General features: G+C 41.5%; 3 protein-coding genes across 5 annotated transcripts; 1 reads left to right on the forward strand and 2 right to left on the reverse strand.

The window, feature by feature from the left end:
* The first annotated feature begins 8,279 nt into the window (after positions 1-8,279).
* Positions 8,280-27,390, forward strand: LOC141539198 (signal transducer and activator of transcription 5A). 2 transcript variants are annotated; one of them, XM_074261581.1, is made up of 20 exons: positions 8,347-8,394; positions 8,518-8,594; positions 9,585-9,722; positions 10,454-10,610; positions 11,827-11,916; positions 13,274-13,448; positions 14,636-14,766; positions 15,184-15,335; positions 15,612-15,767; positions 16,212-16,391; positions 16,716-16,803; positions 16,943-17,065; positions 20,756-20,848; positions 21,050-21,256; positions 22,253-22,347; positions 22,508-22,638; positions 23,337-23,492; positions 24,550-24,601; positions 25,168-25,275; positions 25,942-27,390. In XM_074261581.1, the coding sequence occupies exons 3-20, from the start codon at positions 9,595-9,597 to the stop codon at positions 26,066-26,068; spliced, it is 2,349 nt and encodes a 782-aa protein (XP_074117682.1). In that variant the 5' UTR covers positions 8,347-8,394; positions 8,518-8,594; positions 9,585-9,594; the 3' UTR covers positions 26,069-27,390. The 2 variants fall into 2 exon arrangements, with proteins under 2 accessions (XP_074117683.1, XP_074117682.1); XM_074261582.1 differs by lacking the exon at positions 8,518-8,594 and having other exon boundaries at positions 8,280-8,394.
* A 1,557-nt stretch (positions 27,391-28,947) lies between these two features.
* On the reverse strand, positions 28,948-87,038 carry STAT3 (signal transducer and activator of transcription 3). Of its 2 annotated transcripts, none has more exons than XM_074261580.1 (24): positions 86,732-87,038; positions 54,648-54,799; positions 51,904-52,048; positions 51,065-51,163; positions 49,890-49,985; positions 49,621-49,702; positions 49,317-49,411; positions 48,996-49,147; positions 47,436-47,594; positions 47,218-47,310; positions 46,162-46,221; positions 44,279-44,308; positions 44,090-44,183; positions 43,954-44,001; positions 42,380-42,463; positions 41,170-41,268; positions 40,903-41,038; positions 40,121-40,173; positions 39,724-39,818; positions 39,437-39,576; positions 38,645-38,854; positions 33,352-33,394; positions 32,960-33,075; positions 28,948-31,249 (listed from the first exon to the last, which is right to left on the reverse strand). In XM_074261580.1, exons 2-24 carry the CDS (start codon positions 54,773-54,775, stop codon positions 31,194-31,196), a joined length of 2,313 nt encoding a protein of 770 aa, XP_074117681.1. In that variant the 5' UTR covers positions 54,776-54,799; positions 86,732-87,038; the 3' UTR covers positions 28,948-31,193. The 2 variants fall into 2 exon arrangements, with proteins under 2 accessions (XP_074117681.1, XP_074117680.1); XM_074261579.1 differs by having other exon boundaries at positions 38,642-38,854.
* A 5,759-nt stretch (positions 87,039-92,797) lies between these two features.
* Positions 92,798-99,839, reverse strand: LOC141539201 (alpha-N-acetylglucosaminidase-like). The gene is made up of 6 exons (XM_074261592.1): positions 99,419-99,839; positions 99,204-99,351; positions 98,378-98,524; positions 98,205-98,290; positions 96,056-96,312; positions 92,798-94,372 (listed from the first exon to the last, which is right to left on the reverse strand). Exons 1-6 carry the CDS (start codon positions 99,802-99,804, stop codon positions 93,162-93,164), a joined length of 2,235 nt encoding a protein of 744 aa, XP_074117693.1. The 5' UTR covers positions 99,805-99,839; the 3' UTR covers positions 92,798-93,161.
* Between the last annotated feature and the right edge of the window lie 5,420 nt (positions 99,840-105,259).

The raw sequence follows: 105,259 nt of genomic DNA on the forward strand, positions 1-105,259 counted from the left end.
AGCTCTCTCAGGTGATCTTCAAGTCCCTTCCCTCTACTGGAAGCTTCTAGCCTTTATCCCCTCAATCCCCGTCAGCAACTTGCAATTACTTCACTCAATTTAAATATATATATATATATACCGAACTGAATAGAAAAAGATGGGCAGGGGAGACAGAATGATTAGGGGAAGAAGCTAAAGTTCCCACTTAGGTTGCTGGGATCACTGCCCTGAGAATCACCTCTCCATAATGTTTGGCCCTGTTCTTGTAGGTAGATATGCAGATGAAAAGCAATAGCTTAGAGGCGATGGAAACCTTACTGGCCCTGCTGAGGGCATTCCTTCTTTTCCTTTAAACTGGAGTTTGGCCTGACGCTGGTCACTTTTTTCTTTCCATCTATCTCCCTAAGTCATTTCAACGTTACCTAAATAGTACTGATGGAGAATGGGGAAGCCAGGAAGCTTCTTGATGCCCCCCACCCTTTTTTAAAATTCCTTTTTCCTTTAGCTCTGCCATCTGACAAGGCAGCTCTGTCTGATTGCAAGGCCTCAGCTGCTCCTGCAGATGTGTGTACAGATGTTAAGGACCAAATGTTCTGGAAGACTCCCTCACCAAGAAATGTTAGTCAACCTAGGTCCAAGGAAAAATTTCAGCCATTCTTTATCTGGAGATTATCTGGAACTAGACAGGATTCTGAGATTAAAAGAGATCCCACAGAAGCACCCCCTGAATTGAAAAATAGCTATAGAATAAACTGGCTCTGGTATCAGAAAATCCTAACCAAAATATTTTATGGGTCAAAAAAGACTGTACAGAACAGACTTGGTCCTAGCTTCTGGATCTACACTTAGACCCCACAGTGGGAGATATTTTATCTCCCCATCTCCCCAAACACAGATCCACACAAATACAGAAAACCTGAGGGAGCAGAAATCCATTTTGCAGTCTTGTCTGCATATTACTCTCATCTCATCTCACCACTCCCAATTTTCCTATCACCAGCCTTCTATTCATGGATAAGTGAAGATACTGCAGAAAGCATCCACCCCCTACTTCCCTTTCCTTCATAATCCCTGCCCAGATACAGATAGACCATGAGACAATTTTCTGGGAAAGTAATTAAGTAGAAACCAGAACCCTGGGCAATAAGGAACAGGGTTTTTAGCTCATACTGCCTCCTAAGATCCCAAACTGCCAACTTCTATCTGAGCTCTGGGGACTAGGTCTCCTTCTAAGCATTGCCAGGGGCAGGGAAGGGGATGGTGAGGTAGGGAGAAAAGACCTCCCAACAAACAAGGGAGGCTTCTTCAGCTTCCAGGAATTGTGGACCATACCACCCATATGGTGGAGGGCTACTCCCTCCTAAGCCTGTACAGGGCCAAAACACTAAGAAGAGAGAATTTGCTACCAGGAGGAAGAAGGGAATAACAGATCTCCAGCAACCCTCAATTTGATAACTGTTCTTTGCATCTCTCTTTGGGAACACCAACCCTTCTGTAGGGTTAAGTTATGTCTCACATTCAATCTAACCCCATTCATTACTTTGGGAGCCAGACTGGGCCAAGATAGGGCTGGGTTTCTAGGGTACTTAGAAGAAAGGTCCCTGCAGGAATTCCCAAGCAGGAGATGCCCCAACCAGCCTCAAGATCACTCTCCTAGGGCAGGCCAGTGAAGGGTGGCTCCCTTACATCCTCTTCCTCCAAGAGATTTCTACCTGCCTGGGCTCCCTTCCAGATATTTATGAGGGTGGCTCTCCTCAGAGGCCTGGGACCTCATGACAAGCTGAGCTCCGGGACAGGGTCATCCTGCCCTTCCTACCTGTACCCCTGGAGCAATGGCACATCACTGGGGAGGGGAGGGCCTACAGAAGGGAGCAGGCATTGTGCCAGCCCAGTCTGAGTATCTTTATGGATTGCTAATCTAGTTGAGAATTCAAAAGGCAGCTCAGTACCAGGTAAAAAGATGGCTGCTACAGGGGTGGACAGAGTCTGCCAATGGGATTTAAATGGACAGAGGTTAAAGCTGCAAGACCTAGTATTTGGATGGTGGAGCACTGTGATATGAGATGGGGCACGGCCTACAAGGGGGCAGGAAAGCACCAGGGAGGACGCCTGAGCTAGGTCACTTGGGGGGATGTTTATGAAATGAGTAAATTGGCAGATTTCAATAAATGCCTGAATATGATTTCAGAAAAAGGGGAGATAGTGTCTGGTGCAAGGTTTGTAGGCCAGACCAGGAGATTAGGGATGGTAGGACAAGAAAGAAGCAAAGCAGCATTGGGCCTACCAAGGCCTCAGCTCCAACTCCACCAAGGACACTTCCCCCACATCTTCCAGGATCTGGGTGCCCTTTGTTTCAGGGGGGAGGGGGAAAGGAAATGGGTGTGTCTGAGCTCTTGTGAAACTGGGGAACAATAAGAAACAGAGGGACTGAGAGAGAGGAACCCCCTCCAGCCATAACAAAGTGGGAAAGCAGTTTAGATGGCCGGCAGACCACAGGAGGGAGGGAGAGAGGGAGGGAGGCAGAGAGGGAAGGAGGAGAGGAAGATGTACACACCCCTAGTCCCCCAGAGGGCTTTGAGATCTGGAGTTGAGCTGAATAAAGCACAAAAGGTTTCCTGTTGGACTAGGAGAAACCAGGGGGAGGGGAAGGAATTGGGGTGAGGGGGGGAGAGTGGTAATAATAGAACAGGTCCTAAGGGAACCCAGAACTACCGCTCCTTCACCATCCTAAACTTTTCTACCCTTCCCTTATCCCTGCTGGATCCCTTTCTTCTCTCCCCTCCAACACCTTCCTTCCTTTCAACCTGGGTAGTGCCCAAAGGTGGGCTGAATCTTGCCCTTATTCTTGACCATCACCTTATGGAAGTTGGAGGAGCACAAATCCATCAAGACCCCTCTCTCTTTGAGCTGGGTTGTACCATGCTTCTAGAAGGTAGGGTTCTGGACAAATGGTGACAGAAGATTCATTGTATCTACCTCCCTTCCTCTCATCAGGGCTTCACCTTCCCACCTTGCCCAATCTTGTATTTCCCTCCCCCTTCATGTATTCCCAGAAATATCAGGGACAGACAATATGCCTAAGGCAGGATGGGCTCCTTTTCCCTGGGTGACTTCACTGTAAACTAGCTTCTCTGAAGGGCAGTGGGGGGAGGGAGAAAGAAAAGGGTCCAGCACTCTGCTTTAAGGGGTGAGCTGCTTTCCTGCTTATGGGTCCTAGCCCCCTCTAATTAGGTTCTTCTAGTTCACACAGAATGTTCCAAGAGGCCACCCTGTTGTTCCCCACCTCCATCTCTCTCCAGGCTCAGAGAACTGTCCCTGAGTTTTTACAGGAAGACATCGGGCAGGGGACAAAGGAGACGGGGTCTTCACTGGACAGGGACACTGTGGTCTCAATACCCAAAGCAACTTGTCCCCTCTCTTGGGTCCTTTTGGAGTCCGTAGAGCAGGGGAAAAGGGAGAAGAAGGGGGAGGAGGAGGCAGAAGCAGGATGTTTGCTAGCCCTGGGGCTTTGGTTCTCTCTGCCACAGCACAGAGCAGCTTCCCAGAATGGCCCCAGATTTCTGGTGAAGCCCCCTCACAACCTATTCCTCCCTTTGGCTCCCCACCCACTAGGAACTCTCCTTGAAGAAGAGATTCAGAATAGAGGAAACAAAGGTAGTTCTGTACCTCCACCTCCTCCTCACCTCAGGGCCAGTCAGGTCACGGTGACCTCAATCTGTTTTCCTTTAGGGGATTTAGCACTTTCTTTCCAGTGTCCCAATCTCACCACCCACCAGTCTGGGCCACTCACTCTCTAGCTACCTACTCTACCTCAAACCAGTCAGAAGAAGACTGGAGGGGATACTTGGGGGTCATAATTCCTTCTCAAGACACTCCCCCTCATGCCAGGACTATCCAGGCCTTTGACTCTTTGTTAGCAAACCTGTCTGGTGTTTACAGGGTAGGAGTGTACACAGGGGTGATTGAGTGAATTGGGGGTGAAGGGGAAAGCAGTATAAAGGTTGTAACAGGCCCAGAATGGATAGCATTACACTACGAGATAGAGAAAAGCTTGCTGGATTTGGAGTCAGTGCCTGGCTATGGCACAATACCTGTGGGGCCTTGGGTAAATGACTTCATCTATCTAACCCTCAGTTTCCTTATCCTTAAAATGAGGATTAGATGGCCTCTAGGGCCTCTTCTAGCTCCAAAGCTATGGCAAAATGGGTCTATAATCTGGATTATCCAAGCAAAGGAGAATTTCTAAGGGGGAAAAAAGGGGGTAGTTTAAAAATAAGAATGATGATAATGTATCACTTTAAAGAATGTAAAACAGTTACCAGTTTTATCCTGTTTAATCCTCACAATGACTCTGTGAAGTAGCTGCTATTACTATCCCCATTTTTACTAATAGGGAACCTGAGGCTGAGAACAGTTAAGTGACTTGCCCAAAGTCATACAATAACTAGCAAGTGTCTGATACAAGATTCTAAATCATATCTCCCTGCCTCCATGGCTGGTGCTCTGTACCATTTATTCCTTCATAAGATTTGCTTATCTATGCCTTCTCTACAACCTGTGGCTATTTGCGTAAAGCCTTAGCTGTGAGGTCCTAAAAGTCCTTGATGTAGGGACTAGGTTTGGCCCTGAGCAATCCCAATCCTCCAGCATCCCCAAACTCCCTTTCCCTTTCATTCTCTGTAGCTTGACCTCTGGGTCTTGCTCTCTTCCTGACCCAACCCAATTAAAGTGGGAAATGATCCCAAATTAGAACCTAGAAATAGAAAAGAGAAAATTAAAAATTCCAGATTCTTCAGATGTTAAAGAATGAGAATTCCAATTCTCATGGGATCTTACAAATTAGTCAATAAACAGTTATTAAGCACCTGTTACAGCCAGACATTAAACTAAGTGCTGAAAATTACCTTCCATTAACTAATTGTGTTAAGCATTTACCTCATCTCTCTAACCCTATTCTTTTTTTTTCCCTTAAGTTTTTTATTTTTTAAAACATATGAACAGACAATTCTTCAACATTAGCCCTTGCAAAACCTTGGGTTCCAATTTTCCTCCCTTTCCCCCACCCTCTCCCCTAAATGACAAGTAGTCCAATACATGTTAAACATGGTAGAAATATGTGTTAATATATATATATATATATATATATATATATATATATATTTATACAATTATCGTGCCTCACAAAAAAAAAATTGAACCAAAGGGGGAGAGAGAGAGAGAGAGAGAGAGAGAGAGAGAGAGAGAGAGAGAGAGAGAGAGAGAGAGAGAGAGAGAGAGGAAAGAGAGAGAGAGACAGAGACAGAGAGAGACAGAGAGAGACAGAGAGAGACAGAGAGACAGAGAGAGAGAGAAGCAAAATAAAATGTAAGCAAACAACAAAAAGAGTGAAAATTCTATGTTGTGAACCACACTTGGTTCCCACAGACCTCTCTCTGGGTGTAGATGTCTCTCTTCATCACAAGGTCATTGGAACCGGTCTGAATCATTTCATTATTGAAGAGAGCCACATCCATCAGAATTGATCATTGTTGTTGCCATGTATAATGATCTCCTGGTTCTGCTCACTTTACTTCACATCAGTTCATCTAAGTCTCTCCAGGCCTCTCTGAAATCATCCTGCTGGTTGTTTCTCAAGGAACAATAATATTTCATAATATTCATATACCATAATTTATTCAGCCATTCCCCAACTGATAGGCATCCATTCATTTTCCAGTTTCCTGCCACTACAAAAAGGACTGCCACAAACATTTCTAACCCTACTCCTAACCACTTCCCTCTCAGCCTAGACTCTTGTCTTTCCTGGGAAGCCTCCATCATTCTACCCCCATCCCTGGGAATTCCCTTCCCAGAAGTCAGTCAGAGGTGATATTAGGGAAAGACAGAGGAACAGACTGAGATGTGATACAGAGGCATGAAGGTAGAAACAAAGAAACAAAAAAAAGCAATACAGGAGACACTAACAGACTCAGGAGAAACTAAAATGGTGTGAAGACTTAAGGAATAATTTTGTCTTTGGAAACAAAGTTATCTCAGTCCCAGATCCAGACTGGGGAGCTGAGATAGAGAATGAAGTCAAGGAAGGTAGAGGAGACAAAAAAGAGGAGACAAGTAGAAACTCAGAGTGAAATTTGGCTCAGATAGCTGCCAAGGGCCTGCCTCTTTTGCCTGCTTTCAGCTTGGTGCCAACTTTCTGGAACCTAGGACTTCCTCCCTTAGGACCAAATGTTCCATTATGGGTGGGACTTTGAGCTGAAGCAGTGTCATGGGAAGAAACCAGGAGTAGAATACTCTTAAAGGTGAGGTACTAAGGAGAAGAGGCTAAGTATCAAGGAGGAAATTGCATTTCTGCAATTGCTGCAGAAATAAGAACCTCAGAGGATCTCTCCCTGGCACTCCACACTGTTTTGTGGGTGGAAGACATTGCAATATGGGAGCCAATGCTTTGGAACACAGAATATGAGAGAAGAAATAGATGGGAATTGAAGGAGGGATTTCTTTCCTCTCCATGCTCCTCAAGATTCTATTTAGAGGGGGCCAAGTGGATAGAGCACCTGCCCTGAAGTCAGGAGGACCTGATTTCAAATCTGGCCTCAGACACTTAATACTTCCTAGCTCTGTGACCCTGGACAAGTCACTTAACCCCAATTGACTCAGGGAAAAAAAAGAACAAAACAAAAAAACCTTCTATTTAGAGAGAATGAGACTCACGTGGCAGTAATCTGATTTTTTTTAGGTTTTCCCTCTGGATATAAATCGAGTTCAGAGGGGATAAAACTGCTTACTAATACTCTACCTCATCAGGTCTGGCTTATGAGAAGTGAGAAGTATTGAAGAGTAAAGAGAGGGTCTTGTCTGCCTCTTATCACCTCCTCATCAGGTGAGGCCTGCAAACTTCCTTTCCTTAGGGATCCTCTGAGATATGGATGTGAGGTGCCAGTTTCTGTGACCCTCTCGTCCCCTTCCGTGCACACCATGTCTGTGCCCCTACAGAAGGTTCTTTAATAGTACCTCGAAATTATAGCACACAAGACAGTTCACAAAATTCCATCCTTCACAGAACCCTATTGGGTAGGCTGAATAAGTTTTATTATTTCCATTATACAGATGACAAAACTGAGTTTCAGAGTAGTTAAATGGCTTCCTTACACTCACCCAGCTAGGAAATGTTTATTTCTTTCCTTCTTTATTTATTTCTGAGTCTGGGGTTAAGTGATTTGCCCAGTGTTAAGTGTCTGAGACCAAATTTGAACTCAGGTCCTCCTGAATTCAGGGCTGGTGCTCTATTCACTGCGCCACCTAGCTGCCACCTAGGAAATGTTTAAACTAGAAACTGTGCCTACGTCCCGTCCAAGTCCAATGTTCTTTTCACTGGTCTTCACTTTAAATTCTTTTCCTTAGGAATGTCACCAACTAAGAGATCTTGGCCAAGGGGGGGAGGGTGGATAAGAGGAAGAGGTAAAGGAAGGAGAAACATGAACGTGCATCATGACTCCTGCTGATACTTCAAACGTTTCTTCTCAAATGAAGAGAATGAAAGGGGAGGTGGAAACAGAGATGGGGGGTGGGGAGGACAGGGTGCCAGGAAAAGGGTGATGAGAAAGGGAGAAAAGGGCAGAGCGGGAAAGCAGAGAGGGAGGCAGCAGTGAGTGCCCCCCCCCAGGATGGCTCACGCCTCAGCCAAGCGGGCAGGGGTGGGCAGGAGCTGCTCCTCCCTTTGGTCCTGCCAATGCCCAGCGGCCGGACACTAGCCAGAGGAAAGGGAGGTTTGAAAGGAGAAGCTGGGCAAAGGGAATGGAAGCCTTCCAGGGTGGCCTTGCCCAACGGAATCCAAACCAGGGCCTCGAACTCGAGGCTGGGGGTGGGGGTGGGGAGTCTGGTGAGAAGGCGGAGGTCGCCCCAAGGGGCGAGGCCTTGCCACCGGGGTCTGCCTGCAGAGGACCGCTAAGGCCCACAGGCCGCCCTGGATTGCGAGGGGAAGGTGGAGAAGCCCTTGCCCCGGACAGCAGACAGCGGCGGCTGATGGCCTGATTACCCGGGAGTGCGGGGGGGACGAGCCCGGCTCCCCGGCTCCCCACACCTTCGCTGTCCCGGCGGCGCTGCCCTGAGGCGACAGCGGTGAAGTCCCGAGCGCCGGCTTGGAGCTCAGAGGCGCTGCCTGCTGCGGCTCCCTAGGGCGCTGCTCTGGGATTCCCCACTTCCCCGGTCACTCCTTTCGGCACTTTGGTCGCTCCGTCTAGCACCCCCTCCGGGACACTCCCCGGGGCGCGCCAGAGCGCTGGGGCTGGGGCCGGGGGCGGCCCAGTCAGCGGGACAGCCCCCATCCCGCCCTGCCGGGCTGGGTCGGGCCGGGGCGCAGACGAGGCCCACGCTCCGAGGCAGCGGGAGCGCAGCGCTGCGCCCTGGCCGAGAGTAAGCGCGCCGGGAGGGAGGGAGGCAGGGAGGGAGCTGGCGGAGCTCTGCGCGCTGTGTTTGGTCTGTTGGAGGCAGCTGACCTTTGAGGAGGAAATCGCTGCTCTCTGCTCCTTCCTGTAGCAGCAGCTTCAGCCGCAGCCGCTGCCACCGGCCCAGGAGAGAGCCCGGCGCGGAGAGCCGCGGCGGGAGGCCCGGAGGTGAGGCCGACTGGCTACTGCGTCCCGCGCGCACGGCGCGGGTCCGGCTCGGGGCAGGGGGTTTCGCTGGCCGGGAGAAAGGGCCCTCGCGGGGGCTGGAAAGCAAGCAAGGGGGCGCTCGTTTCACCTTCCGCCGGGGCATCTCCCGGCTCCTGTGGGGCTGCGCGGGGTCGCGGAAAGTTTCCATACTTTGGAGAGGCGGACAGCGTCCCAAGAGGGAAGAGACCCGGAGCCGCCACCGAGGGGACGGCGATGCCCAAGATGGAGTCGGGGGCTCGGAGGAGAGCAGCAGCTGCCCTCCAGTTCCCTTATCTCCAGCCCACGTGGGATCACTCACCAGCAGGGAGGGGAGCCTCGCTTGAGGAGGGGGCTCTCCACTGGAATATCCCTACCCACGCTGGGCCCGAGGGGGACTGTCCCGCCCTTCCCCAGCTGGGGACTCCTGGGGCTCAGCCGCTTGGTTTCCCTTTCTGTTTCTAGCATTACTGCCTTTGGGGAAGCCCCGGTTTGGGGATGTAGGGAAAGGGGGAGAAAGCTAGCCACCTGGCCCCTGGCGTCTCGCTCCGTCCCTCGGTCCAGCTCCAGGCCCGGGCGGTGCGACCTTCCTCTCCCATGCTCCCTTCTCCCGCCCAGCAAAAAGTCAGAGGCGCTGAGATGGGAGAGCTGGAGCTCCAAAGCTGAGAGAGTGCTAGTCCAAGCCCTCTTAGTACAGAGAAGGAAACGGGTTTAGAGAAGGGAAGTGACCTGCCTGAAGTTCCTCAGTGACTAAGCTGGGATTTTAGCCCAAGTCCCGCTCCGCATCCATGGTGGAAGGGCCAGGACCCGAACCCTTCTAAGTGAAAACGAGAGCTGTCCCGCCGTATGGTCACCTCTGCTCTCTCTGCCATCTTTTTTTTTTTTTTTTTTTTAATCATCAGATATAAATTCATAGCTAAAGAAATGTTGAATTAAATTGAATCTAATTTCCCCCTCCTTAATCTCCTCCCTCAGGTGCAAAGTCATGGCAGGATGGATCCAAGCGCAACAACTTCAAGGAGATGCTCTGCGCCAGATGCAGGTCCTCTATGGACAGCACTTCCCCATTGAAGTCCGCCACTATTTGGCCCAGTGGATTGAGAGCCAGGCCTGGTGAGCATGTGTGCATGTGTACGTGTGTGCATGTGTGTATGTGTGTGCGTGTATGCGTGTGTGTGCGTGTATGTATGTGCATGTATGTGCGTGTGTGTTTTGTGCATGTGCAATTATGTGTGCATGTGTGTGCGTGTGCATGTACGTGTGTGTGCATGTGAGTGCGTGTGTGTGCATGTAGGGGGGGAGGGAAGGATATAGAGGACTGGCCTCCTCTTTTTCTGTCCGGCGTCCCAGGCTTTTTCAGTCTCTCTTCCCAGCAGTGACTTAGCTTATGTCTGTGGTATGTCTGACTTGGTATTTTCCCATCTTCTTTCTTTGTGGCTTGCTGTTCCTCCCCACCCCCACTTTTCTGGTCTGGGTTTTGCCCCTGTTTGTGGTGGGCCCGACTGCCTCTCCATCTTTCCCAGCCTTCTCAGCTTTACTGCCTCTTCTTTCAGGTTCTGCCTCTTTGTCTCTGCCCTGTGACTGTTAGAGGAAGGGGTGGTGTCTCTAGGAAAGGGGAAGAGGGAGCAGGAAGGGTAGTGGGAGTTTTTCTCATTTCTGATTCATGCTGAGTGAGAATGCATTCTGAGAATGAATTCTGTGGGCTTTAAGAAGACCAGAGCAGAACTCATTTATGGGAGGGAGCCCTCCTAGAATTTCATCTGCCTCCAAGTCCTTCACTTTCCACCCAGGTGAAATGCTACCTGTGGTCCATTGCCCTCTTTTCATGTCTGTTCCCTCTCCAGGAATTCCATTGACCTGGATAACCCCCAGGACAGTGTCCAAGCTGCCCAGCTCCTAGAGGGCCTGATCCAGGAGCTGCAGAAGAAGGCTGAGAATCAAGTTGGGGAAGATGGGTTTCTACTGAAGATCAAGCTGGGCCATTATGCGACTCAGCTGCAGGTAGGTGTGAAATCTGGTGCCATCTTCCTGCAACGTTGTGTTCCCTTTCTTCTTCCTAACTCAAAATATTTGGGCTCAAATCTCAGCCTTGCAAACTAACTCACTAGGTGATTTTGACCAGCTGCTAAATTTTTCTGTTTCCATTCATTTCCTCCCACTCCTTTGTAACATGTACCTTAGGCTTGTTTTTCTTATGTTACGAAGTAGAGCAGTATTGTCTGAATGGGGAATAACAAATGAACCTGTACTGAGCACTGGAGACTGTGAGAGTCTACCATATAGCATGGAGATTAAAAATTAGAATTCAATAAAGAAAGCTAATCTCTGGGAGAAAAAAATGATCGGATTATGGAATAGGAGGGAGATGCCAGTGGCAAGATTATTTATTCAAGGGTCTTTCGAGATTCCCATCTGGAGTAGGAGCAATCTGTCCTCCCAGTCTGAAGGTAAGAGGACAGATAATATATTGAATGTGGAGGTACAGCCCTAGTGAAAACAGGATCCTAGAATGATAGGGTTGGAGGGAAAAGGGATAGTGTTTAATTTGAAAGAGTCTAAGTGGTGGCAGAGATGATCCTGTGTGCCACAGTATGTCCTGTGACTGAACTATGAGGCACAAGGGAAGGATTACTTGGGATATCTAACCTAAGGAAAGCTCAACACAATATCTTCCATAATTTTCTTCCAAAAACAACAAACTTCTATGAAGTTTCATAGTGCTTCATAGAAGTTTGTTGTTTTTGGAAGAAAATTATGTATAGAGAGATCTTTTATATCTATATATTATATCTATATGCATATCTATATGTAAGCACAAAGGCTTATGATGTAAACTAAACGTACCAATGTTGCATGGACACAAAGTTAAAAAGAGATCCATTTCTCTCTCTTTCCTCCCTTTCTCTCTACTTCCCTCCTTCCTTCCCTCCCTTCCTTCAATAAATATTGAATCAGGTAAAGGATTTTCTGAGAAGAAATCATGAGGATTTTCTGGGAGAAGCAAATGTTGCTTTGGGTTTGAAAGATACAAAAGCTACAGTTTAATTGAAAGGAAAGGAAATGGTATTGTGGAACAAAGGAGAATGAGAAAGAATGATAAATTAAAAATAAAAAAAAGTTATTGGTCTAGGAGAAGTGGATCTAGTTGGAACAGAAAACCATGGATGGGAATCTTCAGAGGTGGTGGGAAAGTTCATTTGCTGTTTGACTCTTTCAGAGCACTTATGACCGCTGCCCCATGGAGCTGGTCCGATGCATACGGCACATCTTGTACAATGAACAGAGGCTGGTCCGAGAAGCTAACAACGTGAGTGTCCCAGGGGATTCTGTAAGAACATCCTCACACATTGAGGAAATTTCTCCTATTCACAGACTGTCCTAAGAGCTGCTAAGGCGATAGATACAAAAAGAATAGGAAAGATGGTTTATGACCTCAGATAAATTACCATCTGATAGGAGACATAAGACATTAATTTGTCAAATGATTTGATTTTAATGATAAAGCATTACTAAGAGGATTAAATGAATAGAAAGACAGTGAGAAATGCTAAGTTTTAAGGTTTGTGGATACATTGTTTATAGAAGACATGCCAAAAAAGGTGATTGATTCTGAGCTAGGCCTTTTGAAAAATACTGTTTTTAATTTTTATTAATATCTTTTTATTTTGTCACCTTTATTTCTGAGTATGTACTTTCCTCCACCTTCCTCTAAAACATGAACCATCCCCTGGAAGAGAGGGGGAGAAAGGCAATCAGCAAACATTTGTTAAAAAATTACTGTGTTCCAGGTATGGTGCTAAATGTTAGTGATACAAAGAAAGAAAAATACTGCAGAATTCCTGCTCTCAAGGAGCTCACACTCTAATAGAGAAATAAAAAGGTAGTTTATTCAGATTAACTAATGCATAATTACGCTTGAGAGTACAGAAAAATGTCACATTTCCCTATCTCCCCATTCCTTCCCTCACCAAATACCTGCTTTGGGAGAAGCTGCTATCCCTGGCAGATGTGATGTAATGGAATAAGAATTAGGCTTTAGTTGTAAAGCATTGTCTTTGAGGGATGAGGATGATGCTGTTTTTGGAGAGTCTGAGGACCTCAAGTCCTCTCCCTCGGAGGGTCATATCAGTCAGGAGTGGGCTGCAAGAGAAGCCGGTTGATGCAGAGCAGAATGTCTTGATGGAAATAAATCACTGGGTGGTGGGTGCTATGGAAACCTGGTGCCATTAGCCTTCTAAGTCAGTGGGTGTGTGGGGAGAAGGGGAGCTGAAATCTCTTTGGAAGACTCTGCCATCTAGATGGCTGGAACATTTTATTCCATAGTGCGGGAGAAAGAACTGAGTGATTCAGCCAGGTGGGGTCTGCCCACAGAATCCAGAACAAGGAGTCCTCATTGTCACTGAAAATCCCCAAAGGGTCCTCTGCAGTAATCCCTCCCCTGATGCCCTCTGGGGACCCGAGCTTCCTTTTTCTTCAGAGCTGTGCCCTAGGACAGGGCCCTAGTCTTGCCGGCTGCCCTCTTCCCTTTCTGCGGGCCAAGTGGCAGTCGACTGGTCCTTGTGGCCAAAGGCTCGGCGTCTGTGGCGCACGGCACAGGGGCCCATTGGCTTTGCATGGGGCCTCCTGACCGTGCTGCCTCTGCCCCGGCCTCCCTCTGTGTGCAGTGCAGTTCCCCCGCTGGAAATCTGGCCGACGCCATGTCCCAGAAGCACCTGCAGATCAACCAGACCTTTGAGGAGCTGCGGCTGGTCACGCAGGACACCGAGAACGAGCTGAAGAAGCTGCAGCAGACTCAGGAGTATTTCATCATCCAGTACCAGGAGAGCCTCAGAAACCAGGGTGAGGCCACGGGGCTGGCGGTGGGCCGGGAAGCATCAAGAACTTGGGGCTGGACAGAAAGATGGGGCTCCTGGTAGGGCGGTGGGCTTGGGCCCGAGCTGCCTGCGAGCCACATCCCTGGTCACCCAGGACCCAGTGGCAGAAGGGCCAGAAGAGGGGGCAGGGGCCTGATCTCTGCATCCCCCAGGAAGCAGGTCCCAATCTAAGTGTGCTGCCATCCCTGCTGCGACCTAGGCAGAGGCTCTAAAGCTGCCTCCCCCAATGAGAGGCCCCTGGGCGTGAGCCTCACATCCCAGAACGCCTGGGCCTGTACAAGCTGGGGGGGGGTATTGCTGAATTGGACATGGGTGGGGGCTCACTTCAGGAGGACTTCCAGGAGGAGGGGTCCAGCTGAGTGCTCCTGGCCAAACAGCCCTGGCTTTGGGTGGGGGCTGGTGTCTGCTCAGGCCCAGGATGCTGCAGCAGCAGCAGCTGGCCAGGGCTCTCCCTGACAGAAAGCCACTGTGAGCTCCAGCAGCTCCCTCTCCTGGCCTCCAGCAGCTGCTTCTCTTGGGTTGGAGCCTGTCCCAGTGCCAGTCCCAGTCCCGAGGAAAGCCGGGGGGGCCGTGGTCAGGAATGCCCAGGCTGGGAGCACAAGGGGAGAGGAGCACCGTGTCTTCCCGAGAGGCCGACCTGAGATCAGACAGTGCTCCTCAGGGCCTCCTGGGGGTCATGGGGCTGTGGGGCCTCCCTTCTCACTCATGACTGCACACTGGTGCCACATGCACACACACACACACACACACACACACATACGTGCATAGACACTACACACAGGCCACACGATGCAGCATGCTATGCACACACAGTCACACGTGTGCACACAGGCATGTATGTGACATGAAGTCACACTCAGGCACCCTAACATGTATGTGCAATATGTTCACACACACACTTGCACAGCCCCTCCCTCATCTGGTTCCTCCTCTGGAGACCACACTGATGGGAATGGCTGAGCCAGATTGTGTGAGAGGGGGCGCTGTAGGAGGCCTCCCCCTCTACATTTGGGGGTGCCATGGGAGGCCTGTCTCTTTACATTTGGGGGTTCCCCCAGGGCCTTTCTGCTTCTGATCAGAAGGTCCCTGGTCCCTGAAGCTTCCTGCCCAGAGGCTGAAGGGGCGTGTCCTGCTCTGTTCCCTCCCCCACAGCTCAGTTTTCCCAGCTGTCACAGCTGAGTCCCCAGGAGCGCTTGACAAGGGAGACGGCCCTTCAGCAGAAGCAGGTGTCCCTGGAGGCCTGGCTGCAGCGGGAAGCCCAGACTCTCCAGCAGTACCGGGTGGTGAGCTCCCGCCTTTCCCTCTCCCCCGGGCAGAACTGATGGGGGGTGTCCTCAGGTGGACGGGGGCCCTGGTCTCTCATGGGGGGAGCCGAGCCAAAGAGCCAGGGAGGGAGGCCACAATGGATTCCTTTCTCTGGGGGGATCTGGTCCGGGGAAGCTTCCCTGTCCTTTTCCTCTTTTTAAAATGGAACAAAGCAAGGCTGGGCGCCCCGAGCCCTCCACAAGTGTCCGGCCTTTGCCCCTTGAAGTCCGGACCCCCGGTTTCGAACCCAGCTCTGCCAAGTTACTCCCTGAGGGGACGGAGTGGGACGTGTGGACTTTTTGCTCCTTGGTCAAATTGAGTGGGGAGGGGAGGGTTGGCCCAGAAGGTCTCCGAGGTGGCTCCCAGCTCTGCATCTGACCCCGGGATCTCGGCAGGAGCTGGCAGAGAAACACCAGAAGACCCTCCAGCTGCTCCGGAAGCAGCAAACTGTCATTCTGGATGATGAGCTGATCCAGTGGAAGAGAAGGCAGCAACTGGCTGGGAATGGAGGGCCCCCGGAGGGCAGCCTGGATGTGCTGCAGTCTTGGTATGTGGGAGAGGGAGCTTGGGGCCGCCCTGGACTTTGCGGCGCGGTCCTCGGGGCCGGTTCTGGGGACTGGAGGCTCCGGGGCTCCCCTGGAGACTGAAGGGTCAGGGAAGGCGGCCCAGTCCTCCACTGTGAGTTTCCTTGGTCCTTCCCGTGGCTGGAAAGGAAGTCCCCATGCAGCAAGGGCCGTCTCTCCCCAGTGCATGACGGGCCAGCCCATGTCCTGGGCGGTTTAACCTACTCCTCTCGATTTGCCCGGTGGGGCTCCCCGCCCAGGTGTGAGAAGTTGGCGGAGATCATCTGGCAGAACCGGCAGCAGATCCGGAGGGCTGAGCATCTCTGTCAGCAGCTACCCATTCCTGGCCCCGTGGAGGAGATGCTGACGGAGCTCAACGCCACCATCACAGATATCATCTCTGCCCTGGTGACCAGGTACCTGCTCCTATTCCTCCTAATCCTGGGCCCAGGCTGGTAGAGCTGGGGGAAGCTGTGGGCTCTGAGCCAGAGACAGCCCAGGCTCCTCTCTGGTGCTCCTCTTCCTCCTACTGCTCCCGGCCTCTGGCTTTTCAGGCTGCTTGGAACTGAGTTCTCTGGTCCTCGCCCCCAACAGACAGTGCAGGAGAGAGACGGATGATCCTGCTTCTCCTGAAGGATCTGGGCCCGCCCTTCCCTCGCTCCCTCAGACCCTTGTGGGCCTCCTCATTCAGGGCCCTTCCCCTCCCTGCACCTTCTGACTCCCAGGACCCTTCCCCTAGGACCGTACAGGGCCCAAGGCTGCTGCCTCCCAATCAGGGAAGCCCCCATAGTGACTCTGCTCCCTCAGACTGGGGGGACGACGGCACCTGGCGTCAGTCTGGCGATCTCTCTTCCCTCCAGCACCTTCATCATCGAGAAGCAGCCCCCGCAGGTCCTGAAGACGCAGACCAAGTTTGCAGCCACAGTGCGTCTGCTGGTGGGAGGGAAGTTGAATGTTCACATGAATCCCCCCCAAGTGAAGGCCACCATCATCAGCGAGCAGCAGGCCAAGTCTTTGCTGAAGAACGAGAATACGCGAAAGTAATGGCGGACGCCTTTCCCCCCTCTCACTGCTTCCCACACGATGCTGAGGTCCTTTGGGCAGTGTGTGCGGCTCCTTCCTCTCTCCACAACCTTCCTCCCTTCCCCTCCTCCCAAGGAGTCCTAGGCCTCAGGAAGCTCCCAGTTGGACAGGTTGGGTGCTTGGGGCAGGTCTTAGGGCTGGCCAGTCAGTGTTACCTCCAGGACAGTGGGAGGTCTGGGACTGCTTCTTGGAGAAGGGCCCTGGACCGGGCCTCGGACAGAGAGATCCTCCCTGGGGAGAGCGAGGGTCGAACCTTGGCTCAGACATGTCTGTGTTTGCAGCGAGTGCAGTGGGGAGATTCTGAACAACTGCTGCGTGATGGAGTATCACCAGGCAACGGGCACCCTCAGCGCCCACTTCCGGAACATGGTGAGGATGCGGCTGGGTGGTGGCTGGGGTCCGGCTGGAGTGGGAGAAGCTCTGGGCCTCGGGTCTTGGGGCAAAGCGACTGGAAGCTGCGCAGGGAACGGCTGCTCTCTTCACACGTCCGTCCTTTCTGCCTCTGTAGTCCCTGAAGAGGATTAAGCGGGCAGACAGACGCGGGGCAGAGTCAGTGACAGAGGAGAAATTCACAGTCCTGTTCGAATCTCAGTTCAGTATCGGGGGAAATGAGCTCGTGTTTCAGGTTAAGGTAAAAACTGGGGCACTGCTCATATCAGAAGGGGAGGGAGGGACAGAGAAAGGCATATTATCCTTGTCTTGAGGCTGTTGGCGGAGATGAAATCCCTGTCCTGAATGAGGGGCAGGGCAGACTTGGCGAGAGGCAGGAGAGCTTCAGGTCCTTTTGGGCGAGACCAAGGACTTCCTTTTCTCTGAGTTTTTTCTTTTAATAGTATCTTATTTTTCCAAACATCTACAAAGATAGTTTTCAGCATTCACCTTTGCAAAACCTTGTGTTCCAAATTTTCCTACCTCTCTCCCCCCTCCCTGAGACAGTAAGTAATCCAATATAGGTTAAACATGTGCATTTTTTCTAAAACTATGTCCATATTTGTCATGCTGCATAAGAAGAATCAGATCAAAAGAGAAAAAAACACAAAGAAAAAACAATAAAACAAAATAACAATAAAAAGGTGAAAATTCACATTCCATCTCAAGTCTTCTCTCTGGATGTAGAAGTCCATCACAGTTGCTCATCACATAATCTTGTTACTGTGTATAGTGGTCTCCTGGTTATGCTCACTTCACTCAGCATCAGTTCATGTAAGTCTTTCTAGGCCTCTCTGCCACAAACATTCTTGCATGTGGGTCATTTTCCCTCCTTCAAAATCTCTTTGGGATAGAAGGCCAGTAGAAACATTGTATAGCACCCCTTTTGGTAGTGGCGAGGAACCGAAAACTGAGCGAATGTCAATCAGCTGGAGAACGGCTGAATAAGTTATGGTACATGAATGTAATGGAATGTTATTGTTCTATAAGAAACTATCAGCAGAATGAATACAGAGAGGCCTGGAGAGACTTAAATGAACTGATGCTGAGTGAGATGAGAAGAACCAGATCATTATACACAGCAACAAGAAGATTATATGAAGATCAATTCTGGGACATGGCTCTTTTCAACGATAAGATGATTCAGACCAGTTCCAATGATCTTGTGATGGAGAGAGCCATCTGCACCCAGAGAGAGGACTGTGGGGACTGAGGGTGGATTATAACATAACATTCTCACTTTTTCTGTTGTTTGCTGCATTTTGTTTTCTTACTCATTTACTTTCCTATTTGATCTGTGCAGCAAGACAATTGTACAAATATATTTATATATATTGGATTTAACATATATTTTAATATGTATAACATATATTGGATTACTCTCCCTCTAGGAAAGGGGGTGAGGGGAAGGAAGAGAAAACTTGGAACACAAGGCTATGCAAGGATCAATGTTGAAAAATTATCCATGCATGTTTTGAAAATAAAAAGTGGTTTTTTTTTTGTTTGTTTTTTTTGTTTTAATTTTAGGCTGGGGTTAAGCGACTTGCCCAGGGTCACACAGTTAGTGTTAAGTGTCTGAGACTAGATTTGAACTCGGGTCCTCCTGAATTCAAGGCTGGTGCTCTGTCCACTGCACCACCTAGCTGCCCACGAAAATAAAAAGTTTTAATAATTTAAAAAAGAGCTGCTACAAGCCCATGTGGGAAGGACTTTCTCTCTCTCTCTTGTTTGAACTGAATTATTTCACTCCCATTGGGAAAACTCTTTCAGTCTATATTGTCTGGCATATAATCTCCTAAGTACCACACTGCAAGGCATTAATCCTCACCAATAAAGGCCTTGGGACAGTAGGACATATGTATAAAGGTGATTTATCAGCCAGAATCACATAGGTAGCCAGAGCAATTTGTGGTTGTTTAGCCATTTTTCGATAGGGTTTTACTCTTTGTGACCCCATTTGGAGTTTTCTTGGCAAAGATACTAGAGTGGTTTGCCAGCTCATTTTATAGGGAAGGAAACTGAGGCAAACAGGATTAAGTGACTTTCCCAGGATCACAGTTAATAAGTGTCTGAGGCCAGATTTGAACTCAAGAAGTTGAGTCTTTCTACTTCTAGACCAGGATTCTATCATATACTGTGTCACCTAGCTACCCTTCCAGAGAAATGCTGTTATGAGTGTGTCAGGAGACCATTATCATCATCATCGTAACAACAATGACAACCTTGTCAAACTTTCAACCTTTAGTTAATATTATAAGGAGCAAGGAAACCAAGAAAGAAAAAGACAGGCAAGAGGGTGAAGCCTTTTTTTTAATTCTTTTTTTTTGGTGACAGATTCTTAATAATCAATAAGCATTTTGGAAGGGCCTTCACACTGTGCTAAGTTATGAGAATACAAAGAAAAAATTAAAATGTCTCTGCCCTCAAGGAGTATATATTTTGAGAAATAAGAGAAAATTAATAGGGATATAGTAAATATATGCAAGGGCATTCGTGGCTATAGGATGGAGGAAGACTTTATGTAGAAAGTATAACTTGAGCTGAGATTTTTAAAGGAATAAGAAATTCTAAGAAGCACAATAGGGTTGAAGAGGGTACATTTCAGGTATGGGGTGCATGACCAATGTAAAGTACAGAGAGCAGAAATAGCGGGTTATGTGTAAGGAACAGTAAGAAGGTCATTCTGGCTGGATCAGAGTATAGGAATAAATGAAAAAAGCATTTATTAAACCTTAGTTATATGATAAGCCCTGACGACACAGATAGAAAAACAAAATTACTTCAATGGGCTTATGTTCAAATCAGGGGAGATTGCCCTGGCAAGTCAGAGGAAATAGCATTTAAGTTTTTAAAAGTAAGTTGGAGTTAGCTTGTGACCTGTACAAGTTAAAAATAGACTAATTTCTATTTCATGCTAGAGGCAATAGGAAGCCAATCAGGTTTATTGAATAAAAGGGTGACACGGTTAGACTTAGACTTCAGGAAAATTGCTTTGATGTCTGTGTGAAGGGTGGATTAAAGAGAAGAGAAATTTGGGGCAAGGAGATTAATTAGGAGGTTCTTGCAATAGTACAATTGGAAGATGATGAGGATCTGACCAAGGTGGTGGCTTGTGGGAGTAGAAAGAAAAGGGAGAGATGTGAGACACTGTAGAGATAGAAAAGACAAGATTTGGCAACTGATTGGTTATGAGGGCTGAGGGGGAGTGGGAATCAAGCCTAACATTAAGATTTCAAACCTGGGTGATTAGAAGAATGGTGGTACTTTCAACAGAAACAGTGACAATCAGAAAGCGGGTCAATTTTTGGGGGGAAGGTGATGAGTTTAATTTTGGGTATGTGGCATTTGAGTTGTCTAAGGTTCATCCATTTTGAAATATGCAATAGGCTCATTTAGATCTCAGGACAGAGACTATGGTCTATACTAAGACTACATGGATATTATAAATTTGGTAATTATCCTCAGAGAGTTAGTCTTTGAACCCAGAACATAGTTAAAAATTAACATTTATATATTGTATTAAGGTTTGCAAAGTATCAAATACAGTATTTCATTTGATTGTCACAAAAAAACCTAAGGGCACAGATGCTGTTATTAGCTCCATTTTGCAGATGAGAAAACAAAGACTTAGGGAGTGACTTATTCAGGATAACAGCCAGTAGTATCAGTGGTAAAATCTGAACCTTGTCCAGGCCTCTGGTCAATTGGTTATGATGCACGAGAAAAACTTGGTCTCCACTTTGTGCTAGAAATCCATCAGATGGGAGCCTAGAAGGGACATTTCTGTGTGAGATTTGGGACCCTCTTTGTGATTTGGGGACCCTTGTATTTGGGATGCAGAGTGGATCCTCTACTCCCCCACCCCAAACCTTTTCTTTTCTCACCCCTATAGACCCTGTCTCTTCCAGTGGTGGTCATTGTTCATGGAAGCCAGGACCACAATGCAACAGCCACGGTGCTATGGGACAATGCATTTGCTGAGCCCGTGAGTGACTTGTTACTCTTCCTGGAGGGCCAGGGCTTAACACCCTTCAGAGGACCATTCATTATTGATTTCACTCGGGCCCAGTGTTAGGAGGAAGGGGGGGTGGCTCTGAGAGCCAGCAATGAGAGCTCCCAACTCTGTTTCCCTTTTGTGGGGCTAATGGCTCTCTCTGACTTGATCTCCCTGTCATCTTCCTCTCAGGGCCGGGTGCCATTTGCTGTGCCTGATAAAGTGCTGTGGCCCCAACTGTGTGAGGCTCTCAACATGAAATTCAAGGCAGAAGTCCAGAGCAACCGAGGCCTGACAAAGGAAAACTTAGTGTTCCTGGCTCAGAAGCTATTCAACAGCAGCAGCAACAACATGGAGGATTACAACAGCATGGCTATCTCCTGGTCCCAGTTCAACAGGGTGAGGGGAATGGGCTCAGCATTCCTGGGGGCTTAGGGGTCCTACTCCACTGCCTTAGACCCTCACAGGCAACTTTCCTGGGCCCTCAGCCAATCCCATCCGTGACATGTGTCCCAGAACAAGTCTTCTAGGGGTGGGGATGGGGGTATGAGCAGAGGGAAGGGAGTGGACAGACGTAACAGCCACCTAAGGGGCCTAAATCTGGCATATGAAAAAAATGTAAAATGAAGGCAGGGAGCATGATCTTCAAAGAACCTGGACAAAGGAAGGCTGAAAGAAATGTGCTTATCTGTACTCTCAATTGTAGACAGAGAGAGGGGGAGAGAGAGAGAGACAGAGAGAGAAAGAAAGAGAGGGAGAGAAACAAAGAGAGAGAAACAGAGAGAAAGAGAGAAACAGAAAGAAAGAGAGAGACAGAGAGAAAGAGAGAGAAACAGAAAGAAAGAGAGAGAAACAGAGACAGAGAGAGAGAGAATGAGAGAGACAAAGAGAGAGGCAGAGAGACAGAGACACAGAGAGAGAGAGAGAATGAGAGAGACACACAGAGAGAGAGAAACAGAGAGAAAGAGAGAAACAGAGAGAAAGAGAGAGACAGAAAGAGAGAGAGAGAGACAGAGAGAAAGAGAGAGACAGAGAGACACAGAGAGAGAGACACACACACACGAGAGACAGAAAGACACAGAGAGAGAGACAGAGACACAGAGAGAGAGACAGAGACACAGAGAGAGACACACACACACAGAGAGAGAGAGAGAGAGAGAGAGAGAGAGAGAGAGAGAGAGAGAGAGAGAGAGAGACTTTTCCATGGGAGGTTTCTGAAGCTTGGTAGTAGATAGTTGAGGGAATTTAGAAATTTAGAGCAAGTTTGATTCAGGGAGGGATAGGAAACATTCATTGGGAAACTTGCTATCTTTTGCCTGATCTGAGGGAAGGTATTCCAAGTACAAATCTTAACTCAAGTCTTTTTGGTTTTTTGGGGGGTGGGGACTGTTCTAGGAGAACCTCCCAGGCTGGAATTACACATTCTGGCAGTGGTTTGATGGGGTGATGGACGTGCTGAGGAAGCATCACAAGCCCCATTGGAATGATGGGTGAGGAGCAATGACACAGGGCAGCGTGAGAGGAATGGGGATGGTAGGGATGGGGCTGGGCAGGCGCCTCGCTATGGAATTTGGGGATTAAGGAGAGAAGGTAAATATCACAGGCTCTGAGCAGGGATAGAAGGCCCCTATCATTCTCCTCATCCCTTAGGGCCATCCTGGGTTTCGTGAACAAGCAGCAGGCTCATGACCTGCTTATTAACAAACCTGATGGAACTTTCCTGCTGCGATTCAGTGACTCTGAAATTGGAGGAATCACCATTGCCTGGAAGTTTGACTCCCGTGAGTTGCCAGGCCCCCAGCATGACAAGTCCCTCCATTTACTCCTCCTTTCCTTTACCGATGCCCTGACTCTCCTTCTTCCTCTTTCTTCCACTCTCCACCTTGCTTGCTCTTCAGCATTCCTCTTGAAGATCTTGAATTGACAAAAGGGATACCAAAAGGCTTCATACTTAGGGAAGGAAGTTCATCGAAAGTAGTTTTTCTTCTTACCATTTCACCAAATCAGGGACTGAGTTCAGCTCATTTCTGCAACCTTGTAGACACCGAGGTACCTGGGGAAATCAGACTGTCCATCTTGGCACAGTACCCATATGCCTTCTTGAACTACACTGGCAAGACTGGATGGTGGTAAAAGTCTCAGTTTCTTGGAAGGGGTAATAAGTATATCTTGGAAATACACCTTCCAAATATCTTGGGAAAGGTAATAATAATAATAGCATTTATGTTGATCCTTAAGGTTTGCAGAGCACTTCACAGACACTGGCTCATTTGATCCTCTCAACAAACCTAACCTCATTTTACAGATGAGGAAATTGAGGTTAGGTGACTTCTTTAGAATCACGTATCAGAGGCAGGAATCAACTCAGGTCTTCCTTACTCCAGGTCCAATGCTTTGCCTTCTGGGCCACCTAAATCTTTCCCTTTCCCTCTCCAACTCTTACAGTAATTGGATAAACACATTCGGTCTTTTCCCATAGCGGATCGGAACCTGTGGAACCTGAAGCCGTTCACAACGAAGGATTTTTCCATCCGATCCCTGGCTGATCGCCTGGGAGATCTGAATTATCTCAACTATGTGTTCCCAGATCGACCCAAAGATGAAGTTTTCTCTAAGTATTACACTCCCGTGCTTGGTGAGTCCTATCTCCGGTGTGGGGCTTTGTCTCTTAGCAGATAGAGGCTCTGAGTTGTCCAGGCTTGGGAGAAAAACTGGTCTTGCAGGAGATGGTAGGGGGTACATAATTCAATTACACACATGTTAACCCACTACCCTCAATTGAATTGATTTTTTCTTAAGAACTTTCCCTAGGGCTGATGCAAGTAGCAGAATAAACTGATGAATGACTGTCTCTAAATCAGTTCATGGGACAGGAGGGCAAATATGAAACGAAAATGGTAGGGAGAAAATAGAAGTATAAAAATAGGGCCCTCGTTAACTTTAATTTATAAACAAGCAATAACAATTAAACTTTTGAACTACACAGGAAGACAGGAAGGATGCACAGAACCAAGGCTTCTGTGTTCATTTTATTAACAATTCTAATTTTGTTCTTATTAAAATGCAAGCAGCTTGTAACTTGTTTATTTGGAAGTTCTTTCCTTATTTACTTTGCAGATTCATATTTGTTGAGATCATTAAGTTTAGAATTCTTTAAAAATCCTTTTTTTTTTTTTCTTTTAAAAATAAAGGAGAAGCGCTGGGAAGGAATTGACAAGAATCATAAATTTAGATCCAGAATGGACCTTAGAGATCATCTGGTGCGATTGTCCCTAGCCTCAGCTTCCTGATTGGTTAAAATGGTGGTCATAATAGCACATAATTGGCCAGCGAGGGGGCTCAGTGGTTAGAGTGCCAGGAAGATCTGAATTCAAATCCAGCCTCAGATAGTTATTAGCTGCATGACCCTGGACAGATCACTTAACCCTCAGTTTCCTCATCTGTAAAATGAGTTAGAAAAGGAAATGGCAAACAATCCCAGTGTCTTTGCCAAAAAACCCCAAAAGGAATCACAAAGAGTCAAGGTAGTACCTAGTGTTTACAAGGATTGCTTTGAGATCAGTTGAAATTATATATGTAAAGTGCTATATACATGCTAGATATTATTCATATTCATATCTCCATTTCCCCCTCCACCACCACCCAGCAGCTGCCAGTGATTTCAGTTTCTTTCTTCTTTCTATACTTGGTAGGTAAAGCTGTGGATGGATATGTGAAACCACAGATCAAGCAAGTTGTTCCAGAGTAAGTGTCCAACTCCTGTCACTATTCCCATTTGGATTTTCTTTATTTCCATTTGTCTTCCCCTCTCCACAATCCCCTTTTCCCAAAACCCTCCAAATCCATAATCCATGAATTCACTCGTCCCTAGACTCAAACCCTGCGGAGAAATGTTGGGTGAGATCTTGCATTTTGTCCTGCGCCAGTGTCCTTGGTTCATAGCACCCCTTTCCCGAGCCCCCAGAATGGAGGGATACCTCAAATTCCTCTCCACCCCCAAAACAACTTTCTCAAAATGGCTCAAACTCATTAGCAGCACTCTGAAGAACTCGGCTTCAGTACATCGAAGTGCCGAGCCAGAGGAGCATCCCAAAGGCACAGGAGCTGGAGAGAAGGGGCCGGCCGGCCTTCTTTCTGGGGAGTGGTCCATCCCAGGCAGCCTCCGTGGGCAGCAGGGGCAGTGCCACAGGCTCAACAGAATTTCCTCCCAGGTCTGAGGCCCAGGGCCCTAGAACAGGCAGGGACCCTGTGGGCCCTTAGGCCCTCCTGCAGGGGGTGGGCTCTGTAAGTGTTTCCACTCCTTTTTCCAGGTTTGCCAGTGCATCTGCAGACTCTTCGGGGGCCAGCGCCACCTTCATGGATCAGGCCCCATCCCCAGCCGTGTGCTCCCAGTCTCACTATAACGTGTACCCCCAGAAGTAGGTTGCACTTGCATAGAAAGGGGAGGGAGGAACCGGTCTCAGCTGGCTCCCCAGTTGGGTTGGGTTGGACTGGCTTTAAGCAAGGGTTGGGTCCAGCATCACTGTTGTCGGACCTGACCAATAGTCCCTTCTCCGTCTCCTTGGTCTAGTGGCCACTCAGCCTCTGTTGGAGGACGTCTCCCTAGCACAGGAGTCCTCACCAGCCCCAGATCTGAGGATCGCTCCAATCATATGGTCTTGCCCGATTTTAAGGACCCCTAGACCAAGGCTCTTCACCTCTTCTGGGGTGACAGACCACTTTGGCAGTCTGGGGAAGCCTTGGGACTCCTCCTCAGAATAATGTTTGTGAATGCTTAAAAAAATGCAGGGACACCATTGGTTAGGTGTAAGAATTTGCTCCCTCCTGATGTACAGACTGCCCAGATTTGTATCTGCAGACTCTGGAGGGCGAGGGGGAGGCCGTAGACTCTGGGCTTTCCAGGCCTGGCCCTGGGCTCCCACTTCTGCCCAAGCCTGCTAAATGTGAGAGTGAGAGGAAAAGCTGGTGGTCACTGGGAATAGAGGCAGGGATGCACGGCCTAGCCCAGCTGCCCGGGAGGGGGCCTGGGTGGGGAAGCCATCTGTTCCCTCTGGACTCTCAAGGCTTCCCTTTTATTCCGCCAGCCCTGATTCTGTCCTTGACCCTGATGCGGAGTTTGACCTGGATGAAACCATGGATGTAGCGAGACACGTTGAGGAGCTTTTAAGCCGGCCTATCGACAGTCAGTGGATCCCCCACAGCCAGTCATGACTCCTTACCCCTCCGTCACTGTCTTGTTTCCTTCTCCCCTCTCCTCATTGGCTGGCACCGAGTCCATGCATCATAGACAGTATTCATAACGCGGAGAGTGGATGGCGGCCGGGACCTCGGCGTGTCTGCCCTTGGGGACCCAAGAGGCTTCTTCCCCCACTGTCTGGTGCTTGCCAGCCTCTTCAGGGCCTTAGGCCTGGGGCTGCTTTCTCTTGTCCATAACTCAGTCTGTGAGTTCTGATTGTTAGAGGGGAGAAGGAAAGGGGGGAGGGAAGCATTCTCTTTTTCTCCTTTGCCTGTTTGTTAGCGGCCCTGGTGGGGCAGGATCATGGGAGGAGGAGGGAGGCCGGGACATAACTTGCCCTCTGAGTGGCTTCCCAAGGACACCTGTACGTATGTGTGTACACTTGTACGCTCTCACACACTCAAATGTCTGTGTACCTGCAGAGATCTGTCAGTCCATGTGGATTTGGAGCCAGAGGGCCGGATCTTAATTATGGCTCCTTTTCTGTGTTACAACCTGCTTAATCTCTTCAGTTTCCCCAAGTCTGTAAGGGTTGTATCAGAGGAGCCTCAGGAGCCTATTCAGCTCAAAATCTACGACCCTACAGTCCCAAGCAGCAAAGGGTTTGGGTTAAAACTCACGGGAAATGCATCCAGACCGCCCCAGGGTGTGAACTCCCGGACATTCTTGGATTTCCCAGGGAGGCTACTCTGTGAGAGCCCACTCCCAGGCTGGTCTGAGAGCCACCTTATTTCTGTGAGTGGTCCCCAGACCCCTCCCTCTCTCGTGGGTATGGGGTCCGACTGCCCTCTGGCAAGGCTCTCTTTTCTCTTGCTGACATCTCCTCCCCCCCCCCCCCCCCTCACACACACACACACACACACACGCTCGCCCTGACTTTGGCAATGACCAGAAAACAGGATGGCTTTGGCAGTGAGAGGGGGAGGTGTTTGCACACAGCAAGGAGGACTCCAGGTCTCTGAAAAACAAAAAACGAAAGCACGATCTCTCCGAGGGGGAGAAGCTGATGTGGGAAGCTGCTCTTCCTTGGTGGCTTCGGAGTCCCGTGGCAGATGGCCTGGGTGCCACAGGAGCCGCTCCCTCTCAGCTCGCTGAGCAGGCTGGGGGAGGGAGAGCCAGGTTTACAGAGCGGGAGCACATCCTCTGGAGGCCTGGGAAGGTTAGAAGAGAGGTGGAAAGCTTTTAAGGTCAGGGCAAGCAGCGGCCAGACGATGACATCACATACTTTTTGTACTTTGTTCGGAGCATCAGAATAAGGGAAGAAATGTTGTTTTTGAATAAAATGCTTTTTCAGAAATGGTCTTGTTTCTTAGCTGGGAGGGGCTGGGACGCATGACTGGGAGTGGGGAGAGTGATGGATGTGGAGAGCCACCTGGACATTTCACAATTCCTTCCTTACTCTATGTCCCAAGGCCGGGATTTTGCAACTTGTGGCCACAGACCTAGCACCTAACTTCGGATTTCTTTCTAAGCATCAGAAGGGAGGCCCATGACATCCAGGAAACCGCCGGGCAAGGAGAGGGAGGGAGAGCTCTGCAACCACAAGCAGAGGACAGCTCTGCGCCTTTTCAGGCCCAGCCTCTGGCCGGGACCTTAGCTGCCTCCTTCTCCCCCTCCCCCAGATGACCAGTAGGTGGCAACGTTGTCCCATAGCTGCTGTTCGGCGAGGTTCGGGTGTAGGCCCTCTTTGTCCATCTTACCTAAGGTGGCCCACTCGGAACTGCAGGCTCTACCTCCCAGGGCCCGGGAAGTCGCCCCGCCGGACATTAAGCGCCCGTTAGCCGGCGGGGAGAAGTGATAGGCTGCAGTTGCCAAATGCTTGGCTGGAGCAGTCGCTCAGACCCCTGGGTGAAGGTCCTGAAGGCAGGGCAGGTGCTGGGGCTGTGGATGCTGAGATAGCCGAGGCGGGCTGTGGTTAGGAGCCATGGCAACGGCCGGCAGCTCTGTGCGGTGCTCTGGATGGGCGGGAGCGAGAGCGGTTTCGGTCCCCAGAAGCGGCGGGAGGCGTCTTCCCTTTTGTCTCTGCAGGGAGGCAGCTGGTTATCGGCAGCGGCCTCGTCTCCATGGTGCTCGGAGCAGGGAGGGGGACGGGCGGCTCAGCTGCTGGGGATGGGAGCAAAGAGCAGCCCTGAGCACCTCCCGTCAGGACCCGGGTTCAGCCTCCGTAGGTTGCAGTACCCTGTAACAGCCCGGACTGGGCGCGAGAGATGCAGACGGGGGAGGGGCGGGAAGTGCTGGCTGTTCCAGACTAGAAAAGCCTCTCTTTGGAGCCATGGGTTGTCTGCAGCTTACAGCAGAATGTCAGGTTTAGGGCCTCAGGAGACCGAGGACTTCAGACAAAACTGAGGCTGTGTAAGGCGCGGTGTGGCCGCAGCCCGAGGGGAGTGCAGGAGCCTTCCACCGCCGCCGCCCTCCTGGGCTCAGGCCGCTCCCGAGCCCGGAATGTTCTGTCCTTCTCACCCCTGTCACCCTGGGAACCATGGCTTCCTCCGAGGCCCAGTGCCCGCTGTACCCGCGAGGTCTTTCCTGATCACCAGGAACAGTGCTAGAATGCACAGTGCGCGCCCTGGTTCCTCGTGACCGAATTTAAAGTAGAGCAAGGATTGGATTTTATGCTGGGTTTCGCCTGGTAGGTTCATGATAAAAACTTCCTGAAGACAGCCCTTCTCAACCCATAAGTCTGGCCCTGGGAGCACGTCTTTCTGCAAGACTGGGGGGGAGGAGGGGAGCAGGAGGGGAGCGGACTTATCTCTCTCTAGCTCTACCACAGAAAGAAAGACAGCAGCAGAGGGGTTGGGAGGAGGATGGGGCAGAAATTAAAAGAGGGCAAGAAGAACGCTACATGGTCAGATAATTGCTTTAAAATGTTTATTTCTAGAAGTTAAAAGCAGATAGATACAGCAATAAAATATACAAAAACCAACTTTTTTTTTTTTTTTTTTTTACAGTATGAAGTATACATTGGAGTCAGAATGCAAGGAGGACTAGACAGCAGCTCAGAGGTTGTTTTACAAACAGAACCAATGTACAAGTAGGTAACAGGTAACATACCCCTTGGGGGCATGAGGAGGGAGAAGGGGAGTCTGAAAGGGTTTAGGGCAGCAGACTTACCCAAGACACTGTTGTGGAGGGGGAAGAATTAAATGGAGGAAAAGGTAAATCAAGTTTCAATTCCTTTCACTGTTTTTGTCATCACAACAATTAGAAAAGAAAACACATGCCACCTAAAATCACCAGTTCTAAATGCCCCCTCCCCAGGGCACCGTGTCAGCCACCTCTGCCCTAGCCCGCCTGGCAAAACAGCCACGGGGAGTTCTCTGGAGTACAGCTCTCAGTTTTCCAGCCTGCCCAGCCCAGGCGCCCCAAAGGGCCTGCACTAAGTGCCAACTCTATCCCATCCGAAAATGAACCACCCCAAGGGAACATCTAGAGTGCCCTTAGAGAGCCCAGTCTCCCCATTCAGCTCAAAGACTGCTGTGGGGATTGATGGAGAATGGCAAACAAGTGAGAACAGGACTTTTCCAGCTCCTCCCATCCCAAATGCTGCTTCTGGAGAAGAATGGGCTTAAATCCTCTTTAGGAAAGCCCACGGGACAATACTACAAAGGTGCTCTATTATTTGGCTGGCTAATACTAGGAAGGCAAAAAGGGAAGCACCAGAAGAGGCCTGAGGACAATTTAAGGCCAGTTAAGGACAGGGAGGGGGGAAGTGTCATCCTGCTCTCTCCCGGGTCCTAAAGTGGGACCTCCCCCCAGGGCTTGGAGAAAGCCAAGAGACAGACCCAGCCCAAGCATGAGCTCCTGGCAGAAAAGCTTCTTAGAATTCCTTTCTACTGGAACAGTCTATACTTATGTTAAAGATGAAAAAAGTGCTGAAAACTTTGAGGACCTAAGAGAGCCGGATCTTCTGAAACCAGGAGAGCACTTTGTGAGGCTCGAGGCCCAACACCACAGTGCTATTATGGGTCTGTCTCAGAAGTAGGATCCCTAAAGCAATAGGACTTAGACACTGAGAAACCAGAAGAGATGAGAAAGGTCATATGAGCCCGTGGAGGGAAGAGTCCCTCCAACCCAAATAAGGCACCCTAACAACCAAGCTCAGAACCAGAAACAAAGGCTTTGGGGCTAAGAGGCTAGCAAAGGGAATAAAAAGGTTTACCAAAGAAAATCTCAATATTTATTTATAGATATCTCATTTTAGGCTCTTCCTAAGCATGTCTGTTTTAAAGGCCAAGGGATAGTTTCAGCGCTTTAGTTACAATTTGAGGTAATCAATAATAAGCTTCTTGAGGGCAGGGATCATGTCAGATTTTATCTTTGTGTCCCAACACCTTGAGCATGTTTGTTGGATGGATAAATGAATGAATAAATCTGATGAAGAAACTCTAGGAGTCTAAGGAAAGATTACCATCTGGGATTGCTGATTACCTGGAAGAAGTCTCTGAGGAATCTTAAATACTTTTTTTTAAAAGCTCTGATATAGAAGAGAATGGAGTTTCTTTTCTTTTTTATTTTAACTTTTCCAAGTTTAAAAAGAAACTCAGAAGATTAAAAAATCCTCGCTTCTATTTGGATGTTAGCAAAATAATAGGTGCAGCAGGTGCTGGCAGCATTCAGTCAGATGCAGCCTGGAGCATTAATTTACAGAACAGGCACTGGATGCAGCTGGCACCAGTAGGCACTTGTCTAGCAAAACAAAAAACAAAACAGAAAAATCCAGAACACACACACAAATCCCCAAATTACTGAGGAAGAATGCTGTGGGGAAGAACCAAAGAACATTTCTTTCTTCTCCCTCCTGCCTCCTTCACCCCCACACTCCCACCTAAACAACCACAGTCTCAAAGGATGAACCATTTTGACTTCTATTTGGTTAATAGCATATAACCTAGAAGCATTCATTTCTCCAAGAGAAAGGTACCCTAATCACTTAAGGATAAACGAGAAGCAGGAGATCCAAGAAAATGATCTGGAGTCACAAAGATATAAGTTTCAGTTGATCTGGGATTTGGTTGTTGGGTTTGGGAGTTTTTGTGGAAGGGGTGGGGTGGGGTTTAGGTGTCTCAGTTACATCATTCTGTAGCTTCCATTCTTAGCCCATCACATGGGAGACGAAGCACATTCAGAAGTCAATTCCATGTCAAACGTGAGGGTCTCTGGAGGGAGAGAGAGAGAGAGAGAGAAAGAGAGAGAGAGAGAGAGAAGGAAGGACAGAGAGAGATACATACAGCTCAGTGACCTGATTTCCTTCAGCAAAACCCACCCCTCCAACCTGTCTAGTATCTTAGGTTTCCAGGCACAGTAACTCAGGTCATCACTATTTTTACCCATTTTTCTAATATCTCTCCTTCAAAAATGGCAACAATGCAGGCTAAATTCTAAAGAAATATGTCCTAATACCCTGGAGGGACCACACCTTGATCTCAAAAAAGGAATTCACACAAAAATCCTGCAAATAGAGATGAAACTAAGTATTTTGAAATTCAAGAGTCTTAAAGTCACGTTAGAAAATGACATTATACACTAGATGAGGTAATTAGTGGGAAAACAAGAAAAACAGTCTTGGAAGCTTGGATGACTACTTGCTCAGCAATACTGGAAAGCAGGTTCTTATTCAGGTACAGGTTGTCCTCTAAGCTCCCTTCCACTTCTGAGATTCTGTAGCATGACACAATTTTATATCTGATTTTGAACTTTAGATCTAAAGGATAACCTCAAGGTTTAGCTGAAGTGAATATTATATATAAACAGAGAAGTGTCTGATAACTTAAACTCTGCCAGCTTAGCAAAACCACAGTCCCACAACTCCCCATAATGCTTGTGACTTCCTGGTAGGTTTGAGGAGTGTTTGCTACTTGATAAGGGTTTCCGAGTCTTTTATTTAGTGTAAAAGTGAGTAGTATATGCAAATGATGTTTAAAGGAGCCTAGAAAGCTGCCTAAATTGGCTGAGTGATTTAGGGGATTGGGTACTTACAAACTCAAAGGCCATCTAATTTGCTCCTTGTGTCATGAAGCAATTTTGGTCAAAAGATAACTAGGGAGAAGGTTAACAAATTGGGCCGAAATGAAGTTTGAGAATGTGAAATCTGTTGGCAAAGATCCAGTCCACACTCCAAGGGACACAGACAACTTGGAATTGACTATTCTAAATCATCCCTTCCCCCTTCATTCCCATTGATTCTCCTCGTTATTCAGAATCTTCAGCTCAGGCTTCAAGATTTTCCCCATTTGCCCTTCTTCACTGCTCTCTCCACATAGCTACAAAACCTCAGCCAGACTAGTTTATAGATGCTAATGATCATTATTTGTACCATTATTGCTTTCAATAACTCCATGGGTTCCTCAGCTTTGTTTTCAGACACTCTTTTGCTTACAGTAACCTTCTTCTGGCCAATCAAAACTCTTCTTCAGTAAGTAAGTAACCCCTAACTGCTCCATTCCTTTATTTCACATGCTCTCAGTACATAATCCAATCAATTCAACCTCTATCAACCTATTTTCACTAGATGATTCTTCATTTACTTATATGCTGTTTTATAAGCACTCTTTCTTCTGTTTCCTATTTGTCTCTGTCTCCTTGAAGGCCAAAAGCTATTTTTTCCCACTATACCAGAAGGCTCCAAACCAGTGATCATAAATCAATTGAAAAATCAGATTTGGTTACTTGAGGCACTGAAGTCTTGTTGTCTCCATCTCTGTTTGCAAGTTGTTCGAAGAGTTCCTCAACAGAACTCCTTCCTACAAAATGGTCAGAGTTCTCTACCTCCTACTCCTCCAGTCCAGTGATCTCTGCACATGGTTACTAATTGACTGACTTCATCTGACAAGGAAGAAGCCTAGGGGTCTTTACAACTATGCACTCACCAAACTGTCCCCCTCCTGTTGAGGGCTCAGCTCCTTCACCATTATTTCCAAACTGCATCAATGAATCTAAAGTGCGGGGGGACATCGGCAGGTCAATGGTATTGCTGCAGGTCGTTCTGTAGGAAATGGGGAATGGGGGGGATGGGCGGGGTTGACATGACATAATAGAGAAAAAAAGAAAAACAACACACACACAACAAGCCATCAAACTCTGGTTTCCAACATAAAAAACAAAAGCTCAAGCTTCTAACACACAGCGGTCATTTTTGGAAATGACTGTGGTCTCTGGGGACCCCTCCCTAGCCCTTTAATGTTCTCTTTTACCCAATTTTCTACTCTCAGGGATAACTTAGGGTACAAGGAATGGAAGCACAACAGAGGAAAACACTTACGGGGTCACACAGATAAACTTGGTCTTCAGGTATGGAGCAGCACCTGTAAAATGCAAGGAAACACAGTTCTGTTAAGTGTAACTTAAATTTACAAATACATAAGAAGAGAAATATCCCTGGCCCAGGGAGACTTCATCATGTCAACATTCTAAGCCTTTCTTTTCCCCTTGTCTAACTAATACTGTCTCTGATAGTATAGCATGAAGCAATTATCTCTTTGCCCCAAGTGGACTTAGAGAGCTCCACAATTCTCCTCGATCTATCCCAACTGTTTTCTTATTTACTCAGGATCTTCAGGATTTCTGAGCTTATATTTAATTTACACAATGGCTTAACATTTTTGCTTCTGTTCTTTTACTTATCTGTCTTTGTTAATGTCTACAATCTAAAAGGTCTCAGGGAATGAGGACCAGGTCCACAGAATTCACTTTGTAAGATAGCCAGAACCACAAATAATTAGGAACTTATTAAACTCATAGTATAGATAATGGCCTGGGGATTTGTTAAAACAAATTTTCCTTGCATTGTTGTTTTTTGAAACTTGACAGGCTTATACTAATTTTCATGAATGAATCATTCCAATACAGTACTCAGCAAAAATCTCAACCCACAAACTATATTTTAGAAAATGTACCTAATGGAATGAGAATGGAATTCTAGTACTGGCTCTATCCTGGCTAGATGACCCTAAATAAATCATCTAATGTCATAGAGAATCAGTTTCTTAATTTGTAAAATGAAAGTATTTAACTAAATTACATTTAAGTTCTCTTTCATTTCTAACATTTTAATTCATGATTGGGACAGTAAGTTCAATCTAGGAAGAACTGATATAATTGAGTTTTAGATATATTTAGATAGTTATGTTTCTATATTCATAGACAGATAAATACCTGTGATTAGATAATTATATTTAGATATTCATAGATAAACAGATAGATACCTATGATGATGATAATTTAAGCCCTGGAATTTTGATGTGAGCTTTGTGTCTCTTAGGCAAATAACTTAAGGGTAGAACAAATAATAAGGCAGTCATTTAAAGATTGGGGCTTAAAAAGAAACAGACAAGTCAGAAAAGAAAAAGAGGGACTGAATTAAGAGCCTTCAGAGGACTTCTCAAAGATATGAGGGCCACGATGTTTAAGAAAGACTCATTCTAGAAGAGTCCAGCAAGATCTGCTGAGCTAGGGTTCTAATGGCTGTATGAAGAATTAAAAAACTTAGATCAACTATTACTGAGGTCCAGGCAGAAAAGACATTTAGTGAGTAAGGTTGTAGAAAGAAAATGCTTTGGTTTCTGGGGAATGGATAATGACATCAAGCCTGGTATAGTTATGAACCTGAATCTATAACTGTGATTTTCCTAAACTATAAGAAATATATATACTGAAGTTTCCTATAACTGTGGCAAATAGTTTGTTATTTTTAAATAGATATGTTGTGTTTGAGTGGGGAAGAGGCCAAGGAGGAAGATCTTTGGAGGAGATAATTCTGCCACTATGGGACCCGGCAGTAGAAACAGAGAGTAAGGATAGTCAGAGAGCTTTTTGTTGGTGGACTGCCCTCATATTCCTTTTCTTCATGCCAGCAACCTGCACCCCTCTGTTTTTCTATCCTCCTCATGTTTTAACTGTCTCATCATGTTCAAAAGAGCCCCTAGGTACACGATCTGTGACTCACCCACCTTCCTCCTATCAAAAGCAATCAAGTTATTGCATGCCAGTTTCTTTCTTGTGACCGACATCCTTCCCCCAGGAGACACAGAAGGCCTATCCCTCCCACTCCCAAACATGATAGGAAGAGGAAAATGTTAATCAAGGATGTGGCCTCTGATTGAGATCTTGTGTCTTAAAGCCTAAATAGCCAGACTACCAGCCCAGGCCTGGATGGTCTCTACAAAACAAGAAGGCAAAAGTGACTGTGGCTGATTAATAGATCTCCAACTGAAGGACAAGGTGGAGAGAGAGAGATAAGGAGCAATCAGGAAGTCACATCATAAACTGCATCATAAACAAACTGAATTGGCAGAACAAAGACAAAGAGAAACCCAATTAGTTCATGTAGGTATCTCCTTTTCCACTTCCCCACTCCATAGATACAATTATTAATGTATCCTTTTAATTTTTAAAAAGTTTATACTTTGAAATTCTCCTAAAATTATGGCAAAACAAAGAGAAAATGGGGCTAGGTCAGGGAAAAAGAGCCAAGTGAAGCAGACTTCAAGAGAGAACATTTTGTTCTTCACCTTTAAAAACACAATGGCTGTATAATTTCCATTTTGTATTTTGTAAACTTTATTTAAATCAGCATAGAATTTCTCTCATGACTTTGAAGAGTCCTCAATGAAGTGTGGGAAATTATAGCAGAAAAGATTCAGAAAGGTACAAATGAAATCCCTGGGCCCTCTTTTAGCAGGGGACTGAATGATGTAGTCATTACTTTCAAGTATAAAAATATACACACACATATAGAATGCTCATATTTGCTAATGTATACATGATATGTTTATATACATTATGCTTTTGGCTGGGTAGGAAATCTCAGCAGAGGAATGAAGTACAATCTGTCTATAATTTAGATTCTGCCTAATGGATAAATAATGCAAATATATGAACAAAAACCTTCAAAAGATAGTGAAAATTATTAACAGCCATAGAAAAAAATTGCTTCAAATTGCTAATGATAAAAAAACAAAAACAAATCAAAACAATGAGATTTCACCAAATACCAATAAATAGATAAAGATAACAAAAGCTAGAAATATTCAACGTTGATTTGGCTGTAAAGTCAGGTACACTAATACAATGATGGTAGAGCTATGAATTAGTCCAGTCATTTTGGAAAGCAATTTGGAATTATGTTGAAGAAGTGATGAAAATATCCACATCTGGAGATCCATCACCTAAATATTTCCCCTAAGGAAGTCAAATAGAAAGAAACAAAGAAAGGTCCCATACATACCAAAGTATTCATACTATTTTTTGTGGTAGCTTTAAAAATTGGAAACAAAGACATACTCTCCTTGGCAGCAGAATGGCTAAACTGTGTGACATATGTATATATTAAATAATGGGGTTTTTTTTAGAGAAAAACATGAAGAATTCAGAGAAACATGGAAGGTTTATATAAACTGCTGCAGAGTAACGTAAGCAGAACCAAGTAAACAACATACACAATAGCTTTAGCAGTTTTAACAAAAAAGAAAGAAAAGAACAAAGAATCTGAATAATTTTGAAATTATATTGACCAAGTTTAGCTTCAGAGAACAAATGAGAAAATGTACCTCCCTCCCTTCTCTGAATATATGGATGACTATGCAGATAAATGCATATACTTTCAAATGTGGTCAATATGTTGGGTAAGGTTGAATTTGCTAAACTTTTTTTTTCCACTTAAAAAAATCTTTGTTACATGGGCTTAGGTCACAGAGAGAGAGGGGAAGATGTTTTAAAATTAAAGAGATAAAAATGAGAGGCTTCAATTAAAAAAAAAACCAAAAAACTTTATGGTCTTAAAAGGCTTCCTGTAGAAGACTGAGACACTAATACATTTGGCTATCAAACTGTGTATACTTTTTGATCAGCAGTGTCTATTGAGTCTGTATTCCAAAGAGAGCATAAAAAAAGGGAAAAAGACCCATATGTGCAAAAATATTTGTAGCAGCCCTTTTTGTAGTGGCAAAGAACTGGAAACTGAATGGATACCCATCAGTTGAGGAATGGCTGAATAAGTTATGGTATATGAACACAATGGAATATTATTGTTCTATAAGAAATAATCAGCAGGCTGATTTCAGAAAGGCCTGGACTTACATGAACTGATGCAAAGTGAAATGAGTAGAGAACCATTGTATATGGCAACAGCAAGATTATGTGATGATCAACTGTGATGGATTTGGCTCTTTTCAACAATGAAGTGATTCATCTGCATCCAGTAAGAGGACCATGGAGACTGAATATGGATCACAACATAGTATTTTCACCTTTTTTTTGTGGTTGTTGTTTGCTTGTTTTTTTTTCCTTCCTTTTGAGCTGATTTTCTTATGCAGATGATAAATAGTGGAAATATGTTTAGAAAAATTACACAGGTTTAACCTATATTGGATTACTTGCTATCTAGGGGAGGGTGGAAAAAAGTAAAAAATATAGAACACTTAAGTTTTGCAAGGTTAAATGTTGAAAACTATCTTTGCATGTATTCAAAACAAAACAACTTATTTTATAAAAAAAGGAGATTCCCATGGTACCAAAGTAGTTAAATGACTAGTCACTTCCCTCATAAGTGTCAAAGATGAGGCTTGAACCCAAATCTTTTGGACTTTAAATAACTTTGCTTTGGCCTCTATCCTTTCCTATGTATGCATATATAAGGATCCAGGAATAATTTTTGATTTGTGTCTGTATCATGGTGGGAAATTCTTGGCAAGGAAACTATGTTCACCAAAGTAGATCAAAACCAGCAATGCCCTAGAATCTTTTCTGGGGCTTGCTAGTGATTGTCTAGCTATTAAGTGCCAGGGCAGAACCTAAATTCAGGTCACTTCACCTCCCAATCTAGGACTATGTCCACTAATCTACACGCCTTCTGCAGTTCACTGCCCCAACCCAAGCAAGAGACCAGGAGAGTAAAGTTGATTATTAGAGGGATAGGATTGGAGTTTAGAAGAGCAGGGTTCGAATTAGACCAGAGATATCTACTATCTATGACAAGTAACTGACAATTGGATTTTAGTTTCTTCCTTAGTAAAATGAAAGGGTCAAACTCACTGAGCTCTCTGTCTTTTTCCACTTCTAAATCCATGATCCTATGATCCTAAACTTCCTTCCTTCAGTAATTACTGATATGTTCCCCATGTCCAGGAAATCTGTGATTAACTCCAATGGAATACTATCTACCCTCTGCTTCAGCATCTTTACCTCACCTAATATTGCCATCTACCACTCAAAAAACTTTAGGAAACATAAAGCACAGTTGTATATATCCAGTTACCACCACCAGCTCTATTCTCGATACTGTCTTAAGTTTTGAGGTTTTATATGTATGTTTGTCCTGTGCCCTTCATTAAACTAGGAATTCCTGGAAAGAATGAACCGTTTCTTCCTTTCTTTACAATCCTTCCAAGAGGGCTCTAATCCATGATGGTGACTGCTCATCACTGACTCACTGAAGGCCTACAGGAAAGCTAGATCATTTACACATTACCTTTCTATCCTCCAGGGACCCAGTGACTTTCCACCTCTCCAAGGGGACTCAGAATTCAATGCCAGGTACAGGGAAAATCAACGACTACCTGGGTCAGCTTCAGGATGCTCCTGACTCTCTGGCCGGCAATACTTTCCAAATGCCTCCTCCTTAGGAATGTCAGGGTAGAGATAGACCAGAGGAGACACCAGGATGTTGGTGGCATCCATGATTTTATAGCCCATGATGATTTCAGCAAAGGACATATTGTTTAGCTGCTGCTTTGTATATGGTTCCACTGACTGGATCTGCGTCTTGCCTGTGGTAGAATGATAGAATGTGAGAAAGAAGAGCACTAGCCATATGCCCAAGGATGCGAGGAAAATCTGCCCCCTTTACCCCGGGGAGAGATGACCACCAATAGCAACACCTCACATTTTTATAGAAAAGCACTTAATACCAGAGATGCAGCCTGAGGCCTGGTGCTGAGAATCAGCAGCAGCTTTAGCAACAAAGAGGGTGGGTTCTGAAAGGAAACCTGGAAGGCCAGTTATGGCTATGAAAGGATCATGGAGCCCCCTCTGGTGGAAAGATTTTACAAGAAAAACCTGAAAGACTGAGAGGCAGGGAAAATGGATCTCAAGGGAATTACAAAAGCATAAATAAGCAAGTAAATGAAGAAATGAGTGAAGAGAATCTGTGGGCTGGAAGGGAGGCAGGCTCATTTATTCCAGCCCCTCTCTCTCAACTGACAGTGCTGGGTAGATGAGATTTGCTTTATTTCAGCACAAAGCATTAAATGTCCCTTTGTAACTCTGAGGAAACACAGGAAGGTCATAAGGGGCAGCTACGGACAGTCACAGTGGCCCACATCAGGGACAGGGAGGGAAGGCCAGCTTACCACTGATATCCTTCTCCACCCAGGTGAAGGTGATTCCTCCCTCTTTGCTGCTCTCGCTGAACCTCAGCAGAAAAGTCCCAGGGGGTTTCGTGCTCAGGATGGCTCGTTCTCGTTCTTTGCTAATGAATCCCATTATGTACCTGTGGCCAAATGGGGCAGAAGGAGGGTTAAGACTCGACGCCTCCCTGCTCCGGTGCCATCGAGCGTCTTCAGAAACTAGAATTGACCTAGGCTGTTTCCCACTGGGGCGCTCACTCTTCCTCCTCCAACCAGAAACGCTGGCTTACCCTTCATTCCACAGTGCCAAAATGTACTTCTTTACAAGGTCAATAATGTTGTCCAACCAAACCCAGAAGGAGAAACCTTTGCCAGCCATGTTTTCCTGGAGAGAAATATGTGTTACATCTAACAGGCAGTTCCTTACTCCACAGAGTATCAAATTTCCCCAAAGAGAACATAGCACAGGGAATCTATAGCTAACTTCCCTTTCTCTCTTTAGACTAAGTTAAAATGTCCTCTCACCCCACAAAATCTCCACTCAAAAACATACCCCACACACACACTGTCCTAAAGAGAGGACCCATTTCTACCCTCAGAAAAATGCCAAGTTCCCAAGGATAAACACTTTCTCCCTATTCCCATCTAAAGGCAGGCCAATAGGGATTCAGTAACTGGAACGCTTACTTTGCAAAATTTGGCCCATGTGATCTGGCACCCTGAATAATTCACCCCAGGTCCTAAAAGGAAAAAGAATTAGGTGATGAGATTTTCAACTTTGTATCAAAGTCTGATTTCCCAAGAATAATCAACATTTGTCCTACAAATAGGTGGCTTTGGAAGGACCCAGATTAATACTACTAGCGTTCTATAATCAGCAAGATCTATTTTTTTGAACTACCTTTCCAAAACTATGGACAAGCTTCACTGTGTGAGTTACACTCTTTCACATTGTCTTCCTTATCAAAAGTATACGCTGGAAAGATGGCAGACATGCTCAGTCTTTAGTTCCGGTATAGAATAAAGCTGTCATATACATACAAATACCATTTATGACCTATTTCTTTGCAAAGCTAGAAAAAATGGGTTATAAATGGATACTGTAAAGCATCTAACTTACTACTGAGATTCTTCTTACAAGAAGAAGCTATATATATAATTTACAGGAGGATTGGGCATGTGATGCTGCAACTTTTTCTTCCTCATTTAATGTGGACACATAAGATTCTAGAGAGAGGAGACTGTGGGAAGGAAGAACAGCAATCCTGAGAAGAATTTTGGCCCCATAACCCATAGAAAGCCCTTCCTCAAATGCAGCTGCTGCTCCTTCTACTCCCTAGTTCTATGAAGCATAAGTTTGCTATCCCCCATTTGTCTTCTTACACATTTGCAGTCAGATTTTCTGAATGAATAATATGTCATTAATTTTATGTTTTCTATGGGAACATCACTTTTCAGCAGCTACCTACCTAAAAGTTTCTCTGCTAGTGTGGTCAACTGCTCAATGCTCAAGCCCCTCTTCGTGGTAGAAGAAAACTGCCAGCTTAGCACCTCAGCAACTTGATCCCATGTCCCAATAGGAGGCTTGGTGAAGAAGTTAACATTCTGCTCAAGAAACATATCACATTTATCAGTTAATGGCAAGAAGTCTGGGGTTAAAGATACACAGAAAAGAACAGCAGGCTGTTCCTAATCACAGATAAAAGTCATATGGTTCCCCAGATGGATACACTAACCTTGGGGTTATTGGTCAACAGATTATACCAAAGGATTGAAGCCCAGGCATTTGGCATCTGACAAATATTAGAGATTACCACCACTGGTAAAGAGTGTGTCTGTGGAATAAGAGAAGCAGAATTATTAGTATATCCTCAAACTTCTCAATTTCCCATTTTGCAACTATATAAAATTAATTCTTAACCAAATGTTCTAGAACATAGGTCTGGATCTTTGCACAGGATAGCCTAATTTCCAAATAATAAGATAGAAGATATCCTCCTAAAGTCAGGAGAGCAAAGTTCTAGTCCCAGCTTTGCCACTAATTCCCAAGGTGACTAACCAAGTCACTGAAGGGTGTTGGACTTCAATTTCCCATCTGTAAAACTAGGGGTGGGGACAGCATGTGCAGCCAAAGTTTCTCTCTTTCCAATAGACCCATGCTCCCAAAGAGAGATCAATTTTACATCATGGAAGTTTTCCTAAAAATTGTATATATGAATAAAATTGCTACAAAGTATATTTATAACACATAAGTGTAAAGATCCTGTTGTCTCTAGGTTATCCTTCCAGTCTGCTGTCTCAACTCACTCCCAGACTAGACTCACTCCAGACCCAATGCTGCCCTCTTTTATACTTGAAGAGATTGTAGTGAGAACTCAACAGGCTTGTGAGAAAAATACTTCAACCAATGAACTTGCTCCTTTTAAAGGTTGTGTAAACTCCTTTTCAAAACTCCTTTTAAAGGTATAAACTCCTTTAAATATGTAAACTCCTCCTGAGAAGTTCAAAGGTGTAAACTCCCCCTAAAGGCTGGAACTAAAGGTGTGAATTCTGAGCTAGAGAATTGCCCAGACAACCTGAGTTCTCACCTTGTAATCCTAACATATAAGGAGTTTTTAAAAAATGATTTAAGGAATCCTGTGGCGAAACCTTCTATAAAACAAACCAGTACCCTCTAGTTTATCCAATTTATAAATTCCAAATTTCATGTTTGAATTAAAGCAGCAAACTCTTCTATCTTCTTCAAAGTGCCTAATTCAGAACCCTACCTACAGAAGGCCCAAAGAAAGGGGATAAGGCCAGTTGAAGATGAGGGAACAGGAAGGTGAACAAGAGGACCAAACAATTGTTGAAATGTCGAAGTAAGATTCAGATTGTCTTGTCTCTAGACAAACTTTTCTACACTAAATATGCCCCTCCCTGTCCAGATTCTCCTGCAAGACAAACCTCCAAGTCGATCTTTAGGCCTTGATGGTAAACTTCTGTCTCAAAGGTGATGAGATGAAGTTCTTCAGTCACTATCAGAGAGGCCTATAAAGAGAAAACAGACAATTAGCTTTAGAGATCAAAGAAAACAGTATTATCCACCAACTCCAGAAGAGGAAAGGGAATTCATTCAATAACTTGGACTTCTCCATCCCCAGTTCTCTATCTCTCCAGCTGAAATAACAACCAACCTTTATGAATGCCTCCAAGTGTCACCTTTTCAAACAAGGTAGTCCTTAATTCTTTCAACGACTGCTTCCCTCCCATTCTTAGCCTTAAGAAATTCTTTTTTTAAATTGAATATTTTTCCCAGTTACATATAAAACATTTTTTACATGTTTTTAAAATTTGTGAATTCCAGATTCTCCCTTTCTTTTAACACCTCCTTATTGAGAAACCCATGTAAAGTTGTGCAAAGCATTTCCATAAAAGTCATGTTACACAAAAAACCATAGATCTCCACTCCCTTGCTTAAAAAAAAAAAAAAAAAAAAAACTCAAGAAAAAAATGAAAGTTAAAAAGAAAGCATGCTTCACTCCAGACAATCAGTTCTTTCTCTGGATATGGATAGCATTCAAGAAATTATTTTTCCCTCCTCATGATTTCACTTGACACTTGGATTGTTTCTCTTATGCCCTAATGGTCTACTTTGTACTTCAATCGTTAATATATGTTTTGTATAACTCCACTAAATTGTGAGTAGTATGACAGGGATCATGTCTTGTCTATTTCTCTACCACCTTCAGTAAATACATAGTATGGTATATATGGCAGATAATGTCAATTAATTAAGTTGAACTAAATTAATGTCCTGAGATCAAACATTATACAAAGAGGCCAAAAACAGACCTGGGTACATGCTCAGAAATAAACAAATATGTAAAAGAAATGATGCCTGTCCTTAAAGAGCTTAACGTGCATAATTTCAAAAGGATTGTACAATGAAGTCCTTAACAAGAGAACTTTTTCCCAGCAAAATAAGATGAACTAAGGAGTTAATCACTCGAAACTGAAGGATAACTAGATGCACAAAGAAGATAGAGAGAATGAAAAAGATAACAGGTTCTCATGAAAATCTCTACTATGACCCTTTCTCTCCCCCATCTTTACCAAAAGGATTCTAGGGAAAATAGGGGACAAAAAACCACCCTTAAATGCTATGCGATAGAAATTGTTGTTGTATCTGAAGACGACCGTGCTCTCAGGGAGGTGATGCCATGACATGCAAGTGAACTGGATTTAAGGGAGGGAGGGCTGGTGGCAATAAAACTGTCAAGCTAATGAAATCTTTTAAATCTCAGGCAAGATGGGAAGTTTCTAGGGGTTATGTATAATAGCTGAGGAAAAGTTGGAAAATCCCCTGTCTAATAAAGGGTGACTTCCCAGAACAATCCAAGACTGACTATTAACCCATGACACAGAACACTAGAGGGATTTCTGACAATGGCCCATGACTTACAATTTTCTTTTTTCTTTTGCTGGCTAAAATTAAGCCCTCCCAGGTCAGTTCCCCCTTACCCATTCTATCAACTTACATCACAGTTGGCCCGACCACCATTGCCGCATCTCTGCTCCCTCAGGGTCTATGGGAAGAAACAGAACATGTCTCACCCAATTGTTCACTTTTTGCCTTTTCTCTGACAGGGAGAGGGTAGGCTGTTTCCTGCATACCAAGTGTTTGAACTCTGCAGAGAGACTGCCGTTATTGGACTCCTCCATGTTCATCACTTTCGTGTTTGTTCCCAGAATGTTGAATTTCCGGGACCTGAATCACAAAAGAAAAGCAACTGAGTGGTTAGAGAGTAGAGATGTGGAAAATGAAATCAAAAGAATTAAAGGAATCTTTAAGAAAAGACTCACCCTCTTAATGCCGCAACATCACCAGAGTCTCTGTTGAGAATATGAAAACATTTTCAATAAAACAATCCTGAAGAATTCCTTCAATAGCCCAATTTAATTCCTCCTATGGGAAAACCACTATATAGCTTTGAAAACTGTTCTATTAGAATGTTCTTTTAACTATAGAGGGAGGGCCCAAAAGTCTTTAATAGCTTCCAAATGCACTAAGACTTTAGGGACAACCTATATATGTAGTAAAGGGGTACTCTATATATATATAGGAGAAACAAAGAGGGGAAAGGAAACTCTGGTCCCTTAAAAACAAAATTGGAAACAGACTTCTAAAGAGATAGATAACTATTTAGAGTAAGTTAGAGGTAATTTCTATTGTTTTACTCAAATTAACTTCAGCATTAATTTGTCTTCAAAAGCAGTAGAAATGAATCAGATAGAGATAGGAGGATAAGGAAATAAAACCATAACTTTGAAAAGAAAGCATCATGGAGTTTTAGGTTAGGTCAGAGAGAAGTACTAAAAAAAATTTTTTTAATGCTTTTTCCACAAGAGAAGAAAGCAAGAATTAAAAGAGTTTTTTCCCTGAGGAGTAAATTTGAGTAATAACTCCCAGAATAAAAGGAAACTCATTATAAAGGCTTGACTAAAGAAAACAGTCAATAACTTGATGAAAGTAAAGCTATTTTACCAAATTCCAAGATAGGGTTGGAAATAAATTAAGAAGTAACTTAATAGTTGAAGATTGATGACAAATACTAGCCTATATCTAGAAACTCTCTCCTTTTTTTTCTAATTGAATAAATGTATATGGATATATGTGTGTGTATCAATATATATGTGTACACATATACATTTTTGTATATAATTACCATGAATAATTATTATTAAATTTAACAAAGCACTGTTAAGGCTACAATTTTAACAGAAAGGGCTGTTAATAAGTTTGAGGAAGCATTTGCTATATATACTTTAAATTAGTGGTGTCACATTCAAATAGAAACAGATCCCTATGGGTCATATATTGACTTAAAAAACCACATATTAACATTATTTATCTTGTATGTTCATATATTTTTGTTAAGCATTTCCCAATTATATTTTAATATGGTTCAGCCTTTTGTGGGCCTGCAGTTGGGCCAATGAGTTTGATATTTTTGCTCTAAATCATCCATGCTTATGGAAATAGAGCATGATGTAGTGGATGAAATAAAGAATGATGTAGTGGATGGAGGATTCCTTTGACTTGTGTTCAAGTTCTCTATTAACACAAACTAGTTGCATAATCATAGCAAGTAATTTCTCTCAGTGCCATAGGCAACTCTCTAACACTAAATTAAAAAAGAAAGAATTGCCAGTTGGTATCAGTGGAAAGTATTTCTACACCTGGATTTTCCCACACTGATGAATCATGGAACTGGACAAAAATAGATGGAAAAAAAAAGAAACCTAGCCAGTTAGATGATGTAGCCATAACTAGAAAAGTAGTGGCAGTTTTCCAAAGCATAGCCATAAAGCTTAGGAAATGTGGCAAAGTCCATTATAGCAAATCTTAACTCAAATCTTCACAGACAGTAGGGGTTATATGGGCATATAGCAACATTATTTTATATAACCCAAGATACAATGTCTGGGTCAGAAGTTTTCTGGGAAGAGATTTTGGATATCCCTTTCCTTGTTTGACTTCACTTTTCTGTCTCAAAATCCATGTACAAGGGTAAACTCAACAATGAAAAGGATTTTCAATTACAAACTTTCTAAATAAAAGTCTTTTCTCAAATGGTAAGAAATCTGAATGAAGACTGAATCTTCACCTTTAAGCCAAATTTTTGGAAAGTCCTTTTCGCTATCCCCTCATTCAAAAACAATAACAAGGTTAAAGGTTTACTTACTTGTCAATGCACACTTTAATTTTAAGTTGATAGTTTAATTCAGGAAATTTGACCAATAACCTATTAAAAAATCGACACAGTTTCTTAATACTCACATAAAAACAACTACATTGGAGGGCAACATAAGTCAAAGTCCCAAGATAAAGAAAAGTCTAGTTACATCATAAAATCCTTATTTCCAATGAATAAAATTTAACAAATTCTGTCCTCAAAAAAAATAAAGATTTTTCCAGCATCTTAATGCTGGGTGTTTGTGGTGTTTGTAGAGAAATCAAGAACTAAGGATTAGGGCATCCTGGTACAAGGAGGCAATGAAAATGTTTGTTAATAAAACGTCAAAAGTTGTTATAGAAACACGTACCACAGTTGAAATACTACTTATTAAATCTGAAACCCAAAGCCACATTAGCTGCATTTCTGCAGAGGGAAATTTTGAGAGTAGCAGGGCAAAACCCTAACCCACCTGCTGGGGACAAAAGTGTGAAATTAATACTCCCACTTACAAGCCCAAATGGTATCTGCTGCATGTCTGCAAGGTGACATTTTCTCCAACTTTCAATAGATTCTAAGGTTACGAGACTAACAATCAAGAGAAGGATAATTTGGGTAGCTAAAAGAAGACAACTCCAGTGGCCTTCAGGTTTTCACAACAACTAAGTACACATCCTTACTCTAAAAGTCAAAAGAGATCACTGGCTACCTCTCTAGTAGAAAACCCCCTCACCCTCAAGGGAATAAATGATACAAACTGAAGGCTAGGAAACAATCTGCACCATTTACTGATCTTTTGGAAATGGTGAATCTGCACCATTTACTGTCGTTTGGGGAAGGTGAAGATATTTTTGGAGAAACTGGAAATCCTGCCAACTGGCCTAGAATCAGAGGTATATACCTGGATGAATTTGAGGGAGGCCCATCCTTGCTCCTGACACTGATGTTAAATAGAAAGCCATATTCCAAAAGTTGTGGGTTACCTGGATCTACCCATCTAGAAATATAGAATGCCTTCTAGGTAACACTTCTGTCCCCACCCAAGAGTAGACAGACATGACCCACCTGACTTTAGTAGTGAACTGAACACCTGTCTTGATGACCAAGGGCCGATCAGGGTGCATAGGCATGCAGGGCTGCCGTTCTACAACAAAGGCACTGAAAGGAGAAAAGAGCAAAGGGAGAAGGAAGCAACTTAGACAATAGCCAAATTTTAAGTCCTCCTTTACTTCAGGTTGAATGAACTAGAAATAACTTTTCCTAGGAGATGAAATCCACAATACCTTTTCATTAAATTTCTAAAAAGCTCCACAATTCTCTCTTCCAGCATAGGTCGGTGTTGGACGATAGGGTCACCTTTGTAGGAGACTTTCTGCTGTAATTCCTCCAGTTTCTTTATCTGCTGACGGGTCTGGAGCTGAGATTCAGCTAAGGAAGTTATCCTGCAGACGATACCAATGACTCTAAGTTACACTCTGTGTGTGTATGTGTGTGTCGCTCATATGTGTAGAAGGTACAGGAAGATGAATTTTCAGGGAGGGAGAAAGGAAATGGCTAAAGAGTAATCCAGAATAAATACCATCTAAACACTTGCTGCACTAACTGCTAGGAACCCCCACTATTGAAGGGACTGTACTTATTTTGCAATTTAAAAAATGTAAAATCTTTGGAAATCTTTTATTTTGAAATCAAAGCTTGTATTAATAGGAAGCATTATGAAGCTGGCACTTAAAAATAATTTACAAAATTGAACACTGGGGTCCAGGGACAAAGGATTTGAGATTTCTCCCTTTTTAAACATATTCAGGAGAGATGACATGGGATAGTGGCAGAGGACAAGACCTGGGTTCATGCCCTGCCTCTGACCTATCTATGCTAGTGGATGACCACTTCACCTGTCTGACTTTCCTCATCTGTAAAATAGGAATAATAACAGCACCTCCCTCCCAGGGTAGTTGTGAGGATCAAATGAAGTAATAATTGTAAATCACTTTGAAAACTTAAAATACTTTATCAACACAGGCTGTTATTATTATTATAATAGATGTTTCCATATCAGTAGTTCTTTAGAGATATGAAGCCATCTATCAAAACAACAAATTCACTTTTCTGAGAAGTGCAAATATATGCGAACAGATGAGGGAAAAGGTCAGCACAGCTGATTTCAATTTGATGTCAGCAAATTAGTGGATAAAACAAAGAACACAAGCTGCTAATAGCATTCATTTCAGTGTTTTCTTTCAAATAAAAGGGTCTTAAAACAGCCAAAGACACAGAGGAGGAAGGCAAGGCAACCCTAAGAATTACTGAGCTTCCCACAAGGTACTTAGCTCTCCATCTCTAGTATTTGTTCTTTCTCTTCCTAATATTTTGTCTCTTTCTGATAAAAGAATTTTAAAAAACTTTAGTTGATCACAAAGTTAAATCCTTGTGGGTATTTATTTTTCTGAAAATGGGCATTCTTGTCTAACCCAGGCTGGAAGTGCAATAGCCATTCAACAGTCTGACCCCAATGATGACAGCACAAAGCTTGTACCTGTTCCACTTCTAACCCTTTCTGATGGCCCTCTTGCTGCTGGAGGTTCACCACAGACTGACTTAGTAAAGACTTCTGATGATGATTGTTGTTCAAAACTTCTGATTTTAATCAATCCATCAGCCTCAGCAGTAGCTTCCCCAGTAGTTCTAGGCCTACCCCTACACTCAGCATAAATTTGTGTACTTAAAAAATTCTCAGGTTTAGTATCTAGTGTTAATCCATGGCTTGGGCCTACAGCTTTGACTATATTCACAATCATAACAGCTCTAGGAAAAAAGGAAAAAAAGTCTTCTTTATCCTTTACCAGTTTTCTAGGCGATCTAGGCAGATGTTGGGAGGGCCACCAATACAAGCAATTTGTTGTCTCCTCTTCCAGTCAGCCAGTTCTTCATCTGTAAGAGTCTTCTGCACATACTCCATGGCTGAAAGAAGGCCTGCTAATTCACTCACAATTCCCTGTTTGGAAACCAGAACAAAAATGAGAGAAGTTCTAATGCAGATTTAAATTATCCTCTACAGTCAGGGCAAAATAAGGAAGTTGGGAAAAGTGGGAAAAGAGATGCCATGATATAACAAAGGAGTGTATATGTGACAAGGATCAGGGGAAAGTGTCTAGTTCTCCTACCCTCCGCATCTGGTCAAGGGCAGTCAGCATCTGTTCCAGCTGCTGCATCTTTTGCCTAGTCACTGACTGGTTGTTTCCATTTAGATCTTGCATGTCTGTTAAGGAAAGGTAAATCATTAATTTACCAGGAGATAGACTCTAAAGAGCCCTTAGTCTCAAGCACCAATATTCCAGAGCCTAGGAGTAGTTTATCCTCTCCTCAACACAGACTCCGCTTCCCTACTTCCCCTAACCCCTGTAAAATGAACTGTCACTTTTTACAGAGGATTTTCCCTTCTAATACATTACTCTAATATCTACGTGCCTCCTTGACTTTTCAGGGTCTTGTAGTTGAAATCAAAGTCATCCTGAAGATTTTCCACCACTTTCATCTTCTGTTCCAGATCCTGTAAAACATCCCATATAAGAATCCTTTTTTTCTGGGGAGAAGGGAAGGATGGAGGAGAAAGAAAGAAATCTGTTCCTAGAGGAAACTAAAATGAACATATACCCTTTAAGTAAGGCATATAGAGACTGAGGTGTCATGCACAGAATTCTGATGGAATGGTGCCTTGGAAGGCCAGCCTCATTTACCTGTACTCGTTTCCTCACATCCTGCAAGTGTTGTTCTAGCATCTGTTGTTTTTCTGTCACCACAGCAGCTGTGGGGTGGTTGGCTTGCCCTCCTTGCTGCCATAAAAATAACAAACATGTAAGTATAGGAACAAAACATAAAATCACACAACCCAATTTTGGCATCCCCCTGAAATGCTTCTACCAGCAGAAAATTGAAGCACAGAAGCCTGGAACTGCAGCCAGCAGCCAAGAGTTCCCAGTGCTCCCTGGGTAGTATCAGACCGCGTGTCAGCAATGATGATATCCAACAAAATCAACAATAAACTTCTGGAAAACTTTGTCAAAGGCATCCTCGTCTGGATAAGGGAATTGTTTTCTTCATTTGTATCTTTGTAACTCTATACCCAGCAGGGTGCTTAGCCTATATGAGATGCTTAGTAAATATTTGTTGAAGGAATAAAACAGATGTTTCCTGCCCTTAAAACTTTATATTCTAAGATGTGTAAAGAAAAAGAAGTTAACAAAGGGAGCTTACCAAAAGAACTGAAGAATGCAGAAATTGAGTACCTATTAAATTGCCAATAGAAGATAAATATAAACTATTTTGTCATAATGGCAGAACCAACACCCAGGGGAGATTGATAAATTGAAAAGACTAAAGGCCAAATTAAGTGTTGGTTTTTGTTTTTGTTTGTTTTTTTTAATCAGGAAAAGAAACATGACACTCTTCTGTGACATGACAAATTAAGACAGTTATCCATAAAGCTGAAAATGAGCCACAGATTTTCTCTATTTGAATAAAGACACAACTGGATACACAAGGAACATTGCTATTTTCTTATACTTGGTATTCCTATCATAAATTAGAAGTTTCAAAAAATCTCTTTATACTATAGAATAATCCAACACCAGAACAGGGAGCACACTAGTGTCTTAGCCAATTGGCACTATATTCCAACCAAACAGACTATGCAGATTTAAGGTTTCATTCTTCATATGGGCCAATTTAGATCACACTATTCCAAGATAACTTATGAAGAGTGGCTGCATGAGTGTTGATACCTCAATGTAAACCTATTTTGACTATCAGAAAATACCCAGAATATGCAATCAACAATGTATAAGGATTATTAAATTAGTACAAGAAAGAGAGCACATTATCAAATATTTTTCTGCTCTTGTCCATGTCTCACCTGGGCAGCTGTGGCTGCTGTCTGAAGGAGTCGAGACTCCTCCCACAGGCACCGAGCCACAATCCTGGCAATCTCCATTGGTTTTTCAAGATATCTGCTCTATAATGAGGGATAGGGAAACAGAAAAGAAGGAAAAAGATGCAATCAGATAAAAAAAACCCCAAACAAACAGCATAGGCTATTCACTTTTTTCCTTTTTAAATTCCACAGTAGGAATACTCCTATTATCTCATTTTCACAAACTACTTTATATTTTTATCTTTGCATACTGAGTCTAGCTCGGTGTTTTGCACATACTAAGTACATAATGTTTGTGGAATTGAACAATGAGGTCACATATCCATAAGGTCATGCAATCCCCTCAATCGTGACAGAACATATGCCTCAAAATGGGACTGGGGGAAGGGGGAAAGATTGAGACATGAGTTGTGGTTGTGTTCTATTTTTTCAAAAGAAAAGGAGAACAGCTTAAGTTCATGGACATAATCTGCTAACTTGGCTTCATTAGGAGATTGTTCATGTTAACATCACACTTCCCAGTGACACAGGAAAAGCTATGCTCCTGTGATAGAGCTACCTATTAACAATGTAAGTTGCCATTCAAAGTGCAACATGAGATGGCCTAAGAGTTCCAAGAAGATAAGACTAATGCATCAAGAACTGAGATTTGAAAGAAAATCATATTTCCTCTTGTTATTCAAATAGACAAACCTCCTTTCTAGTTGTATTCTGGTTATTTTGACAAAAAGCAAGTGGAGTAATATTCTCAAAGATGGGGGAAAGCTGTTGGGCCTATCCTAAAGGTCAAATTTCTTTTCATCTTAGATTTCCTGCCCTACCTGCAGGAACTGCTTGATTCTTCGCAGGTTGTGTTGATAAAGCACATTTGATTCCTGAAGGAAACGACTGTACTGTTGATCAATCTCACCCAAGAGGTTGTGGAAGACCAAGGTGGCATGTGATTCTTTACTGGCAGCATATGCCCTAGAAGGAAGAATGGAATAAGTGAACGATCCAAAAAAACACAAAACTTTCCAGGGGTTCACTTAAAAAGAAAACCATCCCCAAGAGAAAATAAACAAAGAGCCACTACTATAATCCTAGAGTGGTTCTTATAGATTCCATCTCATGTTCACACTGAAAACAAGTGTTTGCATGCCACTGACTACTCTCATCTACTAAATGATCTCTTTAGTTTGTTTTAAACATATAATCAATTCTACATAGAATTATCTACAACAAAGTTTTTATTTAGTTCCTGGATGATTTTCTCTTGTCTTCCAATAAAGTCCTGAGTTATTTGTCTTTATTCCATCCTATCTTGTCAGTGAGAAAGCAAGCTGATGGTAACATAAATTTAAGCCAAAAAATATGCTATTAAAAAAATGTTCCTATTTTATAGTTAATTAGAAAAGACTTATTTCTCTACCACTGAACTTTCTATGACGCCTATATTGAACTCAACCCATGAACCCACTATATGTCCCTTATCCATTATTTTTTTAACAAGGTTTTTAAATTTAAGTTTTCTGTTTCTCAGTTACCTGATATGACAAATAATAGGATTTTTCTTTTCTTTTCTTTTTTTTTTTTAAGAGCACGAACAATTGATGCAATAACAAAGTCTAAGAACACTTGCAAGGTATAAGTTGGTGGTGAGGAAACACCATATATGCCACCATATGCATCACATTTTTTCCCAAAAGTCAAGTAGTTCTATATAATTTTGTTTCATTTACTTTTGATTTTTTAATGTGTCCGTTTTTTCCAATTACATTGTTGAAGCTTATTTCACTCTTGATTGGTTCATATAGATCTTTCTAGGCTTTTTTGAATTCATCACACATAATACTTTTTATAGCACAATAATATTACATTACATTCATATAACACAATTTATTTAGTTATTCCCCATTCAATGTGCAGCTACTTTGTTTCTAATTCTTAATCATAACAAAAAAATGGTGCCATAAATATTTTGGATCATATGAGGAATTACTTCTAATTGATAATTTCTTTGCAGCATAACCCCATTAATGGACTTTCTGGTTCAAAGGGTTTGTGTATGGACTAAAATATCCATTTGCGTAACACCAAATTTGTTTTCTAAAATGAGAGTACTATTTCACAGTACCACCAACAATTGATTAATGTGCCTATCTTTACACTTACCCACCAATATTAACTGTTGTCTTTTTTTTTTTTTTTTTTTTTTTTTTTTTTTTGCCAATGTACAGGGTTAAAAGTGAAATATCAGAGTTATTTTGATTTAGATGTCAATCTATTAGTGATCTGGGGCATTTTTTCATATGGTTGTGAGTTGTGAGTACTTTGTAATTCTTTTGGGAATTATATGTTCATATCCTCTGATCATTTATCTACTGAGGAATGGCTGAGTCATATATATTTATTGTTTCTATATCTTTATCAGAGAAATTTTACTCAGAGATTTTTTTCCCCATTTAATCCCTTATCTTAGATGCACTAACGTTGTATGTGCCGAAGTTTTTCAGTTTCAAGAAATCAAAATTATCTATTTTATCTTTTAAGACTGTCTCGCTCATTTTGTTAAGAATATATCTCTTAGAGCACTATGGATCACAACATAGCACTTTCACTCTTTGTTGTTATTTGCTTGCATTTTGTTTTCTTTCTCATTTTTTTTCATTTTTGATCTGATTTTTCTTGTGAAGCATGATTTTGTGGAAACATGTATAGAAGAATTGCACATGTTTAACATATACTGGATTATTTGCTGTTTAAGGGAAGGGTTTAAAGGAAGGGAGGTAAAAAAATCTGGACACAAGGTTTTGCAGGGGTGAATGCTGAAAATTATCCATGCATATATTTTGAAAATAAAAAACTAATTAAATTTAAAAATACATCTCTTACCCACAGCTGTGAGAAGTACATAATCTGTTTCTCTTCTAATTTTTTAATAGTATAATCTTTAATATTATGGTCACATATTCACTGAAAAGGTACAGTGGATTGTGGTGTAAAGTATTTGTCTAATCTTAATTTCTATAAGACCTCTTTCCATTCAAATAGGGAGTTTTCCCCTAACTTCTATAGTCTGATTTAATGATCTAGCTTCCTTTAAACAAAACAAAAAACTAATACCAGAGGGTTTTGATTGCTATTGCTTTATAATTATATTTATTAAATATTTATAATTACATTTAAAGTCTGGAAATGCTTCATTCTTACTTCTTTCCACCATTTCTTTTCACAGTCTAGATCTTTTGTTTTTCTAAATTAATTTTACTATTATTCTGTAAAGTATTTTCTTGGTAATTTAACTAGGATAGCATTAAAAATGTAAATTAATTTTGGTAATATCGTAATTTTTATTATATTAGTACAGCCTACTCATAATCACTGACTATTCCTCCAGCTATTTAGCTTATTGTTTAATTCTTTAAATGTTTTATAATTGAATCTATAAAAGTCTTTAGTGTGCCCCTTTTTTTTTTCAAACACTTATTATTTATTTAAAACATTCTCTCAACATTTCTTTCAATTCAATACAAGACCCAACTTTTTAGGAGGGAGCCACCCAATTCTATAAAAAAAGACTTACCAGTCCTGGCTCTCTATCCAGGGAGCCAGGAATTGCCGAAGCTCCATGGGAAAGCTGTCACTATACAACTGGTGAAGCTGCTCCAAGTACCTCGTGTCAAGCTGCTGCAGCTGATTCCATTGTGCCATCTTGCTGGAGTCTAGGTAAGTCAACTACAAATCAAGAGGCACATATGCTTGGTATGAATCCTGAGACAATTACTGAAGGGAACTACAGGACCATTTTTCAGAAGTAGCCAGCTTACCTATTCTATACATAACTCAAGAGCATAATAAGGAAAGAGAGTATACTTTTTTTTGCTAAGGCAATTGGGGTTAAGTGACTTGCCAGGGACAGCTAGGAAGTGTTAAGCATCTGAGGTCAAATTTGAACTCAAGTCCTCCTGACTTCAGGGCTGGTGCTCTATCCACTACATCAACTAGCTGCCCCTGATAATATACTTTTGAAAGAGAAGTCCATTCATTACTTGGCTCCATCTAAGTGCTACAAACAATGATTATGAGAGTCCTAGCTTTGTAAAATAATTGGGTTTCCACTTAATTGCAAGATAAACAATGTACACATTATACAAATTTATTGATCATTTAGTACAAACAAAATCAAGATTGTACTAATATAGTGATGGAATAAATGCAGAATAAAGACGGAAGTAGAAATCGAATTCTTTTTTAAATGTAATTGTTCATCCATTCAAAATAACTGTCGATAGTACAAAATATTTGGGAATATATCTACCAAAGGAAAGTCAGGAATTATATGAGCAAAATTACAAAACACTTGCCACAAAAATAAAGTCAGATTTAAATAATTGGAAAGACATAAAGTGTTCTTGGATAGGCCGAGCGAATATAATCAAGATGGCAACACTCACTAAACTAATCTATTTATTTAGTGCTATACCAATCAGACTCCCAAGAAACTATTTTAATGACCTAGAAAAAATAACACCAAAATTCATATGGAAGAATAAAAGATTGAGAATTTCAAGAGAATTATTGAAAAAAAAAATCAAATGAAGGTGCCCTAGCTGTCACCAAAACCATTTGGTATTGGCTAAGAAATAGACTAGTTGATCAGTGGAATAGGTTAGGTTCACAGGACAAGATAGAGAATAAAAATAGCAATCTAGTGTTTGACAAATCCAAAGATCCCAACTTTTGGGATAAGAATTCATTATTTGACAAAAACTGCTGGGAAAACTGGAAATTAGTATGGCAGAAATTAGATATGGATCCACACTTAACACCACATACTAAGATAAGATCAAAATGGGTCCATGATTTAGGCATAAAGAACAAGATTATAAATAAATTAGAGGAACATAGGATAGCTTACCTCTCAGACTTGTGTAGGAGGAAGGAATTTGTGACCAAAGGAGAATTAGAGATCATTATTGATCACAAAATAGAAAATTGTTATTATATCAAATTAAAAAGTTTTGTACAAACAAAACTAATGCAAACAAGATTAGAAGGGAAGTAACAAATTGGGAAAACATTTTTACAGTTAAAGGTTCTGATAAAGGCCTCATCTCCAAAATATACAGAGAATTGACTCTAATTTATAAGAAATCAAGCCATTCTCCAATTGATAAATGGTCAAAGGATATGAACAGACAATTCTCAGATGATGAAATTGAAACTACTTCCAGTCATATGAAAGAGTGTTCCAAATCACTATTGATCAGAGAAATGCAAATTAAGACAACTCTGAGATACCACTATACAACTGTCAGATTGGCTAAGATGACAGGAACAAATAATGATGAATGTTGGAGGGGATGTGGGAAAACTGGGATACTGATGCATTGTGGGTGGAGTTGTGAAAGATTCCAACCATTCTGGAGAGCAATCTGGAATTATGCCCCAAAAGTTATCAAACTGTGCATACCCTTTGATCCAACAGTGCTACTACTGGGCTTATATCCCAAAGAAATACTAAAGAAGGGAAAGGGACCTGTATGTGCCAAAATGTTTGTGGCAGCCCTTTTTGTAGTGGCTAGAAACTGGAAAATGAATGGATGTCCATCAATTGGAGAATGGTTGGGTAAATTATGGAATATGGATGTTATGGAATATTATTGTTCTGTAAGAAATGACCAGCATGATGAATACAGAGAGGCTTGGAGAGACTTACATCAACTGATGCTGAGTGAAATGAGCAGAACTAGGAGATCATTATACACTTCAACAACAATACTGTATGAGGATGTATTCTGATGGAAGTGGATATTTTCAACATAGAGAAGAGCTAATCTAGTTCCAATTGATCAATGATAGACAGAATCAGCTCTACCCAGAGAAGGAACACTGGGAAATGAGTGTAAACTGTTTGCATTTTTTTGTTTTTCTTCCCAGGTTATTTTTACCTTCCGAATCCAATTCTTCCTGTGCAACAACAACAAAATTCGGTTCTGCACATATATATTGTATCTAGGATATGCTATAACATATTTAATATGTATGGGAATGCCTGCCATCTAGGGGAGGGGGTGCAGGGAAGGAGGGGAAAATTTGGAACAGAAGGAAGTACAAGGGATAATGTTGTAAAAAATTACTTATGCATATGTACTGTCAAAATGTTATAATTATAAAATTATTTTTAAAAAAAGAATTTAAAAAAATTTTTAAATGTAATTGTTCAAAAATTTTTGTAATTTAATTTTTTTTTTCAATTATCAAACATGTACTTTAATTTTCTCCCTCAAATCTCTCCTCCAGAGGGAAAGAAAAGTCAAGGAAAAAAACTCTTTTTAACAAATATGCATACTCAAGCAAAACAAATTCTCATACTGGTTACATCCACAAATCTATGTCTCGTTTTGCATATTTAGGTTGAATTCAATTTAAATATTATCTATTGATGGAGTATTTAAATACATGGAATGAGATTTTCAGAAAACCAAGCCTGTCCCAGATTCCAGAAAACCTGAATGAAATCTTTAGGTCTGAGAGGCCAATTTGGCATATCATAATTTGTTTTAAACCTCTGTCAGGCTAACTTGGATTATGAAAATGGAAACTCAGATGAGACCATTTCAAATAAGCAGCTGCAAAAGAGTAATGACTAATAGTGCCTCCTAGTTATTCAACAGTTCAACAATCTATGATTGTGTTGGTGTGGGTGTTATCTCTACTAACGCTGTTCTCAACCTTGTTAATCCTCAACACATGGTCTTCATGATTTGCTACAGCTACAATATACATCACTTTGCAGCCAAACGGGTAATGAGCCTTCTGAAATTAGACAGGTTCAGACTAAAGAAATGTAATATGCTTGGATCACTTGCTGTCTAGGGGATGGGGGAGATAAGAAGGGAGGGAGAAAAATTTGGAACACAAGATTTTGCAAGGGTGGATGTTGAAAACTATCTTAGCACATATTTTGAAAAATAAAAAGCGATTTTTAAAAAATTTTATTTATAAGGTTTTTTGACAGTATATATGCATGAGTAATTTTTTTTATAACATTATCCCTTGTATTCATTTTTCCAAATTATCCCCTCCCTCCCTCCTCTAGATAACAGGTAATCCCATACATTTTACATATGTTACAATATAACCTAGATACAATATATGTGTGTAAATCCCATTTTCTTGTAGTATTAGATTCCGAAGGTATAAGTAACCTGGGTAGATAGACAGTAGTGCTAACAATTTACATTCACTTCCTAGTGTTCCTTCTCTGGGTGTAGTTGTTTCTGTCCATCATTGATCAACTGGAAGTGAGTTGGATCTTCTTTATGTTGAAGATACTCACTTCCATCAGAATACATCTTCATATAACATTGAAGTGTACAGCGATTTTCTGGTTCTATTCATTTCAATCAGCATCAATTGATGTAAGTCTCTCCAAGCCTCTCTGTATTCCTCCTGCTGGTCTTTTCTTACAGAGCAATAATATTCCATAACCTTAATATACTACAATTTACCCAACCATTCTCCAATTGATGGACATCCATTCAACTTCCAGTTTCTAGCCACTACGAAAAGAGCTGCCACAAACATTTTGGCACATACATGTCCCTTTCCCCTCCTCAGTATTTCTTTAGGATATAAGCCCAATAAAAGCTATTATTTTTTAAAAAATAATTTGGATGCTCTCTCTATATATTAAAAATAAATTTAAATTGTGGATAAGGTGTTGTTTGTCCTGCAGGGGAAGAGCTGGCTCATTTTTGTGATCCACTTAATTTTTTCCCCCTAAGAGTAGAAATAAACTTTTTATTTATAATGAAAAAAGAGGAAGAAAAAAAAAAGAAAAAGTGCATAGCAGAGAAAAAAAAAAAAACAAAGAAGGAAGCAAAGCTGAGCATCTTGCAAAACAATGTATAGTATTTATTACATATTCTTGAAATGGAAATTTATTGTTTATATTGATTCCTCTCATGATCCACTGTGTAATTTTTTTTCTCATTTTGTTTTTAAGTTTAAAATTTTTAAAAATAAACAAACAAAAGAAGTGTTCCCATTATCTTTAGCTCTTCAGAGGCAGTGGTATTCTACATCTTCAATGCCATACAACAACTATGGAGTCAATGAAAAAGCTCAATTCCCTGAAAGCAATCCAAGCTCCTTTTCCACCTCTTGGTTACTTTGGGATACAGCTCACTGTCTATACTATTGTACTGACTGGCCAGACATACAAATTTCTAGACAAGTTTTATAGAGTGTTCATTCAAATGTAGGGTTTAAATTTGGACAACAAATGTTCTTCATTCTTCATTTGCTTGCTCTTGATTCCATTTTGTAATTGTCTCTATTCTGTACCATCATCACCATTTTGCTTCCTTCTAATGTCTATAAAAATGATCTGTCAGCCCTCATTCAAGGTTTTTTGGCTGAGCAGGCTGAGAAGCTAAAAGACTCCTTTTGGTGATTATTGTTAGCTTTACCAATAAACTAACTGTTTTGTGCCTCAGTCTACCTTATTGTCAATTGTGATAAGTCAAATAACTTTGAATGATTCCAGATCTCTTTCAGAGGTTCTGCAATATTTTGGAGCTTAATGGGATCTGTAAAAAGTCATTTGCCAACAAGAGTTTCTGGAGGACTTCATCATGCATACACCCAACAGTGTTTCTATTGTGCTTATATCCCAAAGAGATCTTAAAGGAAGGAAAGGGACCCACATGTGCAAAAATGTTTGTGGCAGCCCTCTTTATAGTGGCAAGAAACTGGAAACTGAGTGGATGCCCATCAGTTGGAGAATGGCTAAATAAATTATGGTATATGAATGTTATGGAATATTATTGTTCTGTAAGAAATGACCAGCAGGATGAATACAGAGAGGCTTGGAGAGACTTACATCAACTGATGCTGAGTGAAATGAGCAGGACCAGGAAATCATTATATACTTCAACAACAATACTATATGATGATCAATTCTGATGGCCGTGGCCCTCTTCAACAATGAGATGACACAAATCAGTTCCAATAGGGCAGTAATGAACTGAATCAGCTACAACCAGCGAAAGAACTCTAGGAAACCGAGATCAAATCTGGTCTCAGACACTTAACACTTCCTAGCTGTGTGACCCTGGGCAAGTCACTTAACCCCAGCCTCAAAAAAAAAAAAAAAAAAAAAAAAAAAAAAAAAAAAAAAGAATAATTGGTTTAAAGGATCATATATCTGACAGTTTGGAACACTGGTAATGCTCTGAACCTCCTTTTTCAAGGAAGCATTTATGAAATATGCTTAGAGGCAGCTATAAACTAATTAAAGTCTAAATTGGATCTGTATAGTAAAACACCATTAAAATTGCAGCTGCACTGAACAGGGGCTGGGGGGGGGGGAAGGTAGCTTTCTTAACTATTTAGCTACTAAGGATCCTATTAGAATCTTTTTTCTAGAAAGCTAGATTTTAAATTTAATACCAATAGTACAAGATCTCAGAGTGGGAAAGGCCTAAGGAATGAAATAAGTACTGTCAGTCTGTAGCCTGCTGCTGTGAGAGTCCCACAAATATAATTTTTGAAATTTTATTTTTTGAAATATAATACCATATAGTTTAAAGAGTGAAAATAGCTCTGAGGTTGATATCAAAAGACCCAAGTTCTGACTAAATTTTATTTCAGACTCTACCTCTGTGACCTTGGACAAGATACCTACAAAAAAAGGGTTGTTCCAGTCAAAAAGGTTGGTCTCAAGTATTCTTTCCAACTCTAATCCTATGACATTGTAACTTAGAATTCCAGATCCTCAATTAAAATTTAGTCACCTTTCTCCTATAACTTAGCACTTTCTCCATATACTTTGGGAAACTTGTGCCCTTCCTCTTCTGTAAGGACCTTGAGCCATATAAATTCTGCTTGCACAATAATTACATCTAGAGTTTAAATGGACTGACATGTCTGCAGGAACAGTCAAAAAGAATGTCCTTAGCTTCAAGGCATTTATATTGAACTTAATAATAAAAAAAAAAAAAAAAGTCAAAATTCCATGGAGTCTTTGGTAATGGACCAGACTGTGTAGTGGATTTGTATCTATATGTCAGTGTTTTGGGAAACAGTATCAGCAAATCTGTGTAGCAAGCTATGATTTAATTCAGTAGTTATAACAATAATAATAAAAAATATTTATAAAGTACTTACTAAAAAATACTGGAAACATAAAAAATTTAAAAGGCAACAATGTCAACAGCAAGAGAGACAGCCCGAGTGGTCACTGAATTCCTTATCCAAGCATTTGCAATTATGGGTGTGCCACAAGAAATAAAAACAGATAATGGACCTGCATATAATTCTAAACATTTTGCACACTTTTGTGCAGAGCATAAGATTTTTTACACCCCACTGGCATACCTTTTAATCCTCAAGGTCAGGCAATAGTAGAGAGAAGAAACAGAGACATTAAGATACTCCTCCAAAAACAAAAGAAAGGGTGAGCCACAGGTAACCCTAGAGAACTTCTAAATTTAGTTTTCTATACCATTAATTTTTAAATTTTTGACAAAGATGCACTGGCTCCGGTAGACAGGTTTTATAACCCACCAGAAGGGCAGTGTCCAGTACGAGCAACTCCACTATCTTTAGATAATCGCCAAGTAATGTGGAGAGACCCAGAAAGTGGTGAATGGAAGGGACCAGATAGGTTAACTGCTTGGAGGAGAGGGTTTGCTTGTATTTCTTCAGATAGAGAAGGAATCAGATGGGTGCCAACGAGCTGTATTCGCCCTGTCCATTAGAGAGGCAGAAAAAGAGAAAAAGCTCAAAACAAAGGAGAAGACCTAAGAACAAAATCTGCAGGAATCAATGGATTCCCTAACATAAGATAAAACTGTTAAAGGACTTGAAAACCAGCAGGAATCATTGGATTCCCTAACACAAGATGAGACTATTGTAGGACTTTAAAACTTGCAGGAATTATTGGATTCCTGGCACATGAACTAATGGACAATGGATTCCTTTTGGACTATTTTTAGGACTTATGGATATGAATAATTCCTCATGTGTTATGTTACTATGTGTTTATGTAATTTATGTAATTATGTGTAATACTTCTCATACTGATGTTTTTATGTATTCCTGTTTCAAGTGAGCCCCTTCAGAAACCCGCTAATCTGATTTGATTTCCCATTTCCTTTGATGTTTTCATCTCCCTGAGAAGTCAGGGAGAGTATGACCACCCCTTTTTATGATGTTTTCACTTCTTTTTTTAGAAGTCAGGGAAGGAGTGATCACCTTCTTTTTTGGGGTTCTCACCTCCTTGAGAAATCAAGGAGGTCATGACCACCCTATGTTCTAAATCAAAAGAAAAGGGAAGATGTTAGGATTCTTACAATGTACTTATTCACTTAGTTCACACCTTTAAAGGCGTTCAAACCTTTAAAGGAGTTCGCTCATTGGTCCACAAGGAGCTCCCACAAGCCCATTCTCTAGGAGTATATAAAGAGTCAGGTTTCAGTGGGAAGAGAGTCAGAGTCTGAAGCGAGTCAAGGAGAGGACTTCCCAGGAGGACTTCAGGGAAGCTCAAGGAGATTCAGAGAGCCAGGATTCAGTGGATTCGCAAGTCCAGGAGATTCACAAATCTAAAGGAAAAACCTGCTCATGGACTTCTGGGAGATTCACAACTAGGATTGAATTCTGGGAAGCCCACAATCCCACTCTCAGAGGCAGAGTCTGATTCCCACACTCTAGGTCACAGTGGTCCTCAAACTTTTTAAATAGGGGGCCAGTTCACTGTCCCTCAGATTGTTGGAGGGCCGGACTATAGTAAAAACAAAAGCTCACACTGTCTCCGCCCCTCAGCCCATTTGCCATAACCTGGCTGGCCCCCATAAATGTCCTCAGTGGGCCACATCTGGCCCATACACAGGCTGTAGTTTGAGAATCCCTGCTCTAGGAGATTCAGAGTCAAGATTTCATTCCCATTTCAACCTTCATGCTGGCTGGAGGCTTTGGATTTAAAGGGAGCTAGAGTCTGAAACTGGCTGGAGACATTCTGACAAGAGCTCATCGGGGAACCAAAGAAAGAGAGAGGCCTCTAAGAAAGCTAGCCGAGCCCCAAATGAAGGAGACAAGACTTGTAGGACACAATAAAGGATCTGGATTTTAACTCCTGGATGGATTTGGGATTACTGAACTGAACTGAAACTAAGGCTACCTTCCAGAAGCTCCCCAAAGGATCTGCTCCCAGAGAAGGATTACAATTTAGAAAAGAAGAGAACGTTACAATGTCTGAAGTCAAATAACTTATAATATACTGAAATCTTACTCTAGCTGTCAATTCAATTCACTGAAGATGCAAACTGAAATCTGAGGTTTTCCTATCAGTTCCCCTTTCTTTATAAAAGGCACAGCAGTTATAACAATAACTCTTTTCAAAAAGAATTTCAGTTTCCAAAATTAAAGTAGTTTAGTTATCTGATTGCCTTTCTTATTTCCAATTCAGGAACATATTCTGGAAGAGATAGGATGGTACAATGGGAAAAGTACTGGATCTGAAGTCAGAGAATATGAGTTCCAATCCTTGTTCCAGGCACTTTTCACCTGAGTAGCTCTAGTCAAATGACAAGAGGGAAACTCTTTAAGCCTCAGTTTTTTCATCTGTATAAACAATAAAAGAGTGAAATCAGACAGCCTTTAGACCTTTCAAATATAAATGTTTAATCAAAAAATTCCTTTTATGTAGTTCTGGTTACCATTTATACATGGTAGCTTTTCACCATAGTGGCCACATTATATATTAATACTTTGTGTATAGTTTTTAAATGTCAGAGGAAGACACATTTTCTAACACATAACATGGGACTAAAAAAGAAAAGAGGGTTTTTTTCTGACTCAGTGATATCATTATTAGGTTAATAACCTCCAAAGATTATAGACAAAGGAAAAAAGTTCACATATTTTTAAAAAGTTATAGCACCACTTTTTGTCATAGCATCAAAGGGATAATGGCTAAAAAAAATTATAGTGTTTGATTATAACAAATATTCTCATGTGGTAAGAAGTGATAAAATGGGGAAATTCAAACAATCCCTAAAAGAAGCTGGGCCTTGATTTCCTCATCTTTTCATCCCTCCTCAAATTTCTCAGGGCTTTCCTTCCCTCCATTCTCTTAGCTGAGGATCCTATCTCATCATTTAAAGAAAAAAATTGAGGCCATTTGCTGTGAACTTTTCTCCCTCTTCCTCATCTCCTCTCAATATAGTGCCTTCTGCCACTATCTTTTCCTTCACCCTTATCTTAAATGATATACTGACCTTATTCCTTTATGAAGCTAACTCCTCTAATTATTCAAGTGATCCCATTCTACCCTCTCTCTTCCAATAGATTGCCCCACTGTCACTTCTCTTCATTTATTTTCAATTTCATGCTTTCTACTAGTTCATTTCCTACAAATAGGCCCATGTTTTCTCTAACTTGAAAAATCCCCTGATTTGATCCTCCCCTAACTATTGTCATGTATCTGTAGTTAAACTCTTTAAAAATGCCACCTATAATAAATTAATTTTTCAAAAGGAATTTCAGTCTCTAAAATATGTTAACATAAGCTAGTTATTCTCTGAGATCCCTCTTTCACTATTTTCAATCTTTCCCTACTTGTTCATTTCTTATTCCTAAAAAAGGCCATCTCCCCTTTCCCTAACTCTCTTCTTAACCCTTTATAATCTGGCTTCTACTGAAAGTCCTTATTTCACTCAAACTGGTCTCTCCAAAATTACTAATGATCTCTCAATTGCCAAATCTAATGGCTCCTTTTCAATCCTCAAAAAACATCTCTGCAATCTTTGACACTATCAATCACTTTCTTTCTCAATATATTTTTTTCTCTCTAGAAATGTAAGCTATTACTCTCTGCTGGTTTTCTGTCAACCTATATAACCACACCTTCTCTATCTCCTTTACTGAATCTTCCTCCAGATCATGCCCTCTAACTACTGGTTTTCTTCCTGGTTCTTGTCCTGGACCGCCTTCTCCTCTCCCTCTATATTATTTCACTTGGTGAATTCATCAGCTTCCATCTCTATGCTCATGGTTTTCAAATCTCACTATCTTACCCCTTCAAATTGTCTAACCTCCAATCATGCATTTCCAACTGCCTTTCATACATCTCAAACTAGATTTCCAGTAGACATCCAGTAGACTGGATTCTGCCAAAATGTTGCTTAAACTGAAGAATTCTATTATTATAAAAATATTGAGAATCAGTGCTCTACAAAGTCCAAATAGAGAACTTTTAAAATGTTCAGTTATGCTGTTGAATAAGACCTAATACTAAGGCTTTCCTCTCTGACTCAAGGCCTGATAATCTCAGGTTGACCCACTGCCTTTTTCTAGGTAAGCACCCATTCTCCACATTCATCACAGCCACATATAAGCATCTTATTACCATTTTGTTCTAAATTACAGCATCTTCTACACTCTTCATATTAATGAATCAGGATGGGAGAAATGGAAAACAAGGGTCTACAGTAAGCTAAAATACTAAATCACTCACAAAGATCATTTCTAATTGGCCTCAATTCCTAGGGATTTCTCCCTCAGGAATTAGCCATACAGTGATTAGGAATACCTATATTTTAAGACAGAGCAGAGCAGTCAATTTTCCAGTATATATACTGAATTCCTTTCTATATATGAGGAAGGCCTAGTTTGAGGAGACAGAGATGCCAGTTCTAGAATACAAACTGGACTCCCACACATTCACAACTTTATCCTTTAGAGTAGCCATTTGTAATTAGACTTGAAGATAACTGAGAGCCCAAATAAAAGTGAAAAGACTAGATCTTAAAAAAACAAAAACAAAAACAAAACTATTTTGTTTGTACTGGTATTGAGAACTTCTGAGCTTTGTTAGACTGAAAGCCTCATTTAACAGGTAAATTTGAAAATAATGCTTTAAAAAAAAGCGCCCTTTCCTAGGGTGATAAATGTGAGAAAAATGGACTGACTAGGGGGGAGAGAGTAGGCCCAACTTTAATACATGCTGTTATAGCATCTGAAAACACTTAAACATCAAAACACCTTGGAAATCAACATTTCTAATATATCCTGGATTTTTGGGAATAGGGTATGTAATACAAAATAAGAACAATAATGATACCAGCAGTTAGATAATATAATGGATAGAGAGCAGAAACTAGGAAGACTCCTTTTCCTGAATTCAAATCTGGCCTCAGAAACTTACTAGCTGTGTGGTTCTGGGCAAGTCACTTTACCTCAATTTCCTCACTTGTTAAATAAGCTGCAGAAGAAAATGGCAAACCGCTCTAAGTATCTTTGCCAAGAAATTCCTAAATGAGATCACACAGTGTCAGACACAACTGAAATGGCTATATGAAGGATCAATAACTTCAAAGATTGTAAAGGCCATCATTCAGAATTTTTTCAACTTGTAGGAAAACATTTTTTTATGCAGCAATTCATAAAAATCTATTACCATTTATAGTTGATCAATGATGGACAGAAATAACTATACCCAGAGAAGGAACACTGGGAAGCGAATGTAAATTGTAAGCACTACTGTCTATGTACCCAGGTTACTTATACCTTCAGAAGCTAATAATTAATGTGCAACAAGAAAATGGTATTTACACACATATATTGTATCTAGGTTATATTGTAACATATGTAAAATGTATGGGATTACCTGCCATGGGGGGAGGGAGTGGAGGGAGGGAGGGGATAATTTGGAAAAATGAATAAAAAATTTAAAAAAATTTTAAAAAAATCTATTACCATTTATAAAAAATTTTCAAAAGTAAAGATTTTTGAGTCTAAATATTTAGGATAAAAATTAAAGATGTGTTGATGTAAATACAGTAATGGAAATATATTAATACATACATATAAGATGAATAATATGATTTAAAGTCAGAAAACAACTGTTTGGTTAGAAAGATGGCTCAGATATCTAAGGGAACTTCCATTTCAATTAACTGTTATTCTCCCAAATTTTTATTACATCCTGATAAAGTGTGCTAACTTGTTAGAAGATTAGAATACAGAGGAAGCGGGAAAGGTAGGAAGTATAGTTTTTGACAACACACTCAAATTCTCTCTGAATCCAATTCTTCAAAACCTTCCTCTCCCAGAAGTGGGGAAAGAGGGTAGTACTTAAGGGGGTGGGTTGAAAAGGAGAGATGGTCTTGATGTATGGTAGGCACAATCCGTCCCCCCACTTTGCCTAATGACAAGGTTGTGAGGTCTTATCAGGACCCCACAGATTCTACCTTTATGTTGCTGTCTGGTTTCCATCCAGAAATAGAGAATGAATTACTCTCAACTTACAGTAATTATAGGAGGCGGAGACTACCAGGAATTTGAACAGCAAGGAGGAAGGAAAACCCACTGTTCTACTTTACAAGTGACAATCAGGATCAAAAACCTACCAGAAGAAACAATATCCAGCCCCTCCCTTGTATATCTGTTATGTTTGAGGGGCTTAAAGCCCTTTTTCTTTGGAATACTTAAATTGCCAAGCAAGGGAAAAGATCACTAACCTGCACTTTATTTTTAATTCAACAGCCCAGAAGATTCAAAGGCAACCCGTCTAATTCCCTTCAGGATCAGTTCCAAAAGTAACAAAGCAAGACAATTTGAGCAAGAAAGAAAAGACGAGCCAATAGTTTTTACCCAATGCTTCCAACTACAAAAGCAGATTTTCCACTCCCCACAGACATAGAACTTAGCAAAACTTTAAGGCAGAGATTCTTTGCTACTTATTAGAATAATTAGTACCACTACTCAGAAGGGCAAAAGAGTCTTAATCATGGGATAGGTCCCAGGTAAACTGGTCTTTTCAGATTTGCTACCTTTCTCCAACTTTGACTACAAGTATTTAGTATCTTCATGTTTTCCCATTGCTTCTTCCCTAGGCAAGGATTCACCCTCCACATCCCTTCCTTTTTGCATCTAAATTTACTTGCCTAAAGTTTCACTCCTACAAAACCCTGAGTTTCTGAAACAGAAGAAAAAATACTGGATAGTCAAAGGACCTGGGTTCAATTGTGATTCTGCTACCTGGCCAACTTTTTGACTCTGAACAAGTTACTTCACTTCAATAAACTCTAAGTTCTTCATCTGTCAAATGAAGAGGTCGAACCAAGTATTTCTATAGTTCCTCTAAATCTATATTCCCTGTGACTAGCTAAGGTATTGAGTTATCTCTGGTGCTGCTGCTCTCACAACTGCAATATAATGAAAAATTCTGAGAACTTCTATCACTAATGGAAGAAATATGAGGGTAAGGGTTTAATTGAGAAAGCCTTCCTTAGAAGAATTAAAAAATTGAGGAATATTCAAAGTGAGGAACCCAACCAGGTGAAATTTGATAGGATTAAGTGTAGTGTCTTATGTTTTCACTCTACAAAAATTAGTTCTGCACTTACAGGTAGACTGACCTGAGAAGCAGTTTAGAGGCAGAAACCTGAGAGTTTTCACTGATCACAAGTTTAATACAAGTCAACTCCTTTTCTCTCTCTGGCTCCCCTCAATCTTTGACTATATTTTAAGTCAACAAGTAGTTGCTGACTTCATTAAAAGGTCTTAGTGTAATTTCAAGCTATTAAATGGTATTGTCCAAATTAATGGAGGTTTCATTTATTTTGCTATCAGACAGGATTCAGAGTAATCCGTTTAGTTCTATGTTTTATCTTAATTAAGATGAACACTGACAAACTAAAGTATGTCATGGAGGGAAATCAAAGCAGCAAGATCTCTAGAAATCATTTCATGTGGGACAGTTGAAGAAATTAGTGATGTTTAGGCTCATAGGAAAAAAACTTAGATGGAAGAAGAGAATGTCAGAATTGAAGACTAGGAACTATTTTCATTAACTAAAGATTGATCAAGGGAAAGGAAAAGATTTTTTCCTAAGTTGCTTGAAGAGTAAAAGCAAGACAAGTAAGTGGGCAAACATTACATAGAAGCAGACTCTAGCTTAATATAGCCCTCCTAAATGGAATGGGTTATCTTCCAAAAAAGATCCAAACAAGCAAATTCTAGAGAGCCATTTCTCAGAGATATCATGGAAGTAGTTCCAGCACTATCTAAGGGATTTGTTTGTAGGATCAAAAACAGATCCAGATCAAAGAGCAGGAAAAGCCATTGGGTCACTTAGAACCTAACCTAATTACTTTATAAATGAGAAATATGTGGGATATTTAGGAATTGCCCTAATTCATAGAGAACTGTAATCTATCTACAAAACTATGAGGTCTCAGATGCACCAAGATGACACTTTGTGGTACCTTCTAATTCTAAGATCTCGAGTTATGGGTGAAATTTAATTCCTTGAAATAAATCCAGATTAAAAAATTGAGAATTATGATAAATCAAAATAAAAAACAGCAAACAGAATATTCTTTGTCTGATGAGAGAAGAGCTATCTCATGCTGGGTAATTTAAAAGGAAGATAGGTAGGGAAACCAAGTCACTTCCCTAACACCAAGAGAGTTGTTATTCTGATTTGAAAAGGAAAGACATTTCATTTACATGATAGAATGTGGATTTGGAACTGAAAGAGATCTTAAAGATGAGGTCTAATTGTTACTAGAAGTACCTAGTTCCTGTGTTGATTGTTTTAAAGGACAGAGTACATAGATTTCAGCAGACAGTATATTCTTTGAAGAGAGAAGAGCTATCTCATGCTGGGTAATTTAAAAGATTACTATAAGGAAGATAGGTAGGGAAACCAGGTCACTTCCCTAACACCAAGAGAGTTGTTATTCTGATTTGAAAAGGAATGACATTTCATTTACATGACTTGCAGAATGTGGATTTGAAACTGAAAGAGATCTTAAAGATGAGGTCTAATTGTTACTAGAAGTACCTAGTACCTGTGTTAATTGCTTTAAAGGACAGAGTTCATAGATTCATAAAATGTTACAGATAAGAAGAACCTCTGAGATTACTTAATCCATATAGACTGTCAAAAAATGTTATAATTATAAATTAATTAAAAAAAAAAAAGAGAGAGAGATTACTTAATCCAGTCACATCATTTTAGAAGGAAACCAAGATCCTGAGAGGGAAAGTCACTCAGTAAAATTACTCAAATCATCTGACTCCATTTATAGTCACTGCTTTTTTTTTGACCACACCAAAACAATTCCAGGTTAAGAACTGACATCGCAATGTGAAAGTAGTATTTGTCTAATTTCAAAGTCACACACAAATTCAAGTTCTCAGATTCTACAACTTATTTTCCAGAAAGATTATTTGTCTGAGTCACTGTGTTAATAATAAACAATAAGTGTAAAACAATTAGTTGAGTTTTGCTATGCAATTCATCATTTGGTTTGAAACTAAGTAATACTCAAGCATCTTAAGTAGTCTGACATTAACAATGACAATAATACAAACCTATGTGGCAAATTTTATCCAAAAGTATTCTTACTCTATATAATTGCCTTGTTACAGTAAGAAAAGAATCATTTCTTGAATTGCTAATTATGTGGAGTATGGAATAAGATATGGTGAAGAACTTACAAGAATGTTAAATTCCTTTTCTGTATTCTATCTTTTCTAGATCTCTGTGATCTTCTTAAGTATGTTGAGTATTAGCCAATATTCACTTAGATTTTAGATATATGTATTTATCCCAACATAATGACATTTATCTCTGTTCAAGTTATCAATGTTTAGAAACTAGTTGTTTGATGTATGGTTCCTCCTATAACCAGGGAATCTGCTGTTTTTGGCACAAATAAAATCCAATTGGGGGGGGGCACCTATCCCTTAATTTTCCCCAATCCATGATATAATCCTTTGTAATTAAAACTTATAAAAACTGTATATCTTCTCCTAGTTCTTTAGCCCTTCTACTGTGAGCTTTCTCTCTTTCCTTCCCACAGTGGAATTGCTCATTCTCATGAGAATTTATTAAATAAATAACTTTTCTGCTTTTTACTTTGAGAGATCTCTGAGTAGTCATTTTTGGATAGGATTTTCTATCCCACACACTAATGATCAAATATTAACTTAATTTATAGTCTTTTTAAGAAAATTTCATTTTTGGAAACTTCCAGATATTGCATTAATTTCCCTCCACTGGATGATTTAGGAGCCTAAAAATTAATTCTGTGATAAGTGATTACATGATGACATTCTGAAAATAAGACATGAAACAACTCAATTAAATTTCTTTTGGAAGGGTGGTAGTGTATATGGCACTCGATGGCTAAGTTGCATACTCAAAGTAAAAGTTTTATGCCTTCTGTAGGAGAATAATTGTAAAGTCAATCCACTGCATGTTCCTCAATACCCAGACTAACCATAACTAAGATTCCAACTAGACAACCAATCCTAGTGGAGCCCTGGAATTTTTGAGAGGTCAAACAACTAGCCCAACCTCTTTATTTAACAAATGAAGAAACTGAGGACCTGAGAAGTTAACATGTCCAACATCACACAACTGAATATTGAAAAAAAATCAGAACTCGCATGTCCTGAATATAACACCTTTAGGACAGCCATTTTTGCATGTTAGTCTTATCCCTAGCTCCTAGAATAATATATGTGGTATATAGTAGGCACTAAATCAATGCTTATTGTTTCACTGTGTCATTCTTCCTCAGAGTGAAGAAAAAGACATGGTTTAGGTTTTGACTTGAAGACAAACAACATGTGATAATAAAAACCAAACAAAATTCCTTACTCTTTCTGAGTCCAAATACAAAGATAAAAATTACATATCTGGACAAGGGACAGGGACACTGGTTATGATATTTCTACCAAAGTGACCCCTAAATATTCAAAACTTGTCTTTGGTTTGACTATTAAAATGCAATGCATAAATATCACTGGAAATATATGGCATCTCAAAATAGAGTCAAAATACAGTCCAAGAGTTAGTTACACTAATTAAGGTACCACAAACATTTAATAAGTGCCTACTGTATGCAGAACACTGTGCTAAACCCCAGAAGAGGTACAAAGTTATGATATACCCCCACCCCCAAGACAGGAGCTATCATTTTGCTCTTGGTATTTCTTAAAAGCTTTTAAATCCACTGACTGAGGCAATAATCAGATCACCTGTATTTTTATCCAAATGACAAAAAAAATTAGTAGACTAAAGAGTAAATGTGTGTTTATAAAAGTATATAATGGGTTTACAGGAAACCAACAAATATATCAACCACAAGGTATTATGAAGCAATTCATGTTAAAAGGTCTGCAATTTATAGCTTGTGAGCCCTGGTCCCCCTTTCTCCAACCTGATTACTACTCACAACATCTTTCCTTTCCTATTGCCTTCCTAAAACAACCTTCTAGGAAGTCAGGTCATCTACTTTCCCCTTTTCATTATGCAGGTTTTTTTAGGTAGCAAAAAAGTCTTGTAGTCCATAATCAAAATTCTATAAAACATCAGAAGGGGAAAAAACCCAAAAATTATGGGTAAAAGGAAATAGGTCAAAATGAAGGTGAGAGGAACCAAAAACATGAGGCAGAGACCGAAATGATGCCCTATCTAGGTGGCATCAGCTCTCATATATATAGTATGATTCAAGGGCATAAAGAAATGGAAGGGCAGTCTCAGAAGACAGTGTGTTCTGCTTCCCAAGAGATCTTAAAGCAAAGGTCATATGATTTTGTGGGGAAATGTTTGTGAAGTTAATTCCTATTCTGCTATAGATTGGACTTGATAGCCTCAGAGGCCCCTTCCAGCTCTGAGATTTTGTGAAGAACCTGTTTTGGCACAGTAAAAACAAATAAGGAAAAATCTCTTTCCATCCATCAATAATGACCAAAAAAACTCACATTCAGTTTATTTTTTAATTTGGCCATCCAGGTAAAGTGACAGGGAGGCCAATGGTAATGCTTAGGAATTTAGAATCACTGGTCCCTTGCTGGCTCTAAGTCATGAATCATTACGGGAGTAGAGAAAATTGAGTGGAGAAAAAAGAGAAATCCAGACAGAAATACAGCACTAGATAAATCAAGGATACATGTTCTTTCTATCTCTCCAAAACTGAATTAAATAAAACAATGTGAACTATTAATTGCCCTCAAAGTCTAAAGACTCTGGATAGAGTCAGTCAGTACAAGCCTACATAGTTTACAAATGAAATAATGAAAACTTATTTGGAAACAAAAAAATGAGAATATTTCATTTCTTTGTATGCCTCCTAATGTACTAACCACAAGTAATATTTCCCTACTCCAAAAGATGATTTATTTCTGTATAAGCTTATATTACAATGGGAGAAAAATTATGAAAGACTTCATTTCATCTTGATGTCAAATTACACACTTTTACTTAAAACCAAAAGCCAACAAGAGAAAAGTCACTTGTTTCTAAGATGTTGGGCACCTTGCCAATTAGTAAAGTGTTTCTTTAAAATATTACTGAGATTACTGTTTAGCTAAAAGTGACCTCAGTATACTTTGTCTATGTAGCTGATCTCATCTACTGCCTTCCATAAAAGATAAGGCTAATTGATCAGAAAGTCAGAAGTCCAGGCAGTGTGAGTGGAGTGATTATTATGAGCAAATTCTTGGAAAGATAGGGCAATTAACTTATTGGAAAGAAGCATTAGATCATGAGCAATTCCAGCAGAGCACAGAAGAAAGAGTTCTCAGATAAACCCACTTATGGATCAAACTGGAACTGCAAAAAGTCATCTCCAACAGTACCTCACCAAAAATTGAAACTTAAAATTGGTACAGGGTTTTGTTATGGATCTTCCAATAAGACCCTTAGATCAAATTGAGAACAGAAGCTCATGATAAATGAATATAGAAAGGCATGATTGCTACGGGCTCTGGTTAATCCCATTTATTTGCATGAGTTTGCTATATCCTTCACATAATGCTGGCTACCCAGAACTCCCAAGGCAATGTGATCACCAGGAATTGACCACTAAGAATTTAAAAGATTTATTATATTCTTGAGATTAGGAGACCCCACATACAACATACACCAAGAGTTATTCCCAGAATACTACAAAAGCTTTTTTCTATCTTTAAATGGTCACTATACAATTCAAATTTTGAGTTTCCTATTAATATTTACCTCTTAGTAATAAAAATTAGTTTCTTCCTTTTACACTTTGCATGTGGTACACAAATCATTGTAAGATTAAGAAAACAAAGAATATATAAATATGCTATCAAGATATATGGGAGGTGACCAAAACATACCTTTAGATGATGAAGCAATATTTCATTTATGCAATTTGGGAAAAATAGCTACAGAATCAACACAGGCACTGTGTATAATCAATAAAATCAAACATCAATTATATCCTAAAACTTTATATATTACTGTCAGATTCTTTAGGAAACATTTATTGTCATAAAAATAACAAGTAGGAAATAGGCGATGAGCAACACAGAACAAATAGCATAAAAATATTTTCCACAACTAAAAGGAAAAAGGGCATTTAGTGAAAAGTCATAGGCATCTTATTGTTTATATATAACCTAAATCAGATTGTTTGTGATCTTGGGGAGGGGGGAGGTAAAGGAGGAAGAAAAAAATTGGAACTCAAAATTTCACAAAAATGAATGTTGAAAACTATATGTAATTGAAAAAAAATACTATTAAGTGATTTTAAAAAGGTCATGATAACTATAAAACTAAGGGATGTCAGTCAACTGGGGAAAGGCTTAAAAAAGCCATGTGAATGTAATAGAAAAACAAAAAAGGTGAAAACTCTATGCTTTGATCCACATTCAGTTTCCATAATTTTCTTTCTGGATGCAGATGAAATTTTTTAAGTGATAATAACTTTAAGCATTTATTAAGCACCTCCTGTGTATAGGACTAGAGGAAGCATTATGTGATGAATAGAAAAAACAGCCTTGGGGGCCAAGAAGTTCACAACAGAGATAGAACCTCTGTTGTTCCCTCCTACCTGTAATTTTTTTTTTTTTAAGAAAATAAAACACTTGTAACAACTTGGCATAGTCAAACTAAACAAATTCCTAAATTGGGTATGTGGCAAAATGGATGGAATGCCAGACTTAAAGTGAGGAAGATGCAACTTTTTGAGTTCAAATCTGTCCTCAGACACTTACTAGGTGAATGACTGTGGGTCAAACACTTAACCTTATTTGTCTCAGTTTTCCATCTGTAAAATGTGCTGGAGAAGGAAATCACAAACCATGCCTGTATCTTTGGCAAGAAAACCCCCAAAGGGGTCACAAAAAATTGGACACGACTAGAAACAGTTGAACCATAACAACAAGAACAATTATCTTATTCTGCATTCTAAATCCATCATTTCTCCCAAGAGGTGGGTAGCATATCATCATCGGTCTTCTGGAATCACTAAATTAGTCAGAGTTAAGTCATTCAGAGTTCTTCACATTGTTGTTGTAATTATACAAATTGTTTTCCTAGTTCCATTTAATTCATACAAGTCTTTCCAGTTTCTCTGAAACCATCCTTTTATCATTTACCAATTGGGAATGACTTGTATTCTTATAAATTTGACACAGTTCTTAAATTGCTTAAATAATCCCATTTCAGAAAAAGAAATAGAACAAGCTATTAATCAACTCCCTAAGAAAAAATCTCCAGGACCAGATGGATTTAGCCCCATTCAAAGAACAATTAGCCCCAATGCTATATAAACTATTTGAAAAAATAGGGAATGAAGGAGTCCTACCAAATTCCTTTTATGACACAGACGTGGTACTGATACCCAAACCAGGTAGGTTGAAAACAGATAAAGAAAACTATAGACCAATCTCCCTAATGAATATTGATGCTAAAATCTTAAATAACATATTAGCAAAAAGACTACAGAAAATCATCCCCAAGATAATATATCATGACCAAGTAGGATTTATACCAGGAATGCAGGGCTGGTTCAATATTAAGAAAACTATCAGTATAATTGGCCCTATTAATAACCAAATTAATAAAAACCATATGATCATCTCAATAGATGCAGAAAAAGCGTTTGATAAGATGCAACATTCATTCCTATTAAAAACACTTGAGAGTATAGGAATTCATGGATTTTTCCTTAAAATAATCAGTAACATCTATTTAAAACCATCAGTAGCATCATATGTAATGAGGATAAATTGCAACCATTCCTAATAAGATCAGAAGTGAAACAAGGTTGCCCACTATCACCATTACTATTCAATACTGTATTAGAAATGCTAGCTTTGGCAGTAAGAGTAGAGAAAGAGATTAAAGGAATTAGAGTAGGTAATAGAGTAGAGGAAACCAAATCATCATTCTTTGTTGATGATATGATGGTATACTTAGAGAACCTCAAAGATTCTACTAAAAAGCTATTAGAAATAATCCACACCTTTAGCAAAGTTGCAGGATACAAAATAAACCCACATAAGTTTTAGAAATGAGACCTTAATTAGAAACACTGGCTGTAAAGATTTTTTTCCCAGCTTTGTACTTCTCTTTTAATCTTGATTCTGTTGGTTTTGTTTGTGCAAAAACTTCTTAGTTTAATCAAAGTTATCCATTTTACTTTTCATAATGTTCTCTAGTTCTTTGGTCATAAATTCTTCCCTTCTAAAAAAATCTGATAGATAAATTATCTCTTGTTATCCTAATTTGTTTATGGTATCATCCTTTATGCCCAAATCATGTATCCATTTTGACCTTATTTTGGTATGAGATGTGAGATATAGGACTATGCCAAATTTCTGACATTATTTTCTAGTTTTCCCAGCAATTTTTGTTAAATACTGAGTTCTTAGTCCAGAAGCTGGATAGGGTAATGACTTTTCCTGACTAGATCCCACAGGACACTTTCAACTCAACCTCTCTATTTTAACATATCTCATATATGAGAGTTTTGTATTATAGTTATGCCATGCCTACCTCTCCCCCTACTAAATTGTAACCGGCAATCAACCAGTATTCATTAAATGGAAACTATGTAGCAGATACTGTACTTGGGGACTATCTAGTAAAACTTTAAGCCAGGGGTTCTCAAACTACAGCTTCGGGCCAGATGTGGCCAGCAAGGTTAAGGCAAATGTGTTGAGGGGCGGAGACAGAGTGTGAGTTTTTGTTTTTACTATAGTCTGGCCCTCCAACAGTCTGAGGGACAGTGAACTGGTCCCCTATTTAAAAAGTTTGAGGACCACTGCAAGCACTATATATAAAAGTCATTATCCTTGCTATCTAAAATTGACTTTGATAAACTAAATAAAGTTACTGACAAATTCACAAAGAATTCAATTTTTAAAATTGTGTTAAATCCCTGTGATTTGTAGAAATGCACACACATCCAACATTTTAGGAAGATTCTCTTCCAGCAGTTGTGGTCTTAAATTCAGATTCTCACAACCTCACTCAGATTATTACAATACTGAGGGGAGGGGAGAGTATTTTATAAAACAAGTGAAATTATCAACAAAGTAGGACATCAAGTGGTTAGCCTTAGATAAGGGCCGGATTTCCCCACCCTATCCCTCCTTGCTGACCTCCCCTTCACCAATCCAAGTCAATTTTCAGAAATTGCCATTTTAAAAACTACCCAAACTCCACTTCCCACCATTGCTTGAAGGGCCTACTCCACAAGGACATTGTTTATTTACTAGGTTTACTTTCTGTTTCAAACACTGTTCAGCCACAGATTGCAGCCCCAAGAAGCAAAAAAAACAAACAAACAAAAAAAAAAAAAAACTGCTTCTACTTGTTTTGGCAGTACCTAATTCACAGTAAGCACTCAATAGCTATATGTTCCTTACTCCTCCTCCCTGTCTTTTTAGTAATATAATGAATGGATAGAGTACTTGTTATCAGAACACTTGGGTTCAACTCTTATTAACACTGTCTATGACCATGTGCAAGTCACTTAACTGCTCTGAACCCACTTCCCTATCTATAAAATCTAGGCAATATTACCTATAATTTCTACTTTTAGGGTTGCGAGGCTGAAATACAAATATATGTAACATTAAAAATGCTATAGATATGAAGTATCACCATCATCATTATATTTATCATCTAAGACCTCAGAGCTAGAGAAAAACCAGTTCTGACTTCTTAACTATAAAACTCAGCATAAAGATTACCCAGCAAATTAAAATGATGGGTCAGTCTGTAAACAGAATTTGCCAAAACACGAAGGCAAGGAAAGCTGAGCTAGACTTAACGAGGAGTTGTGAAGTAATAGTAGCTTTACTGGAACAGGAAAAGACAAATTGAGACACTTTCTAAGACACAAGACAAGTTCCCTCCACCTGAAGCACCCTCTTCTTCCTGTCCATATTCCTTTTCTGCACCAACTAGTGTTACTACTCCCTTTCTGGTTTCTCTTGCCCCAGAACCAAATTTATTTTTTTTAATTAATTTTATAATTATAACATTTTTTGACAGTACATATGCATAGGTAATTTTTTACAACATTACCATTTGTACTCCCTTCTGTTCCAAATTTTCCCCTCCTTCCCTCCACCCCCTCCCCTAGATGGCAGGCTTTCCCATACATATTAATATGTTATAGTATATCATAGATACAATATATATGTGCAGAACCGAATTTTGTTGTTGTTGTTGTTGCACAGGAAGAATTGGATTCGGAAGGTAAAAATAACCTGGGGAGAAAAACAAAAAATGCTAATAGTTTACACTCATTTCCCAGTGTTCCTTCTCTGGGTGTAGCTGATTCTGTCCATCACTGATCAATTGGAATTGGATTAGCTCTTCTCTATGTTGAAGATATCCACTTCCATCAGAATACATCCTCATATAGTATTGTTGTTGAAGTGTATAATGATCTCCTAGTTCTGCTCATTTCACTCAGCATCAGTTGATGTAAGTCTCTCCAAGCCTCTCTGTATTCATCCTGCTGGTTATTTCTCACAGAACAATAATATTCCATAACATTCATACACCATAATTTACCCAACCATTCTCCAATTGATGGACATCCATTCAACTTCCAGTTTCTAGCCACTACAAAAAGGGCTGCCACAAACATTTTGGCACATACAGGTCCCTTTCCCTTCTATAGTATTTCCTTGGGATATAAGCCCAGTAGTAGTACTGCTGGATCAAAGGGTATGCACAGTTTGATATCTTTTTAGGCATAATCCCAGATTGGTCTCCAGAATGATTGGATTCTTTCACAACTCCACCGACAATGCATCAGTGTCTCACTTTTCCCACATTCTCTCCAACATTCATCATTATTTGTTCCTGTCGTCTTAGCCAATCTGACAGGTGTGTAGTGGTATCTCAGAGTTGTTTTAATTTGCATTTCTCTGATCAGTAGTGATTTGGAACACTCTTTCATATGAATGGAAATAGTTTCAATTTCATCATCTGAAAATTGTCTGTTCATATCCTTTGACCATTTATCAATTGGAGAATGGCTTGATTTCTTATAAATTAGAGTCAGTTCTCTATATATTTTGGAAATGAGGCCTTTATCAGAACTGTAAAAATGTTTTCCCAATTTCTCAGAACCAAATTTATAAGATTACAAGCCATCCCTCAACTGATAAATGGTCAAAAGATATGAATAGACAATTTTCAGATGAGGAAATTAAAGCCATCTATAGTCATATGAAGAAAAAACTCTAAATACTCTAATTTTCAGAGAACTGAAAATTAAAACAATTCTAAGACTGGCTAAGATGACAGGAAAAAGGTAATGATAAATGTTGGAAGGGATGTGGAAAAATTAGAACACTTAATACATTGTTGGTGGAGTTGTAAACCAATTCAGCCATTTTGAAGAGCAATTTGGAACTCTGCCCAAAGAGTTGTAAAAATGTGCATATCTTTTGATCCAGCAGGGCCATTACTGGGCTTATATCCCAAAGAGATCACAAAAAAGGGAAAAGGATCCACATGTACAAAAATGTTTGTAGCAGCTCTTTTTGTAATGGCAAGAACTGGAAACTGAGTGGAAGCCCATCATCTGGGGAATGATTGAACAAATGATGTTATATGCCATAAGACATAATTTACCCAATGGACAGGATGTTTAAATTGTTTCATTGTAGCAAATGTTGTCTGAAATGAGCTACAACATGGAAGCAGTGTGGAATAGTAGAAAGAAGATGAGATTGTATTCAAGGAAGGCTTGAGTTAAAAATCTCCCCATGATTAATTGTTAATTCAATCAATCAATCAAAAAACCTAGTATATGCCAGGCAATGTGGTAGGACTGAAGTTAAAGTTTCTGCTCCAAAATAGGTTACAATCTAGTGAGGAATAAAATACATTACTATGTGTAAGTAAACACAAAATAGGAGAGTAGAGGTTCTAGCACCTGAGGGGAATCAGAAAGGACTTCATGTATAAAATAGGCCTCCAGCTGACTCTTGAAAGAAATCTGGGAGAGAAAAGAGTTGGAGGTAAGGAGGGGGCACATTCCATGCATAGGTCCAAGAGCTATGTGTGAGGAACAGTAAAGAAGAAAATTTGACTAGGCTGGTATGTGTATGAATGGGAAGGCCAAAAAAGTAAGAGAAGCCTGAATTGTGATGGGCTTTAAGGCCAGGCAAAGAATTTATATTTGAGTCACTGGAGTTTAATAGGGAGTGAATAGGATGGTAATAAGGTAATCAGATCAGAGCTAGGACTTAAGATTGGGGTGGGGGGAGAGAAGAAACCAATAAGACAATGGTGATAGAGCTAGACTAGAGGGATGGTTGTGTGGACAGAAAGGGGGGACAAAGCAAAGAAATGTTGTAGAGAAAGGAACAATATTTGGTAACAATGCAAATATGGATTAAATGAAAATAATGTTGCCAAACTGTATCATTCCTTAGAAGGCTGTCTCTTCAACTGGATTGTAAGCTACTTGAGAACAATTTCGCTAAAGAAACTAACACCCTCTGACAACTGATCAACTGGTTTGTCCTTGTAATTTCACTTATTCAAAATTAATCACACTTATTTTTCACTGAAAGTCTATAAAGATGATATATATTGATCTATGAAATCCCAAATTCACACTATAACAAGATCTTGGATATTGTGACAATTGCTGGCTACTATAGGAAGTAATGTTAAAACTGAAAGGAACCTTAAGAGATCGTGGAGCTCCTAAGATTTTGAAGATGCAAAAATTGAGGCCAAGAAAGTTTAAGGGACTTGCTCAAACTTACTCAGGAACAGAGAAGAGACTAACTCTAAGGTCTCCTGACATCTAATCCAAAACACTTTTCCATTAACCCACACCAAAGACTTGAAACACAAGTTCTTTTGGCCAATTTATCCAAAAACCCAAAAAGGATAGGGGATGAGGAGGGAGATAAGAGATACAAGCAGTCAACTCCACTGAGGAAAAGGAAGGGAATGACAGAGGAAGGCTAAGCTGTGGTAAAAAGTTTGCTATGGCTAGTTTATAAGCAAAATGAAAATTAATAAAAGTAAGTTGATTCTTCCAAAAACTTTAGAAATATACCATCAAAGCAATCACACTTGATAGCCCTCCAGGCCAAAGTTCATGATATTAGGCTCTGGTTTCTACCAACAAGTACATAACCACAACATTTCTTGTTTTCACTATTACATTAAAAAACACTCAGAGAGCTGGGTGATTTTGCACTCTAGTTCTCATGATTTCCAAGTGCTGCTGTCTGGGGACCCTGAAGGTCCTTCAGAATGTGCTAACTCCCTCTGGGAGCTGAGAAATGGCCTAAAGGCCAAAATCAGGATTTTCAAATCCAGACCAAAGCACAATGTGCTTTTTCAATGAAAAGAGTCATCCAGATGTTGGTAAATCTGTTCTCAAAACCATATTCAATCCCGGAGGTAGAAGGGATCTGGAGATTACTGTCTCCCCTCTTTGGACTCTATCCATCCTTTATGAACATTCCCTCTTCCCTCAAATTCCCTCTTCTTTTATGAAGCTTCCAACATCATTCTAGCCTATAGTGATCTCTCCCCAGTGTTCTATCCTAGATATTAGGTACTTCATTGTACAGTGATAAAAGCATGAACCTTGAGGTCAGGTCAAATCCTATCCCTAACAATTACTAGACACATGTTTCATTTTAATTCTCTAAGCTTCAAGAATTGGAAAAGGAGTGGATGCCCATCAACTGGGAAATGGTTGAACAAGTTGTGGTACATGAAGGTAATGGAATATTATTGTTCTATAAAAAATGATGAACAAGCAGATTATAGAAAGGCCTGGAAAGATTTACACAAACTGATGCTGAGCAAAACAAGCAGAACCAGGAATGCATTGTACATAATAACAATAAGAATGTAGGATGATCAACTATGAAAGGCTTGGTTCTTCTCAGTGGTTCAGTGATCCAAGGCAATCCCAAAAGACCTTAGTCAGAAAATGCCATCTGCATCTAAAAAAAGAACTAAGACTGAATGTAAATCAATACATGCTATGTTCACTTTTTTTCCCCATTTTTTCCATCTCTCCCTTTTGCTTTGATTTTTCTCTCCCAACATAATTAATAAGACAATATGTATTAAAAATAAACAAAAAAATTCTCTGAGCTTCAATTCTCCCAACTGTAAGATGGGGAAACAATATTTATAGTGTCCAATAGACTGTTTAGAGGGACAAATAAGATGGTAGATGTAAAGCATTTTGAAAATCTTAAAACACTAACCACATTTTTATCAACTATTATGATTTTATTATTGCTTTGAAACATTTATTTTGCTATATCAAATTTATTTCTCTCATTTTATTTTTTTTGCTGAGGCAATTGGGGTTAAGTGACTTGCCCAGGATCACACAGCTAGGAAGTGTTAAGTGTCTGAGACCAGATTTGAACTCAGATCCTCCTGACTTCAGGGCTGGTGTTCTATCCACTGTGTCACCTAGCTGCCCCATCTTATCTAAATTTTCATACTATCATATATCACCTTATTTTTATCTCTCCATCCCAGTTAAAATCTTGAATCCTCAAGTCCTCTATAAAGACCTTGGGTTACACATAGTCATTATTTAATAAATATTTGTTGAATTGAGTTGGTTGACTGTGAAGTACCATGAATAAAAATTTGTTGCATAAAAGCTTTTGTAAGTCAACCTGATGTTCTATATTTCATAGCTGGGAAAACAAGCAGACAAATAAATGACTTGCAAGAAAGGAAAGAGAAAAGATGTTAAAGAGAAATTGTGCCCCTAAAAGTGTGCTAACTCTCAGCACTTAGACCACAACTGACCCTGACACAGTGACATTTAGGTCATGACTTAAATGAATCTGCAGAATCTTTTGAATAAACAGTCCTTCCTATTAGCCAAATATTTGTTCGTTGTGAAGAACAACCCTACTCAGGTTTTAAGATAAACTGTTATTTAAACAATCTTCAGCAACCTAAAAGTCACCCAAACTAGATCCTATTTATACTTCTACTATCAATTCTCAATATTGAATCAAAATGTGTTTTAACATGAAGAAGAGAAAGTAGGCTAACACAACAGAAAATGTGCAAGGTCACTAGCCAGTGGTGTTGTCTTAGGCAAACCATTTCCTTTCTTCCAACCTCAGTCCCCTCATTTGTACAGTGATAAGCCTAGCTAAAATGCTCCAGGGTCCATACAGCTCTGAAATATTATCATTCCTGAGAATGTCATTATATCCCTTTTGTTTCCCAACAGGCACTCCGGCCCAGTCAATATATTCACTCTCAGAACAATTTAAGCTAATCAGGCCAAAACTAGTACAAAGAGCACTGGATAATAAGGCCTGGGTTTTTTCTATGACCTGTTCCACTTCCTGGTAATTGTGTGACTTGGGGCAAATCATCCTTTTTTTCTGAGCCTCTACTTTCTCATTTACAAAATGAGGATAACATCATTGGCCTGTTCTGAGGATCGAAAGAGATCAAATATGATAACCAAAGAACAAGATTGTATTCTAATCAAATGATAGCTGAAAATGGGCTCTTTGGCCACAGCAGCTCTTTTCCTTACCAACTGTTGTACTTCCAGTTTCCGATAAGTAGCAAGGCACTTTTGACTTGGCCTTGTTGCCAGATAGTGAATCTGCAAACAATGTCACTGAGTCGAAGTACCCTGAAAAGGTAACCTACTATAATGGAACAGAATACTGGGTGGAGAGGGAGAAGGCCCAGGTTCCAATTCCAGTTACTAAGCAGACTATGAGAAGACACCAAAGCTCAGACCACCATGGCACAATGACATTTAAGTCATCATAATTACCCATGTGACTTTGGTTAAGACATTTAATCTTTCTGAATCTCAGCTTCCTCATCTATAAAATAAGCAAATCGATCTAAAGCTTCTCTAAACTTTATGATTTCATGATTATTTTGTCTTCTTGTCTTCCCTGTTTTGAAATTCTGCATTACTATATTTAAGATATGGCTGCATGCTACCTCTTTGAAGATCTTAATGAAATGAGAACTTTAACTCTGACCAGTAGGTTAAACATTCACAGAAAAAGTCTTTATGTTCATCCAGTTTTGAATTGTCTGCATGATAATGATCAGTCATGAACTGTGTATATTCTTTAGAGATAAGACAACTGATTACTTTTCAGCCTACAAGTAGGATAAGAAGTACTCTAAGTATAATATGTAAGTGGGGAAGAGGTAGACAGGAGAAATGACAGCCTAAAATTTATAGCCACACATCTACTTAACGGAAACAGTAGAAAGCAACATGTACCAGATATGAAAAAGGCAACTTCTTGAGTGATGCTTAGTTTTGCAAAAATCCCAATATTAAGCCTCACAAATCAAATATCACTTTAATTTGTACACAAGGCCTTGCCAAGAGATGCCTTGCTAGTCTTTGTTTCCCTTTTCTTCTGCATTTACCCACGCTCTTGGCCCAGAGACAGAATACTCCCATTTGTTATTACTTCACTCTGACCTATACAATTAAGCAACACCACAATCCAATAAGTGCAATGGTTCAATTATTTATCTTCTGTCCTCCTTTGTCGGGTGCATTTTTTTTTAAATGAACAACAAATAGCAGGGGGAAAGCACCCAAGGGAAGTATTATATTTCTCTGAAGCTGAAGTATTTGCTTGGATGTGAAATCTAGCTAATATCCAGTCAGAAAGAGTGGGGAGGAATAAAGGAACAGTCTCTGAAAAGCCATTTATGCCTACCTAATTGCATTGGGATGGGAAGGGGTGAGGGAGTACAACAGGAAAACTGATATCCAAGCAACTCAATGGTTTCATGCATTCTTGCCAAGAAGTAAGACCATAAGATTTAAAGCCTTAGAGATAACAAAATGACAGAGCAACATTTATATGATGCTTTAAGATTTTCAAAGAATTGTTCTCACTACACACTGAGGTAGATGAGAATATCTTCATTTTAAAGATAAGGAAATTGAGATTCAGAAATTAAGACTAGTCACACAAATACTGTCAAAACCAGGATTTGAACCTGTCTTTCCTAACTCTTAGTCTGGCTCTCTTTCTGATATGTCACACCAGTTTCTCACTTAATCTGATCCTTTTATTCTACAGACAAGAAAACTAAGGCACCTAAAGTCAAATGCTGATTCTATTTATTACCTGAATTTATTTATTGTTTTAATCATTTTATTTATTTCCTTTATTACCTATATGATTTTAGAGGAAGATATTTAACCTCTGTGCTCCTCAGCATCCTGGAGACAATTTCTAAGGACCTTTTCAATTCTATTCCTATAAAACCTATCTAAGCGTCTGATTGTAAATGCAGCACTCTTTCACTATCCTAGGCTATCATTCCACTTGGATTCTAAGCAATGTAGCTATTTATACAGAACAGATACAAGGAGTATATCATGGGAGTCACCTCTCAACTCTAGATTCCCAGACATTTCCCTGATAACTCCCTTGAAGAAGGTTATGGGAGACAGAATGTCCTTGAAGAAGAATTATCTTCACTTAAAGAGTAACAGAGGGAAAAGGAAGAATGGATAGGAAAAAAAAAATTATTTTTCCTTGAAGGGGAGAAGATAGGACTGAAATCCAATGAAGAATGAGAGAAAGGAAATTAGAGGAATGAGAATGAGAGGATATTGACAGTCTTTTCTTGGAAAGAGAAAACCGCTTAGCGGTGTCTGGCAAATAGTAGGTGCTTAATAAATGTTCCTGACTGGCAAAGGGAGGAGTGATAAGGAAACGTTTTTTTCTCGGAGAGATGGGGAAGCTTCTCCCCTTAGAGAATGGGAGGAGAACAAATAAAGAGTGAGCCTGATTTTCCTTAGAGGAAAAGAAACCAGGCTCTCTCCCCGGGGGAAATTTAGGGGGAAAATGATGGGGAAGCCTGTGCTTACATAAGAGGGAGAAGGAGAGTCTTTCCCCGAAGCAGATGGTAAGGAGACTCGGGGAAGGGAAGACTCTCTCCCCAGGGATGATGTGAGGAGAACTGGAGGAGGGAGGACTCTTTAAGAAGGACAGGTAAAGGGGCAGGGAAGGTGGGAGGACTATCTCCCTAAAAGGAGTGAGAGGAGGGAGATGAAAGAGGGAAGGAGAGAGAATTCCCTCTAGGAGAAACAGAAGTGGGAGAGAGAAGGGGAGAAGAGGGAGGGAGAACTCTCCCCAGAGATGATGTAGGGAAGAAGAAACGGAAGAGGGACAACTATTTCCCCAAGGAGAAATGGGAGGAGGGAGCCGAAAAGAGGGGAGGAGGAGAGAGGATTGTCCCCCCACACTCCCAGGAGAGGAGGGAGAGGGAAAGAAGGAGAACGAGGAGGGAGGACCCTCTCCCTTCCCGGGAGCCCCGCCCCTCACCTGGTCCTGGAGCTGCGGCCCGTGACAGGCCCCGCGGCCCCGCTGCTGGAGTGGCCCAAGGCGCAGGCCAAGCGGGTAGTCCCTTCAGGCCGTGCAGGCGGCGGGGTGGCTCCGAAGCTTCCTCAGCTCAGTCGCAAGCTGAGCCCCTGAGCTGGAGGCGGCGGCACCCGGATGAAGGAGGAGTTACGTCTCTTAGTGGAGGTTCGGACTCCCGGGGTCCCTTCTCAGTTTAACGTCGAATCCCACTCCCCAGCCACCGCTACCGCCGCTGCTCCGGAAACGGCTGAGTAACAGCCCACTCAGCCAATCGCCACTAGGATCCCGAACAGCCAAGACCCACCCCTAATGCATAATTCATGAAGCTCCCAGTCTCCTCTGCCACTGACCGGACTGGGTTGACTAATTATGCCTCAGGAACCCCGCCCCGAAAGCCAATGAGCAAAGGCCGTCAGGATAAATTATGTAGAATAGGTGACGTATTGAGGGACGCCCCCGTGCGGGCTGTTCCCTAGGTGGCGCTGCTCCTCCCGCCGGAGCTCCGGAACAGCCAAGGCTAAGGCCACGGAAGCCCCGGAGGGAGGGAGGGAAGATGACGGGAATGTACTGCTGAAAACTCAGCTGAGTTCCTGGCAAGGAGTGACGTCAAAGGCATTTTAAATGCCCCTGGTGCGGCTCCCTCCTCCCTTCCCCTCCATCCCCCATGCCCACGCCGGACCCCTGGCCTTCCCGGGTGCTAGGCGAGAGTAGAATAGAGGAGCCACGTGGGAATGGGCCCATCTGGCAGCCCCTTCACACGCCACCCCTCCCGAAGCACCCGGCGCCAACTGGAAGGCCAAGGCCCAGGGCTGGGGACAACGAGAATGAATTGGCCCGGCCCTCGTCCACCTACAGGCTGATATTGCGACACTGAGCACAGCACGCAAGCAACACCCTCAGCCTCGCTCACGGAAATGAGGAAAGACGCGACACGTAAATAACTATGAGGACTAAACTAGGAGAAAGGGAAATTCGGTAGTCATAGATTTTCCCTTTCCTCTTCCGACGCACTCCGGACTGTTTTAAACTTGACCTTGGATAGTTAAGACTACACTACAGCCAGAGCCCTATTTTGCATACTAGAATAACATCATTTAATATCATTTTCTTAAATCGTCTGATTAACCCTTTGCTCTCGGCGAAAAGAGCTTTCATACATAGAAGAGTCTGCACCTATCTTAAGAGACTTATTAAAGGGCTCAAAGGTACAATTTTCAGTGAAAACAATCCAAAATTCTGGGTTGGAGTGTAACCTCAACCTCTCTTAGGCTCAAGTTCTACTAAACCCAACAGAAGTAATATGTTTTACCTGCTTCAACCTATAATTAATGTTTTTAAGACGAGAGATTGTGTACAATATCCCAAGAGTTTTAGGATTAAGACTACCCTGAGACTTGTGGGGCAGTCTGATTCTTAAACATGTTACTCTCTCCAACCACACCTTATTCTGTGCAATTTCTGCACCTGTCCTCTTATATATCTTTCATAAGAAATCTTCGAACCATGTCAAGTTCAAGATGTCTTGGAACAGATGCTATTCAATACAATGGTTAAATAAGATTTCAGAAGACTGATTAAAAATGTGCTGGATCCATCTGACAAGTGATAGGATTAATACATACATTATCAGACATCATCACTAATTTAGCCATTAAAATGTGAGCTCCTTGAATGCAGAAACTGTTACTTTCCATTTGTATCCAAATAGATACAAAAGAAAGCATGCTTTCTTTGCCCATCCCTACCTCCTCATTCATTTGAGAATAGATTCTTTATATTGATTCGGGTGAGGTCCCTTTAAGATTCCTTTCTGATTCTCAACCCCCCCATGGCTGAAGAAGCTAAGACCTTTGATTCACAAATCCTGGTCAAAAGCACCCTTTGAATTCCTATGGGAGATATCCGGGCTCTCCCAGGCCCCCATGGGATCTGAGGCAACTTGGGCTGTCCCAGATTGGCTTCTGGCTTGAATTCCAGAAAGGGGTAGAATTTGCTAGGTGGGGGTTGGGAAACCTGAGCAGATCATTAGAATGGGGGCTGGGAACACAATATCAATCATTGGGATATCACACAGGAATACTCAGTAAAAGACATAGATCTCTCTTACTACAAAACTACTCTACATTGAACTTGAGCTATTCTTGTAGTAAGTATAAGGTAGGGGTGACTAGAATACAACATCTGGCCGTGTTCTATCCAGAAGATAGGCAATTGCTTCCACTGTCTAAAAGATGTAGACAACAATGATCGGTTTCTTGGTTTCCCTAACTACAATGTAAGAATACTGGCAACTGATTCAGGAGGAGCCATCCCCTATTTGGTCTTCCAACACACCAAAAACAAGATAGTTAGGGTTCAGATTTCCTTAGATGAGTCTTGAGACTAGCCTTCAAATTCACTAGTATCCTCTTCTGTCACCTGAGCATGGATGATTGAAAAGAAATCTTGAAAATATAGCTGCTTCACAAGTTCAAGGGAGGAACTCCTGAGTCATTTCTGGCTACCCACTGGTAGATGATTCCTACATCTTTTAACACTCATAGAGAAGATATCCCAAGACTAGGGGAAAAAGTCCAGTAGAAAGGATAGACAGAAATCCATACTTGTGAATTATATAGACAACACAGATCGGGGGAGAGGGTAAAATATCTGTTCAGCAATCCTATAAAATACATTTGAAGAGAATAAGTAGATCATGGGTTCTCTCACAGTTTAAGTATTTAATATGGGATTATAAGTTTTGTTATAAAGGTTTTTGGTTTTTTGTAGTAGGGGGGGGGGGAAGCACATACATATGTAATCAACGCAGAAATTTGCTCTTCCTTTTGCCATTCAGAATTAAGTGAAGTCAAAGCCAAATCCACAAATCATAAAAATTCATAGAATCATCTCTTCTGGAAGGGAGCTTAGAGGTCCAACTTTGTTGTTTTGAATGAGAAAATTTGAGAATCCAATTTTTTTTTTATTTAGAATTTTTTCCCACAGTATATATGCATGAGTATTTTTAAAAAATAATATTATCCCTTGTATTCATTTTTTCAAATTATCCTCCCCTCCTTCCATTCCCTCCCCCCAATGACAGGCAAACCCATACATTTTACATATGTTACAATATAACCCAGATACAATATATGTGTGTAAATACCATTTTCTTGTTGCACATTAAGTATTAGATTCCGAAGGTATAAGTAACCTGGGTAGATAGACAGTAGTGCTAACAATTTACATTCACTTCCCAGTGTTCCTTCTCTGGGTGTAGCTGTTTCTATCCATCACTGATCAACTGGAAGTGAGTTGGATCTTCTTTATGTTGAAGATATCCACTTCCATCAGAATACATCTTCATACAACATTGAAGTGTACAGCGATCTTCTGGTTCTATTCATTTCACTCAGCATCAGTTGATGTCTCTTCAAGCCTCTCTGTATTCCTCCTGCTGGTCATTTCTTACAGAGCAATAATATTCCATAACCTTCATATACCATAATTTACCCAACCATTCTCCAGTTGATAGACATCCATTCATCTTCCAGTTTCTAGCCACTACAAAAAGAGCTGCCACAAACATTTTGGCACATACAGGTCCCTTTCTGCTCTTTAGTATTTCTTTGGGATATAAGCCCAATAGCAGCAATGCTGGGTCAAAGGGTATGCACAGTTTGATAACTTTTTTGGGCATAGTTCTAAATTGCTCTCCAGAATGGCTGGATTCTTTCACAACTCCACCAACAATGTATCAGTGTCCCAGCTTTCCCACATCCCCTCCAACATTCATCCTTATTTGTTCCTGTCATCTTAGCCAATCTGATAGGTGTGTAGTAGTATCTCAGAGTTGTCTTAATTTGCATTCTCTGATCAGTAGTGATTTGGAACACTCTTTCATATGAGTGGATATAGTTTCAATTTCATCATCTGAGAATTGTCTGTTCATATCCTTTGACCATTTATCAGTTGGAGAATGGTTTGATTTCTTATAAATTAGAGTCAGTTCTCTATATATTTTGGAAATGAGACCTTTATCAGAATCTTTAACTTTAAAAATATTTTCCCAATTTGTTACTTCCCTTCTAATCTTGTTTGCATTGTTTGTACAGAAACTTTTTAGTTTGATGTAATCAAAATCTTCTATTTTGTGATCAATAATGATCTCTAGTTCTCCTTTGGTCATAAATTCCTTTCTCCTCCACAGGTCTGAGAGGTAGACTATTCTCTGTTCCTCTAATCTATTTATGATCTCATTCTTTATGCCTAAATCATGGACCCATTTTGATCTTATCTTGGTATATGGTGTTAAGTGTGGACCCATATCTAATTTCTGCCATACTAATTTCCAGTTTTCCCAACAGTTTTTTCCAAATAATGAATTTTTATCCCTAATGTTGGTATCTTTGGGTTTGTCAAAGATTAGATTGCTATAGATGTACCCTTTTTTGTCCTTTGTATCTAATCTGTTCCACTGACCGACTGGTCTATTTCTTAGCCAATACCAAATGGTTTTGGTGAATGCTGCTATATAATATAGCTTTAGATCAGGTACACTTAGACCACCTTCCTCTGACTTTTTTTTCATTAGTTCCCTTGCAATTCTCGACCTTTTATTCTTCCATATGAATTTTGTTATTTTTTCTAGGTCATTAAAATAGTTTCTTGGGAGTCTGATTGGTATAGCACTAAATAAATAGATTAGTTTGGGGAGTATTGTCATCTTTATTATATTCGCTCAGCCTATCCAAGAGCACTGAATGTCTTTCCAATTATTTAAATCTGACTTTATTTTTGTGGCAAGTGTTTTGTAATTTTTCTCATATAATTCCTGATTATTCTTTGGTAGATGGATTCCCAAATACTTTATACTCTCAACATTTGTTTGGAATGGAATTTCTCTTTGTATCTCTTGCTGTTGCATTTTGTTGTTGATATATAAAAATGCTGAGGATTTATGTGGATTTATTTTGTATCCTGCCACTTTGCTAAAATTCTGAATTATTTCTAATAGCTTTTTAGCAGAGTCTTTGGGAGAATCCAGTTTTTCAACTAGTTAGGAAGTAGCAGCATCTTTTTGACCCCTAAATCAACTCTGACTCCAGATACAAAGTGCTTTCCCTCCTCTAGCTGTAGCAAGGGGAGAAGGGAAAGCAGCACATATTCCTAAATAAGAGAGCTGGGGCAGAATTCCCAGGATTATCTCTGAGGGGGGATGGGGGTGCCCAGGGGTATCCTGATTATTCACTGAACCTTGAGTGGCAACAACACCGCTATTTCCTTTCACAAATCCTCTAGGGCAAACCTACCAGAGAACATTAAGGAGCAAGCTTCTGGGGGCCAGGAAGAGAGCAAGAGCAAAAAGAGAGGCTGAGGTAAAGCCTAGATACCCTAATGCAAGGCTTGATATCTGGTGGGGTAGATGTCCTGGCATTAATAGGAAACAAATTTTAACTCCTCATCTCCAACCAGGGATTTGTATCCCCCACCTCCACAGTTAGTGTTTGGCTCTGTTCTCTGTCCACTGTGTAAAAAATCAGCCTGCAAGACATCTCAAAATGCAGACCAATTCTAGAGGAACAGAATGTGATAAAAACTACCTTTACTCCATAGAAAGAGACAGAGCACAGACCCAAGGAAGATAAAGTTTTGAAACAGGAAAGGGTAACTAGAAGGAATTGAGAAAGGAAAAAGAGCTGAAGCCAAAAAGGTTTCAGAAGTTGGCCAAGACCTTGAGCCCCAAGGGTACCTCCTTTTTTTTGAAGCCTCCAGTCTCATTTGTTGTGTCTACTTCATTATCTCAAGGCCAGTGAGCTTTCACTGCCCCATTCTTCACTTTCCCTCTGCTGGCAAGTATCACAGAGGTCTTATCACCTCTGAAGGCTGAGTGGGGGAAACTGAGGCAAGGGGCAGCAGCCTAGAGCCAAATACAGCTGCTTTCAAAGCTAAGGGGAGAGGAGGGAATGGATGGACTTAGTCATCTCCACTTGATTATTCTAAGTATACACATTGCTGCTTGGCCCCTCTGAGGATAGACCTAGACAGACATGCTGAAATACTGGTTTATTGATTGAATGAGAAAACAATGGTTTGATTTCCATTTCTGGAATAGAGGAGAGAATAGCATGGAGAATCCCCTCCATACTCTCAATACACAGGATCACTATCTATCCTAGACCTGCCCTCTTCTTCCCTCCCCACTCTTCAAAGAGCTCAGTCCAGATCCTGAATCCAGGAACCAGACACACAGCAAGGGAGAGAGACCATCTGCAAGAACTGCCCATGGTTTATAAACCAATCCCCTCCTGAGGGTCCTAAGTTAGGCCACTGATAGGATTCAGGGCCCCAAGAGGGAGCTTAAGAGTCTTAGAAAATACTGGAGAATCCAGTTGGCACAGGTAGAGGGAATGAGTCACAAAGCTCCTGCTTGACACCTTGGGTAATACCTGAGGAAAAATTTCTTGACAAGGTCAACAGTGTCACCCTGAGGTTGAGTGGGAAACTTCTGCCTCCCTAGTACAAAGTTCTGTCCTAATAGCAAGGCTTCACTCTCAAACTGGCTCTGGTGGAAGGGGGTGCCCTCAGCCAGGCTCTTCACCAGCATCTCCACAAAGAGCTTCCATCGAGGGGCATAGTAGCCGGCCACCAGTCCTGCAAGTTGCTTGTTGGCATAGTCCAAGATGTTCCCTGTGGGCCCCCACAAGGTCAGCTGGTAGAGGGCATTCTGCTTATACTGCCAGGCCTCTGCCTCACTGACTGACATCTCCTGGGCCTGCTCCAGCCAGGCACCTAAAAGGAACCGCTCATCACTGGCCAGCAGATCATCCAAGGAGGGCAGCAGGTCAAAAACCAGCAGGCCTCCAACAGTGAGCAAGGCCGGCATTGCTCCCGCCTCAAAGGCTGTCCTGAGCTCCTCATAGTACAGGCTCACCAACTCCTGGGCAACCTGCCTTGTGACATCCAGCAGGTCATAGCGAAAGGCAGGGCTAGAGGCCAGCACTGGGGCCGCTTCCAACAGTAGCCTCCAGGCCTCAAATACATCACTGCGGTTGTACCAGACAGAAATGTCCAGGTGAAGGGACGGTCGCTTCACCAGTGGGCTGCGGTTGTGGCCAGTGCACAAATCACCAGAACAGTTGTAGACACTTTGGAGCAGCAGCCTCCAGGCAGCTTCTGCATGGGAGTGGGGAGTCCCATACCGCTGGGCTGCAAAGCCCGCTACCCAAGCCCCTAGGTTAGACAAGGGACCCTTCTGCCAGCCCAGCTCAGCCATCAGGGCATAGACTACTTCATTCTGATTGATGCCTTCTGGGACAATGCCAGTACCCACAAAGGTGGAATTGGGAAAGAGCCGGGCATCTGAGGGTCCCCTGTTCACAGCGTCCAAAGCCCCAAAAAGTCCATGGTTTCCCCCAAAATTGTGCAACATGCACCAGATGAATGGCTGGCCGTAGAAGGAGTCAGTACGGGAGTAGACAGGCTTGGATTCAGCATAGAGATCAAGGACAAGAAGGCGGCCAAGAGGCACGGCCTTTAGCACAGCCTTCACCTGGGGGGGTTTCCAGAAGTCAGGCTGGTGTTGAAAAAGCCAGCCCTGGAGAAGCCACACAGCATCAACATCCACTGTAGAAAGAAGGGATAGCTGGTGAGAGAAGGAAAACACCTGGGTGTCTCCCACAGGGAACTCAAGCCTAGACTCTGACCCTTGAGACCCATCCTACATTGGACCAATGTAGCTCTCTTACCTTACCTTAGGTTCTCTGGCCCTAGTGAGTCAGGTACTGCCTACTATGTGCTAAGTACTAGAGCTACAATTAAAGGGGAAAATAGTCCTTGCTCTTAAAGAGCTCATATTCTATCAGAAGGGACAACATACAAATGGCTATGGAAAAATAAGATACAGCCAGGATGTACTAGAGACAATCAGCAGAGGGAAGGCACTATTGTAAAGGGAATCAGGAAAGCTTCCTGGAGGAGGTGGCTCATTAGACAGGAAGACAGGGAAAGGCAAACATGATGAAAAAAGTTTAGACATGGGGGACGGGACAGAGTCAGCAGAGAGTCTTCTTCTAGAAATAACAGGAACATTAGTGTCCAAGAGTAATCGGGCTGGACAGAGATGGACCTGGGCTTGAAAGGAGTCCGAGGTAGGAGGAAGTGTATAAGTCAGAGAGAGTTGCAAAAATCAGTACAATATATTTCATTTTGGAGGTAATGAATACCACTGACATTAACAGAATGAGAAATTAACATGTTCCTTTTTGGACATTATTAAAACAGTCCATGTGTGAAGTGAGGATGAGGGGATGGCTGTGATAAAAGATTTGTACATAAGAGATGCTACAAAGTGACAGGATTTCTAAGTATAGGATGACAATATACTTGAAAGGAATAGGAAAGTTAACAAGATGGGAAGGATGAGGAAGGAAAGACCATAAGTTCAGCTTTGGACTAGTTGTATTTAAGACATTTATGGGTTATTCAGTTGGAGATGTCCAATAGGCAGTTGGACAGATGAGATTAAAGGTCAGCAGAGAAATTAGGGCAGGATTCAGAGATCTGAGAATAATCAATAAGGTGCAAATGATAGTTGAAGGAGATGGATGATATCACCAAGTGAAATTAATATAGAGGGAGGAGAGAGGGCCCAGGACCGAGGCCTCTGAGATTCCCAGGGTCAGTGGGGGTGACTCAGACAAAGTTCCAGTAAAGGAGACTGAGGAGTGATCATGGAGAACCAAAGAACAGTCACAGAGAGAAGGGAATCAAAATGTAAAAGACTGTAGAGGAGCCAGGAAGGACAAGTTTGGAGAAGAGAACCTCTGATTTGGCAATTAAGAGATCCCTGGGTCCCTGAGAGCAGTTTCAGGGAGGAAAGCTGAGACAGTTCCTGCAGGCAGCTTCTCAAGGTGAGGAGCAATGGAGAGATTGTGTTTCCTCCTGAAGAACATTTTGTAATGAAACTGTGAACACTGGGGCCAGGCTTTGAGCAGGGATCATGAGAGCAGCTCACATTTAAAGAGGGCTTCAAGCTCTGCAAAGCATGTAACACAGGGCAGTGTGTGCTATTATCCCCATTTTACAGATGAAGAAACTGAGGCTCAGAGATATTTAAGAGTTTCCCCAGGGTACCTCAGGCAGTGAGACAGGCTCACAGTCATTAACAGTCAATTTATCCTCAGCATCAGCCTCCTGACACCCCCCTACTTTTCCCAAACTTCTTCTTTCCTTTATGACACCCCCTTCCCTCCCCATCTGACTGATCTCTCCCCTTGCCCATCTCCCTCAGCACCTTGTTCTCCTCACCTGCAATCATGGCCTCATAGACTGCAGCTGTGGTGGCAGCCAGGTAAGCTGGCTCAGAGGAAGGGGGTTCCATTTCATTGAAGGTATCAGCATTATAGATGTGGTCAGTACCATATTCCTGAATCAGCTCCCTCAGGAAGAGGCTCCCAACCACAGGGAACAAGGGATCTTCAGGGGCTAAGAGGTAGGAGCAGGAGTAAGTACAGTTGAAGTGGCCCCACATGCCCAGATGGGTGACATTGGCCTGAGGGAACACCCTAGAAGGGAAGGGAGAGATATGATGAAGGGAGATTGAGGGAGCAGACAGGGGATGGGAGAGATGAGGGGCAGAATTATATTGATGGAGGGAAAATTTGACCAGAGTGCCTCCCCCTCTAATCTCCTTACAGAGGCCCCACAAAGGAGCTCTTTCTTTGTATCAAAGTGTTTCCTCCTTCAGGGATTAACCAGCAGAATCAAGGACTTATATGTAACTTTTTAGGGACATGGACCTCCTTTGGCAGTCTGGTGTAGTCATCCTCAGAATAAAATTTTCAAATGCAAAGGAAACCAATTCTATGAAAACACAATGATCAAAATGCTAAAACAAAACAACCAATCAAAAAACCTCAACTCAACTTCATAGAACCCTATGCAAGAACCCCCAAATAAAGTGAGCATTGTTTTTTGGCACAATGTCAATAAAATAATTGTATTGTGATCATTAATTTATAGTCAGAACTTTATGCTATTTAGTGGAAGGCTGGTGGGGAAGAACAAAGGCAAGGAGGCTGGAGAGAAGCTCAAGGCACAGGGTCCCATGAGTATCTTCTGTAATGGGAGTTTCCTTCAGGGGTTCATGGGTATTAGGGAAAAATGACTGGACTTGGAGTTAGGATTCAAGTTCTGCTGCAGACACTTATGCCCATAACATCTCTCACAAGAGACTTATATGTTATTGTTCTCCACCTTGGATCATAAGCTAATTTCCAGAAGGGATTATCTCATTCTTTGCATTTGCCTCCCCACCACCCAATCCAGCACATAGTATATGTTTAAGTGCTTAAGAAATATTTGATTGGGAAAAAAAAAAAAAGAAAAAGAAAAAGAAAGGAATATTTGATTGACTGAGTGAAGGCACGCAAAGTAGGGAAGTGCTTTTTTTCATGGTCACACAGTTTGTCAGCAGCAGAGTCAAGACCAGAATCCTAATTTGGCAGCCCCCAGAACAAGGTTCTTTCTGCTTCTTCCCATAAGGTTAATTCTCCATTTATACAGGGTTTTTAGAATAACTTTTCTGTGGAGCAGTAGAATGAGGGCTGAGTTTATAAATAAGGGAATCAAGTTCAAATCCCAACTTTGCAGTTTCCTCTTCTGAGACTACAGATAAGATAACACTTCTTCAGGCTTCAGTTTAATCAGGCAATAAATACTTCTCAAGCTTAAGCTATGTGACAGATGGTGAGATGCAGACAAATGAAACATGCTTGCCCTAGAGGAACTGACATTCTAAGAGAGACAACACAAGGTGAGGAGCTGACATCCTAACAGAGGAGGCACAAGATGAAGAGCTGATCTCATAAGAGAGGAAACATAAGATGAGGAGCTACATCCTAACAGGAATCAGGCACCTCCGTTCGGTTACGGACCCACAAGGCAGATTCCAGGCCATCTAGTTGGGAGGGTACTGGCAGCTGGGGGACAGAGAAGGTCTCCCACCACAGGAGATGGCCTCTAAAGTCCCTCCCAATTCCAGATCTATGACCACTGCTGGAAACAAAACAGATCTCACTTTTCTGCCATTTGACAGAGGAAATGACTTGTTCCTTACCCAAGGTGACTAACAAGTGTCTGATCTGAGAATCAAATGGAGGTTTCCTCTTTTTTCTATCACCCTGCAATTTTCCTAGAGAAAGGCAGTGGAATGTCTTGTCCTCTGGATGGGAGATTGTAAACATGAATTGAGCACTAGGATGGTCTATACAGGCTGTCCAGTCTGAGCTCCTGATCATAGGGAAGAGGAAATCAGGCCTGGAAAGATTAAGCTAAGCAGGACTGAAACCCAGATCCTCTGACACCAGATATACCATGCTTATCACCGCCTCTCCTGGACGGGATCTTTGAATTTTGCCATCTATGGGCCTGCCTTGCTCTCTCTTAGTAAACTCACCTGGTAAATGCCTTGGGGACATGTCCAGCAAATGCAGGAAGCACTGCTTTCATCCCAAAAGATCTCATTCTCTCCAGAATCTGGTACTGGGGAGGGAAAAGGAAGGACAGCTGGGTCAGGCTCACCAGGAAGCTCTTCTCTCAGTCAGGAAGCCTCCTCTCCTGCCCCATTACCTGCAGGGAAGACTGCTTTCGATGCCAGGAGGAGGATAGGGGGCCAGCCCAGCTATGCAGGTTGCCCATTCGCTCCCATGCCAGGAAGGCTGGGCCAGTGAAGTACTCATCTATCTCTGTCTCATTCAGGCCCAGGGTCAAGTACACCTGGAGAAAAGAGAGAGAACCCTGATAACCAGCCTTCTTTTGAGTGAAGCAGTTATCTTCATACAGATTTCATTTTATCCTCAGTTCCATGTGGTAAGACAGGGCAGGTATTATTATCCCCATTGGACTCAGGAGAAAACTGGTGTCCCAGTCTGGGTGGGGGGAGGGGAGGAGGGGAAATCATCTGCCTCCCGGGCTAGTACTTTCCTAAATATTCCAGAATGCCTCTTGCTCGGCCCCTCCCAACAAACTTAGATAATTAAGGCAGCCATCAGGCCAAATTAGAAGTAGATTCGTGGAATGGCAGGATGGAAGGGGAGCCAATCTTTCCTATTACAGAGAAATAAACTGAGACCCAGCGAAGTACGTAATTTGCTTTTCTCCAAACAGAGAAGGGAAAAAAGAAAGGGAGAGAAGGAAAGGAAGAGAGAAAAGAGGAAGGAGGGAGGAGAAAGGGAGGAGACTGGAAGAGTAAGAGGAGGAAAGCAACGAGAGGAGGAAGAGGAAGGAGGAAATATGAGAGGAAAAGGGAGGGAGGAAGAAGAGGGGGGAGGCGAGGAGGAGAGAGGAAGGACCCCAGGAGGGAGGCAGCGAGAGGAGCGCGCACAGAGGGGGGTGGAGGAGGGAGAGGAGGCTGCGGAGGAGCGCAGAAGCGGCTCTCAGGGCAGCCCGGACCCACCCTCCGCCACACGGCCTCCTGCCCGACGGCGGCCAGCGCCAGGTTGATGCCGTTCAGGGCCATCCAGTCGATCTCACGCTCCCAGCGCTCCCAGCCCCACCACACGAAGGAGTAGCTCTGCGTGCACACGTTCTGGTAATAGCGGTACCTGCACGGAGGGCGGGGTGAGCTCGGCCCGGGGATCTCCCCGCGGCCGCCTCCCCGCGCCCCGTTACCTGTTGGGCGTGCTCTCGGTCAGCGGCGCGGGCACTGCGGGCAGAGGGTCGGGCAGGCGCAGCTGCGCGCCCGACCACGCCACGTGACAGCCGCAGAAGGCGCGCAGGTAGCGGTGCAGTCCGGCCGCGGCCGCCACGCCGCTGGAGCCGGCTACCTGCACGGGGGTCCCGCCGCCGCCGCCGCCACTCAGGCGGAACGCATCGGCGCCCGGGGCCGGCGCCAGGGAGCGATTCACGGACACGGAGAAGCCGGCAGCCGCCCGCGCGCCCAGCAGTCGCGACAGCAGGCCCCGCACGGCCGCTGCTTCGCGGGCCTCGTCCCCAGCCACATCGGCCCCCGCCCGGCTCAGGAGCAGGCAGGCGAGAACCGCCGCGGCAGCCGCCATCGCTCTCCCCTCCGCGCCCAGCAGCCAACTTTCAAGTTCCTCGACCAATCGCCTAAGACCCTGGAGGGGGCGGTGCCGCTGCTGCCCAATCAACGGCCTCCATCTCGTGCACGTGATTTTGGAGTTTAAAAGGACCTAGCGTACCTGTCTTCCGGTTTGGTTTATGAAAGTTTGGTCCAACTACTGGAGCAGCCCATCGTCCACTTTGAAGTACGAGTCACTGACTTCCCCTTCGGACTTAAATGTCTTTCTTCCGCTTCTGGAGCTAGGGGTTGCAGTGGCTAGATGCAATGGCTCAGAAACGGGAGCTCTTCCCTAAGTGAGCCACTTAATTTCGTTCACCATATTTTCCTCATCTGCAGCACGATGCTAACAAGAGCACTGCTCTTACAGGGCTGTTATTGATGCAATATGTGACGCATTTTGCAAACTTGAAAGCTACAAACGCTCTTTGCTGCCACTACTAGCACCCCCATCACCACCTCACTATTATTACTATCCTTGTCTTAATTATTTCTGTAATCAATCATCAAAAATGCATTAAGCCTTCGGTGCTAGCTGCTGAGAATGCAAGATAAGACTGAAATAACGCCCGCACTTGTTTTACCCCCGCTAAATTCTTTGAAGCTAGAACAGAGGTTACATCTTTATCTTTATCTTCCTCACCGTGCAGCACTGTGCCTTGCACAGCAGGAAACAGCTAACAAATGTAGTCCTGTTTTGTTGCAGTGCCCTCTGCTGAGTTAGGCATTATGAAGAAAAGAGGGAAGAACACTGGACTTGAAGTTGGCTGAACATCTTCAAGTCCCAGCAATGCCACTGATTTTGTTTATGTGAACCTGAATAAGTCTAAAACTTTTTTGAGCTTCATTGGTCTTGATGAGAACTAGAATTGGGGCAACTAAATGAAATTAGGTTTAACTGAGGTCTAGTGGCAGGTTGGGGCACAGGGAGTCACATAGAGCTCCCCTGAAACCCCTCTGGATTCGACGCAAGGATACAGAGTTAAATGAGGTCTTGTGGCAGCAAAGGAAATTTATAGGAATTTAAAGGAATTTATAGACCCGAAAACCTAGATTGATAAAAGAATTTTATTGTAGGGTTTGGAAGTAAAGTCTAGTTAGTAAAAGGTGTTAGGTAAAGAGAGGAGGACACCAGAAGTTCCGGTGGACAGAAAATTGTCATGTTTGGAACCTCTGCAAAAGAGAGGGCTCCAGCTTGGCTCTTTTATAAGGAGAGATTTAGCTAAAGCGGCCTGTGGGTGAGTCCCAAGTTGGTTCCTCAAGGGGTTTCATCAAGGGCTAGAATTTGCTAGATTGGGTTTGGGAAATCTGAGCAGATCATTAGAATGGGGGCTGGGACAGCCCAAATTGCCTCAGATCCTATGGGGGCTGAGAGAGCCCCAATATCTCCCATTGTAGTTCAGAAGGGTGCTTTCCACCAGGACTTGTGCATCAAAAGTCCTAGCTTCTTGAATTGATCAGCTTCTTGAATTGATTGGAAGAGACTTCAGAGATCATCCAGATTGGTGATGTCAAATTTAAATAGAAAGGGAACATTTTGGGCTATATATTAACAAATTAACATTATTTTTTCTGTTTTTTTTTTTTGTTTGTTTGGTTGGGATTTTTTTGTTAAATATTTCCCAATTATATTTTAATCTGGGTTGGGCCACAAGTTTTAAGACCAACTTCCTTTTTTTTTTTTTTTTTTTTTTAAATTTTAATCGTTTTTATTTACCAGATATATGCATGGGTAATTTTACAACATTAGCAATTGCCAAACCTTTTGTTCTAATTTTTCTCCTCCTCCCCCCCCCTCCCGATGGCAGGTTGACTAATACATGTTAAATATGTTAAAGTATAAATTAAATACAATATATGTATACATGTCCAAACAGTTGTTTTGCTGTACATAAAGAATCGGACTTGGAAATAGTGTACAATTAGCCTGTGAAGGAAATCCAAAATGCAGGCGGACAAAAATAGGGGTATTGGGAATTCTACATAGTGGTTCATAATCATCTCCCAGAGTTCTTTCGCTGGGTGTATAGTTGGTTTTATTCATTATTGAACAAATGGAACTGATTTGTTTCATCTCATTGTTGAAGAGGGTCACGTCCATCAGAATTCATCATCATATAGTATTGTTGTTGAAATATACAATGATCTCCTGGTCCTGCTCATTTCACTCAGCATCAGTTCATGTAAGTAGGACCAACTTCCTAGACTCTCTAAATTACAGAAGAGGAAATTGAGGCCCTGATAGGTAAGGGACTTGCTCAAAGTCAGGCAGGGAATAACCGGTGGAAGTAGAATTGAAACAGACACACACACAATTTCAGAATTGGAAGTTTTCTTCCAACATGTATTGGAATAAGGTTCACTTCTATGACATATCTAATAAGCAGATCTTAACTAGCCCTGCTTCTAAAGGTCCATCAAGGATTAGCCCCATGCCTCCCATGGTTGAATGTAATTATTAGAAAATACTCAAGTCTGCTTTTGCATGCATAGGTCCTATTTCTGCCCTCTGGAGCCTAACCAAACAACTTTTAGGAAGAAAGAACCCTACTGGTCATCTTTCTACCCAACACTGTCATATTACATTTGAGGAAATTTGTTGTGAGATATTGAATGATTTATCCAGAGTCTCATAGGCTAATTAATGACCAAACTGGGGTTTGAACCCAGGTACTGTGACTAGAAATTCAGCAGAGAATCCCTCTTTTATGGGTGCACCTTAAACATTTGGACATAGCTGTTATGTTTTTATTCTCTTCCTTTCCTCAAGCTAAATCCCTGCAGCCAGTTTCTCTTTCCCTATAACTGCTCCCTTCCCATCCTTTCACCCTCATCCCCAAAATACAGACTTTTGATTTTTTCCCATGATATGACATCAGAAGTTCTTGGTAAAATCCCGTACTAAGGAATGTCTGACCACTGCTTACATTTCCTTTGCTGGCTCATAATACATATTCTTTCTCTTAATTGTGGAGGATACATATATGTATAATGAGAGAGAAATGTGTGTCTGAACAAAACAAAAATCCCAGTGTGGAAAATATCTCCACCAATGTACACTAACAACTTTCAGCCGCTTAGAGCCTAGGTCACTAAGAGTTTAAGAAAGCTGGCCACGGTCACAAAACTAATATTTGTCAGATAAAGGTCTTGAACCTAGAACTTCTTATTTCAAGGATTCTAGCTACTATTATAGGCTGCTTTGGGGCTGTAATTGCAATGTAAAATAATAATTTCCTGTACTGAAACCAAACTTCAGCATTTGTAGAAGAGTAAGTAAAATGGGACCAGTCTCTGAGGTTCGGGGAAAACAGCCCAGTATGTAAATGACATCCTCTAGAGAAATCCCTTTCTTATACAAACTTCAAAGGATTTACAGTCTCCTGAGAAACTCCTTTGATATACAAACTTCTCCATATCCTTTAGAAGCAGAGACTAATACAAATCCTGTTGTGTATAAAATAAAGATCTCAAGCTGTGCCTCCTAGCAATATGGGAGATATTGCCTGCCAAGACATCTTGGTGTTCTTTTCTAATCAATAAAGCCTTTCTTGTCACAGATTTGAGTAGGTGAATTCTTTCACCATGAATCCAGCCTTGGCACTTTGGAGGGAGAAGGAAGAGAGAGAGAGGCAGACAGACAGAGAAAGAAATCACAGACCCATCTCTGCCCAGAGTATCACACCCTCTTCAACTAGATTTTATTTGTATTCTTAACTAACCAACCTTCACTGAGCTACTACCACAACCTATGTCTTCCCTGAAGGCATGATATGACTGTGAGTTAGGTAGTAATGGCTGATTTATTTTTTTAAGGACATGTGACTTCAATAATAAAGGGAATACTCACTGAGGGAGAAGAAATTCCCTACATCCATATAGGTCAGCTCTTGGGCTATCATTTACAATATGAGAATGGCTTTGATCCCATTGAAAGGTTAAATGATTTGCCTAGGGTCACATCAGAATTATATTATTAGACTTGAACCCAAGTTGTCTAGTCTTAATAGGCTAGTAAGCATCCACTGAACTAGGCTGCTTCTTGATTAATGTAAAGAAATAACACATCTGGATTATTATTTCTCCAATGAAGGAAATTAAAATTTAGAGAAGTCTTGCTCACAGCTGCAGAACTATTAAGTATCAGAGGAACCAAACACACTTAATTCAAAAGACCCATTCTCTGTTACATCATCCTCTATAGTCTATATCATCATCTTCATAGGCTCATAGGTCTTCAGAGCCAGAAAAGATCTTAAATCAGATTTGTCCGACCTTTTATTTTACAGAGGAAGAAAATGAAGCTTCTTTTTGATGATGTCTGCACTCCAGAATTAGCCCTACCTCCCCTGCTTTGTCCCCATTGCTTTAGACTAACATCCCAATTCTCTGCCATCCTAAACTAACAAAATTTATGGTAGCTCCCATTTTTCCTTTAGGGTCTAACTCCAAATACTCTGGAGATGTCAGCTAGTGAATCTAATGTGTGGCAAAGTTCTGGAAAGAGTGAAAAGTTCAGCCAGCTAATTCTAATTTATAGACACAGTTTAACAATTTGTTTGCTTTTGTTAAAGCTAGAGCTAGAAGGAACTTTTAAGGATCATCTCGATTAGATTGTAATCCAACTCCTTCATTTTATAGATAAAGAAATTAAGGCCCAGAAAGGTTAAGACTTCTTCAAAGTCACAGAGATTAGGTTGTTTGGTATAATGGAGAGTCCTGAATTTGAAGAGGGAGATTCGACCTGCATTCATATCTCAGCTTTATCACTATATCTTTAGGTAAACCACTCATTCCCTATTGATCTGTTACTTCTTTCTAAAATTAGAGTTGAACTAAATGATGTTCAAAGTTCTTCTCAGTTCTAAACCCTAGGAGACTATGATATATATACATATAAGATATATGTATATTTGTGTGTGTATGTATATATATATATATATATGTGTGTGTGTGTGTATACATATACACACACACACACACACCCCTTTGTTGTCTTAACATGGAGAGGTAAGTTGGTGGGAATGATGGAACTTTCTTACTTAGTGGGAAGAAAGGAGAGTGACATGGCAAAATGGCAGAGAAAATGTTAGGGCGATAGAGATTTGAAGTAAATGCCCTCACATTCTATCATCTAGTCAATCGTCTATTTTATTTATACACAAAGCCAGCTCTGCCTCCATTTGTTACAGCTGAGAATTAGAATCTGGATCTAAGAGACACATGAAGGCACTTTATGGAATGAGATGGACGATAGATAATAGGCTATCTTGAACTTCTTTAGATCATTGTTTTAGGACCAGGAGGAACCTCTGGGATCATCTGGCACAAACTAGATCAATCTAATTTATTTAGCAGATGAGAAAACTGAAGTCCGGAAGATAAACAATTATTTTCCTAAGGTCACATAACAGACAGTTGAGCTAGTCCCT

The sequence above is a fragment of the Sminthopsis crassicaudata genome, chromosome 4, assembly GCF_048593235.1.
Source record: "Sminthopsis crassicaudata isolate SCR6 chromosome 4, ASM4859323v1, whole genome shotgun sequence".
NCBI classification, from domain to species: Eukaryota; Metazoa; Chordata; class Mammalia; order Dasyuromorphia; family Dasyuridae; genus Sminthopsis; species Sminthopsis crassicaudata.

What these genes read in the sequence shown, in the direction of transcription:
- LOC141539198 (XM_074261582.1), top strand. Translation starts at nt 9,595, where the DNA reads ATGGCAGGATGGATCCAAGCGCAACAACTTCAAGGAGATGCTCTGCGC. An exon ending in TGCCTGGAAGTTTGACTCCC is followed by an intron (nt 22,639 to 23,336) that starts GTGAGTTGCCAG and finishes CTTTTCCCATAG; the next exon opens with CGGATCGGAACCTGTGGAAC. An exon ending in ATCAAGCAAGTTGTTCCAGA is followed by an intron (nt 24,602 to 25,167) that starts GTAAGTGTCCAA and finishes TCCTTTTTCCAG; the next exon opens with GTTTGCCAGTGCATCTGCAG.
- STAT3 (XM_074261579.1), bottom strand. Translation starts at nt 54,775, where the DNA reads ATGGCACAATGGAATCAGCTGCAGCAGCTTGACACGAGGTACTTGGAG. An exon ending in CAGTTCACTACTAAAGTCAG is followed by an intron (nt 46,222 to 47,217) that starts GTGGGTCATGTC and finishes ATTTTTTAATAG; the next exon opens with GTTATTGGTCAAATTTCCTG. An exon ending in GCCTAAAGATCGACTTGGAG is followed by an intron (nt 41,269 to 42,379) that starts GTTTGTCTTGCA and finishes CTTATTCCACAG; the next exon opens with ACACACTCTTTACCAGTGGT.
- LOC141539201 (XM_074261592.1), bottom strand. Translation starts at nt 99,804, where the DNA reads ATGGCGGCTGCCGCGGCGGTTCTCGCCTGCCTGCTCCTGAGCCGGGCG. An exon ending in ACCGAGAGCACGCCCAACAG is followed by an intron (nt 99,352 to 99,418) that starts GTAACGGGGCGC and finishes CCCTCCGTGCAG; the next exon opens with GTACCGCTATTACCAGAACG. An exon ending in GTCCCCAAGGCATTTACCAG is followed by an intron (nt 96,313 to 98,204) that starts GTGAGTTTACTA and finishes CTTCCCTTCTAG; the next exon opens with GGTGTTCCCTCAGGCCAATG.